At 41.0% G+C, this 144,179-nt stretch overlaps 7 protein-coding genes across 9 annotated transcripts; 5 read left to right on the top strand and 2 right to left on the bottom strand.

Moving 5' to 3' along the window:
• Nucleotides 1-41,684: 41,684 nt before the first annotated feature.
• Nucleotides 41,685-43,094, top strand: LOC135167527 (uncharacterized). The gene is made up of 2 exons (XM_064130810.1): nucleotides 41,685-41,874; nucleotides 41,967-43,094. The coding sequence occupies exons 1-2, from the start codon at nucleotides 41,685-41,687 to the stop codon at nucleotides 42,251-42,253; spliced, it is 477 nt and encodes a 158-aa protein (XP_063986880.1). The 3' UTR covers nucleotides 42,254-43,094.
• Nucleotides 43,095-44,413: 1,319 nt separating this feature from the next.
• Nucleotides 44,414-106,870, bottom strand: LOC135167743 (EGFR adapter protein-like). 3 transcript variants are annotated; one of them, XM_064131253.1, is made up of 5 exons: nucleotides 106,291-106,867; nucleotides 77,853-78,283; nucleotides 65,745-65,963; nucleotides 65,480-65,651; nucleotides 44,414-46,064 (listed from the first exon to the last, which is right to left on the bottom strand). In XM_064131253.1, the coding sequence occupies exons 1-5, from the start codon at nucleotides 106,516-106,518 to the stop codon at nucleotides 45,855-45,857; spliced, it is 1,260 nt and encodes a 419-aa protein (XP_063987323.1). In that variant the 5' UTR covers nucleotides 106,519-106,867; the 3' UTR covers nucleotides 44,414-45,854. The 3 variants fall into 3 exon arrangements, with proteins under 3 accessions (XP_063987323.1, XP_063987324.1, XP_063987325.1); XM_064131254.1 differs by lacking the exon at nucleotides 44,414-46,064 and adding an exon at nucleotides 51,542-51,794 and having other exon boundaries at nucleotides 106,291-106,870; XM_064131255.1 differs by lacking the exon at nucleotides 44,414-46,064 and adding an exon at nucleotides 54,628-56,490 and having other exon boundaries at nucleotides 106,291-106,870.
• LOC135167745 (uncharacterized) lies at nucleotides 58,795-63,026 on the top strand. Its single transcript, XM_064131256.1, has 2 exons — nucleotides 58,795-59,244; nucleotides 61,505-63,026. The coding sequence occupies exons 1-2, from the start codon at nucleotides 58,989-58,991 to the stop codon at nucleotides 61,576-61,578; spliced, it is 330 nt and encodes a 109-aa protein (XP_063987326.1). The 5' UTR covers nucleotides 58,795-58,988; the 3' UTR covers nucleotides 61,579-63,026.
• LOC135167746 (J domain-containing protein DDB_G0295729-like) lies at nucleotides 74,444-75,903 on the top strand. Its single transcript, XM_064131257.1, has 3 exons — nucleotides 74,444-74,989; nucleotides 75,249-75,417; nucleotides 75,502-75,903. The coding sequence occupies exons 2-3, from the start codon at nucleotides 75,324-75,326 to the stop codon at nucleotides 75,711-75,713; spliced, it is 306 nt and encodes a 101-aa protein (XP_063987327.1). The 5' UTR covers nucleotides 74,444-74,989; nucleotides 75,249-75,323; the 3' UTR covers nucleotides 75,714-75,903.
• A 17,605-nt stretch (nucleotides 106,871-124,475) lies between the features above and the next one.
• Nucleotides 124,476-126,330, top strand: LOC135167528 (uncharacterized). The gene is made up of 3 exons (XM_064130811.1): nucleotides 124,476-124,791; nucleotides 124,905-125,195; nucleotides 125,550-126,330. The coding sequence occupies exons 1-3, from the start codon at nucleotides 124,478-124,480 to the stop codon at nucleotides 126,328-126,330; spliced, it is 1,386 nt and encodes a 461-aa protein (XP_063986881.1). The 5' UTR covers nucleotides 124,476-124,477.
• Nucleotides 126,331-126,439: 109 nt separating this feature from the next.
• On the bottom strand, nucleotides 126,440-129,092 carry LOC135167112 (uncharacterized). The gene is made up of 3 exons (XM_064129958.1): nucleotides 127,934-129,092; nucleotides 127,713-127,832; nucleotides 126,440-127,370 (listed from the first exon to the last, which is right to left on the bottom strand). The coding sequence occupies exons 1-3, from the start codon at nucleotides 128,199-128,201 to the stop codon at nucleotides 126,535-126,537; spliced, it is 1,224 nt and encodes a 407-aa protein (XP_063986028.1). The 5' UTR covers nucleotides 128,202-129,092; the 3' UTR covers nucleotides 126,440-126,534.
• A 2,967-nt stretch (nucleotides 129,093-132,059) lies between these two features.
• Nucleotides 132,060-134,528, top strand: LOC135167113 (uncharacterized). The gene is made up of 3 exons (XM_064129960.1): nucleotides 132,060-133,830; nucleotides 133,901-134,073; nucleotides 134,175-134,528. Exon 1 carries the CDS (start codon nucleotides 132,824-132,826, stop codon nucleotides 133,454-133,456), a length of 633 nt encoding a protein of 210 aa, XP_063986030.1. The 5' UTR covers nucleotides 132,060-132,823; the 3' UTR covers nucleotides 133,457-133,830; nucleotides 133,901-134,073; nucleotides 134,175-134,528.
• The last annotated feature ends 9,651 nt before the right edge of the window (nucleotides 134,529-144,179 follow it).

Consider the following 144,179-nt stretch of genomic DNA (forward strand, 5'->3'; position numbering starts at 1 on the left):
TCGCGTTTTTCTCGTCTCCTGGGCCTCCTAGAGCAAAACGGGCCCGGATTTGGCATCACACCGTTTTTCGCCCATATCTTTGGAAATATCATAGCTAGGACAATTAGACTGGCGCCATTGGATTCGTGAGACGATTTCCGATTTTCCAAGGGGTCCGGGAATGGTCCACAGTCGATTTTTTCGTTTTTCGCGTTTTGCTCGGCTCCTGGGCCTCCTAGAGCAAAATGGGCCCGGATTCGGACTCAGACCGTTATTCGCCCATATTTTTGGAAATATCATAGCTAGGACAATTTGGCTGGCGCCATTGGATTCGTGAGACGATTTCCGATTTCCCAAGGAGTCCGGGAATGGTCCACAGTCGATTTTTTCGTTTTTTTGCGTTTTGCTCCGCTCCTGGGCCTCCTAGAGCAAAACGGGCCCGGATTTGGCATCACACCGTTTTTCGCCCATATCTTTGGAAATATCATAGCTAGGACAATTTGGCTGGCGCCATTGGATTCGTGAGACGATTTCCGATTTTTCTAGGGGTCCGGGAATTTTCTAAAGTCGATTTTTTCGTTTTTTGCGTTTTGCTCGGCTCCTGGGCCTCCTAGAGCAAAACGGGCCCGGATTTGGCATCACACCGTTATTCGCCCATATCTTTGGAAATATCATAGCTAGGACAATTTGGCTGGCGCCATTGAATTCGTGAGACGATTTCCGATTTTTCTAGGGGGCCGGGAATTTTCTGAAGTCGATTTTTTCGTTTTTCGCCTTTTCTCGGCTCCTCGGCCTCCTAGGGCATAACGGGCCCGGATTTGGGATCACACCGTTTGTCGCCCATATCTTTGGAAATATCATAGCTAGGACAATTTGGCGGGCGCCATTGGATTCGTGAGACGATTTCCGATTTTCCAAGGGGTCCGGGAATGGTCCACAGTCGATTTTTTCGTTTTTTTGCGTTTTGCTCGGCTCCTGGGCCTCCTAGAGCAAAATGGGCCCGGATTCGGACTCAGACCGTTATTCGCCCATATTTTTGGAAATATCATAGCTAGAACAATTTGGCTGGCGCCATTGGATTCGTGAGACGATTTCCGAGTTTTCTAGGGGTCCGGGAATTTTCTAAAGTCGATTTTTTCGTTTTTCGCGTTTTTCTCGGCTCCTGGGCCGCCTAGATCAAAACGGGCCCGGATTTGGGATCACACAGTCTTTTGCCCATATCTTTGGAAATATCATAGCTAGGACAATTTGGCTGGCGCCATTGGATTCGTGAGACGATTTCCGATTTTTCTAGGGGTCCGGGAATTTTCTAAAGTCGATTTTTTCGTTTTTTGCGTTTTGCTCGGCTCCTGGGCCTCCTAGGGCATAACGGGCCCGGATTTGGGATCACACCGTTTGTCGCCCATATCTTTGGAAATATCATAGCTAGGACAATTTGGCTGGCGCCATTGGATTCGTGAGACGATTTCCGATTTTTCTAGGGTCCGGGAATTTTCTAAAGTCGTTTTTTTCGTTTTTCGCGTTTTTCTCGGCTCCTGGGCCTCCTAGAGCAAAACGGGCCCGGATTTGGGATCACACCGTTATTCGCCCATATCTTTGGAAATATCATAGCTAGGACAATTTGGCTGGCGCCATTGAATTCGTGAGACGATTTCCGATTTTTCTAGGGGGCCGGGAATTTTCTGAAGTCGATTTTTTCGTTTTTCGCCTTTTCTCGGCTCCTCGGCCTCCTAGGGCATAACGGGCCCGGATTTGGGATCACACCGTTTGTCGCCCATATCTTTGGAAATATCATAGCTAGGACAATTTGGCGGGCGCCATTGGATTCGTGAGACGATTTCCAATTTTCCAAGGGGTCCGGGAATGGTCCACAGTCGATTTTTTCGTTTTTCGCGTTTTTCTCGGCTCCTGGGCCTCCTAGAGCAAAACGGCCCCGGATTTGGCATCACACCGTTTTTCGCCCATATCTTTGGAATATCATAGCTAGGACAATTGGGCTGGCGCCATTGGATTCGTGAGACGATTTCCGATTTTCCAAGGGGTCCGGGAATGGTCCACAGTCGATTTTTTCGTTTTTTTGCGTTTTGCTCGGCTCCTGGCCCTCCTAGAGCAAAATGGGCCCGCATTCGGACTCAGACCGTTATTCGCCCATATTTTTGGAAATATCATCGCTAGAACAATTTGGCTGGCGCCATTGGATTCGTGAGACGATTTCCGAGTTTTCTAGGGGTCCGGGAATTTTCTAAAGTCGATTTTTTCGTTTTTCGCGTTTTTCTCGGCTCCTGGGCCGCCTAGATCAAAACGGGCCCGGATTTGGCATCACACCGTTTTTCGCCCATATCTTTGGAAATATCATAGCTAGGACAATTTGGCTGGCGCCATTGGATTCGTGAGACGATTTCCGATTTTCCAAGGGGTCCGGGAATGGTCCACAGTCGATTTTTTCGTTTTTTTGCGTTTTGCTCGGCTCCTGGGCCTCCTAGAGCAAAATGGGCCCGGATTCGGATTCAGACCGTTATTCGCCCATATTTTTGGAAATATCATAGCTAGAACAATTTGGCTGGCCCCATTGGATTCGTGAGACGATTTCCGAGTTTTCTAGGGGTCCGGGAATTTTCTGAAGTCAATTTTTTCGTTTTTCGCGTTTTTCTCGGCTCCTGGGCCGCCTAGATCAAAACGGGCCCGGATTTGGGATCACACAGTCTTTTGCCCATATCTTTGGAAATATCATAGCTAGGACAATTTGGCTAGCGCCATTGGATTCGTGAGACGATTTCCGATTTTTCTAGGGGTCCGGGAATTTTCTAAAGTCGATTTTTTCGTTTTTCGCGTTTTTCTCGGCTCCTGGGCCTCCTAGAGCAAAACGGGCCCGGATTTGGCATCACACCGTTTTTCGCCCATATCTTTGGAAATATCATAGCTAGGACAATTTGACTGGCGCCATTGGATTCGTGAGACGATTTCCGATTTTTCTAGGGTCGGGGAATTTTCTAAAGTCGTTTTTTTCGTTTTTTTGCGTTTTGCTCGGCTCCTGGGCCTCCTAGAGCAAAATGGGCCCGGATTCGGACTCAGACCGTTATTCGCCCATATTTTTGGAAATATCATCGCTAGAACAATTTGGCTGGCGCCATTGGATTCGTGAGACGATTTCCGAGTTTTCTAGGGGTCCGGGAATTTTCTAAAGTCGATTTTTTCGTTTTTCGCGTTTTTCTCGGCTCCTCGGCCTCCTAGGGCATAACGGGCCCGGATTCGGACTCAGACCGTTATTCGCCCATATTTTTGGAAATATCATCGCTAGAACAATTTGGCTGGCGCCATTGGATTCGTGAGACGATTTCCGAGTTTTCTAGGGGTCCGGGAATTTTCTAAAGTCGATTTTTTCGTTTTTCGCGTTTTTCTCGGCTCCTGGGCCTCCTAGAGCACAACGGGCCCGGATTTGGCATCACACCGTTTTTCGCCCATATCTTTGGAAATATCATAGCTAGGACAATTTGGCTGTCGCCATTGGATTCGTGAGACGATTTCCGATTTCCCAAGGAGTCCGGGAATGGTCCACAGTCGATTTTTTCGTTTTTTGCGTTTTGCTCGGCTCCTGGGCCTCCTAGGGCATAACGGGCCCGGATTTGGGATCACACCGTTTGTCGCCCATATCTTTGGAAATATCATAGCTAGGACAATTTGGCTGGCGCCATTGGATTCGTGAGACGATTTCCGATTTTTCTAGGGGTCCGGGAATTTTCTAAAGTCGATTTTTTCGTTTTTCGCGTTTTTCTCGGCTCCTGGGCCTCCTAGAGCAAAACGGGCCCGGATTTGGCATCACACCGTTTTTCGCCCATATCTTTGGAAATATCATAGCTAGGACAATTTGGCTAGCGCCATTGGATTCGTGAGACGATTTCCGATTTTTCTAGGGTCGGGGAATTTTCTAAAGTCGTTTTTTTCGTTTTTTTGCGTTTTGCTCGGCTCCTGGGCCTCCTAGAGCAAAATGGGCCCGGATTCGGACTCAGACCGTTATTCGCCCATATTTTTGGAAATATCATCGCTAGAACAATTTGGCTGGCGCCATTGGATTCGTGAGACGATTTCCGAGTTTTCTAGGGGTCCGGGAATTTTCTAAAGTCGTTTTTTTCGTTTTTCGCGTTTTTCTGGGCCTGGGCCTCCTAGAGCAAAACGGGCCCGGATTTGGCATCACACCGTTTGTCGCCCATATCTTTGGAAATATCATAGCTAGGACAATTTGGCTGGCGCCATTGGATTCGTGAGACGATTTCCGATTTTTCTAGGGGTCCGGGAATTTTCTAAAGTCGATTTTTTCGTTTTTCGCGTTTTTCTCGGCTCCCGGGCCTCCTAGAGCAAAACGGGCCCGGATTTGGGATCACAGAGTCTTTTGCCCATATCTTTGGAAATATCATAGCTAGGACAATTTGGCCGGCGCCATTGGATTCGTGAGACGATTTCCGATTTTCCAAGGGGTCTGGGAATGGTCCACAGTCGATTTTTTCGTTTTTTTGCGTGTCGCTCGGCTCCTGGGCCGCCTAGAGCAAAACGGGCCCGGATTTGGGATCACACAGTCTTTCGCCCATATCTTTGGAAATATCATAGCTAGGACAATTTGGCTGGCGCCATTGGATTCGTGAGACGATTTCCGAGTTTTCTAGGGGTCCGGGAATTTTCTAAAGTCGATTTTTTCGTTTTTCGCGTTTTTCTCGGCTCCTGGGCCGCCTAGATCAAAACGGGCCCGGATTTGGCATCACACCGTTTTTCGCCCATATCTTTGGAAATATCATAGCTAGGACAATTTGGCTGGCGCCATTGGATTCGTGAGACGATTTCCGATTTTCCAAGGGGTCCGGGAATGGTTCACAGTCGATTTTTTCGTTTTTCGCGTTTTGCTCGGCTCCTGGGCCTCCTAGAGCAAAATGGGCCCGGATTCGGACTCAGACCGTTATTCGCCCATATTTTTGGAAATATCATAGCTAGAACAATTTGGCTGGCGCCATTGGATTCGTGAGACGATTTCCGAGTTTTCTAGGGGTCCGGGAATTTTCTAAAGTCGATTTTTTCGTTTTTCGCGTTTTTCTCGGCTCCTGGGCCGCCTAGATCAAAACGGGCCCGGATTTGGCATCACACCGTTTTTCGCCCATATCTTTGGAAATATCATTGCTACGACAATCTGGCTGGCGCCATTGGATTCGTGAGACGATTTCCGAGTTTTCTAGGGGTCCGGGAATTTTCTAAAGTCGATTTTTTCGTTTTTCGCGTGTTTCTCGGCTCCTGGGCCGCCTAGATCAAAACGGGCCCGGATTTGGGATCACACAGTCTTTTGCCCATATCTTTGGAAATATCATAGCTAGGACAATTGGGCTGGCGCCATTGGATTCGTGAGACGATTTCCGATTTTTCTAGGGGTCCAGGAATTTTCTAAAGTCGATTTTTTCGTTTTTCGCGTTTTTCTCGTCTCCTGGGCCTCCTAGAGCAAAACGGGCCCGGATTTGGCATCACACCGTTTTTCGCCCATATCTTTGGAAATATCATAGCTAGGACAATTAGACTGGCGCCATTGGATTCGTGAGACGATTTCCGATTTTCCAAGGGGTCTGGGAATGGTCCACAGTCGATTTTTTCGTTTTTTTGCGTTTTGCTCCGCTCCTGGGCCTCCTAGAGCAAAACGGGCCCGGATTTGGCATCACACCGTTTTTCGCCCATATCTTTGGAAATATCATAGCTAGGACAATTTGGCTGGCGCCATTGGATTCGTGAGACGATTTCCGATTTTTCTAGGGGTCCGGGAATTTTCTAAAGTCGATTTTTTCGTTTTTTGCGTTTTGCTCGGCTCCTGGGCCTCCTAGAGCAAAACGGGCCCGGATTTGGCATCACACCGTTTTTCGCCCATATCTTTGGAAATATCATAGCTAGAACAATTTGGCTGGCGCCATTGGATTCGTGAGACGATTTCCGATTTTCCAAGGGGTCCGGGAATGGTCCACAGTCGATTTTTTCGTTTTTTTGCGTTTTGCTCGGCTCCTGGCCCTCCTAGAGCAAAATGGGCCCGGATTCGGACTCAGACCGTTATTCGCCCATATCTTTGGAAATATCATAGCTAGGACAATTTGACTGGCGCCATTGGATTCGTGAGACGATTTCCGATTTTCCAAGGGGTCCGGGAATGGTCCACAGTCGATTTTTTCGTTTTTTGCGTTTTGCTCGGCTCCTGGGCCTCCTAGGGCATAACGGGCCCGGATTTGGGATCACACCGTTTGTCGCCCATATCTTTGGAATATCATAGCTGGGACAATTGGGCTGGCGCCATTGGATTCGTGAGACGATTTCCGATTTTCCAAGGGGTCCGGGAATGGTCCACAGTCGATTTTTTCGTTTTTTTGCGTTTTGCTCGGCTCCTGGCCCTCCTAGAGCAAAATGGGCCCGCATTCGGACTCAGACCGTTATTCGCCCATATTTTTGGAAATATCATCGCTAGAACAATTTGGCTGGCGCCATTGGATTCGTGAGACGATTTCCGAGTTTTCTAGGGGTCCGGGAATTTTCTAAAGTCGATTTTTTCGTTTTTCGCGTTTTTCTCGGCTCCTGGGCCGCCTAGATCAAAACGGGCCCGGATTTGGCATCACACCGTTTTTCGCCCATATCTTTGGAAATATCATAGCTAGGACAATTTGGCTGGCGCCATTGGATTCGTGAGACGATTTCCGATTTTCCAAGGGGTCCGGGAATGGTCCACAGTCGATTTTTTCGTTTTTCGCGTTTTTCTCCGCTCCTGGGCCGCCTAGATCAAAACGGGCCCGGATTTGGGATCACACAGTCTTTTGCCCATATCTTTGGAAATATCATAGCTAGGACAATTTGGCTAGCGCCATTGGATTCGTGAGACGATTTTCGAGTTTTCTAGGGGTCCGGGAATTTTCTAAAGTCGATTTTTTCGTTTTTCGCGTTTTTCTCGGCTCCTGGGCCTCCTAGAGCAAAACGGGCCCGGATTTGGCATCACACCGTTTTTCGCCCATATCTTTGGAAATATCATAGCTAGGACAATTTGGCTGGCGCCATTGGATTCGTGAGACGATTTCCGATTTTCCAAAGGGTCCGGGAATGGTCCACAGTCGATTTTTTCGTTTTTTTGCGTTTTGCTCGGCTCCAGGGCCTCCTAGAGCAAAACGGGCCCGGATTTGGAATCAGACCGTTATTCGCCCATATCTTTGGAAATATCATAGCTAGGACAATTTGGCGGGCGCCATTGGATTCGTGAGACGATTTCCAATTTTCCAAGGGGTCCGGGAATGGTCCACAGTCGATTTTTTCGTTTTTCGCGTTTTTCTCGGCTCCTGGGCCTCCTAGAGCAAAACGGGCCCGGATTTGGGATCACACAGTCTTTTGCCCATATCTTTGGAAATATCATAGCTAGGACAATTTGGCTGGCGCCATTGGATTCGTGAGACGATTTCCGATTTTTCTAGGGGTCCGGGAATTTTCTAAAGTCGATTTTTTCGTTTTTCGCGTTTTTCTCGGCTCCTGGGCCTCCTAGAGCAAAACGGGCCCGGATTTGGCATCACACCGTTTTTCGCCCATATCTTTGGAAATATCATTGCTACGACAATCTGGCTGGCGCCATTGGATTCGTGAGACGATTTCCGATTTTTCTAGGGGTCCGGGAATTTTCTAAAGTCGATTTTTTCGTTTTTCGCGATTTCCTCTGCTCCTGGGCCTCCTAGAGCAAAACGGGCCCGGATTTGGCATCACACCGTTTTTCGCCCATATCTTTGGAAATATCATAGCTAGGACAATTTGGCTGGCGCCATTGGATTCGTGAGACGATTTCCGATTTTTCTAGGGTCCGGCAATTTTCTAAAGTCGTTTTTTTCGTCTTTCGCGTTTTTCTCGGCTCCTGGGCCTCCTAGAGCAAAACGGGCCCGGATTTGGGATCACACCGTTATTCGCCCATATCTTTGGAAATATCATAGCTAGGACAATTTGGCTGGCGCCATTGAATTCGTGAGACGATTTCCGATTTTTCTAGGGGGCCGGGAATTTTCTGAAGTCGATTTTTTCGTTTTTCGCCTTTTCTCGGCTCCTCGGCCTCCTAGGGCATAACGGGCCCGGATTTGGGATCACACCGTTTGTCGCCCATATCTTTGGAAATATCATAGCTAGGACAATTTGGCGGGCGCAATTGGATTCGTGAGACGATTTCCAATTTTCCAAGGGGTCCGGGAATGGTCCACAGTCGATTTTTTCGTTTTTCGCGTTTTGCTCGGCTCCTGGGCCTCCTAGAGCAAAATGGGCCCGGATTCGGACTCAGACCGTTATTCGCCCATATTTTTGGAAATATCATAGCTAGAACAATTTGGCTGGCGCCATTGGATTCGTGAGACGATTTCCGAGTTTTCTAGGGGTCCGGGAATTTTCTAAAGTCGATTTTTTCGTTTTTCGCGTGTTTTCGGCTCCTGGGCCGCCTAGATCAAAACGGGCCCGGATTTGGGATCACACAGTCTTTTGCCCATATCTTTGGAAATATCATAGCTAGGACAATTGGGCTGGCGCCATTGGATTCGTGAGACGATTTCCGATTTTTCTAGGGGTCCGGGAATTTTCTAAAGTCGATTTTTTCGTTTTTCGCGTTTTTCTCGTCTCCTGGGCCTCCTAGAGCAAAACGGGCCCGGATTTGGCATCACACCGTTTTTCGCCCATATCTTTGGAAATATCATAGCTAGGACAATTAGACTGGCGCCATTGGATTCGTGAGACGATTTCCGATTTTCCAAGGGGTCCGGGAATGGTCCACAGTCGATTTTTTCGTTTTTCGCGTTTTGCTCGGCTCCTGGGCCTCCTAGAGCAAAATGGGCCCGGATTCGGACTCAGACCGTTATTCGCCCATATTTTTGGAAATATCATAGCTAGGACAATTTGGCTGGCGCCATTGGATTCGTGAGACGATTTCCGATTTCCCAAGGAGTCCGGGAATGGTCCACAGTCGATTTTTTCGTTTTTTTGCGTTTTGCTCCGCTCCTGGGCCTCCTAGAGCAAAACGGGCCCGGATTTGGCATCACACCGTTTTTCGCCCATATCTTTGGAAATATCATAGCTAGGACAATTTGGCTGGCGCCATTGGATTCGTGAGACGATTTCCGATTTTTCTAGGGGTCCGGGAATTTTCTAAAGTCGATTTTTTCGTTTTTTGCGTTTTGCTCGGCTCCTGGGCCTCCTAGAGCAAAACGGGCCCGGATTTGGCATCACACCGTTTTTCGCCCATATCTTTGGAAATATCATAGCTAGAACAATTTGGCTGGCGCCATTGGATTCGTGAGACGATTTCCGATTTTCCAAGGGGTCCGGGAATGGTCCACAGTCGATTTTTTCGTTTTTTTGCGTTTTGCTCGGCTCCTGGGCCTCCTAGAGCAAAACGGGCCCGGATTTGGGATCACACCGTTTTTCGCCCATATCTTTGGAAATACCATAGCTAGGACAATTTGGCTGGCGCCATTGGATTCGTGAGACGATTTCCGATTTTTCTAGGGGTCCGGGAATTTTCTAAAGTCGATTTTTTCGTTTTTCGCGTTTTTCTCGGCTCCTGGGCCTCCTAGAGCAAAACGGGCCCGGATTTGGCATCACACCGTTTTTCGCCCATATCTTTGGAAATATCATAGCTAGGACAATTTGGCTGGCGCCATTGGATTCGTGAGACGATTTCCGATTTTCCAAGGGGTCCGGGAATGGTCCACAGTCGATTTTTTCGTTTTTTTGCGTTTTGCTCGGCTCCTGGGCCTCCTAGAGCAAAATGGGCCCGGATTCGGACTCAGACCGTTATTCGCCCATATCTTTGGAAATATCATAGCTAGGACAATTTGACTGGCGCCATTGGATTCGTGAGACGATTTCCGATTTTCCAAGGGGTCCGGGAATGGTCCAGAGTCGATTTTTTCGTTTTTTGCGTTTTGCTCGGCTCCTGGGCCTCCTAGGGCATAACGGGCCCGGATTTGGGATCACACCGTTTGTCGCCCATATCTTTGGAAATATCATAGCTAGGACAATTTGGCGGGCGCCATTGGATTCGTGAGACGATTTCCAATTTTCCAAGGGGTCCGGGAATGGTCCACAGTCGATTTTTTCGTTTTTCGCGTTTTTCTCCGCTCCTGGGCCTCCTAGAGCAAAACGGCCCCGGATTTGGCATCACACCGTTTTTCGCCCATATCTTTGGAATATCATAGCTAGGACAATTGGGCTGGCGCCATTGGATTCGTGAGACGATTTCCGATTTTCCAAGGGGTCCGGGAATGGTCCACAGTCGATTTTTTCGTTTTTTTGCGTTTTGCTCGGCTCCTGGCCCTCCTAGAGCAAAATGGGCCCGCATTCGGACTCAGACCGTTATTCGCCCATATTTTTGGAAATATCATCGCTAGAACAATTTGGCTGGCGCCATTGGATTCGTGAGACGATTTCCGAGTTTTCTAGGGGTCCGGGAATTTTCTAAAGTCGATTTTTTCGTTTTTCGCGTTTTTCTCGGCTCCTGGGCCGCCTAGATCAAAACGGGCCCGGATTTGGCATCACACCGTTTTTCGCCCATATCTTTGGAAATATCATAGCTAGGACAATTTGGCTGGCGCCATTGGATTCGTGAGACGATTTCCGATTTTCCAAGGGGTCCGGGAATGGTCCACAGTCGATTTTTTCGTTTTTTTGCGTTTTGCTCGGCTCCTGGGCCTCCTAGAGCAAAATGGGCCCGGATTCGGATTCAGACCGTTATTCGCCCATATTTTTGGAAATATCATAGCTAGAACAATTTGGCTGGCCCCATTGGATTCGTGAGACGATTTCCGAGTTTTCTAGGGGTCCGGGAATTTTCTGAAGTCAATTTTTTCGTTTTTCGCGTTTTTCTCGGCTCCTGGGCCGCCTAGATCAAAACGGGCCCGGATTTGGGATCACACAGTCTTTTGCCCATATCTTTGGAAATATCATAGCTAGGACAATTTGGCTAGCGCCATTGGATTCGTGAGACGATTTTCGAGTTTTCTAGGGGTCCGGGAATTTTCTAAAGTCGATTTTTTCGTTTTTCGCGTTTTTCTCGGCTCCTGGGCCGCCTAGATCAGAACGGGCCCGGATTTGGGATCACACAGTCTTTTGCCCATATCTTTGGAAATATCATAGCTAGGACAATTTGGCTATCGCCATTGGATTCGTGAGACGATTTCCGATTTTTCTAGGGGTCCGGGAATTTTCTAAAGTCGATTTTTTCGTTTTTCGCGTTTTTCTCGGCTCCTGGGCCTCCTAGAGCAAAACGGGCCCGGATTTGGCATCACACCGTTTTTCGCCCATATCTTTGGAAATATCATAGCTAGGACAATTTGGCTGGCGCCATTGGATTCGTGAGACGATTTCCGATTTTCCAAAGGGTCCGGGAATGGTCCACAGTCGATTTTTTCGTTTTTTTGCGTTTTGCTCGGCTCCAGGGCCTCCTCGAGCAAAACGGGCCCGGATTTGGAATCAGACCGTTATTCGCCCATATCTTTGGAAATATCATAGCTAGGACAATTTGGCGGGCGCCATTGGATTCGTGAGACGATTTCCAATTTTCCAAGGGGTCCGGGAATGGTCCACAGTCGATTTTTTCGTTTTTCGCGTTTTTCTCGGCTCCTGGGCCTCCTAGAGCAAAACGGGCCCGGATTTGGGATCACACAGTCTTTTGCCCATATCTTTGGAAATATCATAGCTAGGACAATTTGGCTGGCGCCATTGGATTCGTGAGACGATTTCCGATTTTTCTAGGGGTCCGGGAATTTTCTAAAGTCGATTTTTTCGTTTTTCGCGTTTTTCTCGGCTCCTGGGCCTCCTAGAGCAAAACGGGCCCGGATTTGGCATCACACCGTTTTTCGCCCATATCTTTGGAAATATCATAGCTAGGACAATTTGACTGGCGCCATTGGATTCGTGAGACGATTTCCGATTTTTCTAGGGTCGGGGAATTTTCTAAAGTCGTTTTTTTCGTTTTTTTGCGTTTTGCTCGGCTCCTGGGCCTCCTAGAGCAAAATGGGCCCGGATTCGGACTCAGACCGTTATTCGCCCATATTTTTGGAAATATCATCGCTAGAACAATTTGGCTGGCGCCATTGGATTCGTGAGACGATTTCCGAGTTTTCTAGGGGTCCGGGAATTTTCTAAAGTCGATTTTTTCGTTTTTCGCGTTTTTCTCGGCTCCTCGGCCTCCTAGGGCATAACGGGCCCGGATTTGGGATCACACCGTTTGTCGCCCATATCTTTGGAAATATCATAGCTAGGACAATTTGGCGGGCGCCATTGGATTCGTGAGACGATTTCCAATTTTCCAAGGGGTCCGGGAATGGTCCACAGTCGATTTTTTCGTTTTTCGCGTTTTGCTCGGCTCCTGGGCCTCCTAGAGCAAAATGGGCCCGGATTCGGACTCAGACCGTTATTCGCCCATATTTTTGGAAATATCATAGCTAGAACAATTTGGCTGGCGCCATTGGATTCGTGAGACGATTTCCGAGTTTTCTAGGGGTCCGGGAATTTTCTCAAGTCGATTTTTTCGTTTTTCGCGTTTTTCTCGGCTCCTGGGCCGCCTAGATCAAAACGGGCCCGGATTTGGGATCACACAGTCTTTTGCCCATATCTTTGGAAATATCATAGCTAGGACAATTGGGCTGGCGCCATTGGATTCGTGAGACGATTTCCGATTTTTCTAGGGGTCCGGGAATTTTCTAAAGTCGATTTTTTCGTTTTTCGCGTTTTTCTCGGCTCCTGGGCCTCCCAGAGCAAAACGGGCCCGGATTTGGCATCACACCGTTTTTCGCCCATATCTTTGGAAATATCATAGCTAGGACAATTTGGCTGTCGCCATTGGATTCGTGAGACGATTTCCGATTTCCCAAGGAGTCCGGGAATGGTCCACAGTCGATTTTTTCGTTTTTTGCGTTTTGCTCGGCTCCTGGGCCTCCTAGGGCATAACGGGCCCGGATTTGGGATCACACCGTTTGTCGCCCATATCTTTGGAAATATCATAGCTAGGACAATTTGGCTGGCGCCATTGGATTCGTGAGACGATTTCCGATTTTTCTAGGGGTCCGGGAATTTTCTAAAGTCGATTTTTTCGTTTTTTGCGTTTTGCTCGGCTCCTGGGCCTCCTAGGGCATAACGGGCCCGGATTTGGGATCACACCGTTTGTCGCCCATATCTTTGGAAATATCATAGCTAGGACAATTTGGCTGGCGCCATTGGATTCGTGAGACGATTTCCGATTTTTCTAGGGTCCGGGAATTTTCTAAAGTCGTTTTTTTCGTTTTTCGCGTTTTTCTGGGCCTGGGCCTCCTAGAGCAAAACGGGCCCGGATTTGGGATCACACCGTTATTCGCCCATATCTTTGGAAATATCATAGCTAGGACAATTTGGCTGGCGCCATTGGATTCGTGAGACGATTTCCGATTTTTCTAGGGGCCCGGGAATTTTCTAAAGTCGATTTTTTCGTTTTTCGCGATTTCCTCGGCTCCTGGGTCTCCTAGAGCAAAACGGGCCCGGATTTGGCATCACACCGTTTTTCGCCCATATCTTTGGAAATATCATAGCTAGGACAATTTGGCTGGCGCCATTGGATTCGTGAGACGATTTCCAATTTTCCAAGGGGTCTGGGAATGGTCCACAGTCGATTTTTTCGTTTTTTTACGTTTTGCTCGACTCCTGGGCCTCCTAGAGCAAAACGGGCCCGGATTTGGGATCACACCGTTTTTCGCCCATATCTTTGGAAATATCATTGCTACGACAATCTGGCTGGCGCCATTGGATTCGTGAGACGATTTCCGATTTTCCAAGGGGTCCGGGAATGGTCCACAGTCGATTTTTTCGTTTTTTGCGTTTTGCTCGACTCCTGGGCCTCCTAGAGCAAAACGGGCCCGGATTTGGCATCACACCGTTTTTCGCCCATATCTTTGGAAATATCATAGCTAGGACAATTTGGCTGGCGCCATTGGATTCGTGAGACGATTTCCGATTTTTCTAGGGGGCCGGGAATTTTCTAAAGTCGATTTTTCCGTTTTTCGCGTTTTTCTCGGCTCCTGGGCCTCCTAGAGCAAAACGGGCCCGGATTTGGGATCACACCGTTTTTCGCCCATATCTTTGGAAATATCATAGCTAGGACAATTTGGCTGGCGCCATTGGATTCGTGAGACGATTTCCGATTTTTCTAGGGGGCTGGGAATTTTCTAAAGTCGATTTTTTCGTTTTTCGCGTTTTTCTCGGCTCCTGGGCCTCCTAGAGCAAGACGGGCCCGGATTTGGGATTACACAGCCTTTTGCCCATATCTTTGGAAATATCATAGCTAGGACAATTTGGCCGGCGCCATTGGATTCGTGAGACGATTTCCGATTTTCCAAGGGGTCTGGGAATGGTCCACAGTCGATTTTTTCGTTTTTTTGCGTGTCGCTCGGCTCCTGGGCCGCCTAGAGCAAAACGGGCCCGGATTTGGGATCACACAGTCTTTCGCCCATATCTTTGGAAATATCATAGCTAGGACAATTTGGCTGGCGCCATTGGATTCGTGAGACGATTTCCGAGTTTTCTAGGGGTCCGGGAATTTTCTAAAGTCGATTTTTTCGTTTTTCGCGTTTTTCTCGGCTCCTGGGCCGCCTAGATCAAAACGGGCCCGGATTTGGCATCACACCGTTTTTCGCGCATATCTTTGGAAATATCATAGCTAGGACAATTTGGCTGGCGCCATTGGATTCGTGAGACGATTTCCGATTTTCCAAGGGGTCCGGGAATGGTTCACAGTCGATTTTTTCGTTTTTCGCGTTTTGCTCGGCTCCTGGGCCTCCTAGAGCAAAATGGGCCCGGATTCGGACTCAGACCGTTATTCGCCCATATTTTTGGAAATATCATAGCTAGGACAATTTGGCTGGCGCCATTGAATTCGTGAGACGATTTCCGATTTTTCTAGGGGGCCGGGAATTTTCTGAAGTCGATTTTTTCGTTTTTCGCCTTTTCTCGGCTCCTCGGCCTCCTAGGGCATAACGGGCCCGGATTTGGGATCACACCGTTTGTCGCCCATATCTTTGGAAATATCATAGCTAGGACAATTTGGCGGGCGCAATTGGATTCGTGAGACGATTTCCAATTTTCCAAGGGGTCCGGGAATGGTCCACAGTCGATTTTTTCGTTTTTTTGCGTTTTGCTCCGCTCCTGGGCCTCCTAGAGCAAAACGGGCCCGGATTTGGCATCACACCGTTTTTCGCCCATATCTTTGGAAATATCATAGCTAGGACAATTAGACTGGCGCCATTGGATTCGTGAGACGATTTCCGATTTTCCAAGGGGTCCGGGAATGGTCCACAGTCGATTTTTTCGTTTTTCGCGTTTTGCTCGGCTCCTGGGCCTCCTAGAGCAAAATGGGCCCGGATTCGGACTCAGACCGTTATTCGCCCATATTTTTGGAAATATCATAGCTAGGACAATTTGGCTGGCGCCATTGGATGCGTGAGACGATTTCCGATTTCCCAAGGAGTCCGGGAATGGTCCACAGTCGATTTTTTCGTTTTTTTGCGTTTTGCTCCGCTCCTGGGCCTCCTAGAGCAAAACGGGCCCGGATTTGGCATCACACCGTTTTTCGCCCATATCTTTGGAAATATCATAGCTAGGACAATTAGACTGGCGCCATTGGATTCGTGAGACGATTTCCGATTTTCCAAGGGGTCCGGGAATGGTCCACAGTCGATTTTTTCGTTTTTCGCGTTTTGCTCGGCTCCTGGGCCTCCTAGAGCAAAATGGGCCCGGATTCGGACTCAGACCGTTATTCGCCCATATTTTTGGAAATATCATAGCTAGAACAATTTGGCTGGCGCCATTGGATTCGTGAGACGATTTCCGAGTTTTCTAGGGGTCCGGGAATTTTCTAAAGTCGATTTTTTCGTTTTTCGCCTTTTCTCGGCTCCTCGGCCTCCTAGGGCATAACGGGCCCGGATTTGGGATCACACCGTTTGTCGCCCATATCTTTGGAAATATCATAGCTAGGACAATTTGGCGGGCGCCATTGGATTCGTGAGACGATTTCCAATTTTCCAAGGGGTCCGGGAATGGTCCACAGTCGATTTTTTCGTTTTTTGCGTTTTGCTCGGCTCCTGGGCCTCCTAGGGCATAACGGGCCCGGATTTGGGATCACACCGTTTGTCGCCCATATCTTTGGAAATATCATAGCTAGGACAATTTGGCGGGCGCCATGGGATTCGTGAGACAATTTCCGATTTTCCAAGGGGTCCGGGAATGGTCCACAGTCGATTTTTTCGTTTTTTGCGTTTTGCTCGACTCCTGGGCCTCCTAGAGCAAAACGGGCCCGGATTTGGGATCACACCGTTTTTCGCCCATATCTTTGGAAATATCATTGCTACGACAATCTGGCTGGCGCCATTGGATTCGTGAGACGATTTCCGATTTTTCTAGGGTCCGGGAATTTTCTAAAGTCGTTTTTTTCGTTTTTCGCGTTTTTCTCGGCTCCTGGGCCTCCTAGAGCAAAACGGGCCCGGATTTGGGATCACACCGTTATTCGCCCATATCTTTGGAAATATCATAGCTAGGACAATTTGGCTGGCGCCATTGAATTCGTGAGACGATTTCCGATTTTTCTAGGGGGCCGGGAATTTTCTGAAGTCGATTTTTTCGTTTTTCGCCTTTTCTCGGCTCCTCGGCCTCCTAGGGCATAACGGGCCCGGATTTGGGATCACACCGTTTGTCGCCCATATCTTTGGAAATATCATAGCTAGGACAATTTGGCTGGCGCCATTGGATTCGTGAGACGATTTCCGATTTTTCTAGGGGTCCGGGAATTTTCTAAAGTCGATTTTCCGTTTTTTGCGTTTTGCTCGGCTCCTGGGCCTCCTAGGGCATAACGGGCCCGGATTTGGGATCACACCGTTTGTCGCCCATATCTTTGGAAATATCATAGCTAGGACAATTTGGCTGGCGCCATTGGATTCGTGAGACGATTTCCGATTTTTCTAGGGTCCGGGAATTTTCTAAAGTCGTTTTTTTCGTTTTTCGCGTTTTTCTCGGCTCCTCGGCCTCCTAGGGCATAACGGGCCCGGATTTGGGATCACACCGTTTGTCGCCCATATCTTTGGAAATATCATAGCTAGGACAATTTGGCTGGCGCCATTGGATTCGTGAGACGATTTCCGATTTTTCTAGGGGTCCGGGAATTTTCTAAAGTCGATTTTTTCGTTTTTTGCGTTTTGCTCGGCTCCTGGGCCTCCTAGGGCATAACGGGCCCGGATTTTGGATCACACCGTTTGTCGCCCATATCTTTGGAAATATCATAGCTAGGACAATTGGGCTGGCGCCATTGGATTCGTGAGACGATTTCCGATTTTCCAAGGGGTCCGGGAATGGTCCACAGTCGATTTTTTCGTTTTTTGCGTTTTGCTCGACTCCTGGGCCTCCTAGAGCAAAACGGGCCCGGATTTGGGATCACACCGTTTGTCGCCCATATCTTTGGAAATATCATAGCTAGGACAATTTGGCGGGCGCCATTGGATTCGTGAGACGATTTCCAATTTTCCAAGGGGTCCGGGAATGGTCCACAGTCGATTTTTTCGTTTTTCGCGTTTTTCTCGGCTCCTGGGCCTCCTAGAGCAAAATGGGCCCGGATTCGGACTCAGACCGTTATTCGCCCATATTTTTGGAAATATCAAAGCTAGAACAATTTGGCTGGCGCCATTGGATTCGTGAGACGATTTCCGAGTTTTCTAGGGGTCCGGGAATTTTCTAAAGTCGATTTTTTCGTTTTTCGCGTTTTTCTCGGCTCCTGGGCCTCCTAGAGCAAAACGGGCCCGGATTTGGCATCACACCGTTTTTCGCCCATATCTTTGGAAATATCATAGCTAGGACAATTTGGCGGGCGCCATGGGATTCGTGAGACAATTTCCGATTTTCCAAGGGGTCCGGGAATGGTCCACAGTCGATTTTTTCGTTTTTTGCGTTTTGCTCGACTCCTGGGCCTCCTAGAGCAAAACGGGCCCGGATTTGGGATCACACCGTTTTTCGCCCATATCTTTGGAAATATCATTGCTACGACAATCTGGCTGGCGCCATTGGATTCGTGAGACGATTTCCGATTTTTCTAGGGGTCCGGGAATTTTCTAAAGTCGATTTTTTCGTTTTTCGCGATTTCCTCTGCTCCTGGGCCTCCTAGAGCAAAACGGGCCCGGATTTGGTATCACACCGTTTTTCGCCCATATCTTTGGAAATATCATAGCTAGGACAATTTGGCGGGCGCCATGGGATTCGTGAGACAATTTCCGATTTTCCAAGGGGTCCGGGAATGGTCCACAGTCGATTTTTTCGTTTTTTGCGTTTTGCTCGACTCCTGGGCCTCCTAGAGCAAAACGGGCCCGGATTTGGGATCACACCGTTTTTCGCCCATATCTTTGGAAATATTGCAGCTAGGACAATTTGGCTGGCGCCATTGGATTCGTGAGACGATTTCCGATTTTTCTAGGGGTCCGGGAATGGTCCACAGTCGATTTTTTCGTTTTTTTGCGTTTTGCTCGGCTCCTGGGCCTCCTAGAGCAAAACGGGCCCGGATTTGGGATCACACCGTTTTTCGCCCATATCTTTGGAAATATTGCAGCTAGGACAATTTGGCTGGCGCCATTGGATTCGTGAGACGATTTCCGATTTTTCTAGGGGTCCGGGAATGGTCCACAGTCGATTTTTTCGTTTTTTTGCGTTTTGCTCGGCTCCTGGGCCTCCTAGAGCAAAACGGGCCCGGATTTGGGATCACACCGTTTTTCGCCCATATCTTTGGAAATATCATAGCTAGGACAATTTGGCTGGCGCCATTGGATTCGTGAGACGATTTCCGATTTTTCTAGGGGGCCGGGAATTTTCTAAAGTCAATTTTTTCGTTTTTCGCGTTTTTCTCCGCTCCTGGGCCTCCTAGAGCAAAACGGGCCCGGATTTGGGATCACACAGCCTTTTGCCCATATCTTTGGAAATATCATAGCTAGGACAATTTGGCTGGCGCCATTGGATTCGTGAGACGATTTCCGATTTTTCTAGGGGGCTGGGAATTTTCTAAAGTCGATTTTTTCGTTTTTCGCGTTTTTCTCGGCTCCTGGGCCTCCTAGAGCAAAACGGGCCCGGATTTGGGATTACACAGCCTTTTGCCCATATCTTTGGAAATATCATAGCTAGGACAATTTGGCTAGCGCCATTGGATTCGTGAGACGATTTCCGATTTTTCTAGGGGTCCGGGAATTTTCTAAAGTCGATTTTTTCGTTTTTCGCGTTTTTCTCGGCTCCTGGGCCTCCTAGAGCAAAACGGGCCCGGATTTGGGATCACACCGTTTTTCGCCCATATCTTTGGAAATATCATAGCTAGGACAATTTGGCTAGCGCCATTGGATTCGTGAGACGATTTCCGATTTTTCTAGGGGGCCGGGAATTTTCTAAAGTCGATTTTTTCGTTTTTCACGTTTTTCTCGGCTCCTGGGCCGCCTAGAGCACAACGGGCCCGGATTTGGGATCACACCGTTTTTCGCCCATATCTTTGGAAATATCATAGCTAGAACAATTTGGCTGGCGCCATTGGATTCGTGAGACGATTTCCGATTTTCCAAGGGGTCCGGGAATGGTCCACAGTCGATTTTTTCGTTTTTTTGCGTTTTGCTCGGCTCCTGGGCCTCCTAGAGCAAAACGGGCCCGGATTTGGGATCACACAGTCTTTTGCCCATATCTTTGGAAATATCATAGCTAGGACAATTTGGCTAGCGCCATTGGATTCGTGAGACGATTTCCGATTTTTCTAGGGGTCCGGGAATTTTCTAAAGTCGATTTTTTCGTTTTTCGCGTTTTTCTCGGCTCCCGGGCCTCCTAGAGCAAAACGGGCCCGGATTTGGGATCACAGAGTCTTTTGCCCATATCTTTGGAAATATCATAGCTAGGACAATTTGGCCGGCGCCATTGGATTCGTGAGACGATTTCCGATTTTCCAAGGGGTCTGGGAATGGTCCACAGTCGATTTTTTCGTTTTTTTGCGTGTCGCTCGGCTCCTGGGCCGCCTAGAGCAAAACGGGCCCGGATTTGGGATCACACAGTCTTTCGCCCATATCTTTGGAAATATCATAGCTAGGACAATTTGGCTGGCGCCATTGGATTCGTGAGACGATTTCCGATTTTCCAAGGGGTCCGGGAATGGTCCACAGTCGATTTTTTCGTTTTTTTGCGTTTTCCTCGGCTCCTGGGCCTCCTAGACCAAAACGGGCCCGGATTTGGGATCACACCGTTTTTCGCCCATATCTTTGGAAATATCATAGCTAGGACAATTTGGCTGGCGCCATTGGATTCGTGAGACGATTTCCGATTTTTCTAGGGGGCCGGGAATTTTCTCAAGTCGATTTTTTCGTTTTTCGCGATTTCCTCGGCTCCTGGGTCTCCTAGAGCAAAACGGGCCCGGATTTGGGATCACACCGTTTTTCGCCCATATCTTTGGAAATATCATAGCTAGGACAGTTTGGCTGGCGCCATTGGATTCGTGAGACGATTTCCGATTTTCCAAGGGGTCCGGGAATGGTCCACAGTCGATTTTTTCGTTTTTTTGCGTTTTGCTCGGCTCCTGGGCCTCCTAGAGCAAAATGGGCCCGGATTCGGATTCAGACCGTTATTCGCCCATATTTTTGGAAATATCATAGCTAGAACAATTTGGCTGGCCCCATTGGATTCGTGAGACGATTTCCGAGTTTTCTAGGGGTCCGGGAATTTTCTGAAGTCAATTTTTTCGTTTTTCGCGTTTTTCTCGGCTCCTGGGCCGCCTAGATCAAAACGGGCCCGGATTTGGGATCACACAGTCTTTCGCCCATATCTTTGGAAATATCATAGCTAGGACAATTTGGCTGGCGCCATTGAATTCGTGAGACGATTTCCGATTTTTCTAGGGGGCCGGGAATTTTCTGAAGTCGATTTTTTCGTTTTTCGCCTTTTCTCGGCTCCTCGGCCTCCTAGGGCATAACGGGCCCGGATTTGGGATCACACCGTTTGTCGCCCATATCTTTGGAAATATCATAGCTAGGACAATTTGGCGGGCGCAATTGGATTCGTGAGACGATTTCCAATTTTCCAAGGGGTCCGGGAATGGTCCACAGTCGATTTTTTCGTTTTTCGCGTTTTGCTCGGCTCCTGGGCCTCCTAGAGCAAAATGGGCCCGGATTCGGACTCAGACCGTTATTCGCCCATATTTTTGGAAATATCATAGCTAGAACAATTTGGCTGGCGCCATTGGATTCGTGGGACGATTTCCGAGTTTTCTAGGGGTCCGGGAATTTTCTAAAGTCGATTTTTTCGTTTTTCGCGTGTTTCTCGGCTCCTGGGCCGCCTAGATCAAAACGGGCCCGGATTTGGGATCACACAGTCTTTTGCCCATATCTTTGGAAATATCATAGCTAGGACAATTGGGCTGGCGCCATTGGATTCGTGAGACGATTTCCGATTTTTCTAGGGGTCCGGGAATTTTCTAAAGTCGATTTTTTCGTTTTTCGCGTTTTTCTCGTCTCCTGGGCCTCCTAGAGCAAAACGGGCCCGGATTTGGCATCACACCGTTTTTCGCCCATATCTTTGGAAATATCATAGCTAGGACAATTAGACTGGCGCCATTGGATTCGTGAGACGATTTCCGATTTTCCAAGGGGTCCGGGAATGGTCCACAGTCGATTTTTTCGTTTTTCGCGTTTTGCTCGGCTCCTGGGCCTCCTAGAGCAAAATGGGCCCGGATTCGGACTCAGACCGTTATTCGCCCATATTTTTGGAAATATCATAGCTAGGACAATTTGGCTGGCGCCATTGGATTCGTGAGACGATTTCCGATTTTTCTAGGGGTCCGGGAATTTTCTAAAGTCGATTTTTTCGTTTTTCGCGTTTTTCTCGGCTCCTGGGCCTCCTAGAGCAAAACGGGCCCGGATTTGGCATCACACCGTTTTTCGCCCATATCTTTGGAAATATCATAGCTAGGACAATTTGGCTGGCGCCATTGGATTCGTGAGACGATTTCCGATTTTCCAAAGGGTCCGGGAATGGTCCACAGTCGATTTTTTCGTTTTTTTGCGTTTTGCTCGGCTCCAGGGCCTCCTAGAGCAAAACGGGCCCGGATTTGGAATCAGACCGTTATTCGCCCATATCTTTGGAAATATCATAGCTAGGACAATTTGGCGGGCGCCATTGGATTCGTGAGACGATTTCCAATTTTCCAAGGGGTCCGGGAATGGTCCACAGTCGATTTTTTCGTTTTTCGCGTTTTTCTCGGCTCCTGGGCCTCCTAGAGCAAAACGGGCCCGGATTTGGGATCACACAGTCTTTTGCCCATATCTTTGGAAATATCATAGCTAGGACAATTTGGCTGGCGCCATTGGATTCGTGAGACGATTTCCGATTTTTCTAGGGGTCCGGGAATTTTCTAAAGTCGATTTTTTCGTTTTTCGCGTTTTTCTCGGCTCCTGGGCCTCCTAGAGCAAAACGGGCCCGGATTTGGCATCACACCGTTTTTCGCCCATATCTTTGGAAATATCATAGCTAGGACAATTTGACTGGCGCCATTGGATTCGTGAGACGATTTCCGATTTTTCTAGGGTCGGGGAATTTTCTAAAGTCGTTTTTTTCGTTTTTTTGCGTTTTGCTCGGCTCCTGGGCCTCCTAGAGCAAAATGGGCCCGGATTCGGACTCAGACCGTTATTCGCCCATATTTTTGGAAATATCATCGCTAGAACAATTTGGCTGGCGCCATTGGATTCGTGAGACGATTTCCGAGTTTTCTAGGGGTCCGGGAATTTTCTAAAGTCGATTTTTTCGGTTTTCGCGTTTTTCTCGGCTCCTGGGCCTCCTAGAGCAAAACGGGCCCGGATTTGGCATCACACCGTTTTTCGCCCATATCTTTGGAAATATCATAGCTAGGACAATTTGGCTGTCGCCATTGGATTCGTGAGACGATTTCCGATTTCCCAAGGAGTCCGGGAATGGTCCACAGTCGATTTTTTCGTTTTTTGCGTTTTGCTCGGCTCCTGGGCCTCCTAGGGCATAACGGGCCCGGATTTGGGATCACACCGTTTGTCGCCCATATCTTTGGAAATATCATAGCTAGGACAATTTGGCTGGCGCCATTGGATTCGTGAGACGATTTCCGATTTTTCTAGGGTCCGGGAATTTTCTAAAGTCGTTTTTTTCGTTTTTCGCGTTTTTCTGGGCCTGGGCCTCCTAGAGCAAAACGGGCCCGGATTTGGGATCACACCGTTATTCGCCCATATCTTTGGAAATATCATAGCTAGGACAATTTGGCTGGCGCCATTGGATTCGTGAGACGATTTCCGATTTTTCTAGGGGCCCGGGAATTTTCTAAAGTCGATTTTTTCGTTTTTCGCGATTTCCTCGGCTCCTGGGTCTCCTAGAGCAAAACGGGCCCGGATTTGGCATCACACCGTTTTTCGCCCATATCGTTGGAAATATCATAGCTAGGACAATTTGGCTGGCGCCATTGGATTCGTGAGACGATTTCCAATTTTCCAAGGGGTCTGGGAATGGTCCACAGTCGATTTTTTCGTTTTTTTACGTTTTGCTCGACTCCTGGGCCTCCTAGAGCAAAACGGGCCCGGATTTGGGATCACACCGTTTTTCGCCCATATTTTTGGAAATATCATCGCTAGAACAATTTGGCTGGCGCCATTGGATTCGTGAGACGATTTCCGAGTTTTCTAGGGGTCCGGGAATTTTCTAAAGTCGATTTTTTCGTTTTTCGCGTTTTTCTCGGCTCCTCGGCCTCCTAGGGCATAACGGGCCCGGATTTGGGATCACACCGTTTGTCGCCCATATCTTTGGAAATATCATAGCTAGGACAATTTGGCGGGCGCCATTGGATTCGTGAGACGATTTCCAATTTTCCAAGGGGTCCGGGAATGGTCCACAGTCGATTTTTTCGTTTTTCGCGTTTTGCTCGGCTCCTGGACCTCCTAGAGCAAAATGGGCCCGGATTCGGACTCAGACCGTTATTCGCCCATATTTTTGGAAATATCATAGCTAGAACAATTTGGCTGGCGCCATTGGATTCGTGAGACGATTTCCGAGTTTTCTAGGGGTCCGGGAATTTTCTCAAGTCGATTTTTTCGTTTTTCGCGTTTTTCTCGGCTCCTGGGCCGCCTAGATCAAAACGGGCCCGGATTTGGGATCACACAGTCTTTTGCCCATATCTTTGGAAATATCATAGCTAGGACAATTGGGCTGGCGCCATTGGATTCGTGAGACGATTTCCGATTTTTCTAGGGGTCCGGGAATTTTCTAAAGTCGATTTTTTCGTTTTTCGCGTTTTTCTCGGCTCCTGGGCCTCCTAGAGCAAAACGGGCCCGGATTTGGCATCACACCGTTTTTCGCCCATATCTTTGGAAATATCATAGCTAGGACAATTTGGCTGTCGCCATTGGATTCGTGAGACGATTTCCGATTTCCCAAGGAGTCCGGGAATGGTCCACAGTCGATTTTTTCGTTTTTTGCGTTTTGCTCGGCTCCTGGGCCTCCTAGGGCATAACGGGCCCGGATTTGGGATCACACCGTTTGTCGCCCATATCTTTGGAAATATCATAGCTAGGACAATTTGGCTGGCGCCATTGGATTCGTGAGACGATTTCCGATTTTTCTAGGGGTCCGGGAATTTTCTAAAGTCGATTTTTTCGTTTTTTGCGTTTTGCTCGGCTCCTGGGCCTCCTAGGGCATAACGGGCCCGGATTTGGGATCACACCGTTTGTCGCCCATATCTTTGGAAATATCATAGCTAGGACAATTTGGCTGGCGCCATTGGATTCGTGAGACGATTTCCGATTTTTCTAGGGGCCCGGGAATTTTCTAAAGTCGATTTTTTCGTTTTTCGCGATTTCCTCGGCTCCTGGGTCTCCTAGAGCAAAACGGGCCCGGATTTGGCATCACACCGTTTTTCGCCCATATCTTTGGAAATATCATAGCTAGGACAATTTGGCTGGCGCCATTGGATTCGTGAGACGATTTCCGATTTTTCTAGGGGGCTGGGAATTTTCTAAAGTCGATTTTTTCGTTTTTCGCGTTTTTCTCGGCTCCTGGGCCTCCTAGAGCAAGACGGGCCCGGATTTGGGATTACACAGCCTTTTGCCCATATCTTTGGAAATATCATAGCTAGGACAATTTGGCCGGCGCCATTGGATTCGTGAGACGATTTCCGATTTTCCAAGGGGTCCGGGAATGGTCCACAGTCGATTTTTTCGTTTTTTTGCGTTTTGCTCGGCTCCTGGGCCTCCTAGAGCAAAACGGGCCCGGATTTGGGATCACACCGTTTTTCGCCCATATCTTTGGAAATATCATAGCTAGGACAATTTGGCTGGCGCCATTGGATTCGTGAGACGATTTCCGATTTTTCTAGGGGGCTGGGAATTTTCTAAAGTCGATTTTTTCGTTTTTCGCGTTTTTCTCGGCTCCTGGGCCTCCTAGAGCAAGACGGGCCCGGATTTGGGATTACACAGCCTTTTGCCCATATCTTTGGAAATATCATAGCTAGGACAATTTGGCTAGCGCCATTGGATTCGTGAGACGATTTCCGATTTTTCTAGGGGTCCGGGAATTTTCTAAAGTCGATTTTTTCGTTTTTCGCGTTTTTCTCGGCTCCCGGGCCTCCTAGAGCAAAACGGGCCCGGATTTGGGATCACAGAGTCTTTTGCCCATATCTTTGGAAATATCATAGCTAGGACAATTTGGCCGGCGCCATTGGATTCGTGAGACGATTTCCGATTTTCCAAGGGGTCTGGGAATGGTCCACAGTCGATTTTTTCGTTTTTTTGCGTGTCGCTCGGCTCCTGGGCCGCCTAGAGCAAAACGGGCCCGGATTTGGGATCACACAGTCTTTCGCCCATATCTTTGGAAATATCATAGCTAGGACAATTTGGCTGGCGCCATTGGATTCGTGAGACGATTTCCGATTTTCCAAGGGGTCCGGGAATGGTCCACAGTCGATTTTTTCGTTTTTTTGCGTTTTCCTCGGCTCCTGGGCCTCCTAGACCAAAACGGGCCCGGATTTGGGATCACACCGTTTTTCGCCCATATCTTTGGAAATATCATAGCTAGGACAATTTGGCTGGCGCCATTGGATTCGTGAGACGATTTCCGATTTTTCTAGGGGGCCGGGAATTTTCTCAAGTCGATTTTTTCGTTTTTCGCGATTTCCTCGGCTCCTGGGTCTCCTAGAGCAAAACGGGCCCGGATTTGGGATCACACCGTTTTTCGCCCATATCTTTGGAAATATCATAGCTAGGACAGTTTGGCTGGCGCCATTGGATTCGTGAGACGATTTCCGAGTTTTCTAGGGGTCCGGGAATTTTCTAAAGTCGATTTTTTCGTTTTTCGCGTTTTTCTCGGCTCCTGGGCCTCCTAGAGCAAAACGGGCCCGGATTTGGCATCACACCGTTTTTCGCCCATATCTTTGGAAATATCATAGCTAGGACAATTTGGCTGTCGCCATTGGATTCGTGAGACGATTTCCGATTTCCCAAGGAGTCCGGGAATGGTCCACAGTCGATTTTTTCGTTTTTTGCGTTTTGCTCGGCTCCTGGGCCTCCTAGGGCATAACGGGCCCGGATTTGGGATCACACCGTTTGTCGCCCATATCTTTGGAAATATCATAGCTAGGACAATTTGGCTGGCGCCATTGGATTCGTGAGACGATTTCCGATTTTTCTAGGGTCCGGGAATTTTCTAAAGTCGTTTTTTTCGTTTTTCGCGTTTTTCTGGGCCTGGGCCTCCTAGAGCAAAACGGGCCCGGATTTGGGATCACACCGTTATTCGCCCATATCTTTGGAAATATCATAGCTAGGACAATTTGGCTGGCGCCATTGGATTCGTGAGACGATTTCCGATTTTTCTAGGGGCCCGGGAATTTTCTAAAGTCGATTTTTTCGTTTTTCGCGATTTCCTCGGCTCCTGGGTCTCCTAGAGCAAAACGGGCCCGGATTTGGCATCACACCGTTTTTCGCCCATATCGTTGGAAATATCATAGCTAGGACAATTTGGCTGGCGCCATTGGATTCGTGAGACGATTTCCAATTTTCCAAGGGGTCTGGGAATGGTCCACAGTCGATTTTTTCGTTTTTTTACGTTTTGCTCGACTCCTGGGCCTCCTAGAGCAAAACGGGCCCGGATTTGGGATCACACCGTTTTTCGCCCATATTTTTGGAAATATCATCGCTAGAACAATTTGGCTGGCGCCATTGGATTCGTGAGACGATTTCCGAGTTTTCTAGGGGTCCGGGAATTTTCTAAAGTCGATTTTTTCGTTTTTCGCGTTTTTCTCGGCTCCTCGGCCTCCTAGGGCATAACGGGCCCGGATTTGGGATCACACCGTTTGTCGCCCATATCTTTGGAAATATCATAGCTAGGACAATTTGGCGGGCGCCATTGGATTCGTGAGACGATTTCCAATTTTCCAAGGGGTCCGGGAATGGTCCACAGTCGATTTTTTCGTTTTTCGCGTTTTGCTCGGCTCCTGGACCTCCTAGAGCAAAATGGGCCCGGATTCGGACTCAGACCGTTATTCGCCCATATTTTTGGAAATATCATAGCTAGAACAATTTGGCTGGCGCCATTGGATTCGTGAGACGATTTCCGAGTTTTCTAGGGCTCCGGGAATTTTCTCAAGTCGATTTTTTCGTTTTTCGCGTTTTTCTCGGCTCCTGGGCCGCCTAGATCAAAACGGGCCCGGATTTGGGATCACACAGTCTTTTGCCCATATCTTTGGAAATATCATAGCTAGGACAATTGGGCTGGCGCCATTGGATTCGTGAGACGATTTCCGATTTTTCTAGGGGTCCGGGAATTTTCTAAAGTCGATTTTTTCGTTTTTCGCGTTTTTCTCGGCTCCTGGGCCTCCTAGAGCAAAACGGGCCCGGATTTGGCATCACACCGTTTTTCGCCCATATCTTTGGAAATATCATAGCTAGGACAATTTGGCTGTCGCCATTGGATTCGTGAGACGATTTCCGATTTCCCAAGGAGTCCGGGAATGGTCCACAGTCGATTTTTTCGTTTTTTGCGTTTTGCTCGGCTCCTGGGCCTCCTAGGGCATAACGGGCCCGGATTTGGGATCACACCGTTTGTCGCCCATATCTTTGGAAATATCATAGCTAGGACAATTTGGCTGGCGCCATTGGATTCGTGAGACGATTTCCGATTTTTCTAGGGGTCCGGGAATTTTCTAAAGTCGATTTTTTCGTTTTTTGCGTTTTGCTCGGCTCCTGGGCCTCCTAGGGCATAACGGGCCCGGATTTGGGATCACACCGTTTGTCGCCCATATCTTTGGAAATATCATAGCTAGGACAATTTGGCTGGCGCCATTGGATTCGTGAGACGATTTCCGATTTTTCTAGGGTCCGGGAATTTTCTAAAGTCGTTTTTTTCGTTTTTCGCGTTTTTCTGGGCCTGGGACTCCTAGAGCAAAACGGGCCCGGATTTGGGATCACACCGTTATTCGCCCATATCTTTGGAAATATCATAGCTAGGACAATTTGGCTGGCGCCATTGGATTCGTGAGACGATTTCCGATTTTTCTAGGGGCCCGGGAATTTTCTAAAGTCGATTTTTTCGTTTTTCGCGATTTCCTCTGCTCCTGGGCCTCCTAGAGCAAAACGGGCCCGGATTTGGCATCACACCGTTTTTCGCCCATATCTTTGGAAATATCATAGCTAGGACAATTTGGCTGGCGCCATTGGATTCGTGAGACGATTTCCGATTTTTCTAGGGTCCGGCAATTTTCTAAAGTCGTTTTTTTCGTCTTTCGCGTTTTTCTCGGCTCCTGGGCCTCCTCGAGCAAAACGGGCCCGGATTTGGGATCACACCGTTATTCGCCCATATCTTTGGAAATATCATAGCTAGGACAATTTGGCTGGCGCCATTGAATTCGTGAGACGATTTCCGATTTTTCTAGGGGGCCGGGAATTTTCTGAAGTCGATTTTTTCGTTTTTCGCCTTTTCTCGGCTCCTCGGCCTCCTAGGGCATAACGGGCCCGGATTTGGGATCACACCGTTTGTCGCCCATATCTTTGGAAATATCATAGCTAGGACAATTTGGCGGGCGCAATTGGATTCGTGAGACGATTTCCAATTTTCCAAGGGGTCCGGGAATGGTCCACAGTCGATTTTTTCGTTTTTCGCGTTTTGCTCGGCTCCTGGGCCTCCTAGAGCAAAATGGGCCCGGATTCGGACTCAGACCGTTATTCGCCCATATTTTTGGAAATATCATAGCTAGAATAATTTGGCTGGCGCCATTGGATTCGTGAGACGATTTCCGAGTTTTCTAGGGGTCCGGGAATTTTCTAAAGTCGATTTTTTCGTTTTTCGCGTGTTTCTCGGCTCCTGGGCCGCCTAGATCAAAACGGGCCCGGATTTGGGATCACACAGTCTTTTGCCCATATCTTTGGAAATATCATAGCTAGGACAATTGGGCTGGCGCCATTGGATTCGTGAGACGATTTCCGATTTTTCTAGGGGTCCGGGAATTTTCTAAAGTCGTTTTTTTCGTTTTTCGCGTTTTTCTCGGCTCCTGGGCCTCCTAGAGCAAAACGGGCCCGGATTTGGCAACACACCGTTTTTCGCCCATATCTTTGGAAATATCATAGCTAGGACAATTTGGCTGGCGCCATTGGATTCGTGAGACGATTTCCGATTTTCCAAGGGGTCCGGGAATGGTCCACAGTCGATTTTTTCGTTTTTTTGCGTTCTGCTCGGCTCCTGGGCCTCCTAGAGCAAAATGGGCCCGGATTCGGACTCAGACCGTTATTCGCCCATATTTTTGGAAATATCATAGCTAGAACAATTTGGCTGGCGCCATTGGATTCGTGAGACGATTTCCGAGTTTTCTAGGGGTCCGGGAATTTTCTAAAGTCAATTTTTTCGTTTTTCGCGTTTTTCTCGGCTCCTGGGCCGCCTAGAGCAAAACGGGCCCGGACATGGGATCACACAGTCTTTTGCCCATATCTTTGGAAATATCATAGCTAGGACAATTTGGCTGGCGCCATTGGATTCGTGAGACGATTTCCGATTTTTCTAGGGGTCCGGGAATTTTCTAAAGTCGATTTTTTCGTTTTTCGCGTTTTTCTCGTCTCCTGGGCCTCCTAGAGCAAAACGGGCCCGGATTTGGCATCACACCGTTTTTCGCCCATATCTTTGGAAATATCATAGCTAGGACAATTAGACTGGCGCCATTGGATTCGTGAGACGATTTCCGATTTTCCAAGGGGTCCGGGAATGGTCCACAGTCGATTTTTTCGTTTTTTTGCGTTTTGCTCCGCTCCTGGGCCTCCTAGAGCAAAACGGGCCCGGATTTGGCATCACACCGTTTTTCGCCCATATCTTTGGAAATATCATAGCTAGGACAATTAGACTGGCGCCATTGGATTCGTGAGACGATTTCCGATTTTCCAAGGGGTCCGGGAATGGTCCACAGTCGATTTTTTCGTTTTTTTGCGTTCTGCTCGGCTCCTGGGCCTCCTAGAGCAAAATGGGCCCGGATTCGGACTCAGACCGTTATTCGCCCATATTTTTGGAAATATCATAGCTAGGACAATTTGGCTGGCGCCATTGGATGCGTGAGACGATTTCCGATTTCCCAAGGAGTCCGGGAATGGTCCACAGTCGATTTTTTCGTTTTTTTGCGTTTTGCTCCGCTCCTGGGCCTCCTAGAGCAAAACGGGCCCGGATTTGGCATCACACCGTTTTTCGCCCATATCTTTGGAAATATCATAGCTAGGACAATTTGGCTGGCGCCATTGGATTCGTGAGACGATTTCCGATTTTTCTAGGGGTCCGGGAATTTTCTAAAGTCGATTTTTTCGTTTTTTGCGTTTTGCTCGGCTCCTGGGCCTCCTAGGGCATAACGGGCCCGGATTTGGGATCACACCGTTTTTCGCCCATATTTTTGGAAATATCATAGCTAGAACAATTTGGCTGGCGCCATTGGATTCGTGAGACGATTTCCGAGTTTTCTAGGGGTCCGGGAATTTTCTAAAGTCGATTTTTTCGTTTTTCGCGTTTTTCTCGGCTCCTGGGCCGCCTAGATCAAAACGGGCCCGGATTTGAGATCACACAGTCTTTTGCCCATATCTTTGGAAATAGCATAGCTAGGACAATTTGGCTGGCGCCATTGAATTCGTGAGACGATTTCCAATTTTCCAAGGGGTCCGGGAATGGTCCACAGTCGATTTTTTCGTTTTTCGCGTTTTGCTCGGCTCCTGGGCCTCCTAGAGCAAAATGGGCCCGGATTCGGACTCAGACCGTTATTCGCCCATATTTTTGGAAATATCATAGCTAGAACAATTTGGCTGGCGCCATTGGATTCGTGAGACGATTTCCGAGTTTTCTAGGGGTCCGGGAATTTTCTAAAGTCGTTTTTTTCGTTTTTCGCGTTTTTCTCGGCTCCTCGGCCTCCTAGGGCATAACGGGCCCGGATTTGGGATCACACCGTTTGTCGCCCATATCTTTGGAAATATCATAGCTAGGACAATTTGGCCGGCGCCATTGGATTCGTGAGACGATTTCCGATTTTCCAAGGGGTCTGGGAATGGTCCACAGTCGATTTTTTCGTTTTTTTGCGTGTCGCTCGGCTCCTGGGCCGCCTAGAGCAAAACGGGCCCGGATTTGGGATCACACAGTCTTTCGCCCATATCTTTGGAAATATCATAGCTAGGACAATTTGGCTGGCGCCATTGGATTCGTGAGACGATTTCCGATTTTCCAAGGGGTCCGGGAATGGTCCACAGTCGATTTTTTCGTTTTTTTGCGTTTTCCTCGGCTCCTGGGCCTCCTAGACCAAAACGGGCCCGGATTTGGGATCACACCGTTTTTCGCCCATATCTTTGGAAATATCATAGCTAGGACAATTTGGCTGGCGTCATTGGATTCGTGAGACGATTTCCGATTTTTCTAGGGGGCCGGGAATTTTCTCAAGTCGATTTTTTCGTTTTTCGCGATTTCCTCGGCTCCTGGGTCTCCTAGAGCAAAACGGGCCCGGATTTGGGATCACACCGTTTTTCGCCCATATCTTTGGAAATATCATAGCTAGGACAGTTTGGCTGGCGCCATTGGATTCGTGAGACGATTTCCGATTTTTCTAGCGATCAGGGGATATTCTAATTTAGATTTTTTCATTTTTCGCTTGTTTCTCGGCTCCTGGGCTCCTCAGAGCAAAAAGGGCCCGGGTTTGGGGTCACACCATGTTTTATCCAGATCGTTGTAAATATTAGAGTTAGGACAATTTGGACGGCGCCATTAGATTGGTGAGACGATTTCCGATTTTTCTAGGCATCCGGGAACATTCTAAAGTCGATGTTTTCGTTTTTCGCGTTTTTCTCGTCTCCTGGGCCTCCTAGAGCAAAAAGTGTCGGGGAAGGGGAAGGGGACCAATGGGCAATGACGCCCAGTTCCCTAGACGTTAGTAGATCCTCTGTCTGATCTCGCAGTATCAGCGCATGAGCAGTACCCAGTGACTGCTTCATCTCTCCAAAATAATCTCACCTATATTCCTCACAAATGTCATCATACTTCCATAATTCGAAATATAAATTTTTGAATCTCCTGGTATTTCAACACCCTCAACATCAGGTTCCTTTCCATATTAATGGTTTTCCGCTCTCCCGTCCGATTGCGAAGTCACCGGCATCACGTGGTCCCGAATTCCCCAATTTTTTCCGATAACTGGCGACACCCGGGGATATCTTCCGTAGTTCAACTCCACGTCACGAACCCGAAGAGTTTCGAACTCCGCCCGAGTTCCTCGAAGACTCCCGAAGCTCTTGAAGATGACGAAACGTCAGTCCCACGATGTTAGCGGTAAATTCAATGCAACGACACATATACAATAATAAATAAATTAATCAATGCTAATACTTCTCTCTCGTGCTGTGCCTGCCGGTTAGTGACTTCCCGTCTGGTAATTCTCATTCATTAATTCACGCGCGGAACGTTCGCGTAACAATGTCCCTTTGTAACGGAAATATCACGTTACAATATTCATATATGTATATATTCTTTTGGGACATTTTCATATTGCTAATGTAGTCTTTGAAGGCATGCGGCCATTTTGAAGCCAGTACCCACAATTTTTTATACGAACTGTAGTTATCGGGATCTGACCTCAAAGTAGACATGATGAAAGAAATGGAGACTTTGACGATTTCAAGCCTATACAACCACAAACGGGGACAGTATCCTTAAAATAATTGGCAGTGATGTGTAAATTTTGAAGAGTTTTTTCCATATCAATTCGATTAATCAATTCTGCTTATAGAAGTACAATACAAATATAAAAAAATATAGATAATTGAAAAACAATACCAAAAGTCACAACTACAGTACCATGATGGGGTTCCCACGATTTTTTTATGATCCACCCATAATGTTATGCACTTGGAATAGTGACAATCGATTTCGCCGACTCAGTCGATTATTTTGATTACTACTTTTCCGAGCTCATTTAGGAATTCCGGAAATCGCGGAAATTAACGGATAGAAAACTAACCTGCATTTGTGAATGAACCTCGTTAATAATTGGGCATAGTTTGTCACGTGCAATTAAAAAATATTTTTTCTTAAGACCATGTCGGGTTTAGTATTATTCACCGACAATGTACTCCATATTTGTAAATTGAAGGATATTTGCGTGAAAAAAATGTGTGCTCAGTTAAATACAGTGATAAGCCGAATTATGCAGCCCACGTGCTTGCCATTTGCAGTGACTACTTTATTTTTCTATTGTCATCTAAATGCAATCCCTTTTACATTACTTTATCGTTCACTTGACTTTTATTTTATTTTACAACTTGGATAACGATAGATCGATAATGAGGATGTTCTAAGTGAACTGAAATCCAAGTTGAAAGGAGAACTTGACGAAATTGGTGAGAGTAGGATGTGCATTGATACGACTGGCAGATTTTATGGCAAAGTTTCCAAAGAAGTCACGAAAAAGATTGGTAAATTCTTATAAGTATTTGGAATTACATATTTTATCACCTCTCAACGAAAAATCGCTTTTCCTTTCCAGATAAATGAATTTTATTTGTACCAGATAATATTTGATTTGAAACGTGGGGCAAGTGTCCCCTTCGTCACTCTCTCGAAACTGTGTTGCAAATACTTATTAATTCATTCCAGAAACCTACTGTTTTTTTACAATGGGAAATACATCCACTGATTCCCAATGAGATCGACAAGGTACTAAAACCGTAAATCAATCATAAGCGAAGAAAATTGCCAGAACACTCCGAAGATGATACAATTAGCCCGGGAATCGAACCGAAGGCGAAGTGTTCTAAGGTCAATGTCGAATGCGGTATCCCCCCATAAACAAAAACAAAAAATGTTTATGTAAAAAAATGCGCCAAGCATATATTTCGATGTTGTTCATTGGAAAAAAAAAATTGAAAAAAAACTTAAAACAACAATTACTTAAAAATTGAAGCCACAATTATGGAAATTTGAAAAAAATACACAAATAAAAAAAGATGCCAAGATGAAAGCTGGTGATGATAGGAGTCCATAAATCGTTTTGAGTTCTCTATGAATATCTTGACTTAGACGAGTCCCATAATATCCTACAAAGGACATCGCAGTCAAATCAAATACTCGACTCAAATCGAAAGGGGTAAAAAGTCCATTGTGAATCAAAACATTATTCAGCATTATGGTCAGGATCAACGTACTTGGCGCGGTTTTTTCGAAACTCACCACTGTCTCGTTAGAACTAGCGACAACAGAGTACTTGCCTGTGCAAGAGATTTTACACTTCTTTCAGTAAATGTCCACATGTTACCTGGTCTAACTCTCTCTAGACTAAAATTGAACAGTATTTTCAACTTGTCGCATTTCAAGATTCATCCAGTATGATAGGATCAGCTGACCCCTGGATGATTTCAGTATATGTTCACATGTTACCTGGTCTAATTCCCTCTTGACTAAAATTAAACAGTATTTTCAACTTGTCGCAGTTCAAGATTCATCCAGGCTGGTAGGATCAGCTGATCCCTGGATGATTTTAGTAAATGTTGACATGTTACCTGGTCTAATTCTCTCTAGACTAAAGATAAACAGTATTGTCAACTTGTCGCATTCCAAGATTCATCCAGTATGGGGGGATCAGCTGATCCCTGGATGATTTTAGTAAATGTCCACATGTTACCTGATCTGACTCTCTCTAGACTAAAATTAAACAGTATTTTCAACTTGTCGCAGTTCAAGATTCATCCAGGCTGATAGGATCAGCTGATCCCTGGATGATTTTAGTAAAGGTCCACATGTTACCAGGTCTAACTCTCCCTAGACTAAAATTAAACAGTATTTTCAACTTGTCGCATTTCAAGATTCATCCAGTATGATGGAATCAGCTCATCCCTGAATGATTTTAGTAAAGGTCCACTTGTTACCTGGTCTAACTCTCTCTAGACTAAAGATACACAGTATTTTCAACTTGTCGCATTCCAAGATTCATCCAGTATGATAGGATCAGCTGATCCCTGGATGATTTTAGTAAATGTCCACATGTTCCCTGGTCTAACTCTCTCTAGACTAAAATTAAACAGGATCGTCCTGAAGACAATTTCCGCTTCCCCCTGACAGACCGCGGTGCTGCTGTGGTGCTGCTGCTGGTCTCCGCCCTGGTGGCAGTGGTGGTGGTCTTTTTTTTGCTGCTGCTGCTGCTTTCAGTGGCGGCGAAAGCCCAGCGGCGCGGTTTTGGGCCAAAGGCAGCTAAAAAAACATATAATTAATACTATATTCTTGGCAATAAGAGTGTGTTAGTCGTGTGACAGCAATGAAATTAGAAATATAACCCCTTTGAGCCGAAAGAGAGGGGAAAATACGTTAAAAACACTTCTCTATATTTAATTCTCGATATTGAATTCTCTCAATTTATTGAAATGATTTAATGACATGAAATGCCCCGAGAAAATGCACAATTAATCCTTTCCAATACGGAATTAGCTCATAGACGTTTCTAATACCCTACACATTAATATATTCATGTATTAGCAACTTCTACGAGCTAAGAATGTAATGACACAGACTATTTGTGCATTTTCTTGGGTGAAAAATTTTTTTGCTTAATCATTTTCAAAATTAGGCATTTTCTTTTTAATTATTTTTGAAACATCTCTCGTTTTGAAACAGTATAGCGTATCTCGATTGTCAAAAACCTTTTTATATTTCACAGTGCAGTAAAGAGAGTTTTTTTTAGAAAATCTGTTTATTTACAAGGATAAATAGAAAAAGGGTTAGGTGTCAACCGCCATGAAATACCAAATTATGCATTTCTATTTTTCCATTTATCACTGATCACTGAATCATTTATGACTGATCACTGGAAATAAACAATTAAGAAAAATTGTTTATTTCCAAAGATAAAAGAACAAATTGAAAAAAATAGAAAAAGTGGGGTGAGGTGTCAACCGCGATGAGATGACAAATTATGCATGTTATGCATGTCTATTTGTTTTTATCACTGAATCATTTATCACTAAACAAGAAACAATTTTTCTAATCCAGCGCTGATCGAAAATTGAGCATTTTACTTACCAAATCATCCTCAAAATCCATTAGCTCGTAATCGGCGTCCTTCAAGTTTGCCATGGTGCACGCAAAGAGAGAACTAAGGATTCCCCTAGTCTCTTCTCTGTCTTCTCGGCGCACTTTTCATCCACGACACTTTTGCCAACCTCTCATTTCTCGCGCACGTCGCTGATTGCAAACCGACCACACAGCGCCCGTTGGAAACAAATGCTGTCAACTTTTGAACAAAAATCTGACAGTTTCATTCTGAGATAATCGCACCGCGGAAAATATGTAAAAAAATCCGTTGCTATGCGCGGATCTTTTTAATTGGACGTTTGATTCGGAAAAACTTGACATAAATGAATATAGCATAGGCGGTTTAGGTAATGTACCTAAGTGTATTTTTGCTGCAAATTGCCGCGTTTTCACTCAGTTACGGAAATTAGTTTTGGAGGTAGTGGAAGGAGTAGTTGTGTCGTGTATAGATACTTGGGAGCACTCGGCCTGTTTGTTCGAGGTTTCGAAATATATACTTGGCCGATACGCTCCCGCGTATCTCGAGTAGCCTCGAACGTAAGCCCTCCCTCGAGAAGAAAAACCTACCACGTGACATAAATTCGACGAAGAACCCTCCTGAAAACCAAATGGAACATGATGAGTTGAATTCACGATGTTCAGTTGTTGAGAAACCAACCGTAATGAAATTAAAGGTAAGTTTTCAGAAAACAAAATACAATTACTATGGTGAGTCGTGAATTAACCTCGCGTTTTTCTCAATTCAATTACTCAAATTTTATGTCATGCTTTTTACAGGCAGAAGAAGGTCATTTCGATCCAGAATCGGTCCACAGTCTTTGTGATGATCCTATGGACAGTCAAGGATTAGTATCAGAAGTTTTCCGCGATGCAGATCCATCTTCAATCCCATTAACCCTTGACTGTCCGCATGATGACCCATTAGTTAATCTACGACTGAAATTGTAAATTCCACAGGTTGTACATATACACCCGAATGTAGTTCATCTAGAAAATGACTGCAGGGAATCACATAATCATCTCGAATGCAAATCACAGGTGCCAGAGATTGAAAAAGCACTTCTGTATAACTCCTGCAGTAACATAGGCGGGAACAATCATCCAAGGTGTAGAAAACGTTTAGATTTTTGTAGCATAGCGTCCTGCCAAGCAGACCCTAGTATCATTGAAGAGATTCGAGAACTGGAAAAATATAAAAACTCGTTGCACTCCGGGAGTGCAGGCAGAAGTGAAAACTTGAACTTATGGCGCGTTGGGCACTTTTTTGGGTGAGCATTTTTAGGTGCGCTCGCGACATGAGAAATTGTACATAAAAAATGAAGTTTATCAAAGCAATGTGGGCACTTTTTGAATGGACATGGAGTATAATAATATAGAAACTATATTCGAAGGAAGTGGTTTTATTTAAATGAGTAAATATTAGTGAATAGTAAATACAAATTTTATCAATTCTCATCCATAATTTCACCAACTCTTACATCATTATCAGCATTTTCATCAAATTCTAAAACTGAAACATTAGGTCTATGGCAACTAAAGTGTGAAATGAAAAATTTTGATTTAAATCTATTTATATTTCTTGTGAATACTGCATTACTAGTAGTTTTGTATTTTTTTGTGCTAAGATGGCGATCATTGGACATCGTTAAATCAAATTCTTCATATACAACCGCATCCATTTTCAAGGGAAATCTATAATCAAAAATAAAAATGTAGATTTTTTTAAAGCTATAATCGTAGCATATATATTTTTTTCCGACCATCCGAATTTCCAATCGTCGATTCACGTCCCTAGTGAAATACTCGACTAACTTGAGGATATTTTCGATTTTTCGGGTTTTCCTACTTTTCCGGTTTTCCCATAATTTTTAGCGATTTTCCGACCATCGAATCACGTCCCTAGTCAAATTCTCTAATAAAACGAGTATATTTTCGATTTTTCAGGTTTTCCTACTTTTCCGGCTTTCCGATAATTTTTAATTCTTAGCTGAAATGAGCATACTGATAATTTTCCTAATTCCCCAAAATTTCGAGATTTTCTGTCATTTTGTAGAAATTTATCAACTTCAAACTTTAAATGCAGCGCCTTTTTAAACGCTAGCGCCAAACTTGTATTCTTTCAATGTAACTGTTGCTAAAACAGGAAGTTGTTTCCCTAGCGGAAGAAAGAAACAGCTCATATATACCTATGCGTATACTAATAGCAGTGATGTCAGACGGGGGCAAAAATCCCACGCGTGGGGGTTTCATGCGCAACTCCCTCGCGCAAATACTGCTGCGGAGTGGGGCAGTGGGAGGCGTGTGGGTCCCGCATCTGACATCACTGTATAATCTCATCTATCGCGAGTTCACGAGAAAATGCTCACCCACAAAAGTGTCCAACGCGCCATAAGAAGTTTTCACTTAAAAAATGATAGAACAATTTTTGGAGCACAACATACCTGTTACGGGGTCTTTACTCACTAATTTGATGAACAACTACGAATCTGAACCAACCTGTAGTATGTTGAACGAGGGTAGTGACAGAGAATCGATCAACGATGAAATGGGAGACTGGGACATCAATCCATCCCAGGGCAAGGTAATTATCGATCAAGGCCTTGTTGATGTTCAGGAAATCACTACAACATCACGGAGTTTGGTTGAAAATTGTAAGCAAAACAAACAAGTTCCACAGATCATTTCAGAAGAAAGGGTTGTACAAAGAATAAAAATATTGAGCAAATGTACAAAATCCCTAAATACTGATCAATCTCGAAATTCCAATGATGATAATACTTTAGATGCCGTTAATGGTGATGAAAATTTTGCAGTCCCGAAATTACATTCCACTGCCTGTGAGATGGATGATATACCCAATGAGACCAAATCATATGCCTGCGCAGATGCAGAATCGGAGGAATTTTCCGAGGGCGGTGGAAGTTCTAATGATTATGATCCAAAAGAGGATCAAAATGCACAATGAAACTCAATGCGATATTATGAAAACAATCTTGCTAGTTTATGGTTTTCGTAAACCTCGCATGGCCGATTAATCTACTCTACATACATGATATCGAACACTTGAGCCATTACCCACTGCCATGGGGGGGGGGGAATCCATACCATTGGCTAGTTCAGATCGCCGAAGGACATTTAGCAACCACGATGGCGTCGAACCAGAAGTGACTGACACACGCATGGCTCCCGCGGGGAACCTCGGGGCGGTGGTCCTTGGTGTCAGCCTGACACCCAGCATGTGAAAGACAGGAGAAGATGGAGAATATGTACCTAGCTCTCATTCATATCTCCAACCGGGCCAGAGTTACCCAGAGAAAATTACTGCGTCCCTGCCCCAAGACCCTCTTTTCCGACAACGACAGCTGGTTAGTCTCATTCAGTTATTCACTCATCATCGTCGTCGTTTCTGATTTCCGCGTACGCGTCCACGCATTTCAGCCACATACACTCCCTGCAAAAATCCGTGAATACGGCGAATGACTCCTTCGACGACATCGGCGCTTGTGCCGCCTGGGGCCATGAGAGATCCACGATGCACTTCCGTTGGGGTGCATATATCGGATAGTCCATCACGAAATGATGGACTGTATCTTCAGCCTGGTCGCACTCGCAGTTGCTTGACTGGGCAAGGCACCGGTCTTGAAGATAGCGCCGGAATTACCCATGCTCCGTCAGGACCCGCGAGATCCAGTGGTCGCACTCGACACACTTAGCGTTCAGGCGCGCCGCAGTGTTAGGGAAGAACGCGAAAACGTTCCTCCCGGTTGAAGCCCGCTCAAACCTACTCTTCCAGAGATGTCAGATCTCTGCCTTCATATCTTCGACGGCCTCGAAGCGCGATAGCGCGCTGCTCTTTCCCTCAATAAAAGATCCACAGGAAGGACTTCCGTCGCTGCGCAGAGTCCTTCGTGCAAAGACGTTCTATACGTGCCAGTCACTGTCAGCAGCGTGATCCTCTGTGCGGTACGGAGCTTCCTCCAGTCGTATGCAGAATCAAATTCCGATGATGACCAGACCAATGAAAATATCGATGAAAACCGGTATAATCGTCCTGAGCCACTCAATATAACTGCTGGGGACAATGGGCCAACTTCCGCTGCAGACGATCGACTGCTTCAGGTAGAAGTTTCAACAGCTGGCATTAAGAAACATTTTTGCCTCTACGGCCCAAAATTTCAATCAAAGTGAGCGAGACATCTGAAATTAGTTCATAGAGATGAAGAGGATGTAAAGAGATTGCTGTTAATAGGAAGAATGGCGACTTCTTATTCAACTGGGATAGATGGTTTAATGATGGCTCACTGATTGTCTGCAAATGTCTGAATGAAAGAATGAAAAAAACCGCTGACGACTTCATGGTCTGTGGAAAATGCAAGGGCCAGTATGGGTCATGCGGAAAAAACCAGAGGATTGTGATAGTAAAAGGAAAAAAATTGCAGCTCGAGTGCCCTCCAGAGCGAATAAAAGTGTCCGAACAAAAATATTTCCATATTTAAGGGAGGATAACATCGTTAAAGCTATTCGATACGACGAATCAGCGACATTGTATGCAAACAAGATGTGTGAAAAGCATGGATCACATCAGCATCTGTTTCAAATGATTCGAGCTAAAATCCGTCTCCTTGGTTGGTTCTTCCTTTCGATCAAGAGCATTACACATCGCGGGGAGACACTAGGTGATGTTTTTCAACCTCGATTTTACGAGGCAGCAGTAGAAGCCTTCAGAGACGTTGCAAAGTTCAACCTTGAAAAAAGTATTTTCGAAGTTCCAGCTGTCACCGCTGAATATGGTACATTGATGAAAAGGATTAGAGAAATACCGTGCTCGGAATGCATAAAACAGGAACGTGGGACTGACCAACGTCTAGTCGAGGATTTTCTAAAATTACTAGCAAAGGATTATGGCACCTGTATTAATCCAGTGGTAACTGCGCCACAAACGCAGAATAATTGCCGAAAAGAGGCGATGCTCCCGAGTACTGATGATATAAAGAAGCTGCATATGTATGTTAAAACGGAGCGAAATTGCTATTACTCTCAACTTTCAAATAAATTGACGTATGCCTCGCGAGGAGAACCTCGCAAAAATGACACTGATGTCTCTGCAAATTTTCAATCGCCGTCGACCGGGAGAGATCGAGAGATTATACATTGAAGATTTTCAGAGTCATCGTGGACTTGACCATGTAACAGATGGTGAGACGTATAGAGCGTTAAGTGCAAAGGGGAAAAAGTTGGCCAGAAAATATGTGAGATTAGAGATCAGGGGCAAGCTTGGTCGGGGGGTTCCAGTTTTGATCGATACCGATGTTTTAAATTGCTTGCATCTTCTGCTTCCTTACAGAAAAGATGCTGGAGTTCCTGAAAAGAATACATATTATTTGGATTGCCTTCAACAGACAACGGTCGTCCACGTCACCTCCAAGCATTTGACCTGATGCGAGAATATTCGGTCAAGTGTGAGGCTGAAATACTTGATACTCTACGTGGTACGACTTTGAGGATGCACATTGCGACAAGATGCATCAATTTGAATCTTACTGAAGATCAAGCGACTGACCTTGCCAACTTTATGGGTCATGCGGAAAAAATTGATAAAGACATATATCGTCAGCTTGTTCTGGAGACTGATTGTTTCGTACCGAAAATATTATAAAAATACTGAATGTTGTTGAATGTTTCGTCTCCAATAACGAAATGATTTCTTGTCGGAATTTAATAAGACTAAGTAGCAATAATAATAATTTAGGAATATATCATAATGAGAGGTCGAGGGCTGGAGGCTCAAACTTTCCCATTTAGTTTCTACTTTTCAAGGGTCCGCCATAAATTATACGCGTTTCTGGTTCCCTTCCTTTTTCTTCTTTTTTTTTCTCTCATTTTTTCTTAAAATGTTAGAAGACAGGGTTGTCAATCTTTCCATACGTAGAGTCCAGTTTACGACATAATCCTTTGCCAGCCGTGTACTTACTTCTTTTCCAAGGGTTCATTTTTTCCCAACGGCTAATTCCTTACACATGCAAAGACGTTTCCCGTACTTTCCAAATTCCAATATCCAGCTCGAAGGGTGGGGTTCTTTCTTTCTTTTGACCAATCAGAATCCTTGGGAGTTGTGACGAAGAGAGGATTCCCTCCTCCAGCCCTCGAACCTCTTAGACAAAAATTAGTTCTATCAACGACATCGTGCGAAAGGGTAGCCTAAAACCCTCAATATTGTAACCGCGTGATCTCAAAGAAAAAGAACCTAAAGTGCAACGTAAATTACAAACTAAAATTACTCTGTCCGTCTCGCTTGCTCGTGTATCCGTATCATCTATAAAAAATAAATACCAATTTAAAAAAGGTGTCTGTGTTACGCATAAGTGATTCCTCAAAAGACAAAATAAAAATAGAAGCCTTTACACATCTCGAGTGATATTAAATTGTTAACTCGAGTGTAACAAACGTGTGTTGTTACATTGAATATCTCGCGCGTTGAATGTTAATCTGGGCTATTCCCCTTTAAACAGTAATATTCTTCAAAACACAATTCGGTTTTAGCACACGGGCCAATTCCCCAATTTTCAAAACTCCCAACCTCAGTTTTTCATCTTTACAACATTCTTCCTTGAACAAAATTTCAAAAGATTTTCCTCCAACCTTAATAAAATTCATTTGTCAAACGGGAACAACGTACACTCCTACAATTTCTAACTCTAATCTCTGTAGAAGCAAAATACATCGACAAAAACATGCTACTCCATGAACCCTTTCGACCATCATATAAATAATCCGAATAAGGGTACATTTTCCAAACTGTTTGGTCCACAATCCGTTTCTTCAAATTTCTTTTTTATTTATTTTCTCCACTTTTCTCTTTACAGGCTCCTCATAAACTGAATCTCTTCCTTTCGTACCCCGGTTTATGATTTTGCAACGTCCACGCGGATCCACTCCATCGGAAATTTGTTACCTGAACGTCGTCACCTCAAAATATTTCCAATGTACCGATAGGACCTCCCACTCTTGAGAGCAATGAGAAATTCAAATTCAACCAATAAGAATATTACTTTTCGGTTTTCTTGAATCCAACTAATTGTATCCCCACTGCTTAAATACTGATCCATTAGCCTTTTACCAAAAACGAATTTAGCCTAGACTTTTTACTTCTCGTTCAATCTTCGAACAAGTAATAACCTTCCTTATTCTTTACATCGGAAGAGATATTCAACAGCAATTTTAATTATCTCCTGGTTGAACTTCGACGTTATCTTTCAGGTGAGAAAGTGATAAAGTAAAACCACCGAAACCGAAACACCGAAACCGAAACAAACATTTGTATAAAATAAATCTTAAAACCAACAGTAAAATAAAAGTCTTCAATATCTTGAGTGAGTTTAAATATTAGCTCAAGAAGTCTCAACTATTTAAGAATAAACGAGACACTGATATAGTCAAAATATCAAAATTGTTGAACACAGCACAAGGTCTTAATTCTTCTGATGATGAATCCGATGAGGCAGATGAGAATGAGCGTAAAATCCCAGTCAGAAAGTACACTAAAAGACAATGGCACAGGAGACTCCACTGATACAACAGATATCAGTTCATCGACATCCAGCAGGAATATCTCAATAGTAAAACAGCATCGATCGACTGACAAAAAGACCACTGTACTCTCGGCTTTCAGTAAGCAGTTGAAATCTGGAATAGTTCCATCTGGAAAAGAGTTGCAGCATCTCATTGACACAAATCAGTGTCTAAAAGGACGTACCCCAACCGACAACGTGGCTGCATACTCAAAAAAAGAAGTTATTCAAACCATAAATATTTTCATTTTTCATTCCTTTCCATCCATTTTTAGCAGTTATATTACTATCGCCTCATGTTGTTGTTCTATTTAAGTGTTATTTCATTAAATATGACGATTGAACGTTGCATTTCGGAGAGAAAAAAAATCTAAAATATGTGTCCTTAAGATAAGTCAGTGAAATATGGATTGTTAATCATCAGACACATCAATAAGATTATAGTTCTAACTTATTTTTTGGAGCCTTGAAATCATCTAAATACAACCAACACAAGTCTTCATACTGGCCATTTAATGCTTGATTGAGTCCCTAAAATTGTCATAATATGATGGATGGTTTCATAATGGCCATTACATGATATTGATTATGGACTTAATCGATTCAATTATGCATCGAAATCAGTAATTAGTACAAACATAAGTCATATGATTTTAACCAATTTTCTTAACTCCCGAAATAATTCATATGTGAAAGTCTCCAAACTAACATTTCAACTTATAAAAGTGTCCTCGAAATGATCCTCCTATAATAGATGTCCCCGAAATGGCCGTTATAAATTTTACGTTGACATTTTATTATATATTTTCTACTGATAGATCATGCATTTCAATTCACTTATTCTTATAAGTCCTTAATAACTCTGCAATTGAAAAACATTATCAAGTCAACGAAAAATACTCATTTAATGAGCCAATATATCACAGCGAAATGTCTGCAAAGGTTATTATGGAGACTTGGGAATTCTAATAATGACTATTGTGGGGACAATCCTATAATAGTTATATATATGTATATAACTATATCAGCCAATAGTGTTATATTATATAATATATAATATAATATATGGGCCAATCCACTTGTGTGACTTTATTGGATAATTATTCTCTTCTTCGTTTATTGTTCTTAGCTGGCAATATTATTTATTTTTCTTTTTAAATAAGAAGCAACGAATAAAAGTTTACAAAAATTATCTACATATAAACACATGTACATCAATTTTTTCATGCTCCAATTTATCGCAACACGTAGTTAGACATTATTAATCTTCATGCAACGAAAAACGCATTATAGTTATCTTTATACGGACCCTCATACCTGGGCGGTCATTCAACCGCGTTGATTTTTTTCTCGTTCGTAATAAATAATTCTTGGCAATATTTTTCCCTTCAGCTAACACGTTGTCTGCATTTGACAGTCGTTTGGAATCAATATTAGCACTCCATTACTCATCTATCATCAAATAAAAAAGAGGCGGGGCTATCCTCATCTTCCAAAGGTATGCAGGTGTCGATAAGTTCGCGAAAATACTATGAATCATCTATTTTCTATTTCTGTATTATATATAAATATATAAACCTATTATAGATCGGCGACAAAAAACGTTACCCTCTTTTTTTAAAGAGTAAATTTGTCTGATTTTCTTAATAATTGTCACTAACTGTCAGATTGAATCACTTGCTTTGCTTTTCAAAAATTCATGTCCATCATCATTTTACGAAACTCAGCTAGTGTTTTGTAGTCTGGATCAGAGTCGATGTCTGCAAAGTCTTTTGTTGTATCAGTCTTTAAGAAACTTGGAGTATAACGACTGAGTGATAAGGGACATGGCAGCAACTCTGGCATCACAGAATGGTGTGTTATTAATGCGGTGAGTGTTGTGAATTCTTTTGTAAAGCCCTGCAAAGAAAAAACTACCAATTAGTGAAGGTTCCATGAAAAAATGTGCTTGCTTGAATTGAATAATTCTACTCAATCTAATAGTACTATTATTTCCAGACGTCAGCGTATCGTAAGTTACCAATTACACGCTGACAGCTATGCTGCGGGTGTATATTTGGCCAGTTATTGCACACCGAAATGTTAAGTATGCCTCTTGGGCGAGCATTTCGCTCGTCATACGCGCTCGTAAACTTCAAAATTATGTAAAACATACTTAACGTCTTTGAGTCATACTATACTTTAATTGTTAACGGTCGATGTACGATTTCCTCAACATGAAAGGAGCGAAGGATTGATGATATTGAGAACCAAACAGATGTTCGGCTTTTGGGAGCCCATCACCACTGTGTTGAGGAGCCTATATTTGTTAGCAATGGCGCGAATTCAAGGAAGCTAAAATTGTTCCCGGCCTTAGGGGGGAAGGTCGGTCAAACATCACTAGCGTTATGAGACACACTTAGAGAAGAGTTAAACGTCGCGTCATGCAATGCGAGGGGCATTCGAAGATCCGTCAGCAGTTACAAGTAACACTAAGAAGTGCGTCAAATATTTCTGTATGATGGGATTATCTCCTCGGAGAGTCAAATCGTACGTGGTTTACTAGGAGCATAGCCATGCATCGCAAGTGCTACGTCGGGAATAATCAAGGGTCATGAGGGTCATTAGAGCGGTGGTCGCACATGGCGAAGAGCACAAAGGATTTGGCCATGCATGACGAGAGTCGTCAAGGTTGCCAAGGCGCTCAAACTTCACAAAGGTCAAATTTTGCGAGTGTAACTTACTCCCTAGTGCCCCTTGTAACACTTGGCCATCTTGCAACTACCGCCGGCGATGTTTGACTAACCCCCCCCCCCGTGATCGTCATCACAATCGCCCACAACCCAAGTGACTTTGTTCTCCCCCCAAATTACCCTCGCGACGCTTGACCAACGTTTTAGTACCTTTTGTGATACATCGCCATCCTCATAGCGACCCACGTGGTTAAAAAAAATTTATCGCACCAAATAATGACTTGAGTAAAAATGTAGATGAATTCAAATACAATCTGGCACGAGCCACAATAGATTCGTTTTTTCATCTTATTTGTGTAGAGTTTCGAACATTTCGAACACCCGCCTTGGAGACAAATATCATTTATCCTCGTCCCTTATGCTATTTAGAGACTATTTTCGAACCTTCGATAAACGAACATATTTACACTGGTACGCTACACGACAGGTATAACACGTCTACTAAATCGTTAACAGGTCAAATAATAAAATAACCAGTCAGAGTTCTCAAAAGTCAATATTATCGCAGTACAGGAATTTACAATTACCATAACAATCACGCAAATTCGCTGTAAATTGTAAGACAAAAGCTCTGTATTGCCTAAACGAAGCTCCAAGATGTTGGAAGCGAAAAATGAAACAAATTTTTAATGAGAAATATAATAGAACAATCAAAACATGATTTCTGTGTATAACTCAACCAAAAAACTTGGGCTTCAATATTCATAGATGAGATGTTTGTCATTGACGAAGAAGACATAATTAATAAAGTGCAAAAACATTTCGTCTGTTCACGTTGACTGAGTAAAACGTGTTCCGTGTTTATGCTCCATTACGCTGCAGATAGTGTGTAGATCCCATCAAAATTAGCCGCGAATAATTCTCCATCGTCAAAAACCCATTCCAAAAAACGTGACGTCGGCCTGCCACTCGGGAGCATGGAAGGGAGACGTGCTTCTCCCTTCCATGCTCCCGAGTGGCAGTCTATCTTTTTAAAGACGGTGTAATTCCAAGAAATATGACAAACCTGAATCGTACATCGACAACTGCCGTCACTGACAATGGTAACAACAGTGGTACACTGACTCGAAACATTTCATACTTCCACAGCTAAGGATTTTCATTCTGGCAACCGACGCGCCGTCCTAACAGATGCAATACAAAGCATCCCTGTTCATGATTACATGAGATGCATCGGACATTTCGGTGGATCCGTAACGCTTTTGCGACCTCGCACCTCTCAGGTAATGGAAATTGTTTTTACATTAACTCTTCTCGCACTGTTGACAAATGTATCTCGGCATCAGCCGAACTCACGATTAACGAAAGCCATCTAAATATTACACAATTAATCTCCAAGATCAACGGAATTACTATCTCTCCTGTACCCTAGGCTGGCCCTAAACTAAGACAGAGTAATTATCAAGTAGCAATTTCTGAGGAAGGTAGATAAAAAAATGATTAACGTATATGATTTTTTCCAGTTTTCAAGAACGTAATTGACCGATTCTCCAGAGGATTACATTCCTCATGGGCCTTAACATCTCGGAGATAAACGAAATTTAAGGACTCTTGTTTTCAATTTGCTTTCAGTTTTTTTCAAAAAATAGTTTGTTACTGAGACAAGAAGCTGAATTTATACTGGAATAAGGGGTTTTTAGGTTTGTGTATAAGTCACATGGAAAGTCCTAATTCCACTTCGATCAACTTATATTTTTAGTAAAATATCTGCTCATCACACTAGCGGGAACAAAAATGTTTAAACAAATCCCATGGTGAAGGAAAGGGAGTAGAACTTCAACAAATTCTACGTAGAAACAGGTACTAGACTTATCCGGTGCTTTTATGACCACTGTGAATAATTTTGATGTTCGGATTGGATGGAACGGGAAGTGTAGAAGTTCGTGAAGGGGTAACTTACTCACTGTAGACACGTGATTGTATGATGAGAATCCCGTTTTATTATAAAACACACACGTAGATGTTAATGTCACATTAAATGAATTCGATGTCTAATGGCCTGTATGAATTAAAAAGAGATAAGGTTCGAAAGAGCGAGAATAACTCCCGATGAGTTTCGATTGATTTCCGGGCGAGTTAGGACAACGCGTTCGAACCGAATGATCTTCGATGGTGTACAGGTCACCGTAACGGTCCCGAAGACCGTCGTAGCCTCTCGTTCCGTTGGTCACAGGTAATTGGTTGATGCCAGGGGCCATTTGACCACCAGATTTTGAACAACCACCATAAACACAGAAATTGAAGCCGTTGCTATGAAAAAATTTTAGCCTAGTGATCAACTAATGGAAAATTTGATATTTATAAAATTAAAAATCTAAAATTGAAAGAAATCATTAAGATAGATTTTGTTAGTATTTGTCCTGACTACCTGAAGCAAAATACTTCGGAAGAGCACCGTCAAGCCGTGGCGCAAAAGTCGTCGGAACCGTGCCCACGTTGGTATCCGAATACATTTCGTTAAGGATACAGTTCAAGAAAATTGATAAAAACCACCTGTTTAATGAGGGACCTGGATCGGTGGGAATGTGTGCGAGTGGGGGAGGCGAGCAGGTCCAGAAAAAATAACGTACTCAGCACGTGTCACCACAAGTCAGGTTTATTTCAGAAAAAAATTCCTCACTGCACAATGTTTACAAATTATACTACTAATCAGTGGTCCCGACAGAATATACCTGAAACTGAGCTGCCGATAACAATTAAATGCTCCTAGTTGAACAGTACCCAAAAACCCGTTGGACAGTCGGTTGAAAGTTCGAGATAATTCCAATGAAGAGCGTTGAGCGGTACAATGAAAACCCGTGTGGCATTAAAGATTCCCGAAAACCGAATGAACGAGCGATTAGCCAGTTCGTTGGAATTGTGCCGAATTCCGATGTCACGTAACCTTAGGAGGGCTATTATCCTATGCAGGATAATAGCGAGCTATCCAGGAAGTGGCGCCCCGAATGAAAAGGTATGCCAATAAGGCCCGTGGCAACCACCGATTATTTTGATCGGTAACTCACGGTGAGCGGTGCGCAAGTGTGTGTGAGTGATTTCCTGTCGACTGGCAGGATTTCCAACACCACCTATATTCAAAGGGACCATAATATTGCCGATATTTTTACCAAACCACTGTCTGAACAAAAGTATAAAATTTTTCTTAATTTCTCAAGTCTAGAGTAAACGGTGGAATTTCATGTTGAGAGAATTTCAGTAGCCTGTAATGAATTTCTCATCCGTCTGAAAATCTCATTTATGGTCCTCTTTTAGTATTAAAACAATGAAATTGGGGGATGGTGGAGAAAGTTACGTACACGGACAGAAAATTCAACTAAAAAACTCGTTGCACTCCGGGAGTGCAGGCAGAAGTGAAAACTTGAATTTATGGCGCGTTGGGCACTTTTTTAGGTGAGCATTTTTAGGTGCGCTCGCGACATGAGAAATTGTACATAAAAACTCAAGTTTATCAAAGCAATGTGGGCACTTTTTGAATGGACATGAAGTATAATAATATAGAAACTATATTCGAATGAAGTGGTTTTATTTAAATGAGTAAATATTAGTGAATAGTAAATACAAATTTTATCAATTCTCATCCATAATTTCAACAACTCTTACATCATCATTATCAGGATTTTCATCAAATTCTAAAACTGAAACAATAGGTCTATGGTAACTAAAGTATGAAATGAACAATTTTGATTTAAATCTATTTATACAGGGTGTCCCAGAATTGCACGTCCAAACTTTAAACTTAAGTTGGGGGTGAAATTCTGGATCGAAAAGTCCTGAGCGACTTTTTGATCAGATGCACCCTCTTCAAGTTATTGAGGGTTGAAGTTGGACGAATCAGGGGCGTGGAATACCCAGTCGCACGTCGGTGAGAAAAACATGCGAGTGTAGTGGTGTCCCCACCATACCGTACTACTCCCCTGCCGCGGCAGAAAGGGATGACTGGCGGCGGAGGGTAAGAGGAAGGGGAGGGAAATAAAAAAAATGAACACCCGCCCGCTACATAATAGTAGATTATGACATGAGGACGATAGGTGGAGGATTGTGAGAAGTGTGAAGTTTGCAGCACGAGGCGTGACAAGTCGCAGTCGAGGCGAGCCGGAGGCTTCGCCCCCCCCCCCAGCGAAAAACAGAAATAGACTTAATTAAAAAAAAATTATTCTTTAGAAAAATACATAAACAATATCAACTAAAGAAAACGAATCTTAACGTTTTACTTAGGTTCTATTGTCCATGGTTGTGTTCATCGAAAGAAGAAATCATACGATTGCAAAATTGATTCACCAAAAAACATTTTATAATTTGTATCAATTTAATTTTATAATATTTTATAATATTAAAGCATTATTAATCTTTTAGTATTTCGATTACATATTTCGACACCAGTCATCTCTTTCTGCCGCCGCAAGGGAGTAGTACGGTATGGTGGGGACACCACTACACTCGCATGTTTTTCTCACCGACGTGCGACTGGGTATTCCACGCCCCTGATTCGTCCAACTTCAAGCCTCAATAACTTGAAGAGGGTGCATCTGATCAAAAAGTCGCTCAGGACTTTTCGATCCAGAATTTCACCCCCAACTTAAGTTTAAAGTTTGGACGTGCAATTCTGGGACACCCTGTATATCTTTTGAATACTGAATCAATAGTAGTTTTGTATTTTGTTGTGCTAAGATTGCGATCATTGGACATCATTAAATTAAATTCTTCATATAAAAATTCAATGAATGGTTGATTTTTGACATCTGCAAAGTTTTTGTTGAAATCTCCACTGAAAATCATAGGATAATGATCAAATCTTCTATTAATTTTCATCATAAAGGGTGCGGAAGCAGCTTTCGAGTGTTTTCTTTTTCTTTTTCAAGCATCATTTGAATCATCCGCATCCATTTTCAAGACAAATCTATAATCAAAAATAAAAATGTAGATTTTTTTGAAGTTATAATCGTAGCATATATATTTTTTCGGGTTTTCCTACTTTTCCGGTTTCCCATAATTTTTAGCGATTTTCTGATCGTCGATTCACGTCCCTAGTGAAATTCTTTACTAAATTGAGTATATTTTTGATTTTTCGGGTTTTCCTACTTTTCCGGCTTTCCCATAATTTTTAACGATTTTCCGACCGTCGATTCAAGTCCCTAGTGAAATTCTCTAATAAAACGAGTATATTTTCGATTTTTTAGGTTGTCCTACTTTTCCGGCGTTCTCATAACTGTTAGCGATTTTTCGACCATCGAATCACGTCCCTAGTGAAATTATCTAATAAAACGAGTATATTTTCGATTTTTCAGGTTTTCCTACTTTTCCGGCTTTCCGATAATTTTTAATTCTTAGCTGAAATGAGCATACTGATAATTTTCCTAATTCCCCAAAATTTCGAGATTTTCTGTAATTTTGTAGAAATTTATCAACTTCAAACTTTAAATGCAGCGCCTTTTTAAACGCTAGCGCCAAACTTGTATTCTTTTAATGTAGCTGTTGCTAAAACAGGAAGTTGTTTCCGTAGCGGAAGAAAGACACAGCTCATATACAGGGTGTCCCAGAATTGCACGTCCAAACTTTAAACTTAAGTTGGGGGTGAAATTCTGGATCGAAAAGTCCTGAGCGACTTTTTGATCAGATGCACCCTCTTCAAGTTATTGAGGGTTGAAGTTGGACGAATCAGGGGCGTGGAATACCCAGTCGCACGTCGGTGAGAAAAACATGCGAGTGTAGTGGTGTCCCCACCATACCGTACTACTCCCCTGCAGCGGCAGAAAGAGATGACTGACGGCGGAGGGCAAGAGGAAGGGGAGGGGAAATAAAAAAAATGAACACCCGCCCGCTACATAATAGTAGATTATGACATGAGGACGATAGGTGGAGGATTGTGAGAAGTGTGAAGTTTGCAGCACGAGGCGTGACAAGTCGCAGTCGAGGCGAGCCGGAGGCTTCGCCCCCCCCCCCCAGGGAAAAACAGAAATAGACTTAATTAAAAAAAAATTATTCTTTAGAAAAATACATAAACAATATCAACTAAAGAAAACGAATCTTAACGTTTTGCTTAGGTTCTATTGTCCATGGTTGTGTTCATCGAAAGAAGAAATCATACGATTGCAAAATTTATTCACCAAAAAACATTTTATAATTTGTATCAATTTAATTTTATAAAATTTTATAATATTAAAGCACTTATTAATCTTTTGGTATTTCGATTAACATGAAAAGTGAAAAACAGAAATAGGCTTAATTTAAAAAAAATTATTCTTTGGAAAAATACATAAACAAGATAAATTAAAGAAAACGAACCTTAATCGAAATACTAAAAGATTAATAATGCTTTAATATTATAAAATTTTATAAAATTAAATTGATACAAATTATAAAATGTTTTTTGGTGAATAAATTTTGCAATCGTATGATTTCTTCTTTCGATGAACACAACCATGGACAATAGAACCTAAGCAAAACGTTAAGATTCGTTTTCTTTAGTTGATATTGTTTATGTATTTTTCTAAAGAATAATTTTTTTTTAATTAAGTCTATTTCTGTTTTTCCCTGGGGGGGGGGGGGGGGGCGAAGCCTCCGGCTCGCCTCGACTGCGACTTGTCACGCCTCGTGCTGCAAACTTCACACTTCTCACAATCCTCCACCTATCGTCCTCATGTCATAATCTACTATTATGTAGCGGGCGGGTGTTCATTTTTTTTATTTCCCCTCCCCTTCCTCTTGCCCTCCGCCGTCAGTCATCTCTTTCTGCCGCTGCAGGGGAGTAGTACGGTATGGTGGGGACACCACTACACTCGCATGTTTTTCTCACCGACGTGCGACTGGGTATTCCACGCCCCTGATTCGTCCAACTTCAACCCTCAATAACTTGAAGAGGGTGCATCTGATCAAAAAGTCGCTCAGGACTTTTCGATCCAGAATTTCACCCCCAACTTAAGTTTAAAGTTTGGACGTGCAATTCTGGGACACCCTGTATACCTATGCGTATACTAATGGCAGTGATGCCAGACGGGAGCAAAAATCCCACGCGTGGGGGTTTCATGCGCAACTACTGCTGCGGAGTGGGGCATTGGGAGACGTGTGGGTCCCGTATCTGGCATCACTGTAAAATCTCATCTGTCGCGAGTTCACGAGAAAATGCTCACCCACAAAAGTGCCCAACGCGCCATAAGATGTTTTCACTTCAAAAATTAGCCCTCTAGATGGCTAATTGTGGGATAAAGTGCAAAGTCATCAATAATTGAATTTCATATTTTTTAAAAAGTATCCCACGATAACCGAAAAAGTATCCTCGAGGGGGCTAATTTTTAATTTGAAATATTTTTAGGCGACATTTGAATGTGTTGGATTTTGGGGATTTCCCCATATACAAAATTCACTCTTCTCAAATTTTATTATTTTAAGTGATGATGGTTTATGGCCATATTATTTGGGATTTCCCTTGGTTGTAAAATCAAGGGAAATGCCCCCAGTTTTCTTTATTAGTTTTTAATCCCCTCTGGATATTTCTAAGTGTATCTGTTGAGCAGAGGATATAGTAAATAGTAAGAGGAAATATTCCGGGGAGGGGGTGAAAACTATATTACCCTCTTTAGGGCAAGTGGGTCTACCTTGTCTTGTCTAGTTAGTCTCTCGTAGATTTTTGTACAGTGAAGTACCTTCTGACTGTCTAGAATTCTTTCAATTAAAGTGTTTGAGATAGCGACGAGTATGCGGTGCCGATTTGGGATCGGTGGGAAAAATAAAAAGACACGAGACACGTTAGACTGTTGGGGGATGCACTGTTTAATTTATTATAAATAATTTGAGGCGTAACCTCGCGTCTTTGAGAGAATTTTACAATTAAAGCTTGTTAATTTCAATTCACGCACTGCTGGTGATGTACTAAGACCTTTATAGAGTTTACATACGCGATTGAAAATTGAGGCTTTCTTTGAGATAGTTAATTGAGAGATAACTACAAACACTTGAACGTCTGTTATTCGTCAACGCTGTAGATGAACTGGTGTTCAGAAACGTCCGTTGAGTAGACGAATCTAAACGGGTGGTAGTTTTTGATCCATCTATAGGACCTTGAGAGAAACTGTTTAAATCTCAATAACTAAACGTAATAGCTAGTTATCATCGCGATAGGCTCCAATTGGTGATGTACAATTTGATAATTATGGAGAACACTATATTTTGATAAGTTGAGTCCGATTTCAATTTGCGAATATTCTATCGAGAATTACTTATTGCGTATTCACTGTTGATCGTTGAGCTATTCTAGACTGATAGAGACTGAATTGAGACAGAGCAGACTGATTGAGACTGAGATTATATCTGTTTTTGGATCTCTTTATATACCCAAGGGTTGTTTTGATGGGATTAGCAACCCAAGGATTTGGAAGGTTCGAGACGAATTCCTCAGTTTGAATGTTCTCGAATTCTTTGCTGGAGAATTGGCTGAATTTTCTCTCTCTTTTAAACAAATTAAAGTTTTTATAAATAAAAAGGTGTTATTTAATTTAGTTTTAAAACCTATATTCCAATAGAATGTATCGAGATACGCGGTAGCGTATCGGCCAAGTACACGTTTCATACGCGAAAGATCGCCGAAAGCTATCAAGTATCTATACACCACACAACTTCCCCTTCCACTACCTCCAGTCCCTTTTTCTTACTTAATAAACTTACGCGATAATTTAGACGAAAAGTGGCCTTAGTTACGTAATATAAATCGCGTATCAGCTTTCCCCTGATCCAATTATCAGATTTATTTATTGAATATTAACGAAGATATGCGCATAGCAACGAGCTATCATGGACATTTCTCGAGTTTTTATTATGTCCATTGTGATGTCCTGAGCTTGATAGCCAGTAGATGTCACTATATATGATTAATCTTAGTCCGCGAAATTTAAATTAATCTTAATTTTTATATTTTAATCAGTGTCGAAATACGCAGAAAAAGTAGATACAATGGACAATGAACAATGAAAACAACACCACCAGTGTGGGAAAAACCGTCACGCATAACGATTAAAGCATTCGATTTAAACTTGTTTCTGTGCCGCTTCTCTCTTCAAATAGTTAACCGCCGAATTTCACAGTCTAGTTTTGTTTGTTAGTTTTTCTGAATGTTTATTAATAATTCATGACTCAATTTAAGATTTAAAAGTTATTCAATAAAGTGTGTGTTACGTGCTCTCCTAAGCACTGCTGTTTGGATTGATTTTATTTACACCATCTAAATCCAACTATTTCATTTCAACCAGTTGACATCAATAGAGTCCTCATTAGAGGTTTAGCGGCTAAGGAATTCCACGTTTTTAAAACTTGGCGCAAATATTCGTTAATGGCGCCACTCCCCTACGAGTGACTCGATAGGGCATAACACCTTCAACTAAAGGGTTACACTTGAGCCGCTCAGTTGGCAGCGCGCAGTGTAGTGTACTGTAGTGTAATACATAATCGTGATTGGCCATTCGCTAGTAAGACGGTGGTACTCTAGAGACCCCAGATAACAGTGTACAGTGCAGTGAAGTGTTGCTGAACGCATCCTCCCTCGTTTTTTCAGTTTATCAACGTGGCCGACAACGATCTCAACATCCCAGCTCTGGCAGAAAGCGCTTGAAAATGTGAAATATTAACTATGTAATAGACAAAGGACAGTTTATTTAAAGTAAGAAAATCAAGTGTTCAACGAAGACTAGAAGTTTGTGATGATTGTGAAAATAAAGTAATGGACCTTATAAAATGTCTAAAGTAATTTCCTTGCGTTCCTTTTTCCCATTGTCTTCGTCTTACCTACTTGTCTATTTTATATAACTGTTATCTTCTTACTACACCTAACTCGAGGAAACCCGAAGGAGGACCAACATCTGCCGTCAAAATGAGAATAAGCTACCGGGCTAAGGAATGAGGAATAAAAAGTTAGAAGTAGAAAGATTCGAGAAATATATATGTCTCATAAAAAAAAATACGGATAGCTGGAGGCTTCTTAACATTAGTATAAAAATTCATTTAGGTGAAAAAACTTGAAATATATTTGGTAAAATATTAAACATAGCCGATACATGCCAACTGTCCATAAACACATCGGTACGCCTAACCAACAGGGGCATGTACCGACACCAACAATTAGCCTATGAAAACACTTTAAAAAGGATGCAAGAAAATACTCCACGCGTGGATAGCTTGACAAGAAAAGGTGCTTGGATTAAGAGATTGAAATCCGGTTTGGACAACCCTTCATCCTTCAATCCTACCCCCAACACCCGCTCACTCATCATCACTCCAGCTCCCGTATGGCCTCCAAAAAAGATACAATGAGCCAGAAACTTCTTAATATTAATATAGGAATTCATTAAGTGAAAAAACTTGAAATATATGTGGCAAAATATGAAAAATCTCATAAAAGTCAAAAATAATTTTTGGAAAAAATGACCAAGTCCACGTTTCAATGGATTGTGTTTTGCACGGTCTAGTTAACTTCACTGGTTTCAAAAAGTGTTAAAATAAAAAAAAAAGCAAAGCTTGTATAAATACACTGCCTTATTTACGAAACCACCAATCTGGATACAACGTTTATGCCAAAAACGCCTGATACGCCAGAGTATAAAATAGTCTTTAAGGGAATAGCAATTAGTCTCCCCCAGTAGCTAGTCCGGGAGGAGGCTAATTGCTCTTCCACTTCGGCATTTAGTGTCTTACCCGGTAGGTTGCGGTATTGTCGCCATAATCCCGGGGAGACTCGATTCTTGGAGATGGATGACGATTGTCTCCAACACCTTCAAATAATTGTAGGTGTGGCATCAAACTGCCACGTGAACGGAATTAAATTCATATGTACGCATTCTCAAAATGACAGATGAAGTGAAGACGAGAAATTTTGGAAGAACTAGGCAGTAGGGAGTAGAGAGTAGTAAATAAAATTATAATTGTTGTATTTGCCTTGATTCAGTCCCGAAGTGTGCAATGCGTTGTAAACTCCTCGGTGTTTCCATAATTCCATTGTATCCATTGTTATGTATATATGATTGTAGTATTTTTTGCAGCGCCTGATAGTACGAGTGCGACAGGGGATAATGAGAAATAAAAATTGTTCAGAATGAAAGTAGCGTATACAGGGTGACCCAAAATTGAACGTACAAAATTCAAACTTAAGTTGGAGGTGAAATTCTGGATCGAAAAGTCCTGAGCGACTTTTTGATCAGACGCACCCCCTTGTGACGGAATTTCAAGCCATCCCGTCACCTCCGACTCCGAATAACAAAAGGGTATTTATTAGACTAAGAGAGAGAGAGAGAGAAACTAATAAAGACCACCGAGCTACCTTCAAAATCCGGGAAAAATCTTAATCCAAGTTACTTTAGTATTTCGCGATAAGAATAAATGAAAGCTACCTTTTCACAATAGAAATGGATTAGAGTTACCTGCTACCTAAATCCAGCGAAATAAACCTCGCGGAAAACCGAAATTAGATCTAACGGTTGCTAGCTAATGAGTATTATGTTTTAGGGACTTTGGGCAGCAAGAAAGGCCGCTTCACGGCAAATAAAATGCTGAAAAATAAGAAGATAAAATGAACGTCACGAATTGGTTTACCGTTTGAGAAAATAAGTATAAAGTTCTGAATTAGAGTCAGTATTATTGAGCTGATACCTGGAGGTCTCTTCGCGAGAAATCCGGTTGAGGGCCAGGATAACACCGTGGAATATTCATGGCCGAGATAATGTGCTGCCCGGTGTTACCTGCACCCCTTCTTTGGGTTTATCGGTCATGTGAGTATACAGGTCGAGCTGAAATGCTCGCGCTCCCTTGTGTGAGAGTGTTAGGGCTTTCAGTTGGAAGGCCGTGGAAACAATCACCCAATTGTTGAAGCGGATCGCCATTTGGGTACAATTTTACGGTTTTAGCTTAGTTACGGTTTGCGTGGCGAAAGTCCTAACTCCTCTCCGGAGAGTACCTTTGACCGAAGACCCCCTGATTCGAGTCGCGAACAGGGTCAAAAACCACTCGAAAACTCCAGGTCATCAGCTAATTATTATAAAATATGGATTCGAGATAATAAGTTAAGAAAAAGAATAATAAAGAAAGAAACCTAGAATATTTAAGAGTCTTGACTATGTCGCGCCCTTGTCCCGCGAAAGATAGTACGCGTTGCCACCACCGCGCCAGCGCCGCATGGGCGAATCCGCAAAATTCCCCACCGCGACGCAACAGGTATGAGCGGGAACACGAGGTTCCGCCATTAGAGTCCTTGTTGCACCGTGACACGCTCAACATCGTCTCCGGAGAAACTCCCGGTGAGAATCGTCCGGAAGAATCCAGCATCACCCCAATCAATGGAGAAATCGGCTCAACGCGACTCTCCAGAGATGGTAAGTACCAGTGTATATATTACAGTGGTGTTACCGCGGGAAATGAGTGCTGAATTCTCGAGTTAACCTGCGTGGCTCGAAATTGCATCGCTACCTCACCTCAAGGACGCCAACGACAGGACCAGCGATTTGGAAGATCGAGAACCTTCCAAACGCCTGGAAACGCTACCTTATTTTTTTAAGAACCAAAATGTTACCTTAAGTTTAAAAAAAAAATAAAAAGATTTGGTTCAAGGAGGACGAGTAAGGCGTCTCGCCAAGGCGATTGACGCAGCTACCTTTTTTTCTGCTACCTTTTCGTGTTATCTACGCTACCTATGCTACCTGATAATTGTTAAAAGTGTGGAATTCCGGTTGGGCATGGGGATGCTATCTTTTTGCTACGTTGATTAAAAATTATGGTTGGAATTCCCACAAGGAGATCAAATAAAGATTTAAAATCGGAAAAGAAGAAATTGACGGATTCGAATATCTTCGCTAACTAAAAAGTAAGCTACCTAGAATCAGAAATCGTCGCTATCGAATTTGGGCAGCAAAGCGGGCGATATCGGTGAATGACACAAATGGCGGTACAAACGGTGTATTTGACGAATTATCGGCGACTTGAATTAATTGCGCACGTTGAACTTGACCAACTCGTTATTTGAAGTACTAAAAATGAGTCTCGAACTCACGAAGTGGTATCGTTATGCGTTCATTCACATAGTTTATTATAATTCATCAAATTAATCGACAGCTATCTTAATTCGTTAATAGTTCCCGTTACGGATCAGTTCCGTTCCGAGGGAATTAATTATTAATATCGCGAGCTACCTATTGTTGAAATGCTTTCATAACCGCACTCGCCCTGAAAAATCCGGTAAGCTACCTATCTCGCTCTCTCTCGGTTTCACGCTACCTGTACCTCTTCTCTCTCTCTCAGATTCGTGTCTAATTCCTGACTCGTCACCCACTTGACCTAGCTAAAGAGGAATATTTCGAGTAAATTCCATAGTTAAATAAATTCGCAAGGGATCCCTTTAATTATTTTATTCTAAAAAGTCCGGATCTCCTAGACTGAATCGTTGTCATTTAATATATTAAATTATGAGGATTAGAAATAACTTACTGATGGTTAATCAAAGTCGAATTAACCATTTAGTGTCCATTATTAGCCTACGCCTGTTCCCCATCTAGAATTAAGGATGAGACTCTCGATTTCGATTCCGATCATGGGTTTTCATTGTTCTTGTTTTTCTCGTCCACGAATCCACCCCTCTCTCCACGACCCACACACTGAGCAACCGCGCAGTCCCGTACCCACGTAATCCACATTTCCGAGTATGGTTTTCGAATTCCGTTTTGTCGTTAGTGGATCTGGAGGGATAATTAGTAATCATTTTCTTGATTAAAGTCTGGTTTATCTGCGGTTCGTCGATTCCGCGTCGTCAAAAATCGGCTGGCGCCCTAAATTATTTAAGAGAGGACACTTGAGCTGCTAATTTTCCCCGAGATCCCGTTTATGTATTAAGTTTTTGGCGTTACGGATTTGTCGGATTACGAGAACGAAGGTAATGGTTTGGCCAGATTTATGGATAGTCGAGACATTTGGATGTTAGGGTATTCAGTTTTCGCTGAGGCCACAGGGAAATCGTTACACCCTTCAACTTATTCAGGGTTGAAGTTGGACGAATCAGGGGCGTGGGATAACCGCTCGCACGACGGTGAGGAAAACATGCGAGTGCGGTGGTGTCTCTACCATACGGTACTACTCCCCTGCGGCGGCAAAAAGAGATGACTGGCGGTGGCGGGTAAGAGGAAAGGGAGGGAAATGAAAAAAATGAACACCCGCCAGCTACATAAAAATTATTTCCTCCTCCCCTAATTAATGCCAAGGGATGAAACCAAGGGCATTCGATAGAGGAATAATTTCCCCATCGATTGAGGCCCATTCCATCCCTTAATATCTTTCTGCCGCCGCAGGGGAGTAGTGCCGTATGGGGGGCAGACCACCACACTCGATCGTTTTCCTCACCGTCGTGCGAGCGGTTATCCCACGCCCCTGATTCGTCCAACTTCAACCCTGAATAAGTTGAAGAGGGTGCGTCTGATCAAAAAGTCGCTCAGGACTTTTCGCTCCAGAATTTCGCCCCCAACTTAAGTTTAAAGTTTGGACGTTCAATTTTGGGACACCCTGTATATAAATACATTGCTTTTCATTTTTTGAATTTTGTCACTCGTAAACGTCCACTTCCTACTGATATGTATTGTCCTTTTCCAGCTTTGTTCCATTTTCCCACCAGGGACTGCGCCGTGAGGACGAGCGCCGATGGTTCAAGAAATGAACAAGAATAGTACAATCATTAGCCCCCTGGGTAGTCTAATTTTTGATCTACCACGAATTGCTAATTTTGGAATTACCTGTCAGTTCGTCCCCAGATAAGCTATCACATCAGCTGGGTGGCTAATTTTAGTCTTTTTTGGGACTGAAAAATATATAGTTTCTTTTAAAAATATATTTTTGAAATGTATACTTTATTTTCTTGTAAGATTTGAATATAATATTGCACTCCAGCGATGGTTGTATGGAAGTATGCAGACATGATAATAATAATCAAATATTACCCTCAATTGTCCTTGTTGTGTTTGATAATATTTCATCTCTTAAAATTAAATATTTTAAAAAAGTCCAGCGAAATCGTTCAACCAAAATGCCTCGATTTCCCAACATCGGACATCGGCCTCAGCCACGGAATGCGATGAGCAAAACCCGAATAATGCGGCGTCAATATCCAACCACCTGCACACGGGCATTGACTGCAATGGCACTTCCGACACTCGTCAAAATTAAAAATCAGTCTTGTCCAAGCATCGAAAACGAGCACACCAAAGGGTAAACCCCTCGAAACTTGCAATACCTGGTTCCCGAATCAGTCAGTACCTCTGCCCGGCTTTTATCTTTTGTTCCGAGTATTGGGAAACTTAGTCATAAATCCGCACACCTTCGTAGTGACTGTTCCCACGGTCAGTTTCTTTAAAAGAATTATCTCACACGGTACCATCCGACGGGTTGCAAAATTAAACGTTACGGTTACAGTGTACGATCGAGAGAGAGTGGACTCCATTTAGAACAAACTACTACGATAAGAAGGACAAAGAGCGGTGGAAAAGTCGGAAACAAGAGGTCAGAGCGGAGTGTGTCAGCAACTGCAAAAGTGAGTAACCCAAATCACGCTACTTGGTAATTTTGGGATGTTTCATTTTTGTCCGCCATCTACATCGCGAAGATTCTGTTGAAACGTCAAAGATAACTTGATCCGTTATTTTTCAGAGTTACATAGGTAATCACTATCGGTAAACTTATAATTATATTGTTAAAACGACATTGAATATTATTCAGTCGTGTGAGAGTTTATTCCAGTTTTAATCCTCAATCCCTTTAATGAAACGGATGTGCCTAGCAAGTTAAAGGTAAGGATTCGCGCTAAACAAAAATAATTATTTTATTGCGCGGCTTTGAGAATTAAAATGAATATTTAAAGACGAAATACCACCTCAATTTTCTATATCCAACATCGTCTTCCCAGTGTGAGAAACACTAAAGACTAAAACGTCTTTCTATATGTGATCTGGGTATTTTGCAATAGAGGATTGAAAATATATCAATTTTACACAGCTTTTTCGGACTTATGACGCTGTGGACCAAACATTCAGCCGTGGTTAAATATACGGTATCAATATTTATACAAAATCAATGAAATATTAACCACCGATTTGTAGGGAACTCTGGGAAATCCATTGCATGCCACCGAGACCACAATAAATAAAAGTATTAGTTTCGAATTTATTTCAAGTTCCATAGTACTAAATTGTTAGGTGACTTTCATTGATTATTGTTCCCATCCATATCTTGGCCAATAGGATTGCACCATCCGACGTTATTTTGTATAGCCAACACGGTATTTCAGCGGAAATTCTTGGAAATTTCACTGGAAATTTTTCATGTTGTCTATATAAAAAAAACAAATGATGAAGTAACCCTCAATGGTATCTGACATATTGGATGGCAATTCGTTGAAAATTATGTCTCATGGTACAATTCTATCGGCCAAGCTTTGGATGGAAAAAATAATCCCCCGAATACCACTCAAACTTTGAAATTATCTGATATTTCCCTCAAGGTTCCCGACAAACCAATAAGCTTGTCAAGTTTTCCAGAAACATCACTCGCGCTTCGCGCTCGTGATTTCGTGAAAATTTCAAGAGATTTCTCAAGAAGATGCGTACCAGTCGGGTATTAGATGTTTTCAGGAGGTCAATGGGGTGGATTATAGTTTTATATGCCGCGTCCCTTCGAACCAGAATAGCCTTCCAAATCAACGCACCGTAGGGACACCTTTCCTTAGCAATTCCCCCCCCCTTTCTCGAAGACCCCAAACATGCTCAGCTAAGGGATTTCAATGCTCGGTGTACCAACACGACAGCTCCCCCCCGCCGCTGTAAGAGTACCCTGGTTTCGCTGTAATGTTGGAGTAACATAGCGAACTCACTACTAATTAGTCCTAGACCGACGTATGAGGACCAGAGACGGCTGACGTCCAGCAATTTTTTGTGAAAACGAGTACAACATTCCGGTTTCAAACCCTCGCCGTTAAGAAAGATTCGGATTACTAAAAGTTGCATTTAACGAACTCGGTATGAGGCGACCAGCTTGCGCTGCTGGTGTATTTGGGAGTTCATGTAGGGCGAGAGTCGCTATACCTCTCCCGAAGACGTATGGCGACTCCGACAGACTCCTCCGAAGTTAGGCAACTCAAAGACATGCGAACTGACTAACGAGTATGAGTGCCCAGAAATGTTACTCGCGCATCAACCCCGCGAAACAGTGGTCCATTTCTAAAAGGTACCGTTAAATATCGAAGTCAATGTGTAGACCCAGTATGCAGGGCAGGCAGAAATGCTGTACCTCGAAGTGTCCGAATGGATTCTGTGGATGCTCGATATTGAGCAAGAGTGTCGCTCCATACGAACCCTAAGTTCGAACAGAGCAGTCCAAAACCAAAAAAATGAGTTTTTCATGACCCTCTACCGCGGGAAAAATGGTCATCGCAATCCACAAAAATGAGAGTTTGTAGTTGAGTCCCTTGTTATGATATACCGAATATTGAATGTTTTACAACATAGCCAAGACTGTCAGCAATTGTCAGCAAATATCCTGTCAGTGTTTACAGACAATGGGCCTGTCCGAAACATAAATGTAGAAAATCAGGTGAATTTATCGTTCTGAGATGACTAAAAAAATTTTCATTAAATAGTGGATGTGTAATGAGTTACTGCAGTACTGTACTGATTGTTTAATCCCAATGCCGTTCATTGGAAACCACATAGTTTTTCGTTACATGAGGGGTATTGCGACGGAAGTCGGAACATTCCTCTCTGTTTTAACGAACGAGGGTTCGGTCCTCTTCGCTTCTGCCGGGCGCACACGATTGTCTCCGGTGCGCGCGCGGCGACCATTTGGGACTCAAATGGTTCGTTGCGCGTGCGCTATGGCGCTTCGGGGGTTTTCGGTTTTGGGGATGGGGCTGAGTCTACATCCGAGTCAGTATCTATAGTACTTCTGAACTGAAAGCCACCTTTTTCTTGTTCATTTCCGTATCCAATAAATATCAATTAATATCATTGCAATCGCAAACTGAAAATAACAGATAATCGGAGATAATCATAGACGAAACGGTCGTCTTCACGATTCTACTTATATTTTCCGTTAACATATTGATATATTCAACTAAACATCGACTTAACATAACCTCCTGGGTAACCCCCTGGATACCACCACGTGGGAGTTAACCCTATGATTATCTGGTGATATCACGTATCAACGTTAGATACCAAATTTAAGATTTGGATCTAACAAACCCTAACTTTGATTATCTTAATCGTAATTTAAAGTTAAAAGTGTGTATGTGTCAGTTGTGTGGGATGCAGCCAAACTAGTGTTAAACAATTATTCATAAGTTAGTTATTCTCAGTTGGTGTATCAGTTATTTAAATACATTTTGGGTTTTTATGCCGTAACGGCTTTTTCCCAAACAAAAATTTGTGTGAATTTATTGCTATTATTTAACCCTTTTATAAAACATTTCTAAGAAAAAATTTATTGCAACTGTCATCCCATCTAGGGTATGACACAGTATAGTCAGATCATTTCACTGATACAGCTGGAGAGGTTCTACGATATTTATACAGTAATTACCTTCATCTTGTAGCCCTTATGTGTCCGCATGATTAAATAATGCGCAATTCCACTGGGTTGGAACTCCTGGGGTACACGCAGTGATAGAGCATAACAGCCAGGTTTACTCGTACTCTCGCGAACCATAAAAGTACCTTGCGGCTCTTGACTCAATACTTCCAGAGTTATTTCCCTATTAAACAATAAATAGATTAAGGTAAACAAGACAAGAACAGAATGATGTGATGGTAGTAATTTTTAGGACTGAGATAGTGAGCGTGCCAACCTAGGTATGCCAGGTTGAAACCATGGAGCTTTCCGCAATGCATTTTCTTCACTACGATTATTCAGGCTGTCTGTTCTCTCTGGAAGTGGGGGTGGTGTAGGTGTTGAACCGTGAATCCCGGTATCTCCATGAACAGAAATGCTTGATGTCATTATCTGCGGTCCTCTCTTGGCTTGAAAGCCATTTAGGTTCACAGAATCCAACGAGGTATTACCCATTCTGCAGAGTTAAGCAATATTTTCATTATGTGTATTCATATAATTTTGTCATTATTGGCGTATCCATGTTACAATAGTACAGATTTCGGAACATATGTTATAATTTCAGTTCACTATTATGACCCAGGTGGGAATCTATAGTTTCCTTAGATGATGATGACAGGCTCTCATACATGGCCCGGAATAGGTGGAAGCCTACAAAGATAACAGTTTCCGGGTTGTTATTCCCTAGATAAAAATTCTAAGGAAGAATTGCACCGAAAAATATTTGCGTTCCAAAAATTCTTTCTCGTAAAACTGTTCCGGAATTTTCAATTATTAAACTAAATTCTTTTGTCGAATTTTGGGGTTTTCCCCCAACGACAAAATTCATCCTGCTATAAAATAATTCAATATATAGAAAATATTTATCAGTTTATTTTGATGAGGCCCTCCACCATTGAATAATTAAAGGGAAATCGCCATGAGGATTATCCGCTATACTTTTCCCCATTTACGCCTGGTGACCAGAGTGGACCAGGTGGGTGCAAGGGGAGGGAGCTCTATTGCCCTCTGAGGTTGAGTATGAACTTTGGGGTCATGAGATTTAGTTAGCTAGCATCGTTCATAGTCAACATTCGTAGTGTGTAGTGCCTGTTGAGTGGATAGAATCAAAAGTGATATTTTGAATAATACTTTGATACAACTAAAATTTAAACAGTGTTTATTCTTTTCTACTGCATAATCCGATATCCTTTAATGATGATGTGTTTCAGGAATTGTTCCCCAAAGAAGGACGCCGGAGCTTGATCTGAGAGAGAGAGAATATATTTCTTCCTTACTCGCCGCCGTAATGCTGACGTGGTCGCGGACCGCTGCCCCAATACTACTTTTCTATTCTCTGACAATAATTTTCCAAAATTATGAGACCTTCGCAAAATTATTTATTTTAATGCCTTTCTTTTCTCTCTCTCCTCCCTCCAAATATTAGGCAATCCAAGTAACAGGAAGTCCTCGATGACAAAGACGGGGAATTCCAGGAGTCCGGAAAAAGAATAACATCGAGCCCTCGGAAAAGACATGGAAGAGAATTTGTGTTGGGAGATTGATCTCCTAGATTTTAGGGTGTTCAAGGTAAAAGGGAAGCGCTGTAGTGTTGTTGGGGAGTTATGTTAAACTCTTCCAAGTCCTGGTGCTACTATATACTTTGCTGGTGGCCGTAGCCTCTCGCCGCATGGCCAAATAAATTGTGGCCACACGTAAGACTTTAGCATGAAGCTTCAACTGGATCCAAGCGTATTATACGGATAGGGAAATGACCATCCAGAAGTGGCAGCCTGGGTTCAATGCCAAAGTCTACCTTTCTGCCAAAATTTGTTGGGTGATATAACCAAAGGCCACAGTACCACCACAACATTTGGGATCACCGGCAATTCAAAGACTTTAGTATAAATCTTCAGGTATTTAGTGAGATACACACTCATGTCGTTCGCGAGCCTCTGTGACGGTAGTTTAGACCCCACCATACGGATATTGCAATTTGGTTTAATCACGATCAGCCATCTCTAGTTCAAGTTTTATGGCACTAAGTGACCCTACTGAAGGATTCTCTGGGCTCTCTTTCAAATGACAAGTACCTTGGTTGATGATGTCTTACTATTGCGGTCCCTTAACTGTTTTAATATTGACTCGAGGTGATCATTAAAACCATCTATAAAGTTCGAGACGATCATTCCACTTAGATCACTAACTGGAACATCTGAATATTGCTTTTCCCTGGAGCAGGATTTTTCGAAGCTGTTCAAACATTTTCTTCCTCGGTGCTTTCTTCTTAGAATACATTATTAAGATTCTTAGATTCTTCAATGGGGTACTCTTCTTGATCTGTCTGAGTTGTCTGATCGACCGTCATTTTCCCTCCCTCCATCGCTGTCCGCATCAGTTTAATCTCTTGAAGATTCCTGCTTAATGTCCTCTCGCATTTGTTTCTCTTATTCTCACTTCACTTGAAAAACTCGATCATTTCGCATCTTTATTTCTCAAGCAAATTTTTTAGGCTCTTTCGTCTGACTCCGAGAGCTTCAGGCCGATGACATCACTTAACTTAACTTAATTCTTCAAAAACGACTGTCAGCTTTGAGACTAATGGTTTTTTCTATTTATTTTTCAGTAGTATGGTAAGCTATTATTGACGCAGTTCCGACGCACTCTTAGTACTTTTCCTTACTCCAACAACTATTTATTATCATAATTTCGGTTCTAATTGAATTTATGGTTTTTGTGGGATGACTCTGCGTATTTTACTTCCATTCTCTCATAAGTTATTTATTTAGCCACTTTTCTGTGTAGCCAAGACGTCGAAAAGTTCATCCGAAACCTGAGGTGAAGTGATATGTAGGTGCTCTACATATTTCATTTTTAGATTTTTCATTTATAGATATAAACAACAAAATAATGAAGAATTAATAGTAACAAAGTGTGGATGCGTAGCGAGTTAATTTTTCTATTTTTCATTGACTGGCAATGAGGTACAGATCGATAATGATATACTCCGTCTGGTCACATTGGTATTAATTTTTACCCTTGCTCATGTCATTCACCGGATTTCTTCGTTCCACAGGCAGAATGCCAAAGACATTTTCAACGTCCCGGAATCGTGGCCAACCCTGTCCATAGAATTTTCAAGAGAAAGACTGATGGATTGAGTATTATCCGTTTCTACAGACAGTAAGGACAACTGAAGAAACATTTGAGGAGCTTACTCACTCGCATAATTGTTGATGGAGAAAAAGATAAGCAACTGGTAGGAGTACTTGATGTGCATGAGCATGCAGAAAGATTCAAAATCACTAAAGAGCAATTTGAATCTTGGTCAGAAAACATTGAAGTTCTGTTCCCTGGGAAAAGTAAATATATTTACTACAGACCCTACAGCTCTCAAGTGATCACTGTGAGGTACCCTGATGGCCAGTTTTCGATCAGGAGGATAAAACATAACACAAAAGGAACGCTGTACGAGCATTGCATGTATTTAGAGGACAAATTGACCAAGCAGGGACTACTAGCAGGAGCCCACGTAGATGAAGTTCTCGAAGTACCTGGACCAGGCCTTCAACGTGATCAGAACGAAGTCGAGGAGAGTGCTAACTGGCTAGCCGAACATGTTGGCCCACCAAACAGAATGAAAGAGATCTGGAGGGCATCTACTCAGTCCAACATGATATGCTAGAGAGAAGTATCGAGGTACACGACTACTTTGAACGATTTCCCGATCTGAAAACAGCGCTGGGAGGTGAATTACTAGCACATGATTTTGACATTCTCCATCCTGGCCGAGGAGTTGAATTCGTAAATCGATGGGATCAGGAAAGAAACATCATCATCGAGGCCCTGGCTGATTGTTCCCAATCAATGGGTGCTGATCTGCGTATTATGAAGAATGCCTTACTTTGTCCCAGCGCAACAAAGATTCTGTGATTTGTCATGTTTTTCCTTACTTAATAAAGCCCCCACGACGCAGGATTCAAGCAGATAAAATTTCAGATCGAGAAACGCAAGCGGCTTTTATAATTCGGGCTGAAACTCCTGCAGATATTGATAGATCAATACAGTCACAGAGAGAGGTTTGTGTTCAGGCAGGAACGACTCTGCTTAATTCAATTGATAACTCCACTTTTTATCAAGCACCAACAATCCGGGAAGTTCGGGCTGTGACAATTAAAATTAACTTCGCATTAAATTGCTCATTTGCATTGGGAGCTCGGCCAATTTGGACCTTTATTCAAAGATCGTTTTGGGTATTGAGCTGCCTTCTGATTCCTGCAGTCGCGATCCATGTGCATTAATGACAAGAATTTTTAATGACATTGCTCGTGACGAAAATTAAAACCCCAACGCAAAATCAATAATAGAAAGATGTTTAATTGCAAAGGATGTGCCCTATAGTTCTACGAAGCAGGACAATTCCTTCGACATGTGAGGTTAATTCATAATAATTAAAATTTTTTTTAGTGTGGTGGAGAAACCTGTGTGAGACTTTTTAAATCCATAAGTTCACTTCGCTCTCACTTGAAGGGAAAACATCAGAACATACTCGATGAACTACTACACGAAAAAACAAAATTACAGGACCCAGGTGAAACTTTTATTGAAATCACTGAATGAATCATTGCATCTGGGAGTCCAGGTGACGATCCAGTGGTAAAAGAACCCGAAGTTGATACCCTTGATGTTCGAGACCTGCTCCAAAATATTGTACTCAACACGATAAACAAAATTGCCAATGCATTGCAAACAGAATGTTCAGAAATTAGCCAATCGCTCCAGCTAGAATTTATGACACATGTTAATAGGGTTCTTAATAGCGAAACTAAGTCTTCGATGCACTACAAACCGAACACTGCTTGCCGAATTCTGGAAACAAAAAAATTACATTCCATTGGAATCATATGCGCTAGGTAATAGATCGGACTATCCACCCAAAAATGAAACGTATGAGTTTAAGATGCTCCCAGTAACTGCGCAATTTATTTCCTTACGTTCAGTATTTCAGAAGTTCTTTCAGCAACAGTCAATTCTTGAAAACGTACTGCATTATAGAGAGTCACTGAAGAATTGTACATTCATAATTGAAATTTTTTACAAACAGAGCTTCGGCACGACCTCTCCAAAATGATGACGATAAATTGGTCTTGCCTTTATTCCTCTACTCTGATAACTACGAGACAAATAATCCGTTGGGCAGTCACCGTGGAATATCGAAGTGTGGAGCTATCTACGTTTCAATCCTATACCTTCCTCCTAAATATTACTCAAAACTCGATAACATTTCTTTATTTTTATTGTCGAATACTCTGAATTTGAAGCTCGTCAAAAATCAAATTATTTTATCGAAAGTTAGAGTTTCGATTAGCATTAGCTCTTGGTGATAATCTCGGCAATCATACTCTGTTAGGATTCAGAGAGTGTTTCATCAATTCAAAATTCTGCCCTTTCTGTCTATTAACTCGGTTTTATGTATTAACTCGGAATTTATGGACTTTACGTACTGATGAAAATTACGAGATAGACGTCCTGACGAATGACCCCAAAGGAACAGGAATAATGAAGAAGTGCATCATGCAAGGCATTGGGAGTTTTCGTCCATGTAAAAATTTTTAGGTCGATGTTCTCCATGATATTCTGGGGGGCATTTATCGATATGACCTTGCCCTCATTCTGAGGCACTTTATTTTTTTCAAAATTTACACTCTTCCGCATTTGAATAATCTACTCACAGGCTATTCTTATGGATCAGGAACGAAGAAACTTCTTTAAATTCTTCTACATCAGTTGAACGACAAAATTGTGATGAGCGCTGCTGAAATGCTGATTTTAATTACACACTTACCTATCATAATCAATCATTTAATTCCTCATGAAGATGAAGTCTGGCAGTTAGTGCTATCTTTGTATAAAATAATCAATATTGTAATGAGTGCAAATGTCCCACAAAATGAACACATTGTCTGGGGTATCCTCATCACAGAATATCTAGAATTATTCACAGCAATATTTTCCCCTGCCTCTCAAACCAAAACACCATTATTTTTTACATTGCGCACGTGTGTTGGGTCTTTGTGGGCTACTCGGAAAAATCTTCACATTAAGATACGAGGCTAAGCATCGACAAGAAAAAATAACATCTTGTATTGCGATTAGCCGGGTGAATGTCTGCCGGACGATAGCAATTAAGATTCAGCTTCGCTTAAATTATAGATTTCTGATGAACGATACTGCAAAAAATGATATTATTTTTTATTCTAAATTGATTATAACTGTACTGGTAACATGTTTACATGGATATTACGAACTTTCTGAATCGTCACTTGCTCTTATTAATAATCTTGGCAGAAGTATTGATATTGTTAAGAGTGTAGAGTTCAAAGGTAAAACCTTTAAATACAGGAGTACTATTATAACCCTAGCTGAACCTAAACCGTTATTTTATATGGTCGATAAAATAATTCTAAGACCTCCATCAAAATTTTATTTAATACTTATGGAGTTGCTTTTTATTTTTTGGGATGAGCATGCTGAATGCCATCAGATGTATCAGAGTAAATATATATAGCAAATCCTCGACTCTGGTTATTTATTCGGCTGTTATTTGACTCGTTTAATTCGGGCCTCTAACGGGGCAAAGTTCATTCTAAAAAATTGGATGTAAATGTGAATTATTATCAAGTGCATTCATATCACTCTAAAGTTATTTAATTATACTAATAATGTTTGTTAGGTCTATATATAGTTTATGCATGTATCTATGTAGATATAAAGAATGTTTCACGCGGCAATTACCATTGCAATAATTTCTTCCGGCCACGATTCAGAAAAAAATAAAAGTCTTAATAATAATATTTTTTAAAAACCATGGTATGGAAAATTTGGTAGTATTGTTAGGGAAATTTTCTGGCGCCGTTGAGAGAATTTTCTAGTGCTGTCAACAAATTTTTCCGCTGCTATTAGAGACATTTTTCTATACGATTCTACAATCTTACTTGAACAAGTAATAAATAATTTCAATTGCTTTTCCCTGAAAATTTACCATACCGTTTAATATTGTTTATTCATCCCGGAACATTGCGCCTCGATTCTAGGACAGCACCAGAATTTTTCCTGCATCTTCTCACAAAAATTTCGGGACTTTACTCTCCGTGCACCCAAGCGAAATGTCCGATTGTTTTGAGTAGATACAATGACGCGGAAAGTGATGAAAAAAAAACAGGATACCTTGCTTAGTTTTGTAGATATTTCACAAAAGCGAATTATAAACAAATCACGGTATCTCAGAAACCATATGACCGATCGAGCAGAATGGGGGTGCAGAGTTAGCTTCAACCCTTACCTGCCATCTGACGAAAATAGGATTTTTTTTACGTATCCGTGTCTTCTCGTAACTAAAAAAGGACCCCTGGTTAGTAAGCAAAATTAGTTTCTTTTGAATCCGGGTTGAACGATTGCAAGGCCTCTATTCGGACGCAAGAATTATTTCATTTTAATTAAGTATTAAGGAGCGCCAACAATCAAATAACCTCTAAAGTTCGATTCGACAGTGGACTCATTATAAATGCTGCAAATTCAATAAAAGTAATGAATCATCTTCTGCATTTAACCCTTGACAAATCAAAATTTCAGATGATGCGCACTGTGAAGGCATTGAAACCAGTTGCAAATGACAAAAAAAATATTGCCAACTTTCAGATTACAATCTGGCCTTGTGATTTTGAAACTAATCTCAATGTGCAAAATATTCATTATGTGCAAATTATTCATTTGAATGGAATGAAAAAGTACGAGTGGAGCCCGAGTGGAAATTCAGTAGGGCAACCCTGATCAACGATCAGGCTAGGATCCGCCAGGAGTACGGATGGCCCTATTAGTGCAATACCGTTAAGGGACTGATCAAAAAATGATGAGGCACTTCCTAGTAAGGTAGGCCTTACTACGTACTGATCTTAAATTGATCAGGTCAAATTGAACTCGACCTTAATATGGATGCCTTACGCAATTAGGATGGTATTCTGATCCATTCACCCTGGTCAGTAAATAATCAGATAATTTGGAACCATTCCTGATCAGAGCAAGCTAGGTTTCGTCCCGTCAGAAACATGTATGTCAAAGTTGATAAGGTTTGGATCCATTTATCATGATCAGCAACTGAACAGGTGAGGCTGAAGTATTTCTGATCAGTTTTCACTAGACTTCTCCCTATCGGCAACTTGAATGCCATTTTGGGTAGGAGCTTGATCCAAGTGTAGCAATCAGTTACTGAACAGAGCATACAGACGTGTTCTTGATCAGGATAAACTCCGCCTTCCCGTATTCTGTGCTCAGTCAGATAATTTCTTCTCCTACACTGGGCAGGCATTTATGATCCTATTTTGATCCAACAACCCCACTCAGCTACTGAGCAGAATGTTGGAATGCGTTCCTGGTTGGGATGGGTGCGACTTTCTTACTTCGAGCTGCGCGAGGTCATTAAGTTTGATTTTTTTTCTAATTTGAAATGAAATCTTCCCGAAGATAATTTCATTATTATTAATTAATGGAAATAGGTCAAGAAATAATTATAAAAAAAAATTTGGTGAATTGAACTTTACTTTCTTTTAATATTAATATGGCACGAGGAAGTGACGTCTGTACTCTAAAAGAATATCGTCATCTGTCGACAAAAAAGTCTCACTTCTTTCTCCCTATGGAGTAACTGTTTATGTATATATTAACTCTCCGGCTCTCCACGTCCATTCGTTTTTGTACCAATAATATTGAGTAGAAATCGCTTCTCAATAATAAGTCATATAATCCAATATTAATGATAACCTTCTGTCTGTTCAATATTCATTCCTTAGAATACGCAAAATAATTGAAAAAAAACTGATCTTCCTCAGGATAAAGTGTTGGAAACACAACATGATAAACACTATTTATTTTCTAAATGAATTGATGGTGGTTTCTGTGAAAAGTCGCAATTTAATAGAATCATCAAGTTCTGTATCAGTGTGTATGCGACGCCCGGTACGCGGCTCGAGTTACTCATAGCTCTCGAGCTCGGCAGTGTGTACGTTTTTTGTGTCTCTGTCGGTGGCCAAACAAACCCTAAAATTCCTGGAAATAACCTGAGTGTGGTTTCATCGAAGTGTAGCAATACAATAAAAAAAAATCAGTGCTGTATCAGTGTGTGTGCGTTGAGCCGCCCGGTACACGACTCGAGTCAGTCATAGCTCTCGAGCTAAGCCGTCTGTACGTTTTGTGCGTCCGTTTCGGTAGGCAAATAAGCCCTAAAGTTTCTACGAATAATCAAAGCTCGACAGACATAATTTTCTAAATTAATTGAGAGTGACTTTGTTGCAAAGTGACAAGTGACAACAGACAAGTGAATCGACTGAGGCATTGCGTGAGGTGGCGTGAGTTCCGAGAACGCATTACAGTCGCCACTTTCTTTGATTTTTTTTCTCCTATTGACACGTATTTCATGACAAGACGGTTTCAGTGAACTCAGTGTGCCAGGTAAGATATAAAATATAATATAATTGAGTTATTATAGGGTAAAATATAGAAGTACTTCATACATGCAATGAGGTTAGAGGTTAGAGTAATCTCTCTGTGGCGTCTCTGAAAAACGTATTTAACTTTGAGATTGATTGCATCACAATGAATATAAATTTATTTTTATATATTTCATTTATTATTTGGGGAAATATTTCAGTTATTTTCATGGTTACTCATGAACCATGATTAGTGTTTCTACTTTATTGATTTTTTTCAGTGTGCCCGAATTTCTAGTCTCATCAATGTAAAGAAATCCTTATCGAAGAACATTGGTTTCATCCTGAAACCTCTTATGACTAAAGAACTTCTCCAGCACTATACTGCCCAAAAAAAGACGGGAGACAAGTTGTTATTCACAACTTTACCAATATGGTCTTGCATAAAAGGTAATTTTCCGTTCCAATTACAATTTCAACTTTGTTCCCTAATTTATATAATGATTGATCATCATTTATTCAATTCATTTCCAGAGGAATTAAAGAAAGAAGCCAGCAAAAAGAAGATTCCAGAGTATAAAGATGCAGAACTGTTGCAAGGCTTGGGTGGTACCATCAATAATTGTCGTTCCTGGAAGAATAACAACGAGGACCACAATGACAATAATGGCAGAGATGAGGATGACAATAATGGCAGAGATGGAGGAAATGTTGTGGAAGATGGTGCACAAAATGCAGACGACTGAATGGACACTAAAAAATATGACTTAAAAACATGTAAAGGTATTCTTTTAATAAATAAAAATGCTGGTACATTCCAAAAATAATAAATCAACAAGTGTTGAACGATTTATCTGAACGGGGTCCCGAGCGACTGGGCTGACACTGATCCGGATAGTGGCCCCCAATATGAACTGAATATCATCAGTTCATGATACTGAACGCCGGGTCAAGCTATGATAAGTTGATTTGGATCAGGCTTGGACGTAGTCACCTGATAGCAATACGATAGTTTTCGCCTGATCCTGTTAGGATAGAAAACACCGTCACCGAATACATCAGTCCCTGATCCAGTTTCCCTAGTCAGGAACTGATTCGAAGTCAGGTTTTCAGGATCAGTTCCCAGTCACAAACTTAACGGAATTTCCACTCGGGAGACTACTGCTACGATATTTATAACCTAATTGAGACAAATTTTCGTCGAAATTTTGTCACTCCAGTTCGACTACAAAAATTAGTTTCGGAGGAAGTGGTAGGGGTAATTGGGAAGTGTGGAGATCCACGGGAGCACTCGGCCTGTTATTTGGACGTTAGGTTAGGAATATGCCCTTGTATTTACGTTCCCGCGTATCTCGATGTACGGTGCATTCCATACCAACTCGATTAGCCGATAATTTTGGCTTCTCCAATTTAGTGCACAATTTTTTGTATTATCAATATACCCCAAAAAGACTCCAATCTTTTCCAGATCTTTTCCATTATTATTTTTAAATTGACTTAAAAGGTTAAAAAACATTCGTAAAAGCTGAAAAAAATTACGAAATTTATAAAAAAATATCACAAATGTTTCCATATTGATTCCAATTTCGAGAAATTGTTTCCATATTGATTCCAATTTCTCGAAATTGGAATCACTATGGAAACAATGGAGAATCAATGGAGAATTAAGTATGCTTTTTATGAATGGCACTTTCATAGTTTTGATGGAAGAAAATTTTTTTATATTCTCCCTGTATATTCTTTGGGGTGCTGAAGTCGACTACGAAATAGTATATCTTAAACCTGGGGAAATAAAAGACAAAATCTTCAGGAGCAAGTGCAATTTCTAATCGAGCTGAAGACGAGGGTGGAGAGCATGTGGTTGAGGGACCTTCATTTCACTTCCCGTCGTTAGAATGCAATGTTCCGCCCTGGCGTAGACGCTTCGCGGAAGGGAAAGCTCACTTAGCTCTTATCGGGCCGAAGACGGTTCTTGCGGATCATAATCGGAAACAATTTGTTTTGTCGCAAGAGGGGTTTTTTCTGTTTAAAATTCAATAGTCTCGTCACATTACTATAAGTTGTATTTTTATTACTCGACTGGGAATTCCCCCGAGAATTGTTTGATTAAAGAGTAAATTTTTCAATTATTTTACTGGGAATAAAATTCATCTATTACTCTTTCATTATAGTCGGGTATTTCCCAGGTCTTGATCATTCGAATGATTTTATTGTGGACCAATTTTTATGATTCTCAATCCTTGGAATGATTTTATTGCTTCTCTCTATCATAAGACTACTGAAATTCTACGATCTCTCCATGGTCCGTGCGTTCGCATAAGGATTTTCGTCTTATTTAATTTTAAGTTAGTTCCGTAGTTTTACCCAAGTCAAGATTGTATAACTCTTGACTCACCAGGTGATCAGACTAAGTTCTTAAACTTATTCTAACAGCTGTATCTGTCTATGAATTACATCGCTTCCGGTTATACTCCCCTTTCTATATCATTAGATTCAGTTTTCATTCTTCAGTAATAGTTTCAGTTTAACATCAAATTGTTTGAGATCCGTTAAATATGATAGTGATTACCATCAAGTGTAAATCAGCGCAACAAATAGCAGCAAACTCTCACAATCACCTCCTCAGTATCCCGACACTGAGCGAATGAACACAATGATTCATTGGGATGGTTAGAGATATCGAACGAAAAATTTTCGCATATCGATTATTTAAGAAGATATTCCAAGATTTCTGATAAAATTAACTGAATGGGGGTCTTTAATTCAATCAAATCACGCAACAGTTATACCTTCCGCAATATTCTCTTCCTCTCTTGATGACTATGGAGACGTTGTTGATTACATTTTGATCGTTATAATTATGTAAAATTAAATTATTAATTTACCTGTTAGTGTCCATATTAGATTTCTTCACAACCGCAGGTGCATTGATGATATTATCGATGCGGTCAAACGGGCGTAACTGATTATATGATGTTCTGATGTTTTCTGATTCGATGATGGCTTCGTTAATGTAACCACCGGAGTATGGCCGATTATATGGACTCGTTGATGCACTGCTGCTACTCACTAGCAGACGACTATCATCCGCACCATTGATACCCAAGACGCCACTAGCCAGACCCATAGTCAGTCGTGTTATCAAAGGAGATTTGTCGCCCAATTTCTCATTGGAGTTTTGTTCAGTAGGAGAATTTCTCTCATCACTGCTCGGCGAACTTTGTTGAGATATATCCTTTTCACGTTGATTCGGTATCGATCCTAGAACGTTTGCCAATGTATATACTGGTCTGAATCCCGATATTGAATTCAATGTCTGGAAAACAAGAAAAGAGCCAATTAAATTGTTTATACCCCGATTTGGGTAATTGCGTTGTGTTTGAATGTGGGCATACCGCATTGGCAGAGTGGCACTTGCCAACGTAATTGAATTATGCTGAGCAATTCATGGGATATCAACAATCAATATATTATTTACGACATGGTTAAGTCTGTATAGATCGGATCTGAGCTGTACTCTGGCATGTGAAAAACTCTAGTGATTATTATCAGTCAATAAATTCTATAATTATAATATCGTTGAAGTATTGCTAGGATTAATCATTTTGGACCTACAACCAAAATAATGCTAAGTACGCGCAACACTAGTTACGGTTAGTATTGAGAAGTCTTGTGCGAATCAGCCTCGACCAGAGTCCAGCCGTACAACGGCGGCACGTACCAGCACCAACGGTTGTACGATTGCCGAGGTCGAATCGACGAAACTCCATGAAAACGTCGTATTAGATTTTCAAGCTACATTATATGCCTAACGGACTCCACCACAGCTGTGACCCCACGCGCTTTGTTTACTAGATATAATTTAATTACGCTCCATGCATACATATAATCATTACATATATGTGTGTGTGCCCCTTGTGTGAGCCCCTTGACTTCTCCATAATTGGTGATCCCGAGGTGATCCAGAGAAATCGTGTACATGCAAATGTTTCACCTATATTCAGCTACGTGCCACCTGACACACGCTTATTTTCCTCATGGCTCTCAAAAGTTCTTCAACTCGTCAGTGCGAACTGACGCAGGAGCAACTACAACAACACCAATTGGCACAGTAACAATAGCAACGCCAACAGCAATAGCAAAGCCAAGCGATAACTGGCAATGTCCCATCTGTTGCTCTCAATAATCTACCTAAATTATTTTTCACCGGGGTATCCATACTACAATGCCCAGGTGGGTAAGTACCCTTGGTTAAAAACAAATCATATCAAATGCTTCAGTGACTCGGTTGATCGCCAGTTACATAAATTGTGGACAAAGCTTTTCCTTGAGAATCGGAAGCCTAGTCAATTCCTCAAGGAAATGAGGACTCTTGGTGGTACCAGAGCATCCGAAGAGCGTCTTCGTAACCGATCGTTGGCTTGGTTCCCGAGATTCCAAGTAGGATCCTCAAAGCTGTCCAGGGCAGCACCCCTCTTGATCCGCTTGCGGAAGCTGCTGATAACGCCATAGGGAATAGCTCTGGTACCTACGTTATGGCAACAAGCCATCAGCCTGCTGTACCTGAGGCTCAGGTCAGCCTCCCCAATGCTCAGGTCATGGCAGCTGGCAATTACAATAACAGCGTTGCATCACACAGTACCATGGAACAGAGGTTGAGTGCAGCTGAAAAGTCGATCGAAAACTTGACCCAGAGTTTCCACTAATTATCCTCCAATTTGGGCAAGCTCACTAGCAGATCACGCTGGCATTTTCCCTCGCGTTCTAGCCCACCTGCACCGCAAAACCAGGATGGACTGCGTTTTTACAATGCTTGCTTCCGTGTACAAGCTCCAAAATACCTCTCAATCAGCAGAATATACACTAGAGATGCTGCCATCGGTTCAGGCAGTCTGCGGCAGCTAAGACGCAAACAACAATGCCGCCATTAAAAAATTTCGCTTATTCCTCTCTGATAAATCCAATGGCCAAAGATTCCTTATCGACTCAGGGTATGTGATATCCATAGTCCCAAGATCCTGGAGTCGTCAGCTCACTCAATCTGATCTCAAACTATACGCCGCGAATAATACAGTCATCGACACCTACGGCCAACAATTACTTACTCTTCACATTGGACTTCACCACGACTACACGTGGAATTTGACTGTCGTCAATGTCAAAGTTCCTATCATCGGCACAGACCTGCTCATGCACTATCACCTGCCCACTGCTCTTCGAGCTAAACGGCTCATTGAGCCCTCAACAAACCTATTATCACCTGTAGAGGTCTACGCGACTAGTGTCTTCAGCATCTTCATTGTCTCCAACGATTCCGTGGCACTCTCTCCTAACGTTTGTCAGCTTCTTGTGAAGTTTGTGGAAGTCACGAAGCCTCCTACAGCGCCTAGGACTCAATTAGACAGTCTAGTAGTCCATCACCGCGTCACCAGTGGTCCCCCCAGTAACAGAGCGAGCACGACGCCCAGCTGAGGATAAGTTACAAGCAGCTCGTGATGATATCCAATGCCTGCTGCATCATGCGATCATCATACCGTCCAGCAGCTAGTGGGCAAGCTCAATTCACATGGTGCCCAAGAAGCAACGCAGCTCACGCGCAACAGGCGACTATCGTGATCTCAACCAGCGCACCGTGCCAGACCGGTACCCTCTGCCGATAATTGAAGAGATCCTGCAGCGCTACGACGGACACGAGGTTTTACAACCCTCGACCTCGTGGGAGCGTATCACCAACCAAATTCCGGTGGCCCAAGAAGACCGTCAAAAAGGCCCTCACAACACCTTTTGGGTTTTTTGAGTTCCTCAGCATGCTTCCAGGACTGAGAAACGCAGCACAAACGTTCCAGCGATACATGGACGATCTTCTGAAAGACCTTGAATTGATAGCCTGCTGCATCGATGATCTCATTGTATTCTCAGACTCCTGAAGAGCACATACAGCATCCTCCGATCATTTTCAGGATTCTCCAAGATAACCACCTCTGGATCAACTCCTGCAAGTATCAGTTTACTAAATAGGAAGTTATCTACCTGGGCTACAAGATAAATCATCATGGTTTCTCCGCACCTGAGAATAAGATCCAAGCTATTGTCGACCTTCCAAAACCTGACACCATCGTTGAGCTCCGCAGGTTCCTCGGTATGCTAAATTATTACCGACGTTGTCTGCCACATGCAGCACACGTTCAAGTAGTGCTCAATAATTTCGCCACGGAATCCAAACAAAACTATAAGCAAAAAATCTCTTGGATGTCAGAGGCAGAGGCTGCTTAGGACCAGTGCAAACAGAAGATCGCCTCCGCTGCTCAAGTCAGTTTCCTTTCTTCAACAGCACCTCTTGCACTCTCGACTGATGCATCTGACTTCGCCGTTGGGGCAGCTCTGGAGCAGTTCGAGGATAGTACGTGGAAATAACTTGGTTTTTTCTAATGTAAACTCCGCTCAAAAGAGCCTCGTTATAGCACGTATGACCAAGAACTCCTGGCAATTTTTGCTGCTATCAAGTTTTTCCGACATATCCTAGAAGGTCATTCTTTTATCAAGAAAGATCATGGTCCATTAGTCTATTTTTTTTCCAACGACCTGAGAAAACATCTCCAAGGCAGCTAAAGCATCTCGATTACATCTCTCAGTTCACAATAGAGATAGTCTACATCAAAGGAGCTGATAACCTTGTTGCTGACGTTCTCTCACGCATCAACACCATTGACATGCTGAAGGCATTAAGCTTAGAAGCCATTCAGCTCGCACAGGAGCCCGACGAGGAGCTCCAGAGCTTGCATAACTCTGACCCTTCATCCAGCAAACTCCAAAGACTAATCATCGAATCTTTTGTGACACTTCCACGGGTTTTGTTCGCCCGTACATCCCAGCCAGCCTCCGCAGACAAGCCTTCGACATCGTGCACTCTCTTGCACATCCCAGCACTCGAGAAACAATTCCCAAAATTAGAGAGAAGTACATCCGGCCTTGCATCAAGCGTGACATAACACGTGGGTGTCGAAAATGTATCCCGTGCCAGAAGTGCAAGATCCAGAGACGCAACCGAGTGGGGCCTGTACTCATTGGTGTTCCTGACAATTGTTTTGAGCATGTTAACCTGGGCATAATTGAACTGCCTACAATGAGAGGAGTTCGCTACTGCCTCACCATGATCTATAGATTCACTCGTTGGCCCGTTGCGGCTGCATTGTCCAACATTGAAGCAGACACCATCGCTACCGTCTTCTTTGCTCATTGGATTGCTCAGTTTGGTATCCCACTCTTCATCACCACCTATCAAGATTCGCAGTTTGAGTTCAAATTATTCTCAGCACTCGCATAACTGATTGGAGCCAAGAAGATGCACACCACCCCGTACCATCTTCAGTCGAATGGGCTAGTGGAGTGCTGGCACCGCACAGTGAAGGCCGCGCTCATATGCAACGCTTCAATACCTGATCCAATGGCCAGATCTTCTGCCCTCAGTCATGCTTGGGCTTCAAACCGCTGTGAAAGGGGACTCCAGAGTCTCGCCAGCACAACTGCTTTATGGAACCTATCTCCGTATACCTGGCGAGTTTTCCGTAACTGCAAACTTGCCAACTGACCCAAATTTCTTCTGACAGAAATTTCGAAAACCACATACGACGAATCGGACCCGCCACTACTGCCTATCACACCCAGGCACGTTGTTTCATTCTCAAGGATTTGTACCACTGCAGGCATGGTTTCGTCGGTGTCGATGCCTTTAAAAACCCTCTCGACCTTTCCTACACCCGACCACACGAAGTAGTCAATAGAGTTTGTCGTAAAAATAAATGGCAACAAGAAAGCAATCTCTGCTGATAGACTCAAGCCTGCATTCATCGTAAAGACTGACTCAGACCAGGCACCCCAGCAGCAGGAGCAGACCATTCCTGAATCTAGTCCACTGATCACTGTACCTGAAGAACATCGTTCTACAAACATAGATCCAATCCTGAGGACCTACGGCACAGAGAGAACTAGTAAAAACTGACTAATTCCATACGAGTATGGTCTACATTTCACTAAAAACGATTTTACATTACCACGTAAGTATAAAAGTTGGTGTTCAAAATTATTTCAAACATTATCTGGAAAATAAATGTAAACGAAGAATGATGGCCTGTATTATTGATTTCTGAATTACAGACGGTGGTCAAGACGAGAACACAGTACATATTCATTGGAAAAAAACAAGTGTCTACTCTCTGAATCTACCACCTCAGCCGATTCCATAAAACTCTGTCCTGAAAATGAAAGTGACGATATCTCCAGCGACGAAAAGAGATGTAGAAGATCGCTTACAAAGCAGTGTCCTTGTGATACTAATGATCAAGAACTACCGCAAGTTGCAGATGGGGTGCAAAATGGGAAAACGAAGGATATGGAGTAGGAAGAAGGATATGGAGAATTAGAGGAAAACTTGATTGCGAGTGACCAGCTCATCATCGGATCTACTGCCAAGGGAGCGCTCCCGTCTATTTCAAGGACGTTTAGAGAAATAGGAATACAAGTTGGAGAAAGAGTCGAGTAGTTAGGAATACAGGCTACGGAAAAATTTAAGGAAATAGGAATACAAGTCCAAAGTGATTCAATCACATCGAAATTTATAAGTTTCATAACTGATGATTCTGGACTCACTCACAGGAATTACGAGCTTTCAATTACTAAAACGATAGACGAATTAGTTAAAATCGTGTCAATATCAGTACTTGGAAATACCAGATTGAATTTAAGGGAAACAATAATTATGACGTTCATGAAATTAAAACACGACTTGTCATATGCTGCGTTTACAATTTTATTTCACAGTTGCAAGGAGAATACTTGCAAACTTATAATCTTCCAAATGACCGATCTTTTAATCATTTGTTTAAAACCCAATATATTCTGGCCGAGCAAAGAAAATATTTTGAGGAAAATTCCATTATCTTTCACAGGCTCGACGAATGCTCGAGTGGTCGTGGATTGCATGAAGATTTATAGAGAAATACCAGAAACATGAAGCTGTCCATTACAAACGTATTCGTATTATAAAACTGCATACATATACGTTGAAATTCATGACTGGTGTGGCATCAGCTGAATTGATTTCTTGTATCAGTAAACCTTACCGTGGACGAGGTTCTGACAATGTAATTTTTTAACAAAGTGGAATTTTAAATAAATTGGACAAGAACGACGTCGTTATCGCTGACACAGGATTCAGTATGGAGGATCTTTGTAGGAGAAATTATGTGACGCTTCTGACACCTCTTTTCTCGAGAAATAAGGTTCAATTTACATAATCAGAAGCCCTCGCAAATCGCAATACTGCTCAGGCGCCACCGAGGTTTTAGTACTTCTCCAAATGTTTTTTTGCCATCGCTTAGACATTTTATTTCAATCATTTTCAATGGTTCATTATCGTCGAAAACGATGCCATCGGGGGAATAGCCAGGAACGAATTGTCTTGTGAAGTAACAAGACCTGATTCTACAACTATCTGTGGGTGAATTGATTCTGCATACGCTTCACGAGCTAATGGCTCATTGTCCGAACCGTGTTTAATGTAACAATTATTTAGTCTTTTAAAGTAGAAATAATTGAGTGATTTCTTCTTCCAATTTGGGTTTTTATTTTTTCCATACGTAAATATCCCATGAGAAACACTTCTAGTTATTCGGAATTGCCCCTTGCAAAACCAAATAAAAGTCTTGAATTTCCACACAAATAATATAGACATTCCTTTGTAATCGAGCAATAATCTTATGACAATATTCTTGAAGAGTTTCAACGCTTAATTCATTTAAATCCCGCAGGAAGATCGAAGATTTCTGATAGTCGAAGAGAGCTTGTATTCTTGCTCCATCAACGTGTATATTCTTATTGCTAGTGGCGCCAACAGGCGTGTCTCCCGGTCCTATATATTGGAAATTAAAAAAAAAAACGCGGAAAAACAAAATAATATTAACTTCATCTCTCTGTAAAGAGCTTTGTGAATATTTCACTAAGAAATGAATGCAAATAATATTTTCTTGTGACTTGGTTCGAAGACGGATGCACATTTCAATTTTAAAGTATCCTATGAACGGAAACGTGATTTGCGAAACGTTATGATTAGGCAAATTATTAAAAAACTACTCCGGAAGGAAATACTTTTTAAAAAATAAGCGTGAAAAAATCTCGCCTGAAAATTGAGTGAAAAAATGTATCTTTGTTTTCTATAAATTTGATTCGATGTAAATAATCGATACAAAAAAGTGTTAATTGATCGGTGGTGGAGCCGAACTGCCCCTAAAAAGTCAATAAAAATGATAATAAACACGAGGAAAAAATGAGTCTCATTACATGTACTCTACCAATGCCGAGGCCCAGAAGTTTTTAATCACAATTGATCGAACTAAATCCTCTTGAGTCGATAACGAATCCAGTTCTCTTTCTTCCCTCACCTCAGCCTCGTCATAATTCTTGTTCTTTCGTTAATCCTGAGTTTTTAGGGTTCTGGTGGTCGTTTCGATGAAACACTCATGCTTCTTGAAAGGCTTAGCATCACATTTTTCCAATGATGATTGCAGGGGTCTATTCCAGAGGCATGTTTGTCGGTGCAAGTGGTAGATAACAAGTTCTCCAAATCATTTCTGTAATTATTAAAAAGTTCCTTCATAGTCCTCTTGACCTGATACAGTATCTCGTAATAAAAAAAAACTCGTTGCACTCCGGGAGTGCAGGCAGAAGTGAAAACTTGAACTTATGGCGCGTTGGGCACTTTTTTGGGTGAGCATTTTTAGGTGCGCTCGCGACATGAGAAATTGTACATAAAAAATCAAGTTTATCAAAGCAATGTGGGCACTTTTTGAATGGATATGGAGTATAATAATATAGAAACTATATTCGAAGGAAGTGGTTTTATTTAAATGAGTAAATATTAGTGAATAGTGAATACAAATTTTATCAATTCTCATCCATAATTTCAACAACTCTTACATCATCATTATCAGCATTTTCATCAAATTCTAAAACTGAAACATTAGGTCTATGGCAACTAAAGTGTGAAATGAAAAATTTTGATTTAAATCTATTTATATTTCTTGTGAATACTGCATTACTAGTAGTTTTGTATTTTTTTGTGCTAAGATTGCGATCATTGGACATCGTTAAATCAAATTCTTCATGTAAAACCGCATCCATTTTCAAGACAAATCTATAATCAAAAATAAAAATGTAGATTTTTTTAAAGCTATAATCGTAGCATATATATTTTTTCCGACCATCCGAATTTCCGATCGTCGATTCACGTCCCTCGTGAAATTCTCTACTAAATTGAGTATATTTTTTATTTGTCAGGTTTTCCTACTTTTCCGGCTTTTGCATAATTTTTAACGATTTTCCGACCGTCGATTCAAGGCCCTAGTGAAATTCTCGACTAAATTGAGGATATTTTCGATTTTTCGGGTTTTCCTACTTTTCCGGTTTTCCCATCATTTTTAGCGATTTTCCGACCATCGAATCACGTCCCTAGTAAAATTCTCTAATAAAACGAGGATATTTTCGATTTTTCAGATTTTCCTACTTTTCCGGCTTTCCGATAATTTTTAATTCTTAGCTGAAATGAGCATACTGATAATTTTCCTAATTCCCCAAAATTTCGAGATTTTCTGTCATTTTGTAGAAATTTATCAACTTCAAACTTTAAATGCAGCGCCTTTTTAAACGCTAGCGCCAAACTTGTATTCTTTTAATGTAACTGTTGCTAAAACAGGAAGTTGTTTCCCTAACGGAAGAAAGAAACAGCTCATATATACCTATGCGTATATTAATAGCAGTGATGCCAGACGGGGGCAAAAATCCCACGCGTGGGGGTTTCATGCGCAACTCCCTCGCGCAACTACTGCTGCGGAGTGGGGCAGTGGGACGTGTGGGTCCCGCATCTGGCATCACTGTAAAATCTCATCTGTCGCGAGTTCACGAGAAAATGCTCACCCACAAAAGCGCCCAACGCGCCATAAGAAGTTTTCACTTCAAAAAAATTATTGTTCGGTTGTGCACCGAAGTCCTCGCCCGCACCCAATCTTCTGCACTGCTCAGCGGGGTTATCGGTTGACGCGCACAGGTGATTTACCACTGGAGATCGGTAGTCAATAAATTTGGCACCTGAGGCGACGATCCTTCGAGAAGGATCGTCGACCAGTCCAGAACGTGAGCTCTAGTGCCCCGGCCGAAGGATCGTCGACCAGTCCAGAACGTGAGCTCTAGTGCCCCGGCATTCGGGCATTTGCGGTCTCTAGACATGTCACCGTTACCAGTCCACTTCCGGAACTTCGTTTGATAGCATCTTGTGCGAATCTCCAGTTTTTCATTGCGCCGCTCATTATATTCTCGTCGATTGCTATTTCTTACCATAACGCGCACAATTCTATTTCGATCTGTGCTTTTTTATCGCGACATCAGCCTCTAGTTGTATAGTGTATGTTTTGATATTTGTTTTCATAAAAAAAAAGACTCTGTTGGACCATCGCCACGTGCAGTTATTTCTCGAACTTCCGCTCATCCTTCCGTAAGCCGCTGTTATCTCGGCCATCCCTAAAAAATACTCCCCAAGCCAGATCCCGCATCGAACAGTTATCATAATAATTGAACATTATGATAATGATTACTTCAATTGAAATTTGAAATTTATCATTCGAATGGATATATGTATTACGCGAAATAAACTCATCTGTTGTAATATAACAAAACTGCTACCCTATGCTTCCAAGACTCACTCAAACTAGCTTTACAGGAATATTGCATTGCCACGATTTTTCCATCGTTGCGTATTTCTCCTGACATTTCATGTGCAATATCTTTTAAATGAGAAGTGTAAATACAGAAAGCAAGAATTTTGTATAAATCACTGTCACTGGGATCGCTTGGCACTCTGCCACAAGAGATCCCATGTCCGACATTAAGTTAATTCTCTCCTCCTTCGAAGCTTTTAGGGCCAGGCTGTATTTTAACAAAGTTACGAACTTTTTGTATCGAGATCCTCCCTTTATTGATATTTTTTCGATGGGGGATCTTGCGTGAGGAGTATTTTGAGGGATGGCCGAGATAACCGTGGATTACGGGAGCACGTCCGTGGGTCGAAAGAATCACTGCGCGTGGCGATGTTCTATCAAAGTCAGTTTTTATTAAAAATTAATGTCAAATCGAACACGTCACAAATTACGACTAATGGCGCGATGAAAAAGAGCCGATCAACAACCAATTGAGCGCGTTACAATTTTAATTAGTGACGGGCGAAAATATTATAAAAGGCGGAGCAAAGATAATGAGATGTTCACACGTATATGAGATGCTATCGCACGAAGTACCGGAAATAGACGGGTGATGGTCATACGCCCAGCGATCGCCAATGCCCGAATTCCGGGCCACTAGAGCTCACTGGAACCTTTCAGAAGCATTATCGGCTAGTTCAGGACGTGGCGCCTCAGGTGTCCAATTAGTTATCACCGATCTCCGGTGATAAGTCACCTGTGCGTGCTGACCGATAACCCGGCTCAACAGCACAACAGAGTGGGAGCGGGCGAGGACTTCGGTGCACAACCCAACAATATCGAATTCAGGAATTGAATGTGCAAAACGGGAAACTTGGGTTCAGCTCCATGTGTAAACGGATGGTCGACGTACCGGCATGGGTTCCTAATTTTGCCACCAGCCAGCTGAATACTAAGCCACGTGGGGGGATCCGTTCGTACTTGTTCAACTGTACAAATGGTCAACTGTACACAGAATTGTCAGATGGTGAGAGGCACCACTGTGCAGGGATTCAACTGCCGAGCGTGCCCTTCGAAAGTGAACTCGTGCGCTCGAGTCCTCCATTCGAAAATGGAAGACTCGAGCGCCTAAAGACAAGCTTCGAAATGGTCCCAAATTTTTTATGACCTCCAGCATCAGGGAATTCATTGACTTCTGCCCAATAGGACTCAGGACTGAATCTATTCGTAATTTTGACTCTATGAACCCAGTTCCACTCTGTGACAGTTGAATTAATATCGGAATACAAGCCGTGTTTGAATCAGGCCGCAAGGTCCGCTTTCATTTGAGATGAATGACTGTGGAGAAAACGTCATTCGATCCAGAATTTCAATTGTTCAAAATCCCGCGGTCAAACGGCAGGATGACCGCAACCAATCACCTTTGACCACCGTAACGAGAGGTCACGATCGATCTCGGGATCGTTACGATGGTCAGTACACCATCAGATATCAACCGGTCAAGACGCGTCGTCACATTTCGAGGATTCCAACGGGGAATTAAGGGGATTCCAACGGGGAATTAAGGGGATTCCAACGGGGAACTAACGGCAAGAATCGGGATAACCAACGGGGATAGAATCGGGAAATTATCTATCGGGAATTACAGTCCATTTATACAAAAGAAGTTTTAATCACTGGAGCGCAATTGTGTATTAAGTTTTTAAATAAACCCGGCTCCAACAACAAACATCAGTGCACAATTATTAACCTCCCCAGAACTTGCTCACCCACCATCCCATCCGGCCCAAATCATCCCCGGAATCTCACAAAATAAACATCAATATTGTCTGGAATTCTTTTGTGAAGCTGAGAAACCAAAATAATCAGGAAATCTTTACATCGTTCTTTAATATGAATAGCGGATTGGGGATCAATTTTTACAATTGCAACAGTAAAATCATAGCCAAAATTAATGCAATCTGTGGGCATAGAAAATTGTTTGAAATCAAAGATTATCAGCCCGAATCTCGGAATTTTCGCCAATTGTGATGGAATTATAAGCATTTTTGTTACTAAGGCGCGGAAAGCGCCTCCTACCGACTGGTTTGAGGACGATAGGTAAAATATTATAAGACTGGATTTCACCGAGATACATTACAGCTCCTAGGAGTCCAGGTGCTTACCTACCCTCCGCTAAATGCGATCTACTATGTCTCTAACGGAGACTGTCGAAACTTCGGAGTAACATAACAGTTGAGCGTTATTCATTTTTTAGTATTTCGATTAAGCACCCCCCCCCTTTCCCCCCAGGTCTCCGTAACGAAAAACAGATTATGGCATGAGGACGATGGGGTCGGATTGTGAGTCTTGTGAAGAGCACTTTTCTAAGTAAATATCCAATCTCGATATATTTCAAAAATTAATTAACCATAACATAAAATCCTCTTAAATCGATTATACGTTATTGATAACATACTGGTATGTGATTCAAGTCATTATCTAATTCCAATGTCTAATTACAATGGATTAAGTCGGTTCTAAAGTCTAATAAACAATGCCAGGAAAAATACATAAATAAATAAGAAAGATGGTCAACGCAGTCAGTTAACAGATGATCAAACCACTGGATCGCGAGACTCGAGTTGTTATTATCAAACGGAAATAACAAATGATTCGTCAGAACTGGGTTAGTACACCCAATTGTCATTAGTCGGAACATAAACAAAAGTTTTAATCGGAAATACTGTATATAAAATTGATGCGATTATTTTTCCCATCCAAATCTTGGCCAATAGGATTGCACCATTCGACGTTATTTTGTATAGTCAACACGGTATTTCAGCGGATATTCTTGAAAATTACACTGGAAATTTTGCATGTTGATATATATAAAAAAAAACAAATGTTGAAGTAACCCTCAATTGTATCTGACAGATTAAATGGCAATTCGTTGAAAATTATGTCTCATGGTGCAATTCTATCGGCCAAGATTTGGATGCAAAAAATAATCCCCCGAATACCACTCGAACTTCGAAATTATCTGATATTTCCCTCAAGGTTCCCTGCAAACAAATAAGCTCGTCAAGTTTTCCAGAAAAATCACTCGCGCTTCGCGCTCGTGATTTTTAAACTGGAAAACTTGACACGTTCATTTGTTTGCAACGAACCTATCGGGAAATATCCGATAATTTCGGAGCTCTTGTGGTATTACATGCGATAATTCAATGACCCCAAACCACACGAAAATCGATAAGTCTCCGTGACCCTAAACAAAAGAAAGACACAATAGATACGTTAATCCGACACAAACACTTTCGAGATCACGAGCCCTTCAAATACCTGAACCGAAATTTAATGGCAAGAGAATTTACTTCGAATTTGCGATGGATACGCTATGCATTACAGAGTCGCGAAATCTGTCATGCCCCCAAAAAATCATCATTAAAAGAACGTCTAATAATATCCGATTATCACCGCGGAGAGAGAGACAGCAATCAAGGGTTTTCACAAATTGAAGCGGCCAGAGATTCGTCGCGTGAATAATTCACAAACAGTCCTTCTGGACTCGAGTGTTCGGGACATCAAATTCAATTACCACTCAGAATCTCTGCCTGCCATTAAATAAACAAAAATTACACTCTCAAATGATAAACGGGCCTCCACGCTCGTCCGATCTCCAAGAGGTCCAATTGTGTCACTCTTACTTGACGTGTATTCACAGGCCCACTCTCGATGCCCACAAAACGGGAAGTGCCCCTGCGATACACGTGAGCGTTTGCAACAGGTAGCTAACATGCGCTATGATAGGAGGATGGGAGTGGCAACGTCATTATCCACCAATCTTAATCAGTCCGGCATGACAGATGCCCATTATGTCCAACGCATGCGCCCTCAATTTTTGGCCGTGCCGAATTAGCATGTTTCTGTCTAATATTACCGAGCAAATGTCTCAGCGTGTCTTGAATCCTCCAGAATAAATCCGGCGTTATTCGCTACCCTCGGGGAGATAGTTCCCCGATCTCCCCTCCTTCATTACTAATCATTTTTTCGGAATACCAATGAGCCACGTGTGTCCGTCGCTGCGTCACTTCTCATTATCGGCCACATCCCAAAATCAGTCACATGCCATCAATCCCGAGGAGCCTGATAACATCTCTCGAGTTTCTGACGATCCTTGACGAACTCGATGTTCTCGATGTCCCCAAAAGGAGCGCAGTGGCGTGTACATTCAATTTTTGAACCAATGAAAAAAAATACCGACCCCCTGAGAATCATTTTCTTCTCTCTCTCCTGAACTCTTGTCACTGAAGGTGACTTCCCGTCTGGTGGAAGTCTCAAAATCGCGAAACGGTCAAGAGCCAGTAACTGGTACAAATACCACGCCACCATATATATAATATATACTTAGGGTTTTTTAGGGTGAAATGAAATATGTAAGGTAAAATTTGTGATGTCCTGGGGTCTGAATTTCATAGATGGCATCATTAATCCACCATTTTATCCGCGAAATTCGAAAATGCATTCCGAAGAATTAGAAAGTTAAGAGAGCAACCAGCTAGGGAACAATGAACAAGGGATGGAAAATAATTCCACAAATGTCAGAAAACTTTATCGGAAATCATAAATTTCTATACTTGAGTCTGCTTACCAAATTTATAACTCTCCAAAATGCATCACAGAACACTTTCCTTTAAAAAGTCAAAATAACAAAGAGAAATACATTCGACGGTCACGGTCGTAAAATTATAAACCCTCAGTTAAGAGATTTTTGGAAAGGCTTCTGATTACGCGTGACCCACACATATTGTTTCTTCCTTTGTTCATTGTATTGCTAGCTTCAAGGGCTTGAGATTCTTGGCAACGTAAATATGGCGTCACATGGTTCCCTTGTTTTCTATTACATCCCTCTTTTCCTTTTCAAATTACATGTAAGGGTTGGGTCCCTTGCATGTAATTTTCTTTTTTAAGCTAGTCCTAGTACGGCAGTGGTTTTGTCAACTTTTTCAGCTTCTCTCTTGATCTTACTGAGTTTATCAAGTCTTGTACTTAAAATTTTCTTGACGTTTTCAAGTTTAGATAAAATAAAATGTGCTCTCCTAAGAGCTTGTTTTACAAATTCATTTAAATTGAAACCTGAACTCAATTATCCGGAGAGAGAAGGAGACTACTTCGATGGCGTCCTCTTTAGAGGTTTAGCGGCTAACGAATCTACAATTTCAACTTTGGCGCTCAATTTGCTAAGAAGCGCCACTATCTTCCTGGTAACTCTGGTAGAACATAACAATTTATGTAGACCATCTGGTAACATTGCTCTCTACCGGCCATAGTACAAAAACCATGTGTTGAGCACTCCAGCCGTTAATTATGCAATTTTGATAATAATATGCAGCATCAGGAGTAATACTGGAAGCACAGAGATTGTGAAAAAGAAGCTATGTCGCCAGTACATCCGTGGGAGAATCCGCCTACTATAGAGGAGCTTTCGTGTTGTTGTTTAACGGCCTATTTCATCTACACATGGCTGTGCATTTCACTACCAGTGGATTTCATCATGTAAAGTATTGTTAATGTTCGCTCTTCGAGACCGAATCCTTCTGGAATTCTCATCTCAGGTTAAGGATTCGGGGTTTGAACTTGTAAAAGAGACAATATCCTGTGCGGTAGAGCCTAAATAATGTCAATAATCATGCATCTTTGCCTCTAGCGTTTGAACGCTTTGGGAAATTCTCACGAGTTTGGTTAAGATTACGTTGTACCCATAATTGCGTACATATTACGTCGAGATTTGCTTGCCATGAGTTTCCAGAAAGTTTCGATATAATTTAAATGGTTATTCGATTTTGGAACATTCGTGCACCAATCATCAATCAGGTCTGTTCGGCATTTATCGCGTCCTCAAGTATTTCGATTCCCGTGCCACTCACCTTGGATATCTTATATATAAAATTCTCGTGTCACAGTGTTAGGTTCGATACTCCTCCGAAACGGCTTGACCGATTTTGATGAAATTTTTTGTGCTTATCCGGTATCTATGAGAATCGGCCAACATCTATTTTTCATCCCCCTAAATGTTAGGGGTAGTCCACCCCTAAATTTTTTTTTTCTATTTTTTAGACAAAATTTTTAATTTCTATTTTTTTATGATACAATATACAAAAATACATACAACCCTCAATTTTCACCCTTCTACGATCAACCCTTATTTTTTAATAGCCATTTTAGTAGTTTAATCATTTTTCCTCTCCGGTCGATAACTGATCAATCGTCATTTAATTAGTTATATCGCCGCCAGATGTCTACAGGTGTCACTTCTGAACAGGGTTGGGTAAATCGGTGGGATCTAGGGTTTTTTTCTTTATACGTATAATACACGTAAATTATGAAAAAAATGTATGAAATGTATATTACGGTTTATTACATTCGACCGGATTCTGAATGCACGTATTTTACGTAAAATACGTTAAAAAAGTATAAAATGTAAAAAATATCTAAATGGTTGTGGAGGTCGAATGTCATGAGGGTGATAAGTAAATGGGTAAACTTCATGAGATTCACTAGGGAGTTATTAAATGTTACTAGAGGCGAGCATTAAAAGAATCACAACAATGTACGCCACTATTTTTCCATTCAATTTTTGACGCCCGAATGCGCCATTCTCCCACAAACTGTGGAGTCGTCGTCCACCTTTGTTCATCATTTAATTGGATGGATGAATTGACTACAACGAAATGATGTTCTAACTAAATTACAGGACATGGTTTCTTTAATCGGCATTCACATGTCTGAGGGGGAAATGAACGACTGATTTGGGGGTTATGATGTCTCGCCGGGTTACTAGGTTCAGGCATGGCGCTTAACAGTGTGCGGAACGGGGAAATGCAATACCTAACATGTCGCGAAAAATATGAAATTGACTTTTCATCGAATATTTTAACTCTCATCAGTGTAAAAACATATCAATTCCATGCGACACGGCGTGACGCATAATACGTATTTTACGTTGCTGTATGAAGTGTATATTACGTTTTATACGTTTGAAAAAGGTGACGTAAAATACATGGTATAATACGTATAAAATACTATGGATTTTACGTGACGTATTTTACATGCCCAACCCTGCTTCTGACCCAGTAAACAGCACGGAGTAGGGATTTTTTGTCTACACTAGAAATTACTAGGAAATTATTTATATGGCAAAACAACGTTTGCCGGGTCAGCTAGTATTATATATCTAATACTTAGATTTTGCGATAAAGATCGCCATGCAACATAGGATCGTTTGCAATTTTTCGCGTCTGGGTTTTCGGAAATTCACGATTTATTTTGGGACTTCCGCTTATGGGTTAATCCTGAAATTGTACCTTTAGCCTTGCGATCTGCACATCGCTGAAAAGTGTGCTCATTATATCGTTTCGTCGTTCTGCGTGCTTTGAGATATTTTCAAAATTTCTTTTTACACGCGCTACGCGCCCCCGTTACTTGTTCTCCGTGCATTTTGTCACCTCAAGGTCATGCCTTCGTATATCGTGTTTGCCACGTTCGTTGTTTTAGCCGATGCGTTCGTCCTAGGGTTTTGTTCAATTATTTAAATATTTCCGAGATATTGGGCTTACTGTCCAGAATTATCTCCAAGATCTCATATTGATTCAAGGCATTTTGGGTAAATCCGTTGAATTTAATCCGACTTGGAGGTCAATACATTTTTTTGGTTTTCCTCGTTCATTGTAATTACTTATTTTGAGTTTGTATGTATTATCAGATTTTCGATCTTTCTGTGTACGATACGCGGTACCCCCCGTAATACAGGGACGACAATAACTTTGGAGAATTCATCTTCTATTTGATCCCAATAATATGAAATCCATCTTTCTTGTAATATTAGTTTTGAGAACTATGTTATATTCTGTATCCACAATCTTGTGGTCATTACTGCTGTGACAATCAAGGGCACGTAATATAATATCACAATTTGCAGCCTCAAATACGGTTTTGCGTTAGTTTTATTTATCGCGACGATAACCCAGCAATCTGTTTCCACCTGAACTACCCCTTTCTCCACAACCAACCTCCTGAATAGCGCGAGTATGTGACAGCTTTTTCTTGACCTTAGTTTCAAGTTTTATCTCTCGTTACATTTTGAGTTCTGAATGTTGATTTCGTCGACGTGATTTCTTCGCTTCGAATACGTTTTTCGGTTTGTGGTTTCCTTCGAGAGAAAAAAAACGGGGACCCTTTTGTGTATATTTTCCGTTTTCAGATATGAAGGAAAAAGGGAGAGTTAACTGGCTGATTTGTATACAGATAAAAATTGACCACGCTACACTTCGTATATTCTTTATCGGTAATTTCATCGTGTGATCAATTAATATTATTTTTCTCACTACTGCTACATTCAGTCCGTGTCACAAAGTGGCTTTTCATTTACTTGTAAACGAAAAGTCAAAACTAGTAAACGAAAAGACTTTTCGTTTACTACTACATGGAAAATAGCACAGTTCGCCACGCGCTGAACGTAATATCAGTAACAAAAAGTACAGTTCGGATATACGGGCGACGGGGTGTTTTAATTCGTTTTAACTCACACTCGTTGCGACTCCCTCGCATTTGTGTTGAAATGTAGTATTTTTCTTTAATGGATAATCGTCCAATTTTTAACTTTTGTTTGTTTCCCTTCATAGTAGCTGATGATCTTGTGAACGGGAGCATGTAATTTATTAGCACAGCTTCATGGAGTTGATGCATATCTCTTTTAATGTTATTAATAACCATTACTACGGTGTAGGTCAATGATCAGAAATTGTTTCCGTTATAGCTGTATCTCAGGCAGTGTATTTATACAAGCTTGGCGTACTTTTTTATTCTTAGCATCTTTTCAAACCAGTGAAGTTACCGAAATTGTACAAAACACAATGCATTGAAACGTGGACTTGGCGATCTTTCAAAATTATTTATGATCTTTATGAGATTTCAATCATCTTTCCAAACCAAGAGGAGTAAACTTCTAGCATCTATACAGCCAGACTGAGTTGCGTATCACACGACTCATATCACAAAAAAAGACTCCAGATATATTAACAAAAATTTCCCTATCTTATATCGATTCAGAGATTCATCAAAAACTAATTTTCAATAGAATAAACTCAACCTGATACTCGATTTCACACTAGACTTCACACTTAAATTAATTCCTACAATTATTTGTTTTATAAAAAATGTCAAATATTTATTTTCAACTGACAAAATAAATTACTAATCGTAGGAGTTAGTTTAAGAATGAAATTCAGTGTAAAATCGTTTATCAGGATGAGGTGCTGGTGATTGGGGATGTTTTTGAGGATGATCTGAGAATATGGACAAGATGGCGTAATATTTGATAGGGCTTTTTTGTAGAATCAAATGAGATTTACAAAATATAGGAACAAAAATTTCACAATCTCGTGTCGATTCAGAGATTCATCACAAACTAATTGTCAATCGAATTAACTCATCCTAATACACGATTGCACACTGAACTTCACCGTACACACTTAAATTAATCCCCACAATTATTCGTTGTATTTTATGAATTGAAGACAGCTATTTCATTTTTATTGTTCGGAAATAATTCACGCAAGTTTCCCTGTCACATTTTAACGTTAAAAATCACGGTCGGAGTGAATTCCCCGCCTAAAAACACATGCAATTAACAAAGCACATGACTGACTCTGCTCCCAATATTAACGCGGATAACTTAAGAAATTAACGATTAATTTTTGGAAGCTTGCCAGATCGTCTTTATGTTCGGCAAATGCCGGAGGATAACGACGATCACCAACCCTTCACTGCACTGTATAGTGTTGTCTAGGGCCCCCAAATTACCGCCGTATTAGTAGTCAATGGCCAATCACGATTAAGTATTATTACACAGTACACTAGACTGTTTCCAATCGCTGAACGCGATCAATGAGAGTTCGAGTCGCGCTGTCCACTGAGCGGCTCAAGAGTAACCCGTTAGTTGATGGAGACGAAAAAAACTCGAGAAATGTGCATGGTAGCTCATTGCTATGCGCATATCTTTGTTAATATTCAATAATTAAACAGATAATTAGATTAGTGGAAAGCTGATACGCGATTTATAATATGTAACTAAGGGCCGTTTTCATCTAAATTATTGCGTAAATTTATTAACCAAGAAAAATGGACTGGAGGTAGTGGAAAGGGCTGTTGTGTGGTGTATAGATACTTGGCAGCTTTCGGCGATCTTTCGCGTATGCCTCTCGGGGATTTTTCGCGTATGAAACGTATACTTGGCCGATACGCTACCGCGTATTTCGATGTAGTTCGTGTTTATGGAATTATTCCTTGCGTTGAACTTCTAGTTTTATTGACAGACACACAATTGATGATTTTTCGACTTTCAAAATAAATATCCAACGGTTAATCTTGATTGGCACGTATTACATTTATTATTCATAGCGTTAACTGTAAAAAATAAAGCAATTGATTATCTTGAATTTTTTCAATTGGTTAAAATATGTTTCAATGTATTTTAATTGACTCATTTGTTAATTATGTTTTCCAGAATTCGTCATCTACTACCGCTCTCGTCATGGTCTCCCAATTTTCAAATGTTTAGTGTACATTATACTTTTAGCATAAATTCGTAGATCTCGATCCAGATTTTCTATCATTTCTCTCCGCTTCTTTTTGATTCTATTGGAGTTTAGATTTCGAATGTTTATTAAAAATTATTTTTCAAATGGAAGGAATGGGTCTTTGTATGATTGGTATTTTCCACATTCTAGTGTTTTCACTTGAGAGTAGAAAACATTTTAATGAGAAATAATCCTAGGAAGTTGGGGGGTCATGTGTATGCTTTGTTTTCGGAATGTATACAGAGGTGAATGAGTCGGACCACTGTTGATGAGAGAGTCATCAGGTCCAAGGTGTTGTATCCCTTTAGTCTATTAGTTAGTTCGTTTAAGGAAACGAAGCAGAGCGGTTGTGCTTTTCGAACGTATACAATAAATGAGATAAAACGGAATTCACACGTTTGATTATTGAACCATTATCCCATTTCCAATCGAATCTTACACTGTATGGGGATCTCTCTTCGAAATTTAACCCTAGAACGTTGCACTGGGGTGCAAATATATGCCATATTTAGGGCTGAGTGGAAACGAGAATCCTGCATTTATTAACCAGAGACCCTAACCATAATTCAATTTGAAGATCATAAAGGGAGTAGGGAATGACAACAACAATAGTTTGCGTTTGGCCTTCGCGTGGGTAAGTTTAGAAAAATGTGTGGGGGTCATTTGTACCCCAGTGCAACGTTCCCGTTTATGTTTTGTGCTCACAGTGAAATTGTGATTCTTCGAAATACGTTCTCAATTAGCAGCGATTTTACTAGGTAAGTAACAATGAGTATTATGAAATAGTTTTTAACTATGTATGCAACAAATGTAATGTAATTTTCGAGTAAAAAAAATTTTTTCCATGTACGGTCATTTTTATTTTTATATTTCCATTTTTTTTTCATTTTTGGTGATTATTAGTGTATTTCCTATTTTTCAGTTAAAAAAAAAAATGGCTGGTACGTACAATGGGGAACTTGCATGATTTTTTTTTATTTTTTTTTTACATAGTTAATGGTCCTAATAATAGATTTTTCATGAAAAAAACATTTAAAAAATCGTTTAACAATTAATTATCGATTGTTCAAAAAGTGAAATTTTCAAATGCTCCAAAAGTTGTCATGACGTCATCAGGCGGGTCCTATACTTCCATCGGGCGCCATCTACCGGATCATAGATTTCTACCGTCGGTATATCAAATTTACCTAACCTTAATTGATTAAACCTATTTAAACTGATTAAAACACTCACAAATACTCCAAAATGTTAAATGACAGTAAAAAAGTTAAAAAACAACCATACAAATATTGTTTTGTACCATCGTGTGCGAACTCAACTGTGTCACCACCGAATAAAGTGTTTATAACAGTTCCTGCGTGCAAAAATATTCGAAAATTGTGGTGTGAAGCCGCAGGTTATTCTCGCTCATTACTGGGCAGAAGTGCCATTTAACAATATAACCTCTACTGTTTGTTGACACCGGCTGACGTTTAGAAAAATATCAGTGCTGTCATCTAGCGGCTGCAATAAGAACCCGGAGTCACCGCCTGATGACGTCACGAGCGTTAAAAAGTGGTTCAAAATTATGCAATTTTCGATTGATTGTTAAAAAAAAACTGCAATGAGTTAGAATGCATTTTTCATTGGAGAGTATTCCATAGGCGTTAAACTATTTATTAATACATTTATTTCTCAAATCTGGGCCGCATGCAAGTTCCCCATTCGCGCTCAGCAAATGCTGTAAGAGCAGCGTTGCGTGTCACCAATGATCCCGACCCGGAATATGACACGTCGGAAACAGAGAACTTATCTATTGTCGAAAGTGACATCGAAACGCAACAAAATGAAAATGCAGAGACGAGTGAATCGGAGGTATTTTAATTTTCAAAACAATATAATACGCGCGAATTCACTGCGTCTCGTGCAAGGTTCCAGTTTGTGAGGAGTACCGACAAATTAAGTGTAATGAATGTATGATTCACGATTGATATACTTTTTTTCCGAACTTTTGCATAAATTTATATTATATACCAATAATCACTCAATTCTGATGTATAACCGACGATAAATAAAATTTGAATTTCAATTCCCGCATCTTTTTCTGATTTTCTCCAAACCCGATTTTTTCAACTTTCATTCTTCCAAATAATTGCATTTTTTTCAACAAATCAAAATTCCATTTTATACCGTTTCTAGATAATTTATTTACGTTTAAGAAACATTACATTTTTTTCGAAATCGGTTGAAAATTCGCAAAGTTACAGTAACTTTAGTGAAAAAAGTCAAAATCGCATTTTTTTCACTTTTTTTTCGTTCAAGTTAAATTCTGTATAATTTTTTTCAAAAATTCCGCAATTTCACTTACACAGTCGTATTCATTATTAAAAAACGAAGAAAATGATGTATGATAACATTTTCCAATTTTAATTTTTACCTGCAAAAGTTGCGGTCTAACGCGTGGGTTACGTTTGTATCCCAGTACAACGTTCTAGGGTAAGAAAAGTAAGTGCAACGTTCTAGGGCTAATAACGATTTAAACAGTAGTAAATCTGGAAAAAAGTTCTATTACAAAATATATTATCCCTGCAATGAGTTCAACCAGTTTTAATTCACAACCGAAGAAAAATATTCTCGGATATGAACTAAATAATCCTCATAGGCTGAGTTACGTGGTGGAAAAGAGTCCCTTTTTATTATATCTAGATATGGTTGACCATATCCAGGATATACAGGGTGTCTCATTTGAAAGAATCCAGAAACCCTGCCCAGAATTGTCTATTGACGTAAACAACGTCTTAGATGAAGCCCCACAGGTCGTAATCAAATGACGTAAGATCCGGTCATTGTGGAAGCCCTGAAGTGGGAAGACCCAATCAAACGACTTAAGAAGACTCCATTCATATCATGCCTCACAGCTCCAGCGAAATGCGATGCTCACCAGAATCTACAGCTTGATACCAAGCCGACTTATTTTCGTCGCATTGTCTGAGTAAAAACGCAAGAATTGACATGAATGATGATGTATTCGAAAATAACTCATGAAGGCAAACAAGTTGCAGTGGGGGGGGGGGGGGGAAATGCGATTGCCATTTTAAAAAAATTGCCTATGCTTGAAACTTGCGAGCCGGACTTTGAAAGCTGAAAAAAATCTATTCATCAAATATCCTCCTCGAAACACTCGGACTAATACTTCAAAATATTTTCTGCCACTTGCTCCCCTCATGATATATTGAGGTGGATTGTTTTAAATGCGACACCCTGTATATAGACCGGGAGTAATAATAAAAATAATAATAATAATCACAGCAATAATATATCGCTGAATAATAATTGCGAGGATAATAATTATTTGCAATATATAGCAAACATATACTATTCATTAAACCAATGATTACTGTGGTGTATTGTTATTCATTATTTGTTATCAAGAAAAAAAAACTCTTTGAAATGCTAATAGTTGAGTTCTATCATCTAACCAAGTGTAGATTTCCCCTCAAATTCTCATAGTGCGGCAAAATGAAAAACCATTTAGGGAGTAATTGGGTCCTGTGTAGTATACGCCACAGCATCAGCCTATGACGTCACATGGGTAAAACTACCAACCACTAGGCCTATACCATGTCGCATATCTTGATATCAAGATTAATAATAATGATTTCCCTCCTTTTTTAAAACAACTTTGAAATATGTGCTTGTCTCATTTTTTATGAAAGCACTTTTCGTTATAATTTTTCTGAGAGATATAAACAAAAAAAACGAATAATCAAGTCGAAATTCTATCCCAAATGACAAATTCAATTTTTTACAATGTGTTTCAACTCATGATACATTGCCGCCGCTCCCTGAAAATCATGTCCCCCGAGTACTACTTCAGCTCCAGAATAATCACATATAATACCACAAGTGCTTCAAAATTATCGAATATTTCCCGATAGATTCGTTGCAAAGAAATGAAGGAGTCAAGTTTTTCAGGCTAAAAAATCACGAGTGCGAAGCACGAGTGAATTTTCCTGAAAAACTTGACGACTTCATTTGTATGCAGGGAACCTAGAGGGAAATATTCTATAATTTTGAAGCTCGAGTGGTATTCAGGGGATTATTTTTCCTATCCAAATTTCGGCCAAGAGAATTGTGCCATGACATGAAAAGAGGTTTATTTGGTTAAGTGTCGTTTGTTTATCAAAATTATCGCATATAATACCACAAGAGCTCCGAAATTATCGGATATTTCCCGATAGGTTCGTTGCAAACAAATGAACGTGGCAAGTTTTCCAGTTTAAAAATCACGAGCGCGAGGGATTTTTCTGGAAAACTTGACAAGCTTGTTTGTTTTCAGGGAACCTTGAGGGAAATATCAGATAATTTCGAAGTTCGAGTGGTATTCGGGGGATTATTTTTCCCACCCAAATTTCAGCCAATAGAATTGCACCATTTGTTGATATTTTGTATAGCCTACCTCGAATATCAGCGATTATTTTTCCCACCCAAATCTCGGCCAATAGGATTGCACCATTCGACGTTATTTTGTATAGCCAACACGGTATTTCAGCGGATATTCTTGGAAATTTCACTGGAAATTTTGCATGTTGATATATATAAAAAAAAACAAATGTTGAAGTAACCCTCAATTGTATCTGACAGATTAAATGGCAATTCGTTGACAATTATGTCTCATGGTGCAATTCTATCGGCAAAGATTTGGATGCAAAAAATAATCCCCCGAATACCACTCGAACTTCGAAATTATCTGATATTTCCCTCAAGGTTCCCTGCAAACAAATAAGCTTGTTAAGTTTTCCAGAAAAATCACTCGCGCTTCGCGCTCGTGATTTTTAAACTGGAAAACTTGACACGTTCAGTTGTTTGCAACGAACCTATCGGGAAATATCCGATAATTTCGGAGCTCTTGTGGTATTATATGCGATAATTTTTTGATAATTTTGATAAACAAACGACACCTAACCAAATAAACCTCTTTTCATGTCATGGCACAATTCTCTTGGCCGAAATTTGGATAGGAAAAATAATCCCCTGAATACCACTCGAGCTTCAAAATTATAGAATATTTCCCTCTAGGTTCCCTGCATACAAATGAAGTCGTCAAGTTTTTCAGGAAAATTCACTCGTGCTTCGCACTCGCGATTTTTAGCCTGAAAAACTTGACTCCTTCATTTGTTTGCAACGAATCTATCGGGAAATATTCGATAATTTTGAACCACTTGTGGTATTATATGTGATTATTTTTTCCATCCAAATCTTGGCCGATAGAATTGGACCATGAGACATAGTTTTCAACGAATTGCCATTTAATCTGTCAGATACAATTAAGGGTTACTTGATCATTTGTTTTTTTTTTATATAGGCAACATGAAAAATTTCCAGTGAAATTTCCAAAAATTTCCGCTCAAATACCGTGTTGGCTATACAAAATAACGTCGAATGGTGCAATCCTATTGGCCAAGATTTGGATGGGAAACATAATCTACGTAATTCCCTCAAAATTGACGGCAATCAAAGGAAGTTCTCTGATTTACAGGAACATCCCTCTTGTTTGGCACTCACAATTTTTTAATCTGCAAGACTTGATTCCTGTGCTTGTCTGCGCCAAATCTTTCGAAAATTATTGGATAATTTTCAAGTTTGCCTTATTTTACAGACAGAAACTATTCACATAGCCCTTGAAATACTGTATAAACAAAATATTGTTTATGAAATACTGTATAAACAATATTTTGTTTATACAGTATTTCAAAGTACTACTCTCAAACTGTAAAATGGGCTGCTGTTACCGACTTAAGACTCCAGTCATTATTTCTGTGCTTAAGATACCGAAATTTATCGACAGTATTTTATTTTGCCGCTTGTTCTACTTTATCCTACTCCTCCCTATCATTCTCCATGAAAAATAACACGGGACTTGTTCAAGTTTTTGATCCAAATTACTTTTGAATTTCTCTGGATTCATTCCAGATTTACCAAATTTATTATTATATCAAAATATGCGTCTATGGCACAGCTTACGGCGTTAACAACGATTTCCAGTTTTAGTGCAACAATTGCAGCAATTAAAAAATCTTAGAAAACCAGACTTTGGAGAGAGGTATTTCATTTTTTAGATAAACGAGAGAATCCCCTCCAGCGGAGATGCAAAAAGTCACATTTCTTAAGGGGTTACTCTCATGTGAACGCCTATATTTTACCACTTTTTAGGAAATTTTTATTTATGCGACAACAAACTTCAATCATGTTGATTTTTTAATATATTTTTATTTGTATTTTGAAATGTAAGAAAAAAAATTTTTTTTTCGTTTTTTACATTTTTAACATATATTTTTTTTAAGTCAAAGCAGTCCCCAACAAAAAAAGGTAGTTCACTGGTCAAGGTGATAGCGGCTGCTCATGTTGTCTGAGATAAAAAAATCGAATGGATTATTATTCAGTAGATCTGCGGCTATCGTCCCTACCAAATATAATCAATTTCATAAAAAAAAAAAATATCGAACTTCAAAAAAAAATCACGAAAATCTTGTTCTTTTTCGTTAAAAATCGTTTAAAAAAAATATGAAAATATTTTCGAAAATAAACAATTCTGGTAGGGACGATAACTATAAATGAGTAGAAGAACATATGTAAATGTTAAAGCAATCGGTGGAATACTTTTTCTTGTAGGACCTTGACCGTGTCAGAAAATGATGATTCGAGAAAAACCTTAAAGTTTAAAGTTTAGAGCCTGGTAGACAATTGCTTACGACACGTCGGCGACTATGAGCTGTAGCTTGTCAAATACTATGAATTTCGTTCTGAATTTTTCACAGCATGTTTTCAATAGGTTTTACTGTCAAAATATAAAAAAAAATCGATTTTTCGAAGTAATCACATGAGAGTAACCCCTAACTTTCCTGCATTTTTCTTTGTCTCACTATTCATTTATTATAAGATCTTTAAGCAAGTGAATAGATAAAGATTATCATATTGTTATCTCGGGCCCTAATAAGTATAGTTCAACAGATCAGTTGACAATATTTGCAAGAATCAGAATTTGTTTGCAATAATTACTATTCAATAAAGTGCTTCTCAATCTACTCATCTTAACATCATTCACTGGCCGATGCAGAATTGCTTCAATTATGGGGATTTTTTCACTATTAGCTTCCCCCATTCATACCTAAATACAATACTATGAGAGCAAATTTTTTCCTCCTGTTCTAAATCTCCAGGGAGATTATCTTCGGATTAATTAATAACATTAAAAAATACGTCCAATCCAGTTTTTGTGAGAACAATTCATTGTTGCAGACCTTAAAATATAAGAGGAAATCAAATTTTATGATGAATGATAGCAACGGTTGGAACAAGCAGGGTCAAAAGGCAGAAACACTAACGAGCGAATATACTCCGTACTCCGTGTGCTACGAGCGCGGTAAGGATTTCAGGAATGCACTCGTGTGATCCCACGACTCCCGCCGAACGCAGTCCTCGGACTCACTAACACCGTAAGGTCTCCTTTTTTAACATCTCAAAGGTCCCCCTTTCAAATTTAACTTTCTGTTACTGTCTGACACCTCCTTCCCTTACTCCGCCCCCTCATTGCTTTCATCTTAAGATAGCCATCGTAATTGATACGAAATGGAGAATATACATTTTTATTAATTACAGACCGGTATATGTCATTTAAAATCCATCTGTATGGGGACATCCCCATCAGATGTTACGGAACATGCGATATCATGCATATGTTAAAATATCGTTCGATTAATCATTTCTCCGAGGTGAACTTGGTATAACGAAATATTTTGCGGTTTCTCATCATTTTCTTTGAATTTTACATTTCTGCTTATGTCAATCCAATACTCCTGAAATTTTAGACTCCATTAAATTTTTATTGTGTCTAACATGCAATTTGAAAAATGGAGAAATGTCCACCGGCATCGTAAAAAGCGGCAAGTATAGTTAAAATAAGAGAAAATTGAAAATTCGCTTACTTCAAGCCTTTGGGCATGACTCCAATGGCAGCAGCAGTTTGACATATAATTCGGTAGAGTCGGCATGAATTTCAACTGTTTCTGTTGCGGACTCCTATAATCATCCACCAGTGTACAATATTGAACCCGAAATATTGGTCTAGTTACACTTTGCGTTGATTTGCCAAAGCGTCCCATAATCACGGTTGACGCTACAAAGCTTTTGCGCCTGCGCAACAACCTCCTCATGCCACTCGGAACATAAAACTATGTTTGCGAATTCTTCACTTTTATACAGTTCGGTACAGTGAGTATCACGTATTAATGTGATAACTATATAGTCTATACACTCACACTATTCACTCGAATCATCATATTCACATCTTAATATCTGTATTCCACATACACCAAATTAACTAATTAAAACGGCACTGCTCCACTTGAAATACACGCACATAATGTCAAAATAATGAAACATTTTGGGACTAGAATTCGTCATAAGCGTGAGAAGTATGACAGGTTAGTTCGGAAGATAGAAAGGGACTGGCATGGCAAAATGCAAATAGAGAGGAAACAGAGTAGTGTGAGGCGAGGGAAGAGAGCCACTGGCAGCCCACACGTTTTTTCATCCCCACCCGTGCTTGCCACGCGGCCCGTCTACCTCCCTCCTCGGTCCCTCTTTGGGTTTACTTAGCTCGGCTTTCTTACCTTCACCATCACCGCAAGGAAAGACCTCTCTCGACATGAAACACACTCAGTGGCAGCTGGCGAATATCATCTCGATCCCTGATCTCCCATAGCCGGATAAAACAATTTTGCTCTTTTATCTTTCTTCTCCTATTCGATGTATAAATCTCTTCACTCACCTGTGTTGTCCTTGGTGGAAGTTTCAAATGGTCAAGTTATTTTTTACGGATCATTTCATTTTTGTTTCATTTGAGTATCTCAAGAGCTACTATTTTTTTGTGACCATGAGTTCAATGGCTCATGACCGATTTAAGAGTTTATTATTCTCGACTGTCAGTACACTGACAGACTATTGTCAATCTGTCAGTTTCTCATTAGTCCTATAAGAGTTAATGATGGAAATAGGAAAATAGACAAGAGGAACTAATATCTCGGAAGATGATTCAAAAATTAGCGTTCTCCTAGCAGTAATCCATTGAAGTTTGACAATATGGAATAACGACAGTTAATATTTTTCCATCTTTGAAGATAATAATGGGCTTAAGTCTTAAGTCCAGTCAGAAGAGGAACTTACGGACTTATGAACAATAACGCAAAAGTGCCCTTTCCTCCTCCACCCTGTATAAAAGTCACACGGATACACATAAGTTGCTATCTTCCTAAGAGATACTTTAAAATGTATTTATAATTGCATTAGAAACTGCATGGACTATTCATGATTGTTTTGTTCATTCCACCATTAAGTTATTTATTGATATTCTTGAACGGGCATCTGCAACTCATTTTCATTCCTTGAAAGTGAAAATATGAGTATCCTCTCCGTACTGATGACCAGAAACCCATAGTATAAAAATAAAGATTTTTTTGCCGATGATTGAAAGCTTCATCATCCCGGTTTTCGCATTTTATAATTTTTTGTGGAAATGATATAGAATGGTCTGGAACCTAATAATACAAAATTTGAGTTCCATGTGTTTATGTGAGCATGGACAACTTCGTCCACTATTCTACATAATTAAAGGAATAAACGTTCAAACTTAATTTTTGAAAAGTCAAATTATGTCAAATCACAGGTATTATGAACAGGTAATGAATCACAGGTATTTGACTGGTGTCAAAATTTAGAAGCATGTGCCAAAATTCAGCTAGATCAGTGCTGCCGTTTTTTTATAAATTTCCATTTCGTTGTGAACCGGTTTTCGCAAAAAAATCGAAAATTATAGCAACGATTTTAATTTTTCACCTCTCAAAATATTGGTCTCCATGTACTCTATCTCGCCGAATCAAAATATGTATAGACCAGCTGTTACCAAACTGTACTTTGGCATAAGATTTACGTTTCGCAGTGAAATATTTGGTGTTGCAAAACCGCTGAAAGGGATCATTAACTCATGAGATATTCCACTTTATATCAAAATCGATTCCCTTGAATATCTCAAAAACTATCCAACTGTTTCATCTCAAAATATTCGCTCTGACGTACTTCATTTTAGTTGATTAAAATATATTATGTACTCATTCATATTAGAGTTTCGATATATTCCAATTTTTGTGTATTTTTGCCAAACAATTTTGTTAGTACCACAACTTTATGACACATAACTAATTAGGTAAGTGTAGTTTACTCAAAATTCGAAAATGAAAAAATTCCAATTCGATATAAATGCTCTAGGAATATTGTGAAAAATTCAGTGATAAATTCTACACAATTATGAATTAATCTTGCGATGAAGTCAGACTTTTCGCAAATAAGTCATACATATCCCCACGTTTATTATCGATTCATACTGCACCAGTGAGTTATTCAATGAATTCCATTATATTATGTAAGTATCCAAATATTCCATTGACTCTTTGAGAATGGAATTTTCCAAATAAGATGTATACATTCTTAACAAGTATAAATTAATAGGAAGAAACATATTGTACAACTCTTCGGAAGCTCGCCATCAAATTATTGATAGAAAAGAAAATATATCGATGTACCTCAATAACACATCTACAGACGCATCACTTCGGTCGCCTACTTGTTTTACATTTTTTTCTTGTTGGTACCGTCGAGGGATGCGAAAATGATATTTTTCGTTCCTGAACTCTCGATTATGTGTACGAGAATGCCAAGGTCAGCCTCATTCCATGGATCGCACAGATTTACGCCAGGCGTTGCGTAGGCTTGAGACTACTGGTACCTCGATGAGCAAGTTTATATAAATTGGTACCGGGGGCTACGTGTCATTACCTACGGCAGATGTATCCCGCCGGATATTGTTTCGCCGAGGAGAGGGATTTGACGGTGGAATATCTAGAGCGTTTGCACTTCTAATCATCAATGGTTAAATAATGCCTTACGCACATAGTATTTTGTGAGTAACCTGACTAATGTACACCTTTATTCATTGGCGATACACGAGTGATTAACAATATTCAGATCGGTTAGAGAACAATTTGGCCATGCAATCAGTTTCATGGATTTTTTAGGCCTTAATGAATTTACTGAGAAACGATGTAAAGGATTTCAGATAGTTGTTGGGTAACAGCACGAATAAGGGTCTAGGGCAGAGCCTCATACCGTCATATCTCGAAGTTCTAGCGGTGCTACTATTGCTGTTATCTTGTAAACTTTGATGAGGTAAATTCTTTTGCCTGTGTTTTTTGTATCTTTTAGACAAAAAGTGAATTCATAATTCTGAACCGAGCAAAATTTGTACCCATCCACCTCTTCTATAGATGAAATTCATGAAATGAAACAGAAAAACATAGAGTGATGTTGAACTTGCATTTTTTTTGTATTTCCTGTATCTCATTAGGAGTGAGAGTAACTAGACTGCAATAAATAAGCCAAAGAATGCCAACGAGTCTAACGAAAGCATACGCAAAATATACCGGAAAGGCAAAAAAGTTATAGCAAAATGTATCAAAATTATGACAGCAAAATGCGGGAAGGATATGAGAATTGCGCAGACACAGGAGACGAATGAATGAGAATGTTAAAAAATATATATTAAAATGGTATGGATAGTATAAATTTTATGAATATGAAAAATTAAATTAGTGAAAATTGGTATGGGGCAAAATTGTTCTATCAGTTGATTGGTCACTTAGATAGATTTTCTAATTGTCAAATGTGTTCAGGCATCCAGAAGGCTCTTGGGATCAATTGTACATATAAATTATGTACGGCACGCTTCATTTTCAATTTTTTTAAGATTAAACGACTTTGTGCGTCGCTTAACACCTTCATGGCGTTTCAAGCTGCTCTCCAATTTTTTTCAAGATGGTTTTCAGACTGCTGAGTTCTTCATCACTAGCGCGATTGTTTAGGTCTTATCATCCCTGTGGGCTTGGTGTTTGAATTTATATATTCTATGAAGACAATGTGCGTTGAATCCCAATTCTCCTTCGTCTTATGAAGGGTTATTTTGACTTACTATTGACAGAATTGACGCGATGAGCTGCTGAATTAGGACCTTCTCAGGAACTCAATGTTCATGCGTCTAACGTCTGTTTGACACTCCTCAGAGATTGTTCTTTTGCATATCAGTTCATCGGTCAGTTTTGCATATTCACTAAGTTTCTTTATTGACGAGATGGAAGAAGTGTTGGATTCCGGTTTGAAGGTAAAAGTCAAACTTCAACGAAACACGGAATCTTTATTATGAAAACTAAATATAATACTTTAAAAATACTCTTTGGATATCCTCTTGGTTACAGACCTTCCTTCTTAGAGTGTTCGAATTATTCTGATTAAACTAGAGAGCAAAGGGCTCGGGGTTAGAATCCTCTGAGGGTTGATAGAAGGGGTAGGAGTACTGGAGGGAGTAAGGCCCAAGGTGGGTGATTGACTAATTCGGGTGAGGGGTGAGCCTTGAGGGTTGGACTTTCGGAAGTAAGGGAGAGGTATGACGTCTTGAAGAGTTCAAGGTATTGAGGATTTGAGAAAGTACTGGATGAGTCACCCGAGGTACGAGGAAGTCCCGAGGAGCCATTAAATAATAAAAGATTAAATAATAAAAGTAATCAAGTTTTTGGAAAGGTTTTGGAAATAGAATTATTTGGTAGATGCTCGGAAAAATATAAGGTTTTGGGAAAACAATTCTAGGAAAATAGTGGATGTACAACACCTCCCTTGTTAAAAATGAAAACGAGAGTTTTCAATTTGTTGTTATAACTTATCTTAATTTGTTTCTAATGAACTCTTAAGGAGTCTTGAAGATTTTGCTTAATTATTTCAATTTTGTTAATGATCATAATAACATGATTATAGATTTCTTAAGAATAGCGTTTTCAGATGGACTTAGAATTCTAAAAAAAACATAAAATATATTTGTTTTCGTTAGTTTGATTAAAATAGATCTTTAGTGAAAAAAGTGATATTTAAATGGGTATAGTACTAGAGCGTCGATTACGGTTGCGTGTCTGCGATGTTGGTAACATTGGCACTGTGTCCTCAGCTTCTGACTCACTAGTACGCGACGATGTCGTCCTGGATCTGGTAAATACTTCTAATTGATGACGAGGATCTGAAGTGTGGACTTCAGAATCGAAGGTACATCAGACAAAGGTTTTAATGACAGGATGTAATTGACCTTGATCAGCTTGGTGTTTGAGGCCAATCTGTTGACGAAACCATTCATTGAACTTAATACATCGGCAACAATTGATGATGCTAATGATAGTAATGATGGCTCCACTAATTGCGCTGATGATGGACATCCAGCTGTATCCCTTGTTCATTTGAGGTTGTTGGGATGTTTGCCGGAGGATTTGCTCAGTTTCATTGGGCTTTCTGCTGGTGTATTTTAAATCTGATGATTCTCTATTGGATGTGTGGATAGTGCAGAGTAGTGGTGTCCTCAATACTGGTAGTTAAGGTACTGGAGCACAGCAGTCATCTGGGATGATGTTTGATGTTGGAAGATAGGAATCAAAGTTTTGTGATTTTTTAGCAGCTGCTTCAAGGACATGAATATTCGTGTATACTCTACACTTATCTTTAAGTGCGATGATTCCAGTTTCTCTAATAACGATGTCTTCCATGTGAGATTGATTTCGTTGGCAGATGATCGTGAGTGTCGTTGGCTGTTGCACGACATAAATCCTCCGGACAGTCTGCCAATTCAGTAAGATAGGTGAAATAGGTATTCGATGTCAGGAGATAGGGAGTATGAGAAATTATATGAGAAGAGGGAGGAATTATTATTTTTAATTGAAAAAGATACTAATTCATAAAAGGACTAAATTTCTTTCTTCATCAATGGAAGTTTTAACTTAAAATTTATTTCATTTTGATCGATAATTGTTTCGATTTTTATAAACTTATAAAGGTTTTGAAAATTTCGACTTTCAGTTGCCGCGATTAATTCATAGAAATTATTTTTAATCTTTGTGGATATTTCAAGAGCGATGATGAATGAAGACATCATGGTACTTTTAGCTAGATTAACCGTATTAATATATTGAGTGTATCGTTCATTAATTTGGTCTGTATACGTGCGAAGGAAGGCAATTTGTCTAATAATTAAATTTTCTGAGTAGAGACGTGGTAGATGATCGTTTGTCTTCGATATTCCTGTATTTAACTGATTAATATTTTCATTAATCATATTTTCATAATTTTGGAAGGCTCATCGATAATTACTGAGATGCATAACTGTTTTACTGATTATATGATTTTGGGTTTTCAAAAGTTGATGAGTTTTTTTTGTCATCGAGTAATGAATCGACATTTTGTGCATAAAATTAAGCGTCATTGACATCTGGCATACCAAATCGAGATACGCAGAGTATCGGCCAAGGCAATTTTCGATACTTTCCGAATGTCCGAAAATCAGGCCCAGATCAGGCCGAGAGCTACCGTGTATATATACACGACACAACTACCCCCTCCACTACTCCCGAATAATAGTAATACAATAAAATGCAAATGCGCAAGATTATGGGAGAATGGATCTTACTTTATATAAATCGCGTATAACCTACCCATTTCCGTCCGCCTTTCTTGTTTCTGATTAATATTTAAAGAGATACGTTCATTAATATTGTGTAACATTTCCTATTTTCGTGATTGAGGTTATTTTTATCATTTTTTTGTTTCGATATTGGCATCATTGCGCGATGTCATTAGAGAATCAAAGAATAATGGTTCTATTGGTGCTCCACCGTTGGGTGAATTTGCTGCGATCGAGTGGTGCGCATGCGCGTTGAGTGGTACCAATGGCCAGACGATGACATACCTTATCCCCTCTCTCGCAGGAATTTAGTAAATAAAACCAGCATTTGAATATTCTATTGTGTAGGAAAAAATTATTTAGAATCACCGGCTTTTGTTTTTATCGAAGTTGTCTCGGGATTTCCATCAGATGTATCGAAATTTACATCGTTGGGCCTCGTGAAATGTTCGAGGTTATGGAAAGCACAACTTTTGACACATTTATCCAAATAAATGTTGACATAATTGTTGTATCTTCCGTAACTTTAGAAATGTTTGGGGGATTCTTCATTAATAATTTTCTCAGCTAGGAAAATTATTTTTTGGACATTCCAAGTAAATTTAATGATCAAGCTGTGTAATCTCAATTCTTGAAAAATTTCTGTGATATGTTTGAACCTGGAAAAGATAACGAAATTTTGAAGAGGACTTTTTTGTAGATCTCATCGTCCTCTATAAAAAAGGTAATTTTCACAATTGCTCTATTTTCTCTAGATTCGAAGATATCAATGAATAAATATCTCAAGAGTTGAGATTACGCAATTTGATTATCGGATTCACTAGGTTTATCATTTGGTTTTTTTGGCCGAAATTTCTAGCGCCAAACGTAATTGAACAACGAAATATTCTGCAGATCCTTGAGATCTATTGAAAATTCGATCTTTGGTCCACCGGACATTTTCGAGGTTATGAAAGGTACAACTTCTCAAACATTTACTTGAATGAATGTTTAAAAAGTTGTGCTATCTTCTATGATTTTGAGAAGGTCAGAGAAAATTTTTCATTGGTACTTTCATCAGCTAGAAACAAGTTTGTTTCATATTTATTACTAAAATCTCTCCTGACAGGTCCTTTTGTAGATCTAGATTCAAATATTCTTGATTGAAGAACAAACTAAAATGAGATAATATCTTAGTCGATGAAGTACATTGCCAGTCGTAGCAGACTACAGTTTCACATTTCCGAGTGAGATTGGAACGAGACTTCTTTACTCAGATTTGGAAAGAAATCGTGAAATGATACACAAAAAACAACAACCCTTTGGTTTTCAAAAAACCCGCCAAGTCAATTTATCGATTGTTCTCTTCCTACAGAACAGAAATCTCGGGCAAGGAGATTTGTTCGGAAACAGATAAATGTTTTTTTGATTATCGCAGATAACTGCTGATCAGAATTCGATCCATCGCAACCTTACTCACTCAGTCTCGTTGTCTTGATCCTCTAAAGCGCGCTAAGTCTTCTAGTATACCTCTACTGTTTTTTTTCGTACGCATTTCTGACTTGGTACTCGTTTCTCGATTTTGTTTATTTTTACATTTTTTTGTTTTCGAGCAAATCTCTTTTCCCGAAATTTCTATTCTGTGGGAAGAGAACAATCGATAAATTGACTTGGCAGGTTTTTTTACAACAATAGGCTTTTTGTTTGTGAAGTGAAAACTTCTTATGGCGCGTTGGGCACTTTTGTGGGTGAGCATTTTCTCGTGAACTCGCGACAGATGAGATTTTGATGCCAGATGCGGGACCCACACGTCTCCCACTGCCCCACTCCGCAGCAGTAGTTGCGCGAGGGAGTTGCGCATGAAACCCCCACGCATGGGATTTTTGCCCCCGTCTGGCATCACTGCTATTGGTATACGCATAGGTATACAGGGTGTCCCAGAATTGCACGTCCAAACTTTAAACTTAAGTTGGGGGTGAAATTCTGGATCGAAAAGTCCTGAGCGACTTTTTGATCCGCTGCACCCTCTTCAAGTTATTGAGGGTTGAAGTTGGACGAATCAGGGGCGTGGAATACCCAGTCGCACGTCGGTGAGAAAAACATGCGAGTGTAGTGGTGTCCCCACCATACCGTACTACTCCCCTGCAGCGGCAGAAAGAGATGACTGGCGACGGAGGGTAAGAGGAAGGGGAGGGAAATAAAAAAAATGAACACCCGCCCGCTACATAATAATAGATTATGACATGAGGACGATAGGTGGAGGATTGTGAGAAGTGTGAAGTTTGCAGCACGAGGCGTGACAAGTCGCAGTCGAGGCGAGCCGGAGGCTTCGCCCCCCCCCCCCCCCCAGCGAAAAACAGAAATAGACATAATTAAAAAAAAATTATTCTTTAGAAAAATACATAAACAATATCAACTAAAGAAAACGAATCTTAACGTTTTGCTTAGGTTCTATTGTCCATGGTTGTGTTCATCGAAAGAAGAAATCATACGATTGCAAAATTTATTCCCCAAAAAACATTTTATAATTTGTATCAATTTAATTTTATAAAATTTTATAATATTAAAGCATTATTAATCTTTTAGTATTTCGATTAAGATTCGTTTTCTTTAATTTATCTTGTTTATGTATTTTTCCAAAGAATAATTTTTTTTAAATTAAGCCTATTTCTGTTTTTCACTTTTCATCTTAATCGAAATACCAAAAGATTAATAAGTGCTTTAATATTATAAAATTTTATAAAATTAAATTGATACAAATTATAAAATGTTTTTTGGTGAATAAATTTTGCAATCGTATGATTTCTTCTTTCGATGAACACAACCATGGACAATAGAACCTAAGCAAAATGTTAAGATTCGTTTTCTTTACTTGATATTGTTTATGTATTTTTCTAAAGAATAATTTTTTTTTAATTAAGTCTATTTCTGTTTTTCGCTGGGGGGGGGGGGGCGAAGCCTCCGGCTCGCCTCGACTGCGACTTGTCACGCCTCGTGCTGCAAACTTCACACTTCTCACAATCCTCCACCTATCGTCCTCATGTCATAATCTACTATTATGTAGCGGGCGGGTGTTCATTTTTTTTATTTCCCTCCCCTTCCTCTTACCCTCCGTCGCCAGTCATCTCTTTCTGCCGCTGCAGGGGAGTAGTACGGTATGGTGGGGACACCACTACACTCGCATGTTTTTCTCACCGACGTGCGACTGGGTATTCCACGCCCCTGATTCGTCCAACTTCAACCCTCAATAACTTGAAGAGGGTGCATCTGATCAAAAAGTCGCTCAGGACTTTTCGATCCAGAATTTCACCCCCAACTTAAGTTTAAAGTTTGGACGTGCAATTCTGGGACACCCTGTATATGAGTTGTGTCTTTCTTCCGCTAGGGAAACAACTTCCTGTTTTAGCAACAGTTACATTAGAAGAATACAAGTTTGGCGCTAGCGTTTAAAAAGGCGCTGCATTTAAAGTTTGAAGTTGATAAATTTCTACAAAATGACAGAAAATCTCGAAATTTTGGGGAATTAGGAAAATTATCAGTATGCTCAATTCAACTAAGAATTAAAAATTATCGGAAAGCCGGAAAAGTAGGAAAACCTGAAAAATCGAAAATATACTCGTTTTATTAGAGAATTTTACTAGGGACGTGATTCGATGGTCGGAAAATCGCTAACAATTATGGGAAAAGTAGGAAAACCCAAAAAATCGAAAATATCCTCAATTTAGTCGAGAATTTCATTAGGGACAGGAATCGACGATCGGAAATTCGGATGGTCGGAACAAATATATATGCTATGATTATAGCCTTAAAAAAATCTACATTTTTATTTTTGATTATAGATTTCTCTTGAAAATGGATGCGGTTTTATATGAAGAATTTAACGATGTCCAATGATCGCAATCTTAGCACAAAAAAATACAAAACTACTAGTGATGCAGTATTCACAAGAAATATAAATAGATTTAAATCAAAATTTTTCATTTCACACTTTAGTTGCCATAGACCTATTGTTTCAGTTTTAGAATTTGATGAAAATGCTGATAATGATGATGTAAGAGTTGTTGAAATTATGGATGAGAATTGATAAATTTTGTATTTACTATTTACTAATATTTACTCATTTAAATAAAACCACTTCTTTCGAATATAGTTTCTATATTATTATACTTCATGTCCATTCAAAACGTGCCCACATTGCTTTGATAAACTTGATTTTTTATGTACAATTTCTCATGTCGCGAGCGCATCTAAAAATGCTCACCCAAAAAAGTGCCCAACGCGCCATAAGTTCAAGTTTTCACTTCTGCCTGCACTCCCGGAGTGCAACGAGTATTTTTTGTATCCGACCATTTCAGCGGATAAGAGAGTTGATTAATTATTCTACGCTTTTTACGTGTGAGAGATCGATAAATTGATTTAAAAATTCGTTTTTCATTTCAGTGTCACGAATTTTATTCTTAATTGAATTTAAAGCTTGATCGCACTAAAGACGTGCATGATCTGAGGTTTTCGAATTTTGAAAAAATATATTACGAATATTTTGTGTTTCTGAGAGTTTAGTTGCGAGTAATTGTTTTTTATGATTTAGATGAGTAAAATTTAAATGGGCAGATAGATTCAAGTGTTTATTGGAAATTTTTGCGATTCCTTTTTATTATAAAAAAGTCCAATCGGATGTGTTGAGTGCCAATACCCGTAATTAGTATTTCTCATTTATTTATGTCTCGGCGCGTCGTAGAAAATAACAATCAAAAATGGTCTTCTAATTTCATAGAGCTATTTAGCCATAAATTCTTCATTAACTATAATCTTCCCATTCCCGACAATTTTTTCTCCTTACAACAAGGGATTATTTTTTCGCCCTACCGTCGGTCTACTCTCTTAATGATTATTGACAGCAGTTGAACTAATCCTCAAAATGTCTCTCTTAAAATTGTCCTAATCCTAAAATTCACTGATCCCTACTGCCTACTCCCTCTTCCCCTTCCACCTTGCAATTTTCCACTAACAAATTTTACACGAAATATTCAGACGGTTGAGAATGAACAGTGAGTGAAACAACATTGTAATTAAAACCCCAAGTGTATCCGGTATTTTATTTAATATAAAGCATTTCTTATCAATCGTGTAACATTCCTTCCTATCCTCGTTAACTCAAGTGATTCAAAGAACCGAATCGGCGTATCACGTTTCCCAATAAATTGATTGTGCATCAGCAAACCAACCAAATTTACAACTTGGCTGGAATCAATTTTGATTATTAATCTGTGCCGAAACAGATGTGTTAAGGGTTGATTTGAATAAAATTCACTCACGATTGGAAAAAGGGATCAAGAGGAGGATTAGAATTGTCATCATCTGAAAAATAGTGTTTGACATTATTAGTATGACGTACGACTTTCTTTTTACCGATTTGCAATTCTACAGTTTGATTTGGAAAAACACGAGTGATTTTATCGGGTCCTTTTGCATTGGGAGCTAATTTGTGGGATAGACCAATTTTACTTTGATTGTTTTTAATGCAAATTAAATCATTGACTTTGAATTCTTGAGGATTCATATATTGGTCGTACTTTTCTTAACTTTTCATTTTTGATTTTTCAATTGATTCTGTTGCAACTTTGAAAGAAGCGTTTAATTTAGCTTGAAGTGATTTGAGATAATCATCATGGGAGTATTGGATTTTTGGTTGTTGAGTGATTGAAGAGGGTAGGTAAGGCTTCCTACCGAAAAGGAGTTCATAGGGAGAATAATTTGTGGATTTGTGGACTAGAGTGTTGTAACTAAACATAGCAGTTGCAACGTATTCGTCCCAATCGTCTTGTTTCTCTCGAATGTAATGTTTTAAGTAATCTTTAAGAGTCAAATGAGAGCGTTCGAGAGCTCCATTTGTTTGTGGATGATAAGGGGATGTGTTTAGGTAACTTGTTTTTAAAAGAGCATTCAATTTTTCATTAATTTTGATATAAAGTCAGATCCTCGAACAGTTAGATAACTTTGGGGAATACTGAATTAGAGACGCGAATGAGTACTTGGTGAGGTCGTCTTGACCTGTGATAATAAATCGATTGCCAGCGGCTGTGATAGGTCCTACTACATCGATGGCTAATTTTTCAAAAGGAAGAGACGCGGTAATTGTGATCTCCATTGGTTGTTTAGTTGGCTTGAAATTTGTTTTATTAATTTGACATGATTGACATTGTTCAAAATCCCGCGGTCAAACGTCAGGATGACCAACAGCATGACTACTGCCAATCACCTTTGACCATCGTAACGAGAGGTCACGATTGTGATGTCTTGGGGGTAAATAAAATAGATGGCGCTATTTATCGGCCATTTTAATCCGCGAGTTTTTAAGTTATTGTTTTAAGATAAAATTTTAATGTCGTTGGAAAATTTTATAATAACATTTAAAATAAAACCATAAGGACAAACAATGAACAGGGGATGAATAAATTGACTGTCGTGAGAAAAACCGTTGGACGAAAACATAAATCTCAAGTTGTTGAGTTTTAATCTAATTTATTACCCTCAAAACTCTGGATAAAGGGGGTTCTTTGTAAAACTGAAACTTGAAGACAAAAAGTCAAGTCAACGGTCACGGTCCCAAGTCATGAAATTTGAGCACTGCTTATTTTAAAGGTTTTCTGGGTTACATCTTCGACACATGTGGGATCCATTGTTCATTGTTTGTTGTACAAGGAGAAATCTAAAACCTTCCAAGAGGAGGACTTGCGTGCGCCACTTTTGGGGACTGGTGGGGGTTACTGGACCCAACCCTTAGAAGTTTAAGTTGAGATAAGTTAGTATTAATACAATTTTCCTGCTAGCAGCTTCTTTCCGTTAGCCTGTTCAATTAGTTTTCAAGAGTTAAATTAGGATCAGTTATTAGAATAACTTTTGTACAAGGATCCAAATTACGGTTAGTTTTTACCAAATAAAGTGTTAGTGTGCTCTTCTAAGCAGTTGTGTAATTGTTTTATTATTGAATTACCCAAAAATTCAATTACCCTCAACCTGGAGAAACAGACTTCGATGGAGTCCTCATTAGAGGTTTAGCGGCTAACGAACCCACATTCAAAGATTGGCGCTAAATACTACTCACCTGGCGCCACCATTCTCCTAGTTACCTAGGGAGGACATAACACGATCGATCTCGGGATCGTTACGATGGTCAGTACACCATCAGCTAGCAATCGGTAACGACACCTTGTCTATTTTTACGGAATTCCAACGGGGAATTATTGGCAAGGATCCGGATAACCATCGGAGTTAGAACCGGGAATTATCTTTCGGTTTATACAGTCCATTTATAATAACGAATAACCTTTTTAACATCGTTGAGTGTATTTGTGTATATAAGTTTTAAACAATAAACTCGGTTCGTCATCACATACGCAGTGCACTGTTATTCGCCTCTCCGGAACTTCCTCACCAACCATCCCTCCGGCCCAAAAACATCCCCGGAACATCAATAAAATTAAACAGACATGTTTTGATAAAGTTTCTGATGTCGGACTTCATACTAGACCAATAATATCTTTTTTTAATTCCCGAGTAAGTTTTGTTAAAACCGCAATGTCCAGATAATTTATTACTGTGGCATTCTTCAAGAAGTGTTTTAATTTCATCTTTGTTCCTAGGAGTGATCCTTTGAGTGTTGAATATTTTAATATCATTTTTAGTAAACATGAATTGTAGCATTTCATTTAATTGATCAGTTTTGATGTTTGGGGCTATATCAGGAGGAATGAGAGTGAAGCTTTTAGTACTGATTTTTTCTTTCAGTGTCAAGAGGCATTCAAAAATATTCTCGAGTTCCATTTTATCGAAATGGAAATGAGTAGGATAAAGCAAATAGAGCGATTGCTTGTCGCCTTTTAAGTGAGGCAAACCATTCAGAGATGACTTGAGATGAGCCGTGTCGAAATGAGTTTTTACGTATTCGGAATAGGAGTTTTGTTCATCGTGGTCTTCTCATCGTGGTCTTGTCGGGTTGGAGTTTAAGATTGTGATCTCTGAGACGTGTGAAAACATTAACTAATTTTTCATTATTATTTTTTTAATCAGAACTGTAGATAGCAATGTCATCGAGATAAACGAAGCATTGCTTGTTGTTCAATCCGATGAGAACATTGTTCATCATTCGTTGAAAGCTCGTGGGGGCATTCTTAAGACCGAAAGGCGTAGAGGTCCACTCCCAATGTCCATCAGGAGTAGAGAAGGCGGTTTTAGGTCGATCTTCTGGTTTGAGGGGGATTTGATGAAATCCACTTGCTAGTCCAGAGTAGTGAAATACTGAAAGTCTCCGAGTTGATTGAAAGTGTATTGAATGTTTGATAAGGGATACGCCTCACCTATTGTCATTTAATTTAATGGACGATAGTCAATCACCATACGTCATTTTTTTATATGTAATGCATCGACTTTTTTCGGGATGATAATAAGAGGACTAGACCAGGGGCTAGTATAGGGTCTGATACTACCCTGCAAATATAATTTTTCTGTTTGTTTTCTTACTTCTTCTTTGTGGACTTCAGGATAGCGGTACGCTTTTGTATAGATAGGCGTGTCATCGGTTGTTTTAATTTCGCAGCTCGCGGCTGTGATTCTAGTTAATAGCAGAATTCAAAGCAGATCTTCGAAATTGATACTGTTTGTTCTTCGTTCATGTGAGATAAGCGAAGATTTTGGCTCAATAATTCGATTCGATTTTTGATATTATCATTGTTATTGATTTTACTAAAGAAAATTTGAGTTTGATGAGGCATAGCTTCTAGAGATCATTTTGGAATTGGCAGAATTGCCTTTTCAATGGAGGTATTAACGACAGCAATGAGAGCTGTGTGTTCATTTATTATTTTGACTATCGCAGTTGGTACGATAAGAGTTCGTTCTTTGCTCAATGATTGTCGATTACTGATTCCTTCTTTAAGATTATGAGAATTTTTTACTTGAATTTTCATGATCATTTCCGTACACGGTTGGACAATAACATGAGTGTCTGATTCTTGAGGAGTATTACTAAAAATTTGAATTTTTATAGAGAGCGAGTGGATCACGAATGTTTGCTCGTGGAGGATTGGCATGCATTGATGATGCTCTCTGATTATGATGAAGTCACGATCGATGAGGCCATGGAAGGGGATGTTTGTGTTATCATCGATTAGTTGAAATTTTGATTTTATCATTATATTTCGAATATTAAATTGGAGTTTTGTTTGTCCGTGAGTATAAACTGGAACATCACGACTACGTTCAGTAAGAATGATTGGATCTTTATTTGTGAGAGAGAAATTCGCGAGACTTGATTTTGAAATTAATGAAATGGATATGCCATTGTCGACGAGCAATTTGAGTTTTGTCGGGACACTTGGAGGAATAACATTGAAGAACAATAAAATCTCAATCATTGTGGCTTGAATCAAAGAAAACTTGTGCTCGCATATAATCATGCATTTTTTCATACGTTTTTATTGTTAGATCGATTGACTGCCCATTTGGTTTGGGGGTTGATCGGTGGATTGGGGTTGAGGCTCACATTGTGAAAATTTTGAGTTTGGAAATTGACGTTACTTGAGCGATAAGAATTTTGAGGAAAATTTTGTATTTGATTTTGCCTTTGAAATTTTCTTTCATTTGCGCGTTGTCTTTTGATACAGACTGAGATGTCATGGCCCATCTCTTTGGAATGTCTGCATTGAATATTTGAGTTTTGAGGGGGTGCGCGATTAAATTTTGAGAGGGGTTGGCTCGATTGATCAGCATTTTGATAAGTGTTTTGTGAAAAGTGCCCGCGAGACTGTGATGGTTTTGGTTGTGTGAAATTAATTGGACGTGTTTTTTTAATTTAAGTGATTTTTATCATTGTTAAAAAAACAATTCTGTAGCGACGTGGTAAACTAGGATAAGTGCATTTTTTTTGAAAATGGGTTTTTTGTTTAAATTGAAGCATAACATTGTTCCGGAGGTCCTCAAAAAAGGATTTAGCTGAAAATTAATTTTTGGTGCCAGTATCGAACAAAAATGAGGAGGATAAGTGAAATTATGACAGCGCAAATGAAGATAAGTTGACATATCGTCGGAGGTTGAGTTGCTGGGAAAGGATGAGTTGACTTATCTTAGTATTTTTACATGACTTGCTTCATTGTTTGAAATCAACTTAAAGCGATCCTTGGCGTAGTTCGTTGCGTGGTTGCCCCTGAAAACAAGCCGCTCGAAACACACCTGGTTCAAATCCAGCACTTGACAATTTATTCAAACAAATCAACAATAATTCGTTGGGGATTCCGGGACAGTAGTTAGAAATCACATACTGAGTTTCCCGGCTTATGAGTCGCACTATTCTCACAGCAGAACCTCCAAGAAATTTCTACCTTCTCGCTTGACCCGGACTCAAATGTTTAAACTGGATGAGGGAGCATATCCTGATCAAGCCGTTTCGAGATGGTCATATGAACAAGAGATTAAGGCGCTTGGCTTATCATTCAAGGAACCGAAAACTGACACGTGCAGAACCTGCGATCAATTGCAGATTCAACTGAAATCAGCTACTACCGAGTTAGAGGAGACTTATGCCAAGGAACAACTGGAATCTCATTTAAATATGGCCAATGCACCATACAACATGAAAGCCACTGACAAACAAATCGCCAAAAGCAGTGACGAGAGAATAATTATCACGACGTTTGACCTGGAGCAGTGTCTTCCAACCCCGAACTTACCGACTGGACAAATATTCCAGACAAGTGGACATTTAATTTAACATGTGTTGTGGACATTTAATTTAACATGCCACCGTTGCACTGATGGTAAAAGCTTTAATTACACGTGGCATGAAGGAATGGCTTCAAGAGGTGCGAATCAGATTGCATCGGCAGTTTTCGGTTTCCTAATAACAATCCCTGACACTGTAGAACATGTAATATTCTACTCAGATTCTTTTGCTGGCTAAAACAAGAATTCAATTGTGACTACAATGTTCTTGTGTGCTCTTCAAAAAAACGCACACTCAAAATTATCGATCACAAGTTTTTATATCCAGGGCACAGTCGAAACGAGTGTGATTCTGATCACTCTGCCATTGAACGGGCGAAGCGGAGGACGCAGCACATTTATATACCAAGAGATTACTATAACATGGTGCGAAACATGGGAAGACGGTACCAAGTTATTGTAATGAATTTGGAGAAGCAATTCAATTTCAGTGAGCTTCTAGCTACTGGTACAGTTCGAAAGCTAAATTGCAATGTCAAGGGAGAAAAATTATTATGGAGGAATATTCAGTGGCTCAAAATATGATGCGTAAAGACGATTATTTGCTTTACTGAACATACGTAAAAAATTACAAAAATAGTAGCAGCTTCTATATAAGACCTATGATATATGCCCGGAAAACAGGATCCCTCTCGGACATATTAACTCGGTTTTTTTTTACCAAATTATAATTATTGGGATCTCCGACGGAGGCGTAGCTTAATGTTGGCCACCTCGCGGTGAAACTAAAGAACTATTGAAAGAGAGTCGAAGAGCCAGCTGACCTAATGCTGTTCTTTATTTTTATATGGTGAAATAGTTAATTGAATCGGTTCAAAATGAGAGTTAGCACGCAAGAAATTTGTAGATTTGCTGATACAAATCCCAGAGCTAAGAGTTTCCGTGGTGGAGAAGATCTGCTTAATGCAGATTTCATAATTCAATGTGGACAAGTGAAAAATAACTCCAGTGACTGTGAAAGCTATAAAATTCTCGCTTTTTGTCTACAAACTTCTCAATTAAAAAGTAATCCACATGAGATAACTGGTGAAATACTTAAAGATGGAAGAATTATTGGTATGGAATGTTCCTGTAAAGCTGGGCTGAGTGGTGTTTGCAAGCATGTCGTAGCAGTGCTATTGTATTGTAGTAGGTAAGTTTACATGGCATTTCACTATTGCCCAAACGTTAAATTTTATAACATTTTATATCTAAAAAAAAATATCATCACAACAGTAATTTTCAATTTTTATTGCTTCATTTAAGGAATGATCTGCAGAGTTTAAAAACTATCACCTGCACTAACAAAAAATGCGTTTGGAATGCACCCCACGCATCCTCATTGGCAAAATATGAGCCTAGGCCGTTCAATGAACATGAATGTATGTTTAAACGAAGAGAAAAAGATCTGCAAGCTCAAAACCGACGAAAAACCAGAGTAGATAATGAACCTAATGTTGTCGAAGGACGAAAATCAGAGTTGTCAACGAGCCAAGAGGATTTGTTGAGAACAATCATGGCGAGGAAGCTTCTCAAGTCAGCATTGGCACTACACATGTATTAGAACAAATTTTATTTACCATGATTAATTTTTGGATATTTTTAGATTCATTCGCCATGATTTTTAACTTTTTTTTACAATCGTTTACGCTAAATATTTATCTAGAAAAGATAAAAAATAGTTACAATCAATTCAATTATGAGCCTTTTCTCGTTGATAAATTCTATTCTTAATCAATATTTTTAGACTTTATTAATTTAAATATGGAATCATGAGTGTATTATCTGATGAATAGTGTAATCAACCTACTATAAAATAAACGAAAAATGAAACTAATATTTTTCTGTCAGTTTTTAAACGGGATACTTTCTCTAATTTTTGTTTTCTTTCTTGTTTTCTTTTATTCTCAGGTGTGGGAGGCATGAAACTTTTGAGGTGATTAATAGTAATGAATCAATAATTGATCCTTCAACAATTCAAGCTATATTCAACAATCAGCAGGCATCGCCATTTCTACATGATCTGAAGAAATTGGAGATTGATCCTCTGAGAGAATGTTGCACAAAATTTATTTGTCGACTTGAGAAGAATGTCTACGCGATTTGTGTTGAAAGCAAGCAATATTATTCAGTGTGGCTAGAGGAACGACAATTTCGAATAACTGGGATCGTTGCGTATAGCATATTCACATATCGAAATAATAAGAATCCAGATTGGAAGAAAAAAGCAATAAATTATTTCTATCCTAAATCATTCCATAATTGCTACATAAAGCACGGCTTAGACAATGAAATTTTGGCACGCAAAGCTTATGAAAAAACAATTCTACCACTAAAAATTGTAGAAACTGGTTTGATTGTTTCATGTGAGAACTCATGGCTTGGGTATTCCCCCGATGGGATTATTTTTGATGATAATAAGCCGGTTAAATTGATTGAAATCAAATGTCCTTATTCTGGTAAAAAGAATAAATTAAGTGAAGTGATTAACTCTATCAAATGGTTAGTCAAAAAAGGCGACAAATTTACCCTGAAAGAGTCTCATACATACTTTGCACAAGTACAAATAGGTATGGCTGTGTTGAATTTGCCGGTCACGGAATTCATCATTTATACTCCATTTGATGATGCTTTCATTTCATTTCCTATGAAATTTCAACCTGAATATACCACAAAGCTGCTGTATTCTTAAAAAAAACTCTATTTTGATAAAATGATTCATTATGCATGTCACAAAGAAAGTACACACAGAGACGAAGAATGACGACCTTAAAGATTTTGTTTATGATGGTCAGCTTTATGTAAACCTACCTGTTGATACAGTAATTCTTTACCAAAAAAATCATTTGCAATAAATTATGATAAGTTGAAATAGGTCAATTTATTAACTATCTTTCTACGTACAAAACTTATCGTTCTTAAGAATAGGCAAGCTCAAGTTCACAATCCCACCGATAATATTGAAAATTTCTTCAACTTTGCTTAGTAGGCAAATTGGCATGGTGTTCCCCAGTACAGCGAAAGTCTTCAACCTCTGATTGACTCGCTCCACATGGACTCGTGCCTTAGCAATCCTACGATTAGTGAGTGCTTCGGTTTTTGTAAACTGCTCCTTGTTTCTAAGAAAAAAAGGCGTGAGAAGTGTCACATCGTTTTTCCTGCACAGATCTTCGACAGTGAAGCCCTTGTCAGCCATTACAATATCATTCTTGTCCATTTTCTTCAAAATTACACTTTGTTGCAAAATCATATTATCAGAAACACGTCCACCGTAAGCTTTACTTACAAAAGAGATTAATCCAGCTGGTGTCACACCAGTCATGAATTTGATTGTATAAGAAGTTTTATAATAGGAATAACTCTGTATTTGGCAACACAATTTAGATGGCTTTTGTATTTTTATTTCCGTGCAATCTACTACTACTCGAACGTTTTCTAAACCTTTGAAAGACAATGGTAAATTTTGCAAGATATTTTCTTTACTTGGCCAAACGATGCTCGGTTTTAAACACCTATCCAGTAGATCGATCATTTTTACAATCCTCTGCTTGCAAGTGTCAATAGAACAACGAAAAAGGAGTGCCAACATAGTATACGACGAGTTCTCTTTGAATTTCATAAAAGTCATGATTATGGTTTCTCTGAGAGGTAATGTGGTACTTGCACATGATGCTCCATCTATCGTTTTCACCAATTCTTCAATAGTATTCAGTAATTCAAAACTATGAATTCCTGTAAGAGTACTTAACTCAGCATCGTCTGTAATAAAATTTATGAATTTCAACATGACTAAATCACTCCGGACTTGAACTCCTATTTCTGAATAATTCTTTGGGGCCTGTGTTGCTGCATCACTGAGACTCCCATCAACTTGTGTTCCCGTGTTCTTTAAATTTTTTGGAAGCAATGATGGTATTTCATTTGGCTGAAATTCACCGATAGGCGTGTCATCTTCTCCTCTTGCTCCTTCAGTATTTCCCGCGGCATCCCTTTTTTAAATCAATTCTTCATAATTGGTATCCGTCGGAGATCGTTTGTGTATTGATCTTTGACGTCTCCTTTCTGCTCGGGCACTGTTATCCGGTGCATTGGCAGTATTTTGAGATGTTGTGGTAGGTTGAGGAGGCAAATTGAGTGAGGGAACACTTGTTTTTTTCAGGCGAAGCAGTATTGTGTTATGCTGTTTAGCTCTGACTGTAATTGAAAAATCGGTAATCTAATATTATCTTTAATTCTTCAATTTTTGAGTTCACTGAAAATTCAATTAAATTTAATGAAAATAATTATCTGTTTACATGGTAATATGAAGTCATCTTCAATGAAATGTAGAGAACAAACTTTCATGTATTTCGACACTTTCTTCCCTATTCTTAACACTTTGATCCAAGCCTGACGTCTGTCAATCATTTCCTCTTCATCAAATTTATTTATGATTTTCACAAAGTCAACTTTTTCACGAGGAAAAGTGTAAAATCGGATTTTTGGATCACGACAGGCTTTGCTGTGACATCCATACACGCAACAAAAGGTTTTACTTTTATTGGGTTTTTCAGGAAACTCCATTATTAATACAATATAATGTTCAATCAAGAAAATTTAATGAGTTATGCAAAAATATCACGATAATAAAAATTCACGTTTAAATAAATGATAGTTGTGGTGGAATAATTTGAACTACTTGCTCGCCCAGTCAAATGACAGACATCAACTCTCTCTTACTAGTACACGGTTTCAACCGCTAGAGCGCGTAGTCCCCTGCCGGAGATCCCAATACGTTGGTATGTCCTTTCACTTTGGATTTATCATTGATAAACACTGATTTGAGAAAAAGATAACGACACAATTTTTAATGAAAGGATATATCATCCACCGTACAGCCTGCAAAATACGACTTTACCTCCCCCGACAGGCAAATATTCTTCATTATAACGGTTTCATTAGGCAATAAACGTAATTGACTGTGTCTCCAGTGCACCCTGTCATCTCGAAGGGGAATTCCCCAAACGCGTCTAGTCCTGAACCAGACCCTCGGCGGCTAATCACCTACCTGACCGGCGCCATCCCCATCATTAAAATCTGGGAAATAACCCAGAAATCTATCATTAAAAACTGGGGAATACCTCAGAATTGTCCTATTCATAAACCGAGCTTCCCCGAGTACAGTGCCGAGCCAATCCCAGACCAGAGATCCCGAGGCATCCCCTCTCCTACACCTTTCTTTAAAAGGTCGCACTGTCCCGGAAATCGACACATTCGCTCTCCGGCCTACATCGCACACACATCATTCCAGATCATCCAACGAGAGGACACGCCAATCTTAAGGCTAACTCTCCCTTCTGTAACGTAGAGGAACAAATAACAATCGTCTCATACGCTGGCGTGAATTCCATTACCTGCTCAACCCCACATGACAATTCAACTTACCGATTTCTTTTTCGATGTGAGCATCAAAATCACTGGATTAGGCTCTTGCTTAAATTATTTACGCCAAAAATGCGGTAAATATTCACTAACGAACTGTCACAACACAAATCACTCTTAAACCGACAACCACGAAGAATGAATGTTCGGACTATGCTGCACGCAGGAACGGGAAGGGGGAAGACTCAAGTATTTTAGCTATGCGTAATCTTTCTTTGTACACATAGAAATATTCTCTTGTGGGGAATATTTTTACATTGGTTCGAGCACGCGACCCATTACAAACGTCACCGGGGAATACCGAAACACTTGGGCCGTTCATGACCTAAACAACCCAACTCAACAGCCCTGCACGCCCAGGCCCAACGGAAGATTCAGAGCACGTCTTTTTCGTTTGCCCGCGGTTTATAATCAATCGCGAGCGGTGGGATAGGGTGGTAAAAGGCCGGACCAAGCTAGAAGAGATGGTGACAGTGATGCTCTCTTCGAGGGCTGCCTGGGAGGCAGCTAGCAACTTCGCGGCGCAGGTGATGACGGAGCTGAGGAGGGAAATCGCCTATCAGGACGAGGTGGAGGAGCTGGAGCTACTGGGGAGGCGCTAAGAGAAACTGCACTTCCGGACAGCAGGTGGTGCGACGTGGTGGGTCGCTGATGTCTCCCCCCCCCCCTCGTGCAGTAATGCCTGACGGCCGTCCCGCGGAGATCCTGGGACCAGGAGACTAGAGGAGTTAGGGTTTTATTGAGTACGAATCTCAGATCAGGGCTCGACCAACTTGGCCAGAATCTGTTGAAGATTTCCCGAAAACCTCCATATAAAAAAAAAACCTAACAACCCAAACGACAAAAGGGCCTTGTCTTTGGGTCAGGCCTCTCACCCTTGACGCGTCGAGAGCGGGGGCGCTCTCGAACAGTCTCTCGAGGTAAGGTATGATTTAGGGAGGTATTGTCAAGTGAGCAACAGGGGACAAGGCAGGGGACAAGGTCCCCTGTTGCTCAAGGGGACTAGTAATATTCAAGTAATGTAAGTAAATTCATTGATTCACCTACAAATCAAAATGTTTTTTCATGAAGGGACGTTGGAGTGGGGGGAGATTTGTATACGATTCGCGATGTCCCAATGTTTTATCCTATCGAAACCTGTAGGAATCAGTTTACACATCGTGTGCGAATTGAATCTGTGAAAATGGTAAAATCTTGTTCAATTGCGAATTGCAAAAACTCATCGAGGGACAGTTATTAATTTTTCTCTCTTTCATCTGAGAAAAAAACCGATAGACGAAGAAAATGGATGAAAAATTGTGGGGATTTGTTGCCAAGTGATAAAGCATCCACAGTGGATTGTTAGTTGTGCAAGGTGCAAAAGCAACAATTTGTTTTTATTGTCTCGTTCGTCAATAAATATATCTTGTTTAACAATGCATTGATCATAGGGACACCTTGGCAACGATCAATGAGAAAGAAAGGGCGATATGGAGATGCTGAAGAAGGATGCTGTGCGCCATATATTTATAAAACGTCCATCAAAAAGGGAACGTAACTAATTCAAAATCAAGAAGAACAATGATCATGGAAGACTGAGGTAATGTGGACACCTGGAGTAATATGGATAATCATTAAAAAAGTTCCTTTATTAATTTTTTCCATTTTTTGACTACCGAATAGATAAGTGGGATACTTCACAATTCGTGGATTGATAGGCGGGAAAGTGAGGTTCACTAACAAATTAACTAACGAAAAAAAATCCCCAATGATCATGTTTATTAGCCAATGGGTTTTCAAAATTCTACTGAACTCTGTTTCGCCAGGGGTTTTTATGGAAGATAATAATTTAATGATTTTCAACAACGCATTTATCGCTTTTGATAATCATTGTATTGTCTTCAAGACTCATAACTCTAGTCGGCAGCCCTGGGGAGACTTGGATGGAAGCTTCTCTCAGCCTTCTGTGGCACTGTTGATGAAGATGAGGGGATGATCGACAATCATCGTGACCTTGAAAGGCTTCAATGTATTACTCCTAAAGAAAGTGGCGATATAATTAGTGCTTTAAAGGCCAATATTAAAGAATTGGAGAGAGATAATATGGCAATGAAGAGAAAGCTCACAGCAGCAGAAAGGGAGGCAATTTCAATTGACATTATTTTTATTCATGAATTGAAAGGAAAAAGGGAGGTTCCCATGGGTGCATTGATGGAGTCGTGAGGGGAAAATATCTGGACTGCATCGTGGACCTACAAAGGTAACGACGAGAGTTCAGTGGTGATAGCGAGGGGTTTATTGTTACGAGCGATTAAATGTGCCGAGATTAAACAGGAGAGGCTGAAATCATCCGGGCTAAATGGGAATTTTTTTCCTTGTGATAATTTTGAAATCAATTCCAGAAGGTATTGGTCATTTTATGATCGTAAATATTCCCCTATGCTATTCATATTCTAAACCCCTCTTTTTGCGTGTAGGCTCGGCACGCTGAAAAGAAAATGGAGACTTTGAGGACTAATCTGAAGAAGTTTCTCAATGATGATCAAATTCTTAGTATGCAATGTGACGATCTGACCTCAAACACCCGATGTCAGTCGGAAGAAACCATCCAGAAAGCAGTCCGAATATTGTGTAAAGTTCATGTCGCTGGATATGAATATTTGTGGATGGAGGAACACTTCCCATTACCCGCATATACGATGATCTTCCGGAGGATTTCCCACATTACGTTTGAGCCGGGGGTTACATCTGGAATTATAAAATGGCTTGGAGAGAAAGTGGCTCAGGATGAAACTCCCAATGCTCGTTTCTGTATTTTGAGCTTCGACGAAATGGCGATCCATCCGGCAGTGGAATAGGACCGTGGATTGAAAAAATTCATCGGTTTAGTGACTCCAGAACTTGTTCGAGATGAAACGGAAGCGGCTACACAAGCTTCCCATGCTCTGACAGTCGTGGCTCGTGGAGTTTTTTCACACTGGAAGCAGCCAGTTTGCTATGCACTAACAGGCGCATCTATTGATGCTAAGAAACTGCGAAAATATCTGATGCAGATAATTCAACTGCTTGCTAATGCCGGACTCCATGTTGTATGCTTGTCATCAGTTTCAGGACCCGGCAATCAAGCATTGTGAAATATTCAAGGTGTTCATTGCATTCAAAACCAATGCAGCCCGCCTTGTCCTCATCCTCTCCAGTAAGGAGAACGATTATGGATGGCTCCAGATCGTGAGCATCTCCTAAAAAATATTGGTGTCAACTGGAGAGGACGGATTTTTACATCCCCGATGAGATAAAACTCGCCAACAATCTGCCTGGGTTGATCATTTTCATGCAGCATGTTGCGTCACTGGTCGAGGCTAATAATTATGGACGAGGGGGAATTACGATAGCCTACAAATTGAAGGTGGGACATCTGCAGCCTGGCAAATTCAACAAAATGAATGCCCAGCTTGCCCGTGAGGTTTTCTCTGCGGAGGTTACGAAAGCTCTTACTCTCTTAGCAAAGAACGCACAATCGACGATCCCTCCAGCAGCGGAAACCACAGGATAGTTCATTCTTCAAGTCCATGAATGGTACTCCATTATATCTGGGAGACATAGGAGTGAAGCTCTCGGGAATGGCAAAAGGAGTAATTATAGGAGGAAGAAGCTGACAGGGTTTGTGGAGCTGGTTGAAGGCCTTGAGATTCGGTAAGCCGCCTCCTCAACGAAAACCAATTCAACGTAGCATAGATATATCTGCTTCAGCTACGTTGCAGTTCCACGAACTTCTAGCAGTGGCTATGTTCTTGAAGGCCAGCAAGAACGCTTCGTACTCAGATGACGAAGAAGCTGATTACATTGACTTTCGTAGAGGGCGTAATAGAGAGAGCAAGTTGGTAGAAGAGGAAAGTGGCGCAATGACAAATCTCGCACTAGAAGAGTGCCAGTTGTCAACAACCCAACAGTATGGTGTGTATTTCCTGGCGGGTTGGATTGCACGTAAGCTCCACGCATTCTGTGAGGAGTGTAATAACGCACTCATTGCTCGTAATATCGACACTTCTCTCCTGTGTCAGTGGACAGAAGAGATCAGCAGGGGAGGATTGATTCACCCAACGGGCCAACTCCATGAAATCACGTTGATTTCAGAGATTTTAATGCAGAGCGCCGGGACGAAAGTTCTGCAGACACCAAATGTGTTGGAATGCCTCGCGACAACCATCAATGAGCAGAGTCCACCCGAGTTATCCTTTTTTTTCGGTTCGAAGCACGATTTAATCAAAATGTGCATTCACAAATTCCTGGCCTTGCGTGTGCACGTTTTGGCGTTAAACATGTCTCAACCCGAAGTCGTGGTGAAATACGCATCTAAAAGTGGTTTCATGAGAACTTCTGCACAGTCTGCTGGGAAAGGGAAAAATTCTCCAACATGAAGGACTATGAAGCACGGGAGAAAAAATTCTCAGAAGATGCATTCATCAAAGGGAAGTTGAACATTAGAAATATGCACACTAATGTATGCCTTTGGAATAAGTTGAACCTTCCTACCAATTTTAAATTCATGATCATAAGTTCGAAATTGGTCAAACGCATGATCATGAATTTACGAATAGGTGGGAATTTTCAAGTTGGCTCATTTTTCGACATATCTAATAAACAATACATTGTTTTAGCTAAAACTCACCAATTCAAGGACCACAATAATCCAGGATGGGTGCCCGGAGCTCGATTGGGTCTTCCAGCTCTCGACGATTGTGTTCTACGATCTTCAATATATATATTTTCTATTCTGATGCAATGGTTATTGGTAAATTGAGAATGCAGTAGGTGATGGGACTTACATGTTTTCCACGTTACTTATTTCTTTACGCTTCCAGGTTTGCAAATCATAACGATTGTCCATCCCTCGACTTAGTGGAGTAGGCCTACGGAGGATACCAGTTTGAATAAAACACGTCGATGACTCTACCTCTTGGGTGACGTGGAAAGAATTTCCCTGTAAATACTTTATTCGTGCGAAAATGGAAAATCGTGAGCGAGAATGTACGAAGTAATGATGAATAGATTCTTTAAAAAATCATCTTTTATCCTTTCTCGATTCATGTTTATCTTTATAATTTTCCGATTTGCATGCCAACCCTTTTTCGGAAGAAATAGTAAAAAAAAATTGGGCGCCTTCGTCGAGATTTGAACGCTCCACCCCAGAACATGCCGAGTGGTGGGGACGAAACGCGCATGAGGGGGAGAGAGTGTACAGCGCCGCGCACGGCTTCCGGAGGTACTTGTCCCCTGTTTTCGTGTCAGTGACATCAAAGGTTGACAATACCTCCCTGTATCATACCTTATCTCGAGGAAAACACATGGGTTTTCAACGCAGTAGTCTTAACGAGTCTTTTCCTAAAGATTGCGGATGAGCTAAATTGGAATAATCATTGTTTCATTTAATTAAATAGTGAAAGTTGTTTATTTCTTATACTCTGCTATTATTATTCAAAATCTATATCCTATTCGAAAAACATCACACATTCATAATTATTTATTGGATTATGGACAGGGCTTTTCTAAATAGAATTGCATTCAACTGCAGAACAATGTCATATAGTGCCAATCTTAAAAAAGCAAGCTATAAATAAAGGCATATAATACATAAACACGTACACACATTTCAAAGCAATTGTAAGCACAATGCTCGATTTCCGCTCAAGTTGAACTGATCGGAATCTGATCTGAATAATCGCATGCAGACAGACCTCAGTATCAGATCAGGCCCATCTCATCCAAACTTCATCAACGTGATTACAGCTGAACGGACCTCAAGTTCAGATCAAGCTTACCGTATCAGCACCTGATCAAAGTAATTCCGATGAAATGGACTAAATCAAAAACTGATCATTTTCTTCATCAAGTCTCGCCTGACCACCAACAGATCAAGTTCTAATGACACGCCAGGCGCGCCTGACATAATTTCCACTCGAGTATGTTTCCATCCTCCCTCTTGTATCTACAACTACGCAATTTCATTAAATTTGTCGTTGTGGCTAGTGATGTATAGGTAGATCACTTTTCTATTTACGTAGGCGACAGATAGAGGTAAATAATTATCACGTTTTGCTGTCATCTCAAATTGAGAATCTCGTGATACTAAGAGGCTTTGTTCGTTTATGTCGGTAAATCAGATGGACATGTTATTCGACAGTGTACTATTGTCTAACGGTCAGATTTGTGATAGAGTCGCGATCATCTAGAAGATCATTGAAACCGTAGAGAACGTGTACTATTGAACAACGCGACACTGATTCGACAACACGAACAATTCCAAATTTTCCGAGTAATGACGATGTGGTACATGGAAGTGATGATGGAGAAACTCGAAGCGGGAATTATCAGCGATCGCGAGCAGATATTGAGGGTTACGGAACACTATTCGATACAAACGACTGACTTGAAGGTTTTAATACGGACGTTCAAACTGGATATAAGAAATAACGTAGATTATTTTTTTCATCCCAATTTCAACCAATCAAATGGTGGCATTTCCCATCACGTGGTACAAGTAAGAGGGTTTTACTTCGGATATTTTTCGGATATTTCCCTGTTTGTTGCTCAGCAATGAAAATATCCGATAAACAATTTGTACGCGTTTCAAACCCCAAAACTGTCATTACAAAAAATCAAGTTCAAAGACTTTACCTCGACATGAGCAGATTTGGAGGAGAATCCTTGGAGATTATTGATCACAAAAATAAAAATAATGTTCCTAATAATACAGTGAAGACAAAAACCACAATTTGGATACAATTCTCTGCATTTTGTGCAGACAGAAAATATACGCTGGAGAAGCCATAACTACGAGTGAAAAATCATACTATATGACGTGACATGCCACACATTTAATTGTTTGAAATTGGAATGAAAAAAATAGTCCAGCCAAATACCCCTCGACCTTCAAAATTAATCGGATAATTCTGTCCAGTTTCCCTGCGTAGCACCGATCGGGATAAGTTGCGCAGGTTGCGCAGAAAAACCCGAGCGCGAGGCGCGAGGCGCTCGGGTTTTTCTGCGAAACTCACCGCAACGAAACTCTCGAAAAATATCCGATAATTTTGAAGGTCCTGGGGTATTACTACTGAGTAAATATCACAAAAAAAACTCAGAGAGTAATATGCGTAGAATCAGTAAAAATTGTTGAGATCCTCATAGCTGTGCGTTCATTAGACAGACTTTGAGTGACATTAGCTGGGGTGTGATTAATAGTATAAAACTGATAACGGGCTATGAGGTAATACCTAATGAGGGAGGAGTGTTTGAAAATGAATATTATGATCCCCCCAAAAATAAAAACAAGAAATGTTTTTGTAAATAAATGCGCCAAGCATATATTTCGATGTTGTTCATTTGAAAAAAAAACTTGAAATAACAATTACTTAAATATTGAAGCCACAATTATGAAAATTTGAATATGATACACAAATAAAAAAAGATGCCAAGCTCATTGATTGAATTTACCAGTGGAGAAAGCTGGTGATGATAGGCGTCCATACATCGTTTTGAGTTCTCTCTAATATCTATATCGCAGTCAAATCAAATACTCGACTCAAATCGAAAGGGGTAAAAAGTCCATTGTGAATCAAAAAATTATTCAGCATTATGGTCAGGATCAACGTACTTGGCGGGGTTTTTTCAAAACTCACCACTTTCTCTTTAGAACTAGCGACAAGAGAGTACTTTCCTCTATTACACGTACTGTCGTTCAGTCTGAAAATTATAGGGGAATCAAAACAAAGCGAAAAATTGAACCGAAAGTTCCATCTGGTTATCGTGAAAAGCTCTATGAGTTTGATAATCTTGTCGAGCAGACCATCGGACTAGCGAATTTTCTACAAGTCAACTATGTTCGAGACACCCCCCCCCCCCCCCAACCAACAAGCGTCTGAGTAATAAGAGCTGAAACTCACGCGGGGGGAGAGACCTATGGGGTATTTGACCGGTACCCCTAGCTTGCTAATTGTAGAACTAACAAAAGTAGGGAGTGGTGCCCCTACCCGCATGTTTGCCGTGTATGGAGACCCGTAACCTTGGTGGAAGTGCCTGGTACGCTGCGGGAAATCATCTCTGCGGATTTGATGGACTAACACGCTGCTTCGGTCTCTTTCCTGGGCTAAACAGGCGGACGAGGAACTAGCCAGCCCTCGATCAATCGGCTTCGGCGAGTGCGGAGGCTGCAGCGGCAAGACGTTCTTTTCTCAGAATGCCGGCCCACTTCTGCGGGGTGGAAACCTGCATGAGGAGGGGGTGTCGAGTTTAGCTTGTAGTCAGCCGTGCTATATCTGACTCGTAGCTCTCACGATGTGTCCGCTGCCCAATGGGAGCCACCACATTTGTGCCAATTTTGAAAGTCCACGCAGGCTGGGGCGCGAGAAAGGTGAATGAAATAAAAAACTACTGTATGGATTCCAAAAAGAAAACCGCAAACAAAACAACAACAATAATTACCAAAGAAATCATTGCACAAATAAAAACAGGTCCCAAGCCCCGGCTTGGAAGCACTAAGGATCAAATAAACAAAGACAAGAACGCACGAGCAATTATTAAAACAAACCAAAACACAAAAAACACGAAAATGGGAACTAAGCTGGACAGTCATGCTACAGCAATGGACTGTGAAGAGCAAAGCCTCAAAAGAGCGAGGAGCGATCTCAGCTCCGGCTCTTGCGATAGTACTGAGGCAAAATCTAGAGCAACACAAAAGAAGAAGACAACCACTCACTTTGGGAGCGATAGCTCAAGTGAGGAAGAGCCTGAGGTGCCATGCGCTGATAAAGTGCCGAGCAGTGATGAAGTGCAGCACTGATAAAGACCCGAGGTCATGCTTGCATGCTGACCTCGGCACTGATAAAGTCGCAGGGAAGAGGAATAGGAGGTCGAGAATCATCCCCCGTCATATACAGTTGGCGATAAAAGAAGATGAGGAGTTAGCCAAACTCCTGAAGGATGTAATCATTCCGGAAGGTGGGGTGGTCCCCCATATTCCGGCTGCCCTCCTGCCAATGAGGACTCGGTCGGGTGGCACGCGAGCGAGGAGACGCGACAGGCCTTCTCAGGAATTTTAATTATGTGAAATGATTATTATTATGATGATGTTAAATGATTATTATGTTAAATTATTTTTTAGTGAAACTAACTATTCAGAAATGTCTCCGACGCCGCGTATAATTTATTTTATTATTGCTTTGTTTATTTTGTTTATTTGTTGTTGTTGTTTGTTTTATGGTTTTTGTTGTTGTTTTGTTAATGTTGACCTCGACTCTGATAAAGTACCGAGATCGGCATGCAAGCATCTCGCAATTATCAAAAACGCCCTGGACACCTCAAGTGATCAGGGCAAAAAAGGTGACAGAAGCCTAGACTCCCTGATGGAGATGATTGCTACCCTGACAGCACGATGTGCTAAGTTGCAGGGAAGCGTGGACTCGCTGAGGGAAGTCGGGGTAAAGACCCACAAAATGAGTCGGGCGTTACATACGCCGGTATCGTACGAAAACGGACAGCCCCACGGCTGCCAGCTAAAGTACAACCATTGAGGAACGAACCAGTCCAAACCGTTTTCCTCAACCCGAAAAACTCGAAAGAGTTGGAGAACATGGGGCAGGCGAAAAGCCAACTCATGAAGGTGTTCAACCCGAACACCGAAAAGGTACGGATTAATAACATTCGTACCACCAAATGAGGAATCATAATGACAACCCCAACAGAAAATGAAGTACAGAGGCTTGGTCAGACAAGAAAAAACTGACGAAGACCTTCTCGATTGACGAACCAAAAAAGAGACTCCCAAGGGTCATCATATATGATGTGTTATGTCAAAATTAAACGAAATGACATAGCTATTTAATAGTTTAACTGGAATTTCCCAAATATAAAAACCACCCCACTGGATAGGGATTAAAATAGAAAACAAATTGTCGAGGATTTTAATTTAATTGACTCCGAAGAGTCTATATTTTAAAAGTAAAACACACAGAAATATTTTAACAAATAAACTTACAAGGGATGTGTCTCTGCTTCCCTTCAAACTGGTTTCCCACACAATTTAATTAAACACTATTTCCACTTACTTGGTAGGTTACAAAAGAATACAGTTTATCCGCGATATATATATATATATATATATATATATATATAAACGAATTTATTGTAATTTTAGAAAAGAGAAAAGTCTCAAAAGAATTGAATAATATAAAATTGAAATAGAAGTCACCAAAGACAAAAACAGAAATAGTCTCGGAGGACTGAAAGAAAATACTAACTTGAAAATTAGTTAAACGAAACGGAGGAATATACACTGAGGAACAAAATGATGCGCAAAATAGTTTTGTTCATTCCCTGAGGGTGTCTCCTCAGAGGCATGGAAGGAAAAATTCAGGGGACCAATGGTTGATGACCTTGGGCCCGAATTTTCCCTTCCCTACTCTATAGTCTCAATGTTTCAGGGTTAACGCCAACCCCTCTACATTGAGGTGTCGAGAGTGTGGGCGGGCTTCCCCTCTCTCGACCGCAAATGAGAATTGTTTCGGGAGGTCCCATTTTCTCCCTCCACAATTCTCTTTAAGATAAATAATAATTAGATACGTTAAATATTAACAATTTAAAATTAGCAATTTAAAATTAAAACTATTTCAGATAAAAAGAAATGTTGAATAATGTTTCGATTCGGTTTATAATAAGATTAGTAACTCACGTTTTATAAAATCTTCTTTCGAATTATTTTTCAATTCGAGATAAGTTAGGATTGTCCTAACAACGAGTTTTTTATATTGTCATGATCGTAGAAAAAATTGTAATTATTCTATATTAAAATTATTAAGTTGAAAGAATATTTTTCTAAACATTTTAAAATTGTCAAGAGGGATTTATGACTTCTCGTTACGAAGAGAACTCATAGAACCTCCATAAAATTTGTAATGGGACGGAAACTCGAATTCGGTTTTACAAGAGTCTGGGCTTTAACAGCAAACAGATCCCACGCTAAAATAAGTAATAAACAGAAAGGGCTTAAGTTCCCTTAATGTATTTGTGCCATTTGCCACGGTAAGTTTAAATTTAAAAATGAGGGAAATAAACTGGGCATGCACTCAAGATGCCTTCAGCATGACAGACGCAACTTTATTACTTTTTCCGAAGAGAAATCCGTCCGGAAAATTTTCTCTAGTATTTATTATTTTGGCTGGTCTTTGGGTCTTCCCAATAAATGAACCCTATTTGATAGAATTTCTACCCTCAATTACTTAGAAGGAATTTAAAGAATTTATTTCGACAGATGTAATAGATGTTCTCAAGGAAATGACTGAGGCTGAGTTGGGCAGCGCTGTCTATGCACAGAATGATAGGCTACCAGAAAGTAAAAAGCTTTTTGAGAAGCAATTTACTCTCAAATGTAGAACGGGCAAGAATGGTGGTACAACCGGGAACTGGGTTGCGGAGGTAACTCCGCAAATGAGAAACAAAATATTAGCGAAACAGCGTCTTTATATACAATATAGCGGTTGTAGAATCCGTGACTTCCTTCTCGTCACGAGATGTTTTAAATGTCAAGGCTTCGGCCACTTAGCAAAGCACTGTGAGAGAGAATCGTGTTGCTCTATTCGTGCAACCGTGGGACACAAGGGGCCTGAGTGCCCGAACCAACAAAATGTGCAGGAACACAAATGTGTGAACTGACACCAATCAAAGAAGCCGCATAATCATCTAGCCACACACAAGGACTGTCCATCAAACAAGCAGGCCTTGGAGAGACTAGTCGAACGAATAGATTATGGACAATAAACACTTTAAAAATCCACAGGTGGATGTAGGCTTGAATGTAATGCAACTAAACTGCAGAAGAGCAACAATAGGCATGCCTGAAATCCGACAAATAGCCGTGACAAAAGGGTATGACGTACTCTTGCTCCAAGAACCATACAACAACAAAAATGGTACATAGGGCCTTGGAATGCGTACAAGTATCATTAAACATGGGAATACACCACCATGGGCAGTTATAGCTGTTATAAACCCAGCAATCACAGTAACAAAGCTCGGACACTTGCGTAACACACTGTGATCGCTGAGCTCATACAAAATAATAAAAACACTTATGTGACAAGTGGATATTTTCAACTCTTCCAAGACATAGATGAACTTATAGATCACGTGCACAAAGTGATGGAACAGCTGAGAGGTAAAGAACTATTGCTATAGATGCCAATGCATGGTCCACCCTATGTGGAGCAAAGAAAACAAACACCAAAGGTGAAAAACTTGAAGCATTAATCGCCCAGTGGGGATTACAGGTAGTAAATGAGGGAGAGATGGCTACCGTCTCGTCGGAAGTCGGAGAAGGTCACCCAGATATGACGCTGGCAACACCCAAAATGTATGAAAACATCTGTGGATGGAAAGTACACGATGGGTGGACATCCAGTGATCACAGAGCAATCACGTTCACGATCAAAACCAGTAAAAACGTTAAAATAGTTAATAACCAGAGCAGCGACAGCTGCAAAGGGTATCTGACGAGTAAAGCCGACTGGAATCTTTTTACCGAGCGATTAATGCAAAAATGGCATAGCAAACCCTATAGCGATCTAACTAACCGAACCCAGGTCATTGAGCAGGTAAAACACCTCAGTAAAGCGCTATGCAAAGCCTCTAACGCATCCATACCTATTCGCAATAGTCGAGCCAGGAAGGTTCCATGGTGGAATCCTGAGCTCACCAGACTGAAAAAAGTGGCATACAGGGCTAGAAGGGCATTTCAAAGGAACGTAGATCCTACAAAGAGAGCACAAAAATTCGAAGAATACAGAAGGGAGAAATGGATCTACACACAGATCATTTTCGAAGCGCGCACAAATAAATGGAAAGAATTCTACACCCTTAATGGGAACGAAAATCCATGGAGCTTCGCATACAAACTCCAAACAAGAAAAATCAAGACCAAAGATGTAATAAATAACATAAAGTATGACAATGGATACACTAATGACTGGCAAGCTATGGCCAAAGCCATGGTGGATAAGTTGTTTCCGGAAGACTGCGAGGATGGGGAGGCGGAGGGCCAGAGGCGGCTGCGGGCCCTGAACAAGCGACCACCAGAAGGCGAAATGACTCTTCACCAAGAAAGAGCTAACAGCATGCATAAACGATGAAGTTGAAAAAAGCCCCCGGGCCAGACAACTTCAGCTTGGATATATTAAAAGCCGCAATGCCAATAATAAGCGAAGACCTGCTTAAAATATACAACGCCTGTCTTATACACTCCCTTTTTCCAGATTCATGGAAAACCGGGAGAGTAGTAACAATCAAGAAGAGCCCTGACAAAGACGAAACAGACCCGTCATCGTATCGGCCAATCTGTCTCCTACCAATCCTCGGTAAGATACTGGAAGCACTTATGCTAACAAAACTAACTGGGGTAATCGAACCACAATTATCCCAAAATCAATATGGCTTCAGATGTGGTAGATCCACGGAAGACGCCATAGGCCAGTTGAGAAATATAGTGAAAAACTCAAGTCAAAAATATGTTACGGTCATTTTTCTCGACATACAAGGTGCCTTCGATAATGTGTGGTGGTCCAGTATTATGAGAGCGCTCAGAGAGAAGGATTGCCCCAAAAAGCTATACTTGCTCATCATCAATTACCTCTGTAACAGCAACGTAATGATGAGAGAGTCTGCTCGTGAGGTCGTCAAGGCTGTGAACAAGGGCTGCCCTCAGGACTCAGTCATCGGACCCACGCTTTGGAACCTCATCTTCGACTCAAATCTGAAGATGCTCGAAAATTAGAGCTGCAAGACGTTAGCGTATGCTGACGATCAAGTAGTACTAATTGAAGGACACAGCAGAAAAGATTTAGAGGAAAAAGGCCAAGCTGCACTAGACGCGATAGTTCATTGGTGTGACGAGAACAAGCTCACGCTTGCTGCACATAAGTGTGAAATGTTACTTGCAAAAGGGAATTTTCACAAGAAGACGTCTCCGGACGTTAGAATTAAAGGAACTAGAGTCAAGAGAACAGAACTCTACAAGTACCTAGGAATCACCTTTGGTACAGGCTTAAGTGTACAAGAACACGTGAGAAAAATTTCAGAACGAACCAAGGACCTATTTGAAAGGCTGGGCAGAGTGGCCCGAAGAGAATGGGGAATAGGTCTAAAAGCGATGGGAACAATATACAAAGGTCTCTTCGTGCCGATAGCTACCTATGCGGCAGCAAGATGGCACGATAGAATGCTAAAACATGTCAGGGTCAAACTTGACATGGCTCAGAGATTTTCCGCTGATCAAAGTCACAGGTGCATATCGAACCGTTTCCGCGCAAGCGCTGACGGTTCTGACGGGGAATGTGCCCGTCACATTAGAATGTATCCGCAGAACAGCACGATACAATCTGAGAAAAGGGAAGAAAATAGAGATCGAGGATCTTGTACATGACCCCGAGACGCGGAATTCCGGGGAAAGGCTAGAAAAATGGAAAGCACGAGTCCTGAAAGACATCGATTGCAAAGTGAATGAAATCTGGCAGAGAGAGTGGGAGAACTCTGAAAAGGGTAGAACCACTTTCAGATATCTGCCAGATGTGGCCAGAAGAATAAAGGCTTAATGGCTTCTTCCAAATAGATATGCCATTCAGTTCATGACCGGTCACGGCAATTTCAAGAGCAGACTTCACAAGCAGGGATCCATAGACTCAGATCTGTGCCCGTGTGGTGAAGAAGAAACAAATACTCACGTTCTGAACGACTGCGACAGGTACGATCTCCTGAGAGAAAAGTACATGAAGCAGTTGGGCATGAGCGTGATGAACGTACAAGAGCATGCTCAAAATGAAAAATCATTTCGGATCTTTCAGGACTTTGCAAAAGATTTGCTTACAAGAAAAAATAGTCATGGAAGCTCGGGAACTCGAGTCACAAAAGTCCCCAGGGGAGGACGCGTAGTGGGGGTAAATAAAACCCTCAGAAATCCCTTAGCATTAAAGAATATATAGAGACACCCAAAAATAGAGGTGGAGTAAAAATAAACACTCAGTGGTTCGGAACCCACTTAAAAAATGTAGGTCCACTCGTGTTCTCACATGAGGATGCGAGGATAAATCAACACCACAGCCA

Source organism: Diachasmimorpha longicaudata, chromosome 11 (assembly GCF_034640455.1).
Source record: "Diachasmimorpha longicaudata isolate KC_UGA_2023 chromosome 11, iyDiaLong2, whole genome shotgun sequence".
NCBI lineage: Eukaryota > Metazoa > Arthropoda > Insecta > Hymenoptera > Braconidae > Diachasmimorpha > Diachasmimorpha longicaudata.

Coding starts and splice junctions, on each gene's coding strand:
- LOC135167745 (XM_064131256.1), top strand. CDS start 58,989: ATGTCGCGCCCTTGTCCCGCGAAAGATAGTACGCGTTGCCACCACCGC. Junction 59,245..61,504: donor AACGCGACTCTCCAGAGATG/GTAAGTACCAGT, acceptor GTCCTTTTCCAG/CTTTGTTCCATTTTCCCACC.
- LOC135167527 (XM_064130810.1), top strand. CDS start 41,685: ATGACACTGATGTCTCTGCAAATTTTCAATCGCCGTCGACCGGGAGAG. Junction 41,875..41,966: donor AGAGATCAGGGGCAAGCTTG/GTCGGGGGGTTC, acceptor GTTCCTGAAAAG/AATACATATTATTTGGATTG.
- LOC135167112 (XM_064129958.1), bottom strand. CDS start 128,201: ATGGAGTTTCCTGAAAAACCCAATAAAAGTAAAACCTTTTGTTGCGTG. Junction 127,833..127,933: donor AGATGACTTCATATTACCAT/GTAAACAGATAA, acceptor TTTCAATTACAG/TCAGAGCTAAACAGCATAAC. Junction 127,371..127,712: donor TGCCAATGCACCGGATAACA/GTGCCCGAGCAG, acceptor GTACTCTTACAG/GAATTCATAGTTTTGAATTA.
- LOC135167746 (XM_064131257.1), top strand. CDS start 75,324: ATGACTAAAGAACTTCTCCAGCACTATACTGCCCAAAAAAAGACGGGA. Junction 75,418..75,501: donor AATATGGTCTTGCATAAAAG/GTAATTTTCCGT, acceptor ATTCATTTCCAG/AGGAATTAAAGAAAGAAGCC.
- LOC135167743 (XM_064131253.1), bottom strand. CDS start 106,518: ATGAGGAGGTTGTTGCGCAGGCGCAAAAGCTTTGTAGCGTCAACCGTG. Junction 65,964..77,852: donor TCTAATATGGACACTAACAG/GTAAATTAATAA, acceptor TTAACTCTGCAG/AATGGGTAATACCTCGTTGG. Junction 46,065..65,479: donor ATAAGGGCTACAAGATGAAG/GTAATTACTGTA, acceptor TTTTCTTTGCAG/GGCTTTACAAAAGAATTCAC.
- LOC135167528 (XM_064130811.1), top strand. CDS start 124,478: ATGAGAGTTAGCACGCAAGAAATTTGTAGATTTGCTGATACAAATCCC. Junction 124,792..124,904: donor GTGCTATTGTATTGTAGTAG/GTAAGTTTACAT, acceptor GCTTCATTTAAG/GAATGATCTGCAGAGTTTAA. Junction 125,196..125,549: donor TCAGCATTGGCACTACACAT/GTATTAGAACAA, acceptor TTTTATTCTCAG/GTGTGGGAGGCATGAAACTT.
- LOC135167113 (XM_064129960.1), top strand. CDS start 132,824: ATGTTCTTGAAGGCCAGCAAGAACGCTTCGTACTCAGATGACGAAGAA.